Here is a 144,179-nt window from a genome sequence, read left to right on the forward strand (position 1 = left end):
TTAGTTACTCACTTATCGATTTCAACAAAAATCATGGACTCACCTGTGAAGGGCAGGATGTACACGTTTCTCCTGTAGTCTGCTTCCGCAGTCCATTGTCTGTGGTAGTCTGTAGATGATATCCTTGTGCCGCCATATACATAGTCTACCAGCTAATCGTTAAGCCGGAACTGTACTCACCACTCTTCACATCTTCATGCTCTGTTAGGGGTGTTGTTTGTTCTTGTGAATAACTCCATCAGGTGCTCCTTGTGGTGTCAGAGTAGGAACAGGACCATTAACTCTTTACAAATTTTTTCTGTTCTCCTCCCCAAGTCCAACGAAGCAGGCATACTGGTCCAACCCATTCTCCGGTCAAATACTAACCTTAAACTAATAAAAAACAGCTAAAATCCTCAGGAGCTCTCACACTTGTGAATTTCTCCTCCAGGCAGATTTTCGAAACAGTCTACTAGGAGCGACATAGAGGGATTAGCTAGCCAACACTACTAAACCCTCAAAGAGCACGTGGCTCCTAGTGGACCTGTCTATTGTCCATGGTACAAATGTTTACCCCAGTTTCCTCTAGGATGCAAGATAAAGTACTTTATTTTGAATCCTGAGGAATACAGGTAACCGAATGAGCCACTAACAGAGTGCATCTGCATGCTATGAGCATCTAGCGTGTTAATATAGCCTCACAGCTGCATACATAATGGATTTTGGTGGTTAATACTCTCATTTTTTTTTAAACCAGTTCCAACAATCAATGCTGGCGATCATGAGAGCATTGGATTACAGTTTTTGAAGTCCTAGTTTAGCTATGCCCCCATTTTTGAGCTTCTTTATTTGATGCCTGGAACAATGCCTTCAGGGTTGATGTTTTTGGTTTGGACTGTAGAACGCTTCTGTGCCGCAATGATCTTTTATTTCCAAACTCTTCGGTTCTTCCATCATGGACGTTCTGCAAAAGGAGATTAAAATAGTAAATTTAGAGTTATTTTACAATACAGCCATATTAATGTATAACCATGTCCCATCATACCTCAACTTTTCACAACTTAATTTTCTGCAAATACAGCATTTGACCATTTTGATGCTGTAAAAGTAACCATGTTTTTTTTTTTACATTTAAATAAGACTCCATGTCCTCCGTATTTTCTCAGTACTTTGTATAATGTCGCTTATGGTTTATATCACAGATTTTAGCCCTTGTAATAAAGATACAGACCCCCACCAAAAACATCACCATACTCTGCGGAAGACACTTCATCATCATTGTCAGCTTGCATCATATATGCCACAGTACGCATTGTTGGACTAATGGTAAGGGTCTGTGACTCTGGTATTGTCACTTAATCTCTATTCATCATGTCATCCATAGACTGAGTTAAGTTTTTCATCTCTTTCTCAGTATGCTAAAATTTGATATAAATATTTGATATGATCCCTTTAATGGCATCTTTTTGATTTGTCCCTCTTGCCTGAGAATGTTTAAGATTTTTGTTACATTTAATATATTAACCCGAGGAATATAGACACTCTGCTGTGCATCAAACACATGAACATGACATGGTAATGTGAAGGGACACACACACACACACACACACACACACACACACACACACACACACACACACACACACACACACACATGAAAATAGAAAAACCCAATTTATCACAGAGCCAACATGGAACCACAGAACATGGATACAGCAACACCAACTTTTAAAAAAATTACAAATCAGCTGGGTTGCTAAATCAAGTTAATTAAATTTAATTTCTATTCTACAATGCTCCCTCCCCCCCCTTACTAAGACGCATTGGTACCGCTGTGGAGACAGACTTTGTTGAGGAGATGCGCTTCCCTGTGATGCCTGTTAGTGTAATCTGCCAAGATAACATTGCGCTTGCGAGATCAGTCACCTATCAGCGTGAAACAGTACCAGTAACCCTATATTAGGTTGTCCTGTTCCACACAACCCTAAGTACCACTAAGCATGCAGGCTTGTGTCAACCAGTCCTGCATGAAAAATGTGAAAAACAAAAGCAGATAATTAACAATCTTGCACAAGTGTGCCCGGCTCCTACGGTCACATAATTAAAATTGCGTCTGTTAGTATGGGAATACAACAGGCATCCACCGTACACTATTTACTAAAGTGCCCAAGGCTAATATAGAACTGGTCCATACCCCGTAAAACTAATGCGTATCCATTATCTTCTGTGACTTAAGAGAAATCAGACTTACACGATGCAGCATACCTTGGTAGCTCTATGCCTGCATCATTATTCTGTTGTCTTCTCAGACTGGACCCTTCTCCGATTAGGTCTTGCCAGTTGTCGGTATGCTGTAAAGAAAAAAAGACAGTCAGTTTATATAAAAACTTGCTTTGTTTGTCACTAACTGTCCCTGACACCATTGCTGATCTCCTTTCCCTAACTTAGCACATCACTAAGGACAAATACCTAACTTGTTGGGGAAAAGAAAGAGGAAAAAGCTAGATGACTTACCCTTGGCAAGTCTTCCGCCGAGCTCTATGCCAGCCTCTGTGCTTGATTAGCGGACTGGACCCTTCTCCGATTAGGTCTTGCCAGTTGTCGGTATGCTGTAAAGAAAAAAAGACACAGTCAGTTTATATAAAAACTTGCTTTGTTTGTCACTAACTGTCCCTGACACCATTGCTGATCTCCTTTCCCTAACTTAGCACATCACTAAGAACAAATACCTAACTTGTTGGGGAAAAGAAAGAGGAAAAAGCTAGATGACTTACCCTTAGCAAGTCCTCCGCCGAGCTCTATGCCAGCCTCTGTGCTTGATTAGCGGACTGGACCCTTCTCCGATTAGGTCTTGCCAGTTGTCGGTATGCTGTAAAGAAAAAAAGACACAGTCAGTTTATATAAAAACTTGCTTTGTTTGACACTAACTGTCCCTGACACCATTGCTGATCTCCTTTCCCTAACTTAGCACATCACTAAGGACAAATACCTAACTTGTTGGGGAAAAGAAAGAGGAAAAAGCTATATGACTTACCCTTGGCAAGTCCTCAGCCGAGCTCTATGCCAGCCTCTGTGCTTGATTAGCGGACTGGTCCCTGTGTCCGGCTAGTTTGCTGTTGTGGACTGCTCCTCCTGGGCTCCTGACGGCTCCTCCGGGGTTGTGGCATGCTCCTCCGGTGCTGTGGCATGCTTCTCCTGGGCTCGGGCATGCTTCTCCGGGGCTCGGGCATGCTCCTCCTGGGCTCGGGCATGCTCCTCCTGGGCTCGGGCATGCTCCTCCTGGGCTCGGGTATGCTCCTCCTGGGCTCTGTTCCACATAACCGTCTGTGCTCTGTTCCACATCTCTTGCTGTATTGTGGACTGCTCCAATTCTTCTGACCTTTGACGCTGCAGTCTCAAAACTGACAATGCTCTTTGGTAAGCCAGATCTCCTCTCTCTTCTTGAGCATACATTTCTTGATCAATTGATGTTCTGTTTGATGGTGTTGTGACTTCCGAACTTCGTTCTGCCTGCTGTGGTTGTGCGCTGTGCAATCTTCTTCCTTCGTCTGTCATCAGCTGCAGGCTTGTTGAAATCATGCTTGTGTTTAGGTTTCACTGTTGTTGCCACAGTAGCATGCTTTGAAGGCCTGTTCCAATCTGTTGGCATTGCAATGAAATATGTTCCAGAGAATCATTCTGTTGTCGACAGAGTTGTTCCTGATGCGATTGTCCATCCCGCTGTTCATTTTTTTTGGTGCTGATCTCTTCAATCTTCTGCTGCATGCTCTTGCAATGTCCAACCACCGACATATGTGCTAACACAAGTTGATCGTAGTATCGGCCCAGCGATATCATTGCGTCATTTTGTTGAACAACAGCTGTCTTGATATGGTCGATGTTCTGTTCCATGTTGTCCAAACGACTATTAATCCTTTGGCTTTCTTCAGCTCTACATTGCTCCATGTTCTTTAAAGCTTCCAGTATTAGATTGAGTAATGACTCTGTAATACAAGTAAATGATTTAGTTTAACAAATTACAGTTGAACACAATTAAACACTCCTAAATTGTAAATAAATATAAAATTGCTACCTCCTCGCGTAGTTTCCGGTGTTGTTGATTCAAGGACTTCTGCTACACTGCCTGAAGTTTCCATGTCCGGAATTTGCTCTGTTCTTTCAACAAGATTATGGTCTCCAAATGCAGGGTAGCTCTGTGAAAAAGACTCTTCTGGCAGTGTCTGTGGGTGCCTCTGTGATGAATTTTCTTCTGGAAGTGGCTGTTGGGATGATGTTTCTTCCTGCACCGTGGGTGGGTGCCTCTGGGTTGATTCTTCTTGAAGTGGCGCTGCTTGCAGTGTTGAATCAATCGGCAATATTGCATGCTGTATCTGGGTTTCTAAAATGTCAATATAGATATATACAATAATTATAACCCAAAAATATGCAGTGCCAGAAATGCCGACAGCTAAAGATATGTAAACAGTGCAAGCTAGAGGTATATACCCATTGACAGATATACATGTACCAAAAATTTTTATTTCATGTACAAAAACTATGCCTTACCGGTATCCTCAGCACCTCCTCCAGTTGTTGGATATCCAAAAGAAACTCTTCTCTTTGCCTTAACTGTGGAATCTTTAATATTTATATAAAGAACATACTGTAGTTATTAGTTTTGTTTCCATAAAAAATATTTTTGGGATATATATATATATATATATATATATATATATATATAAAAATATGATTTGTCCCTCACCTTTCTGCGATTTTGTTTTCTTCTTTGGCGTTGTTTCCGTTTGTGGTGTGCTATGTTTGGTTGGCGTTGAATCTTTTGTGGCTCCTTTTGAAAGAAATAAGAAATTGTAATTTTTGTTTAAATAATTACTTTTTAAAAAAGAATATAAAAATATAAATTTTATAGAATTTGTAAAAATAATATCTTCTGCACTGGTTCCTGCCATTTCTTCCTGCACAAGTACGAAGTCGTTCTCCATCTTCTTTTCCCAATCTTTGTGTAATTTTTGCCCTTTTTGGATCTTGCGATTGACGGATCTTCTACAGTCGCGTAACCTTTTCTTGCAACTTTCGTTGCTTCGCTTGAACCCACCTTCCAAAGAAACTGATTCAGAGATTTCATTCCACGTCGTTCCCTTGAATCGGTGATGAACATTTCTTGCCGGCGAGCCGAAAAGTTGAAAGGAGTGATGAACAACTTGATTGATTAGGGTGTTCGTTTCTTCATCTGTGAAGTTGGGTGCCCTGCTGCTGGATTCTTCTCCCGAGTCCGCTTCTTCATGCGAAACTCTGCCATGGTAGGTTGGTGAGGTTTCTTGCTGTCTTTCAGATGATTCTTCTTCCTGTGCGGATAGAGAAAACCTCCTTGCTTCTTCCTTGGACATCTCTGGAAAAAAAAAAACGTTACATTTTTTTTAAATCATAATAATAATAATAATAATAATAATTATTATTATTATACTAGCAGTGCAACATACCCAAATTGTGCCAACCAGCTGTTACAAATATTCACAAATAATGAACCCCAGCAGTGCCAAATACAGAAATTATGCCACCCAGCAGTGCCAGATACCCAAATTATAACACCCAGCAGTGCCAAATACATAAATTATGCCACCCAGCAGTGCCAGATACCCAAATTATAACACGCAGCAGTGCCAAATATCCAAATTATGCCACCCAGCAGTGCCAAATACATAAATTATGCCACCCAGCAGTGCCAAATACATAAATTATACCACCCAGCAGTGCCAACTATTGAAATTATGCCACCCAGCAGTGCCAGATACCCAAATTATAACACGCAGCAGTGCCAAATATAGAAATTATGCCACCCAGCAGTGCCAAATATAGAAATTATGCCACCCAGCAGTGCCAGATACCCAAATTATAACAATCAGCAGTGCCAAATACCCAAATTATGCCACTCAGCAGTGCCAAATACCCAAATTATGCCACCCAGCAGTGCCAAATACAGAGATTATGCCACCCAGCAGTGCCAAATACCCAAATTATGCCACTCAGCAGTGCCAAATACCCAAATTATGCCACCAAGCAAGTGCTAAATACAGAAATTATGCCACCCAACAGTGCCAAAAATAGAAATTATGCCACCCAGCAGTGCCAGATACCCAAATTATAACACGCTGCAGTGCCGAATACATAAATTATGCCACCCAGCAGTGCCAAATATCCAAATTATGCCACCCAGCAGTGCCAAATACCCAAATCATGCCACCCAGCAGTGCCAAATACATAAATTTTTGACACCCAGCAGTGCCAAATATAGAAATTATGCCACCCAGCAGTGCCAGATACCCAAATTATAACACGCAGCAGTGCCAAATATCCAAATTATGCCACCCAGCAGTGCCAAATACATAAATTATGCCACCCAGCAGTGCCAAATATCCAAATTATGCCACCCACCAGTGCCAAATACAGAAATTATGCCTCCCAACAGTGCCAGATACCCAAATTATGCCACCCAGCAGTGCCAGATACCCAAATTATAACACGCAGCAGTGCCAAATATCCAAATTATGCCACCCAGCAGTGCCAAATACAGAAATTATGCCACCCAGCAGTGCCAGATACCCAAATTATAACACCCAGCAGTGCCAAATACCCAAATTATGCCACTCAGCAGTGCCAAATACCCAAATGATGCCACCCAGCAGTGCCAAATATCCAAATTATGCCACCCAGCAGTGCCAAATACCCAAATTATGCCACTCAGCAGTGCCAAATACCCAAATTATGCCACCCAGCAGTGCCAAATACATAAATTATGCCACCCAGCAGTGCCAAATACATAAATTATACCACCCAGCAGTGCCAACTATTGAAATTATGCCACCCAGCAGTGCCAGATACCTAAATTATAACACGCAGCAGTGCCAAATATAGAAATTATGCCACCCAGCAGTGCCAAATACAGAAATTATGCCACCAAGCAGTGTCAGATACCCAAATTATAACAATCAGCAGTGCCAAATACCCAAATTATGCCACTCAGCAGTGCCAAATACCCAAATTATGCCACCCAGCAGTGCCAAATACAGAGATTATGCCACCCAGCAGTGCCAAATACCCAAATTATGCCACTCAGCAGTGCCAAATACCCAAATTATGCCACCAAGCAAGTGCTAAATACAGAAATTATGCCACCCAACAGTGCCAAATATAGAAATTATGCCACCCAGCAGTGCCAGATACCCAAATTATAACACGCAGCAGTGCCGAATACATAAATTATGCCACCCAGCAGTGCCAAATATCCAAATTATGCCACCCAGCAGTGCCAAATACCCAAATCATGCCACCCAGCAGTGCCAAATACATAAATTTTTGACACCCAGCAGTGCCAAATATAGAAATTATGCCACCCAGCAGTGCCAGATACCCAAATTTTAACACGCAGCAGTGCCAAATATCCAAATTATGCCACCCAGCAGTGCCAAATACAGAAATTATGCCACCCAGCAGTGCCAAATATCCAAACTATGCCACCCAGCAGTGCCAAATACAGAAATTATGCCACCCAACAGTGCCAGATACCCAAATTATGCCACCCAGCAGTGCCAGATACCCAAATTATAACACGCAGCAGTGCCAAATATCCAAATTATGCCACCCAGCAGTGCCAAATACAAAAATTATGCCACCCAGCAGTGCCAGATACCCAAATTATAACACCCAGCAGTGCCAAATACCCAAATAATGCCACTCAGCAGTGCCAAATACCCAAATGATGCCACCCAGCAGTGCCAAATACAGAAATTATGCCACCCAGCAGTGCCAAATACCCAAATTATGCCACTCAGCAGTGCCAAATACCCAAATTATGCCACCCAGCAGTGCCAAATACAGAAATTATGCCACCCAACAGTGCCAAATATAGAAATTATGCCACCCAGCAGTGCCAGATACCCAAATTATAACACGCAGCAGTGCCAAATATCCAAATTATGCCACCCAGCAGTGGCAAATATAGAAATTATGCCACCCAGCAGTGCCAGATACCCAAATTAAAACACCCAGCAGTGCCAAATACAGAAATTATGCCACCCAGCAATGCCAAATATAGAAATTATGCCACCCAGCAGTGCCAGATACCCAAATTATAACACGCAGCAGTGCCAAATACATAAATTATGCCACCCAGCAGTGCCAAATATCCAAATTATGCTACCCAGCAGTGCCAAATACCCAAATTATGCCACCCAGCAGTGCCAAATACATACATTATGCCACCCAGCAGTGCCAAATATAGAAATTATGCCACCCAGCAGTGCCAGATACCCAAATTATAACACGCAGCAGTGCCAAATATCCAAATTATGCCACCCAGCAGTGCCAAATACAGAAATTATGCCACCCAGCAGTGCCAAATATCCAAATTATGCCACCCAGCAGTGCCAAATACAGAAATTATGCCACCCAACAGTGCTAAATATAGAATTTATGACACCCAGCAGTGCCAGATACCCAAATTATAACACGCAGCAGTGCCAAATATCCAAATTATGCCACCCAGCAGTGCCAAATATAGAAATGATGCCACCCAGCAGTGCCAGATACCCAAATTATAACACCCAGCAGTTCCAAATACAGAAATTATGCCACCCAGCAGTGCCAAATATATAAATTATGCCACCCAGCAGTGCCAGATACCCAAATTATGCCACCCAGCAGTGCCAAATACATAAATTATGCCACCCAGCAGTGCCAAATATAGAAATTATGCCACCCAGCAGTGCCAGATACCCAAATTATGCCACCCAGCAGTGCCAAATACATAAATTATGCCACCCAGCAGTGCCAAATATAGAAATTATGCCACCCAGCAGTGCCAGATACCCAAATTATAACACGCAGCAGTGCCAAATATCCAAATTATGCCACCCAGCAGTGCCAAATACATAAATTATGCCACCCAGCAGTGCCAAATATCCAAATTATGCCACCCAGCAGTGCCAAATACAGAAATTATGCCACCCAACAGTGCTAAATATAGAATTTATGCCACCCAGCAGTGCCAGATACCCAAATTATAACACGCAGCAGTGCCAAATATCCAAATTATGCCACCCAGCAGTGCCAAATATAGAAATGATGCCACCCAGCAGTGCCAGATACCCAAATTATAACACCCAGCAGTTCCAAATACAGAAATTATGCCACCCAGCAGTGCCAAATATAGAAATTATGCCACCCAGCAGTGCCAGATACCCAAATTATGCCACCCAGCAGTGCCAAATACATAAATTATGCCACCCAGCAGTGCCAAATATAGAAATTATGCCACCCAGCAGTGCCAGATACCCAAATTATGCCACCCAGCAGTGCCAAATACATAAATTATGCCACCCAGCAGTGCCAAATATAGAAATTATGCCACCCAGCAGTGCCAGATACCCAAATTATAACACGCAGCAGTGCCAAATATCCAAATTATGCCACCCAGCAGTGCCAAATACATAAATTATGCCACCCAGCAGTGCCAAATATCCAAATTATGCCACCCAGCAGTGCCAAATACAGAAATTATGCAACCCAACAGTGCCAAATACAGAAATTATGCCACCCAGCAGTGCCAAATACAGAAATTATGCCAAACAGCTGTGACATATACACAAATAATGAACCCAAGCAGTGACAGATATACAAATTTTGCAAACAAACGGTGAAAAATACACACATTATGCCAGAATGCAGTGCCAGATACCGACATCTCCCACACTGCAGTAACAGATATACAAATAATGCCCATCAGCAGTGGCAGAGATAGCAGTTGGAAGAGATAATAAGAAACATGGGACAGTTTATTTAGCATGATAGTGTAATAGAAAGACAGAGTACATTTAGCTCAGCGCTTACCTATTAAGATGAGAAAAAAAACTGGATTGGTCTTCTCCTCTTCGTATGAAGAATTCTTGTCACGGTCACTTCTCCAGAAAAGCTCTGATATGGAAATCAGAATCGCTAGAAGCCAATCACAAGACGCTAACAGACCGTATACAGCCAGTTAGCAGTCTCAAGCAAATGGCGCCTATGCAAGGGAGGGACAGAGCTTATATTCTGTGTAAAAGTGCGGGAACATCGCTCCTCCTTCAAATAGGAATCATGTAGTATTATTGGCTAATTTAGTGGCACCACTATACGTCAGGCCATACTGAAATGTTGATTTGTCTTATGTAGGAGTATATTTTATTGGTTGTATTTCAGCGCGAACGGACTTGTTATGTTTTGATTGGTGTCATCAGTGATAGCATTATTTAAATCAAATTTAAAAATAAAAAACATTAACTGGAATGTATCTTGGAACGTTGTCCCTGAACGGTTAATTTAAGCAAACTCTGCCATTATGGAGCTTGCAGTACTTATCGACGGGGATTATGTAGCTAGAGTGTTGGTGTAATTTTGGCACATGTAGTGCAATGGGGAATGCTGGCTGCACCTCAGCACGAGAACGGGGTGACGTTCCGGTGTGCTGGGGCGTATAGGGGCAGTACACGGCTGTGGGGGAGCGTATGGTGGGAGAGGGGTAGATGGCTAGAGAGAGCGGTGTGCGTCTCGGGGTACACGGCTGGTGATAGCTGGTGTTCGGGGGACAGTTGGAGGGAGGCGTTGTGTTACTTGTAGTGCCACGGTGAAACATGGAGCGCGTAATGTAGTGGGGTGTATAGCTAGGCGTGTAAATGTAGACAGGCAGCGGGGTGACTAGGGGGGAAGGAGGCGGCATCTAACTTTGCACGGGTATCGTGGGGAATAGCGGGGGGGGGGAGAGTGTCAGCGTTGCAGATGTGCAGCAGGGTGCCCAGGTGTGCTGGCAGACATGGGTGGGGTGTTTCTTGAAGGGTGTGACTGTGCTACCAGAGCGGGGAGCAGTGCCAGGGCATTGTGTTACTTGTAGTGCCATGGTGAAACATGGAGCGCGTAATGTAGTGGGGTGTATAGCTAGGCGTGTAAATGTAGACGGGCAGCGGGGTGACTAGGGGGGATGGAGGCGGCGTCTAACTTTGGACGGGTATCTTGGGGAATAGCGGGGTGGGAGAGGGTGTCAGCGTTGCAGATGGGCAGCAGGGTGCCCAGGTGTGCTTGCAGACATGGGTGGGGTGTTTCTTGAAGGGTGTGACTGTGCTACCAGAGCGGGGAGCAGTGCCAGGGCGTTGTGTTACTTGTAGTGCCACGGTGAAACATGGAGCGCGTAATCTAGTGGGGTGTATATAGCTAGGCGTGTAAATGTATACGGGCAGCGGGGTGACTAGGGGGGTTGGAGGCGGCGTCTAACTTTGCACGGGTATCGTGGGGAATAGCGGGGGGGGGTGTCAGCGTTGCAGATGTGCAGCAGGTCAGGGTATTGTGTATGTCAGGCATGTCCAAACTGCGGCACTCCAGGTGTGGAGAAACTACACATACCAGCATGCACTGAAACTCTATAGTTGGCCTATATTTATATGTAGATATCTTAGATATATTATCTGTCAAAGTAATTAGTGTCGATCATACTTTTGTCGATCTTGTGTATGTCGACCTATTACATGTCGTGTCTTTTAAGTGTCGATCTAAGTTTTGTCGCCCTTAGTTTTGTCGATCTTGTGTATGTCGACCTATTACATGTCGTGCCTTTTAAGTGTCGATCTAAGTTTTGTCGCCCTTACTTTTGTCGATCTTGTGTATGTCGACCTATTTACCTGTCGAGCCTTTTGAGTGTCGATCTAAGTTTTGTCTACCAAATTAGCGGTCGGTCTAACAAATTTCGAACTAAAAGATGTTCGAACTAATGGCAGTCGGCCTATTTAATGTCGAACTAGTTACTGTCGGTCTAACGCAGTTGTCGAACAAACTACTGTCGATCTTAATCCATGTCTAAGTAAACTATTCGATAAAGTAGCTGTCGATCATTTGTTATGGTTGAACAAATACATGTCGAACTAAAGATACTGCCGATATACAGACAGTCGATGAGTTGTATTGTTCGAACTACCGTGGTCGATCAAATCATTGTCGCACAAACGGATGCCGATAAAACGAACCACACCCTCTTATATATGAGAGACGCTCAAAGAGACGTTGGGCTGCTGAGTTACAGAGCCAACGCCATGGCTATTTCTGCGAGACGAGCTCTGTGGACCCGCCAATGGACGGGTGATGTAGACTCAAAGAAGCATATGGAGGTTTTACCTTACAAGGGTGAAGTTTTGTTTGGGGATGGTCTCGCGGACCTGGTTTCCACAGCTACTACGGGTAAATCTACTTTTTTACCTTTTGTTCCCCAACAGCAAAAGAAAACTCCACAATATCAGATGCAGTCCTTTCGGTCGCATAAGGCCAGAAGAGGTCGGGGTTCCTCTTTCCTCACCAGAGGTAAGGGTAGAGGAAAGAGAACACCTGCTTCGGCTAGTTCCCAGGAGCAGAAGTCCTCCCTGGCTTCTGCTAAATCCACCGCATGACGCTGGGGCTCCACTGAGGGAGTCCGCACCGGTGGGGGCATGTCTTCGACTCTTCAGCCAGGTCTGGGTTCTTTCAGACGTGGATCCTTGGGCGATGGAAATTGTTTCCCAAGGCTACAAACTGGAATTCGAAGAGGTGCCCCCTCGACGATTTTTCAAGTCGGCCTTGCCAGCTTCTCCCCCGGAGAGAGAAGTAGTATTGGCTGCAATTCAAAAGCTGTGTCAACAGCAAGTGATTGTCAAGGTTCCCCTGGTCCAACAGGGGAGAGGGTACTATTCAACCCTGTTCGAGGTTCCGAAGCCGGATGGTTCGGTCAGACCCATTTTAAATCTAAAATCCCTAAACTTGTACTTGAAAAAGTTCAAATTCAAGATGGAATCGCTCTGGGCAGCGATCTCCAGCCTGGAAGGTGGGGAGTTTATGGTATCACTGGACGTGAAGGATGCCTACCTTCATGTCCCCATATATCCTCCTCATCAGGAGTACCTGAGATTTGCTGTACAGGACTGTCATTACCAGTTTCAGATGTTGCCGTTTGGGCGCTCCACGGCCCCGAGGATTTTCACCAAGGTGATGGCGGAGATGATGGTGCTCCTGTGCAAGCAGGGAGTCAAAATTATCCAGTACTTGGACGATCTCCTGATAAAAGCGAGATCGAGAGATCAGTTGCTGAAGAGCAGGTTCCATGCAAGGACATTTCAGTGGGACATTCTGAACAAGTGGTCGGGGTCCCATCTACAAATACATCAGAAGATAAGCCTGTCCCCCAGGGCCAGGGTGTCTCTCCTGTGGTGGCTGCAGAGTGCTCACCTTCTAGAGTGTCGCAGGTTCGGCATTCAGGACTGAGTTCTGTTAACCACGGACGCAAGCCTCCGAGGATGGGGAGCAGTCACACAAGGAAGACATTTTCAGGTACTATGGTCAAGCCAGGAGACTTGTCTACACATCAACGTGCTGGAATTGAGGGACATATACAACGGCCTACTCATGTAAACCGCCAAGGCGGGACAAGGAGCAGAGTGGCGATGGCGGAAGCCACCAGGATTTTGCGCTGGGCGAAAAATCACGTAAGCGTTCTGTCAGCGGTCTTCATACCGGGAGTGGACAACTGGGAAGCAGACTTCCTCAGCAGACACGATCTCCATCCAGGAGAGTGGGGACTTCATCAAGAAGTCTTTGCAGAGATAACAAGTCATTGGGTAATTCCTCAAATAGACATGATGGTGTCACGCCTCAACAAAAAGCTTTGGAGGTATTGTGCCAGGTCAAGGGACCCTCAGGCAGTAGCGGTAGATGCCCTAGTGACACCATGGGTGTTTCAGTCGGTCTATGTGTTCCCTCCTCTGCCTCTCATCTTAAAAATATTGAGAATCATAAGATGAAAAAGAATACAGACAATACTCGTTGTTCCAGATTGGCCTCGAAGGGCCTGGTATTCAGAACTTCAGGAAATGATCACAGAAGATCCATGGCCTCTTCCTCTCAGGGAGGACCTGTTGCAGCAGGGGCCCTGCGTATTCCAAGACTTACCGCGGTTACGTTTGACGGCATGGCGGTTGAACACCGAATCCTAGCTGGGAAAGGTATTCCGGAGGAAGTCATCCCTACTCTGATAAAGGCTAGGAAGGAGGTGACTGCAAAACATTATCACTGTATCTGGAGGAAGTATGTATCTTGGTGTGAAGCCAAGAATGCTCCTACGGAAGATTTCCATCTGGGCCGTTTTCTCCACTTTCTACAGACAGGAGTGGATATGGACCTGAAGTTAGGCTCCATTAAGGTACAGATTTTGGCCCTATCTATATTCTTTCAGAAGGAATTGGCTTCTCTCCCAGAAGTCCAGACTAGTGAAGGGAGTGCTGCACATCCAGCCTCCTTTTGTGCCCCCTGTGGCGCCTTGGGACCTTAACGTGGTGTTAAGTTTCCTAAAATCTCACTGGTTTGAACCTCTTCAAACGGTGGAATAAAAATTTTTCACTTGGAAGGTGGTCATGTTATTGGCCTTGGCATCGGCAAGGCGGGTGTCCGAATTAGCGGCCTTGTCTCTCAAGAGCGCCTATTTAATTTTCCATGTGGATAGAGCAGAGTTGAGGACTCGTCCTCAATTTTTGCCTAAGGTGGTTTCTTCATTTCATATGAACCAACCTATTGTGGTGCCCGTGGCTACGGGTGACTTGGAGGACTCCAAGTCCCTGGATGTAGTCAGGGTCTTAAAAATTTATGTAGCCAGTACGGCTAGGGTTAGGAAAACAGAGGCTATGTTTGTCCTGTATGCAGCCAACAAGGTTGGCGCTCCTGCTTCTAAGCAGACCATTGCTCGCTGGATCTGGACCACGATTCAGCAGGCTCATTCTACGGCTGGATTGCCGTTACCAAATTCGGTAAAGGCCCATTCCACTAGGAAGGTGGGCTCTTCTTGGGCGGCTGCCCGAGGCGTCTCGGCATTACAGCTTGGCCGAGCAGCTTCTTGGTCGGGTTCAAACACTTTTGCAAAATTCTACAAGTTTGTTACCCTGGCTGATGAGTACCTCGCGTTTGCTCAATCGGTGCTGCAGAGTCATCCGCACTCTCCCGCCCGGTTTGGAGCTTTGCTATAAACCCCATGGTACTTACGGAGTCCCCAGTATCCTCTAGGACGTAAGAGAAAATAAGATTTTAAACCTACCGGTAAATCTTTTTCTCCTAGTCCGTAGAGGATGCTGGGCGCCCGTCCCAGTGCGGACTAAATCTGCAAGACTTGTATATAATTGTTGCTTACATAAGGGTTATGTTGGGATCGGTCTTTGACTGATACTGTGTTTTGTTCATACTGTTAACTGGTTGCGTATATTCCAGGTTATACAGTGTGGTTGGTGTGGGCTGGTATTAATCTTGCCCTTAGATTAACAAAATCCTTTCCTCATATTGTCCATCTCCTCTGGGTACAGTTTCTCTAACTGAGGTCTGGAGGAGGGGCATAGAGGGAGGAGCCAGTGCACACCCATACTAAAAGTTCTTTATAGTGCCCATGTCTCCTACGGGGCCCGTCTATACCCCATGGTCCTTACGGAGTACCCAACATCCTCTACGGACTAGGAGAAAAAGATTTACCGGTAGGTTTAAAATCTTATTTTTAAAAGGTCCGCAGGTGGAGTTAATTATTTCACCTGTGATTCTGTGAGGAGACCTGCAAAACATGCACTGTGTGGGGTAATGAGTACCGAGTTTGCAGACCTATGCTCTAGTGTATTAATAAGTAAATTATTACTGTGAGAAATGAGTGATGAATATAAAGGTTCTCAGTCCAGGTCTATCTCGTTAGGTCTAGAGATGAGCGGGTTCGGTTCCTCGAGATCCAAACCCCCCCGAACTTCACCCATTTTACACGGTTCCTAGGCAGCTTCGGAACTTCCCGCCTTGCTTGGTTAACCAGAACGCGCCCGAACGTCATCATCCCGCTGTCGGATTCTCGCGAGATTCGTATTCTATATAAGGAGCCGCGCGTTGCTGCCATTTTCACTCGTTCTCTCCCTGAAAAGCTCCGTAATCTGTGCTCAGTGTGCTGCAAATATCTGTGCTCAGTGTGCTGCAAATAATCTATGCTCAGTGTGCTGAAAATATCTATGTTCTCTGCCTGAAAACGCTCCATATCTGTGCTCAGTGTGCTGCAAATATCTGATCAGTGTGCTGCATTGTGAGGACTGGGTACCACCAGTATATAATAATTATAGTAGTACAGTACAGTAGGCCATTGCTGTATCTTGCAGCTCTGTGTCACTGCACGTATCCATTCCATATCTGTGCTGCATTTTTGTGAGCAGTATATATAGTATTACAGTGCAGCATTTTGGTGACCCAACAGTATATAGTTGTGTACAGTAGGCCATTGCTGTATCTTGCAGCTCTGTGTCACTACACGTATCCATTCCATATCTGTGCGGCATTTTTGTGAGCAGTATATATAGTATTACAGTAAAGCATTTTGGTGAGCCAACAGTATATAATTGAGTACAGTAGGCCATTGCTGTATCTTGCATCTCTGTGTCACTGAGTGCACGTATCCATTCCATATCTGTGCTGCATTTTTGTGAGCAGTATATATAGTATTACAGTGCAGCATTTTGGTGACCCAACAGTATATAGTTGTGTACAGTAGGCCATTGCTGTATCTTGCAGCTCTGTGTCACTGCACGTATCCATTCCATATCTGTGCGGCATTTTTGTGAGCAGTATATATAGTATTACAGTAAAGCATTTTGGTGAGCCAACAGTATATAATTGAGTACAGTAGGCCATTGATGTATCTTGCATCTCTGTGTCACTGAGTGCACGTATCCATTCCATATCTGTGCAGCATTTTTGTGGGCAGTATATATAGTGACCCAACAGTATACATATATAGTACACTAGGCCATTGCTATTAATATATTACTGGCATATAATTACACACATTAAAAAATGGAGAACAAAAATGTGGAGGGTAAAATAGGGAAAGATCAAGATCCACTTCCACCTCGTGCTGAAGCTGCTGCCACTAGTCATGGCAGAGACGATGAAATGCCATCAACATCATCTGCCAAGGCCGATGCCCAACGTCATAGTAGAGAGCATGTAAAATACAAAAAACAAAAGTTCAGTAAAATGACCCAAAAATCTAAATTAAAAGCGTCTGAGGAGAAGCGTAAACTTGCCAATATGCCATTTATGACACGGAGTGGCAAGGAACGGCTGAGGCCCTGGCCTATGTTCATTGCTAGTGGTTCAGCTTTACATGAGGATGGAAGCACTCATCCTCTCGCTATTAATGAAAAGACTTAAGCTGGCAAAAGCACAGCAAAGAACTGTGCGTTCTTCTAAATCACAAATCCCCAAGGAGAGTCCAATTGTGTCGGTTGCGATGCCTGACCTTCCCAACACTGGGCGAGAAGAGGTGGCGCCTTCCACCATTTGCACGCCCCCTGCAAGTGCTGGTAGGAGCACCCGCAGTCCAGTTCCTGATAGTCAAATTGAAGATGTCACTGTTGAAGTACACCAGGATGAGGATATGGGTGTTGCTGGCGCTGAGGAGAAAATTGATAAGGAGGATTCTGATGGTGAGGTGGTTTGTTTAAGTCAGGCACCCGGGGAGACACCTGTTGTCAGTGGGACGAATATGGCCATTGACATGCCTGGTCAAATTACAAAAAAAAATCACCTCTTCGGTGTGGAATTATTTTAACAGAAATGCGGACAACAGGTGTCAAGCCGTGTGTTGCATTTGTCAAGCTGTAATAAGCAGAGGTAAGGACGTTAACCACCTAGGAACATCCTCCCTTATACGTCACCTGGAGCGCATTCATCAGAAGTCATTGACAAGTTCAAAAACTTTGGGTGACAGCGGAAGCAGTCCACTGACAACTAAATCCCTTTCTCTTGTAACCAAGCTCCTGCAAACCACACCACCAACTCCCTCAGCGTCAATTTCCTCATTAGACAGGAAAACCACTAGTCCTGCAGGCCATGTCACTGGCAAGTCTGACAAGTCCTCTGCCTGGGATTCCTCCCATGCATCCTTGAGTGTAACGCCTATTGCTGCTGGCGCTGCTATTGTTGCTGCTGGGAGTCGATCGTCATCCCAGAGGGGCAGTCGGAAGACCACTTGTACTACTTCCAGTAAGCAATTGACTGTCCAACAGTCCTTTGCCAGGAAGATGAAATATCACAGCAGTCATCCTGTTGCAAAGCGGATAACTCAGGTCTTGGCAGCTGCATTGGTGTTAAACGTGTGTCCGGTATCCACCATTAATTCACAGGGAATTAAAGAATTGTTTGAGGTACTGTGTCCCCGGTACCAAATACCATCTAGGTTCCATTTCTTTAGGCAGGCAATACCGAGAATGTACACAGACGTCAGAAAAGAGTCACCAGTGTCCTAAAACATGCTGTTGTACCCAATGTCCACTTAACCATGGACATGTGGACAAGTGGAGCAGGACAGACTCAGGACTATATGACTGTGACAGCCCACTGGGTAGATGTATTGCCTCCCGCAGCAAGAACAGCAGCGGCAGCACAAGTAGTAGCATCTCGCAAATGCCAAATTGTTCCTAGGCAGGCTACGCTTTGTATCACCGCTTTTCATACGAGGCACACAGCTGACAACCTCTTACGGAAACTGAGGCACATCATCGCAGAGTGGCTTACCCCAATTTGACTCTCCTGGGGATTTGTGACATCGGACAATGCCACCAATATTGTGCGTGCATTACATGTGGGCAAATTCCAGCACGTCCCATGTTTTGCACATACATTGAATTTGGTGGTGCAGAATTTTTTTAAAAATGACAGGGGCGTGCAAGAGATGCTGTCGGTGGCCCGAAGAAATGCGGGCCACTTTAAGCCACCGCGTGCCGAAGACTGGAGCACCAGCAAACACTCCTGAACCTGCCCCACCATCAACTGAAGCAAGAGGTGGTAACGAGGTGGAATTCAACTCTCTATATGCTTCAGAGGATGGAGCAGCAGCAAAAGGCCATTCAAGCCTCTACATCTACCTACGATATAGGGAAAGGAGGGGGAATGCACCTGACTCAAGCGCAGTGGAGAATGATTTCAACGTTGTGCAAGGTTCTGCAATCCTTTGAACTTGCCACACGTGAAGTCAGTTCAGACACTGCCAGCCTGAGTCAGGTCATTCCCCTCATCAGGCTTTTGCAGAAGAAGCTGGAGAGATTGAAGGAGGAGCTAAAACGAAGCGATTTCGCTAGGCATGTGGGACTTGTGGATGGAGCCCTTAATTCGCTTAACCAGGATTCATGAGTGGTCAATCTGATGAAATCAGAGCACTACATTTTGGCCACCTTGCTCGATCCTAGGTTTAAAGCCTATGTTGTATCTCTCTTTCCAGCAGACACAAGTCTGCAGATATTCAAAGACCTGCTGGTGAGACACTTGTCAACTCAAGCGGAACGTGACCCGTCAACAGCTCCTCCTTCACATTCTCCCACAACTGGGGCTGCGAGGAAAAGGCTAAGAATTCCGAGCCCACTCACTGGCGGTGATGCAGGGCAGTCTGGAGCGAGTGCTGACATCTGGTCCGGACTGAAGGTCCTGCCAACGATTACTGACATGTTGTCTACTGTCACTGCATATGATTCTGTTACCATTGAAAGAATGGTGGATGATTATATGAGTGACCGCATCCAAGTTGGCACATCAGACAGTCCGTACGTATACTGGCAGGAAAAAGAGGCAATTTGGAGGCCCTTGCACAAACTGGCTTTATTTTACCTAAATTGCCCTCCCTCCAGTGTGTACTCCGAAAGAGTGTTTAGTGCAGCCGGTCACCTTGTCAGCAATCGGCGTACAAAGTTACTTCCAGAAAATGAGGAGAAGATGATGTTCATCAAAATGAATTATAATCAATTCCTCCGTGGAGACATTCACCATCAATTACCTCCAGAAAGTACACAGGGACCTGAGATGGTGGATTCCAGTGGGGATGAATTAATAATCTGTGAGGAGGGGGATGTACACAGTGAAAGGGGTGAGGAATCGGATGATGAGGAGGAGGTGGACATCTTGCCTCTGTAGAACCAGTTTGTGCAAGGAGAGATTGATTTCTTCTTTTTTGGTGGGGGCCCAAACCAACCAGTAATTTCAGCCACAGTCGTGTGGCAGACCCTGTCACTGAAATGATGGGTTTGTTAAAGTGTGCATGTCCTGTTTATACAACATAAGGGTGGGTGGGAGGGGGCCCAAGGACAATTCCATCTTGCACCTCTTTTTGCTTTAATTTATCTTTGCATCATGTTATGTTTGGGGCCAAGTCTGACACTGCAGTGCCACTCCTAGATAGGCCAGGTGTTTGTGCCGGAGCCTTGGGTCGCTTAGCTTAGTCATCCAGCGACCTCGGTTCAAATTTTAGGACTAAAAATAATATTGTGAGGTGTGAGGTGTTCAGAATAGACTGGAAATGAGTGGAAATTATGGTTATTGAGGTTAATAATAGTATGGGATCAAAATTACCCCCAAATTCTATGATTTAAGCTGTTTTTGAGGGGTTCTTGAAATAAAACACCCGAATCAGACAAATTTTTTTAGGGAGGTTTTGCCAAAACGTTTCCGAATCCAAAACACGGTCGCGGAACCAAATCCAAAACCAAAACACAAAACCCGAAAAATGTCTGGTGCACATCTCTAGTTAGGTCACACAGTGTACTATTCTTATTTTAGTGTGGTTTAGTTCTGTCTATATACCAGGTAGATGCGTCACTAATGTGTCCCACCTGGTGCGGCTCCTGTTTAAAAGGTGGCATGGCTTCATGGGCACCATCAGAAGGGGTATGGCTTTTAGAGATGTGGTGTGGCTTCAATGCATGGGGTCGTGACTACGCTTCCCAACCCCCCGTTTCCGTCACTATGGGGGTAAGGGAGGTGCTGGCTGCCCCCGGAGACTGCAGTGCCAGCTTCACAGCTCCTGTCACTGAGCAGGAGCCGACACTTTTGTGACACCCCTCAGCTGTGTCACCGTGATAACACTGTATTCTTAATGCTGGCCACTCAAAATGGTCAATCATTTGATGCATCGCCACACATGCTGGGGGGCCTTGGCCTGTGCTGGATGGCCCACAGCTTGTGATGAGATGGAAGCAGATCTTGCTGCGTATGCAGCAATCTGCATCCATCTCTGAAAAATCCCCCTATATCAGCCCGCTTTATTTTTGTATTCTGTTTCGGAGCATTTGCGGAGGGTTCCGCTTCCACAAGTCCTCTCCGGAACTCGGCGGTGCCGGGTAGGAGAGTGGACAAGTGGGTATTTTGGTTGTCCTTTTCCCTGGCGGTTTTTCCGCACATATTCTAGTTTTAAGTTAGCTTAGCCCCTGGCCTTATTGCTGAGTTAGAGGGCCCCTTGTTATCACCCTGTCTCGGATTTCCCTTTGTCTCCCATTAAGACCTGAGGGGGCATCGGAGTTGGGCAGACGTAATCCGCCCTTCAAACGCGGCTGCCATGGGCTCATGCAACCATAGTCTCGCAAGGGATTTCTGACAGCACGGGCGAGACAACGGAGTTAGGGCGCTAGGGGCTATTTTCCATTCCCACTTCCTTTCCCAGCATTCGTTCCAGTGCTCAGGTCCTTGTTATAAAATCTCCTCAGACCATGTTAGGGTCTCCTGCCCTGTGCTGCCACGTCGTCATGGCAACCGGGAGACAAGTGCTAGCGGAGTAACCTGAGCGCAGCTGATACTCCGGTTCGGGTCTTTTGCTGTGCAGTGGTTACAGGCTCTGTGCACGGCAGGGGATCCGGTGCTGGTTTTTGTGCTCACAGTCTGTGAGGTCTGAGTGGGGCGTGGACAGCACCTGCTTTATAAGGCCTCTTCTCAGGTTTAGCAGATGCTGCTGAATCTTTGTTGGTTAGTCAGTTCCTGAAAGTTAGCCAGTACTGTGTAGCTTTGTATTTGTTGTTGATTACTGCAAATAGGCCTGGGGATTTGGTACTACACTCTGCCAATCCAGACCTAGCAGTAAGACTGGAGTCAGTCGTTTAACCTGCTGGGGTTCTTTTGCTACTCTGGGAACTTAGCAGGTTTGCGGCTGTATTCTCAGACTGCCTGCCTAAATCCTGTCTCACTGTGCAAGGTGTTCAGGTATTCAGTTTAGTGGCAGTAAGCTGAACCTGTGCACTGCAAGTGAGAATTAGGATTGTGGAGACTCTCCTTGTGTCTATCATTCCATCTCTGACCAAGGAGTTTACTGCCACACCCGTTGGTAACCCTTTAGGGTTTTGCTGTTGCCCTTAGCAACAGCATTCCGGGTTCTCTACGTATTAAAACACAACATCTTGCTTTTTTCATCTGAGCATTCCTAATAATAGGGAGACACCCAGTTTCTTAGCCTCTGGGCTTCTCTGTTCACTTTGTGTTTATTTTGTTACCCTATCACCTTCTGTGTATGCAATGTCATATTCCCCAGTCTGTCTGTGAGTTCATTTGTTTTGCATCCCTATCCGTTCAGACACCAGTACATTCCTGCAGGCACTGGTGTGCATAACAGTTCAGACACCAGTACATTCCTGCAGGCACTGGTGTGCATAACATATTCAGCAGCCTAATACTCCTGTTGAAATTTTGTGGGAATATGGAGCATACCCCTCAAAATACGTTGCAACAGGTGGTCGATCAGGTGCAGGTCCTGACTCGACAATTTAATGATTTGTCCATTAAAATGCACACCTCCCAGGCCGCTGGCGGAACTCCCGCAGCAGCAGCACCTTCAGGGGTTAAGGAGCCGAAAGTAAATCTCCCGGATCGTTTTTCTGGAGATCGCTTGCAGTTCTTTTGTTTCAAGGAGAGCTGCAAGCTGTACTTCCTGCTTAGGCCTCAGTTTTCAGGGTCGGAGATTCAGCGGGTGGGCATAGTGATTTCCTTGCTACAAGGAGACCCACAGGTCTGGGCATATGGGTTGCAGCCTGACTGTCCGTCGCTTAAAAGTGTTGATGCTTTTTTGACGGCACTGGGCATGTTGTATGATGACCCTGACAAGACGGCCTCAGCCGAGGCTCAGATTTCGATCCTTAAGCAAGGGCGAAGGCCAGTTGAGGTTTACTGTACGGAGTTTCGGAGGTTGGCCCATGATACCCAGTGGAATAACCCAGCCCTGAGACACCAGTACCGAAGAGGTCTTTCTAACCAGATAAAAGACCAACTGGTACAATATCCCTTGCCTGATAGCTTGGATCAGCTCATGCAGTTATCCATCCGGGTGGATAGACGGCTGAGAGAGCGTAGGCTTGAAAGGGAGACCGAGGTTTCCTTCTTTCCCAAGGGAACCTCAGACTCTGAGGAATTTTCCGAGGAGCCTATGCAGATTGGGGCTACCCGCCTCTCCTCGCGTGAGAAGATGCGGAGGAGACAGCAGGGGTTGTGTTTGTACTGTGGGAATAAAGGTCATGTGGTAGTATCATGCCCAGAAAAGCCGGAAAACTTCAGGGCCTGAGGGTGATGGGAAATATCCTGTCAGGCCAGAAGTCAGAATTTCCCAAGAAGACTTTTATCATTCCGGTGACCTTGAAGATCCTCGGTCAAACTGTCAAGACTGAGGCCTTTGTGGACAGTGGGGCCGACAGGGTTTTTATGGACCGCCAATTCGCCCTGAAACACTCTGTTCCCGTAGTACCCTTGGCATCGGAAATTGGATTTGTGGGTTAAACGGGGAACCATTATCCCAAGGTAAAATTACCTCTTGCACTAGCCAGATTTCTTTGTTTATTGGAGCCACACACTCTGAAAAATTGTCCTTTTATGTGACTGTCTGTACTTTTGCCCCATTGGTGTTGGGGTTACCCTGGTTAAGGGCCCACAATCCTCAATTTGACTGGGTCTCTGGGGAGATTCTTAGTTGGGGTACTGATTGTTTCAGGAGTTGCTTGAGCCTTCCAGTCAGGCTCTCGCAGCTAAGTTTGCCAGGATTGCCAGGGTGTTATGCAGATTTTGCGGACGTGTTCTCCAAAAAAGTTGCAGAGGTACTACCTCCCCATCGCCCCTATGACTGTGCCATTGATTTGTTGGCAAATGCTAAGCTTCCCAAGAGCAGGTTGTACTCCCTGTCACGTCCTGAGACTCAGGCTATGACAGAGTACATTCAGGAGAACTTTGCTAAGGGATTTATCAGACCTTCACAGTCTCCAGTTGGGTCGGGGTTCTTCTTCGTGGGTAAAAAGGACGGTTCGTTGCGACCCTGCATCGACTTCAGGGAATTGAACCGTATCACGATTAAAAACTCATACCCACTGCCTCTCATTTCGGTCTTGTTTGACCAGCTTCGTACTGCCACCATTTTTCCTAAGATTGACCTACGCGGGGCGTACAATCTAATCCGAATAAGAGAGGGGGATGAATGGAAGACTGCCTTTAATACCCACTCAGGGCATTATGAATATTTGGTGATGCCTTTTGGGCTCTGTAATGCCCCGGCAGTCTTCCAGGATTTCATGAACGATGTACTCAGGGAATATTTGGATAGATTCTTAGTTGTATACTTAGATGACATCCTAATCTTCTCCCATTCCCTGGAGGAACATCGGAAGCATGTACGCTTAGTCCTACAGAAACTCAGAGACCACCGGCTTGGGGCGAAGCTGGAGAAGTGCGAATTTGAAGTTCAGCAAATCGCATTTCTAGGATATATTATCTCCCCAGAAGGTTTCCAAATGGAGGGTTCCAAGGTACAGGCAGTCCTGGATTGGGTGCAGCCCACTAGTTTGAAGGCGCTTCAGCGTTTCCTGGGCTTTGCGAATTTTTATAGACGATTTATCGCTGGATTTTCGTCTATAGTGGTGGCACTCACTAAGAAAGGGGCGGATGTTGCTCACTGGTCTTGTGAGGCTAAAGCGGCTTTTGCCCGTCTCAAAAGGGCATTTGTCTCGGCCAAGGTGCTGCGACACCCAGATCCAGAGCGTCCTTTTGTGGTGGAGGTGGATGCCTCTGAGATGGGTATTGGGGCAGTGCTCTCTCAGATGGGAGTGTCTGATAATCACCTTCATCCCTGTGCTTACTTTTCCCGTAAATTTTCGCCTGCCGAGATGAATTATGACGTGGGTAACCGGGAATTGTTGGCTATTAAGGATGCACTCGAGGAGTGGAGACACTGGCTTGAGGGGGCTAAGTTTGTGGTCTCAATTCTCACCGACCATAAGAATCTGGCATATTTAGAGTCAGCGAAGCGTCTCAATGCCAGGCAGGCACGATGGGCTTTGTTTTTTGCTCGCTTTAATTTTTTGATAACATATCGCCCTGGGTCAAAAAACATCAAGGCTGATGCGCTCTCGCTGAGTTTTGCTCCAATCCAGGAGACCACCGAGGAGCCGTTGCCCATTGTGTCCCCATCATGTATTAAAGTAGGCATTACCCAGGACCTCTTGTCATTAGTCCTTAGAGCACAGGAGCAGGCTCCTCCAGACCTTCCGGTAGGTCTTTTGTTTGTGCCTCCTAGGTTAAGACAGCGAGTGTTCCTGGAATTCCATGCCAAGAAGTCGGCAGGTCACCTGGGTATTGCCAGAACTCGGGAGTTGCTATCTAGGGCGGTGTGGTGGCCCTCGGTGGCTAAGGATGTGGATCAGTGGGTTCGGGCATGTGACATCTGTGCCCGAAATAAGACTCCTAGAGGGGTTCCTGTTGGCCCATTACATCCACTCTCTATCCCATCTAAGCCATGGACCCACATTTCAATGGATATTGTGGTGGACTTGCCCAAATCCTCGGGGATGACAGCCATCTGGGTTGTCGTTGACAGGTTTTCGAAGATGGCGCACTTCGTCCCACTGGTTGGGCTGCCATCGGCCAGACGCCTGTCTGAATTATTTATGCTGCATTTTGTGCGTCTCCACGGGTTGCCACTTGATGTGGTCTCTGACCGCGGATCCCAGTTTGTGGCCAAATTCTGGAGGGCATTTTGTTCCGATCTCCAGATTTCTGTCAGCTTGTCGTCAGGCTACCATCCGCAGTCTAATGGGCAGACTGAAAGGGTGAACCAGTCCTTGGAGCAGTTCCTCAGGTGTTATGTCTCCAAGTGTCAGACTGACTGGGTTGCTCATCTGTCCATGGCGGAGTTTGCCTATAACAACGCGGCTCACTCTGCTACAGGGATCTCTCCCTTCCTTTGTGTGTATGGGCATCATCCTAAGGCCAATTCTTTTGACCCCCTGGACTCCACGCCTGGTGGTTCCTCTGTGGTTTCTGTCCTTAGAGGTATTTGGAGGAAAGTAAAGAAAGCCCTTGTGTCTGTGTCATTAGTGACCAAAAGGGTTTTTGATAAGCGGAAAAGACCCTGCAGCTTCAAATTAGGAGACTTCGTCTGGTTGTCTACCAAGAATTTGAAGTTGAGACAGCCATCTCATAAGTTAGGCCCCCGGTTCATCGGCCCTTATAAGATCACCAGGGTAATCAATCCGGTGGCATTTCAGTTAGACCTGCCCTGTTCTTTGGGTATCAATAAAACATTTCATTGTTCCCTTTTAAAACGGGCGATTAGTAATCCTTCTTCCAGTGGAAGACCTTCTCCTCTTCTGATACGTGGCCAGAAGGAGTTTGTTGTTGAAAGGATTCTTGACTCCAAGATGGTTCGGGGTCGGCTGTCATTTTTGGTGCACTGGAAGGGGTATGGCCCGGAGGAGCGGTCGTGGGTGCGCAGTTGTGATCTTCATGCCCCCAGACTGATACGCTCTTTCTTCTCGCAGTTCCCCGATAAACCCGGTGGCAGGGGTTCTTTGACCCCTCGTCAGAGGGGGGGTACTGTTAGGGTCTCCTGCCCTGTGCTGCCACGTCGTCATGGCAACCGGGAGACAAGTGCTAGCGGAGTAACCTGAGCGCAGCTGATACTCCGGTTCGGGTCTTTTGCTGTGCAGTGGTTACAGGCTCTGTGCACGGCAGGGGATCTGGTGCTGGTTTTTGTGCTCACAGTCTGTGAGGTCTGAGTGGGGCGTGGACAGCACCTGCTTTATAAGGCCTCTTCTCAGGTTAAGCAGATGCTGCTGAATCTTTGTTGGTTAGTCAGTTCCTGAAAGTTAGCCAGTACTGTGTAGCTTTGTATTTGTTGTTGCTTACTGCAAATAGGCCTGGGGATTTGGTACTACACTCTGCCAATCCAGACCTAGCAGTAAGACTGGAGTCAGTCGTTTAACCTGCTGGGGTTCTTTTGCTACTCTGGGAACTTAGCAGGTTTGCGGCTGTATTCTCAGACTGCCTGCCTAAATCCTGTCTCACTGTGCAAGGTGTTCAGGTATTCAGTTTAGTGGCAGTAAGCTGAACCTGTGCACTGCAAGTGAGAATTAGGATTGTGGAGACTCTCCTTGTGTCTATCATTCCATCTCTGACCAAGGAGTTTACTGCCACACCCGTTGGTAACCCTTTAGGGTTTTGCTGTTGCCCTTAGCAACAGCATTTCGGGTTCTCTACGTATTAAAACACAACATCTTGCTTTTTTCATCTGAGCATTCCTAATAATAGGGAGACACCCAGTTTCTTAGCCTCTGGGCTTCTCTGTTCACTTTGTGTTTATTTTGTTACCCTATCACCTTCTGTGTACGCAATGTCATATTCCCCAGTCTGTCTGTGAGTTCATTTGTTTTGCATCCCTATCCGTTCAGACACCAGTACATTCCTGCAGGCACTGGTGTGCATAACAGTTCAGACACCAGTACATTCCTGCAGGCACTGGTGTGCATAACAGACCAGAGTGCTGGGATCATAACATTATTACCGGCCCAAACCAAAACTTAAAATTAAACGGGGTTTAATTTTTTTCTCATTCAGTTTTTGTGAGAGTTTATCGGCCTCATGAATCCGTCAGGTTTAGGGCCGAATCCCGGTCAGCTCTTAGTAAACCAGATTCAAGAACTTACTCAGATGGTTCAGGATCTTTCTCTTCGGGTGAGATCGCAGGAAGATCTTTTGCGAGCCTCCCCGAAGGTAGTCCCTGAACCAAAGATGCATTTGCCCGACCGTTTTTCCGGTGATAGAAAATAATTTTTTAATTTTAAAGAATCCTGTAAACTTTATTTTCGTTTAAGACCGACATCCTCTGGTAATGAATCTCAGCGGGTTGGGATTATTATTTCTTTACTCCAGGGGGATCCTCAGACCTGGGCATTTGGTTTAAAAGCAGAGGATCCTGCGTTGTTATCTGTAGACGCCTTCTTTAAGTCTTTAGGGCTCTTGTATGATGACCCAGATAGAGAGGCGTCCGCTGAGAGTCAGCTGCGCGCTCTCAAACAAGGAAGAAATCCTGCGGAGGTTTATTGTACCGAATTCCACCGTTGGTCGAACAACTGTGGCTGGAATGACCCTGCCCTGCGCAGTCAGTTTCGCCTCGGTTTATCTGAATTTATTAAAGACAGCCTCCTCCAGTACCCCGCTCCTGAGACTCTCGATAAACTCATGGAACTTGCTATAAGGATTGATCGTCATCTCCGAGAGCAGAGGGCTGAAAGAGGAGCATCTGTAAGGTCTAGTCCTTGTGTTTATTCCATTCCAGAGGACGTCGAGGAGCCCATGCAGATGGGTCTCTCCCGGCTGTCTCCTGAAGAAAAAACCAGAAGACAAAATTCCGGTCTTTGTATATACTGTGGTTGTAAGGGACATTTTGCTCGTAATTGCCCGAACAAGTCGGGAAACGCTTTGACCAAGTGAATTGTGAGGGGTTCACTTAGGTCTGCAGCTTATCTCCTCAAACAACTCTCTCTTAGTCCCTGTTAAGGTTTCCTTTGGCAGCCTCAGTTCTTTGGTGTCGGCTTTTGTCGACAGTGAAGCTGCAGGAAACTTTATGGATTTAACTTGGGCTAAGGCCTTAGGCATTCCGCAGTTACCATTAGATAGATGTATCACCATGCACGGCTTAGATGGGGGTCCGCTTTCTAATGGGATAATTACTCACCGTACACCTCTAGTAGTACTTACCGTAGGAGCCTTACATTCCGAAAATATTGAATTTTACCTTACACATTGCCCGGCAGTTCCTGTTGTTCTGGGTCACCCTTGGCTGGCCTTTCATAATCCCACCATTGATTGGCGGTCCGGGGAGATTTCCCAATGGGGTACATTTTGTGCTAAGGAATGTATTTCGTATCCAGTCAGAGTTGCAGCAATCATTCCAGAGCTCATTCCTGTGGAATACCAAGAGTTTGCCGATGTCTTCTCTAAAGGCAATGCGGACATTCTGCCTCCCCATCGGCCTTATGATTGTACAATTGAGCTAGTTCCAGGTGCCACTTTGCCAAAGGGGAGATTATATGCTTTGTCCGGGCCAGAACCTACGGCCATGAATAATTATATTCAGGAAAGCCTAAAGAAGGGATTTATTAGACCATCAAAATCTCCTTTAAGTGCAGGTTTTTTCTTTGTGGAGAAAAAAGATGGCTCGCTTAGACCATGCATTGATTTTAGAGCCTTGAATAAGATCTCCGTTAAAAACACCTATCCTTTGCCGTTGATTTCTGTACTTTTTGATCAGTTATGTTCTGCTGTGATTTTTTCTAAAATTGACCTTAGAGGAGCTTACAACCTCATCCGAATTAAATCTGGGGATGAGTGGAAGACGGCTTTCAGCACTCAGTCGGGTCACTACGAATACCTGGTGATGCCGTTTGGCCTGTCTAACGCTCCGGCAGTTTTTCAAGACCTTATTAACGATGTTCTCCGTGACTTCCTAGGGAAATTCGTGGTCGTTTATTTAGACGACATCTTGATTTTTTCTGAATCGATGGAACAACATGTTACCCAGGTGCGTCTGGTTCTTCAAAAGTTACGTGAGAATCATTTATATGCCAAGCTGGAGAAGTGTGATTTTCACGTCACGGAAGTATCTTTTTTAGGGTACATAATTTCTGCTCAGGGATTTTCCATGGAACCAAAGAAGCTCCAGGCCATCCTTAATTGGGCGCAACCCACTAATTTAAAAGCAATTCAGCGCTTTTTAGGGTTTGCAAATTATTATAGGAGGTTCATTCATTCTTTTTCTGACCTGGTTGCTCCCATAGTAGCTCTGACAAAAAAAGGGGCGGATCCTACCAACTGGTCACATGAAGCCGAATTGTCCTTCCAGGCCTTGAAACAAGCCTTTGTCTCGGCTCCAGTCCTCAGACATCGTAATCCGGAATTGCCTTTTGTTGTGGAGGTCGATGCCTCAGAGGTTGGAGTGGGGGCTGTCCTTTCTCAAGAGGATCCGGAGTCTCTGGAGTTACATCCTTGTGCCTTTATGTCCAGGAAATTCTCCTCCGCTGAATCCAACTATGACGTTGGTAATCGGGAGTTACTGGCGGTGAAATGGGCTTTCGAGGAGTGGAGGCATTGGCTGGAGGGAGCTAAACATACTATTTCGGTTTTGACTGACCATAAGAACCTGCAATATATTTAATCAGCTAAACGGCTTAATGCTCGGCAGGCATGTTGGGCATTATTTTTTACTCGTTTCAGGTTTATAATCACTTTCAGGCCTGGTTCCAAGAATACAAAAGCTGATGCCCTGTCACGTAGCTTTCTTCCGGTTCACAATAGCAATCCTGTTGTTACCTCCATACTTCCATCTTCGGTCATCCGGGCAGGCCTCACACAGGATTTATTTACCCAGTTAAAACAGCTTCAACACCAAGCTCCTAGACTTACTCCTGCTGGTTGTCTGTATGTCCCTGAATTTTTGAGAGCCACTGTTTTAACTGAATTTCATGACAGCAAAGTCACAGGGCATCCGGGAATCACTAAGACATTGGAGTTAGTCTCTCGCTCAGTGTGGTGGCCTAGTCTTTCTAAAGACATTAAGGAATTCGTTCATTCATGCCAGGTTTGTGCACAGCATAAGGTTCCTCGTTCGTTGCCTATCGGGAAACTCATGCCTTTAGCTGTTCCTAACAGGCCATGGTCTCATATTTCCATGGATTTTGTGGTTGACCTTCAACTTTCAGCCGGATTCCGAGTCATTTGGGTGGTAGTGGACCGTTTTAGTAAAATGGCTCATTTTGTTGCTCTTCCCCGATTGCCTTCTGCTCAAGGGTTGGCAGTTTTGTTCCTCCGCCATGTGTTCAGACTTCATGGGTTGCCCACTGATATTGTTTCTGATCGGGGTCCACAATTCATCGCACAATTCTGGAAATGTTTTTGTGCCTCATTGAAGATGACACTGTCTTTAACATCTGGTTACCACCCACAGTCTAACGGGCAAACCGAACGAGTCAACCAGTCATTAAAACAATATTTGCGTCTGTATTCAGCTAAACTCCAGAATGATTGGTCTGAGTTTCTCCCTTTGGCTGAATTTTCTTACAATAACTCTTGTCATTCCTCCACCAAAGAGTCTCCGTTCTTTTCAGTTTTTGGTTTTCACCCCAGAGTCAATTCTTTTTTTCATCATTCTCCAGTCTCCTCGCTAACCTTGACCTCCCATCTCAGAGCAATTTGGAAAAAAGTGCACCTTGCTCTCAGAAAAGCGGCCTTCCGAGAGAAGAAATTTTCTGACAGACTCCGACGTCCTTGCGCTTTTAAGGTGGGAGATAAGGTGTGGTTGTCGACTCACAACATCAGGCTTCGACAATCCTCGGCTAGACTGGGACCCGAATTTATTGGACCGTTTCTTATTATTAAGAAGATCAACCCAGTTGCCTTTCGGCTACGTTTACCAAGATCTCTTAAAATTGGAAATACTTTTCATTGTTCCCTGTTGAAACAATACGTTTCTTCCAGTAGATTTCCTCGGAGGATCTCTCAGGGTAGATCTCCAGTGGATGTACGGGGACAACAGGAATTCTTGGTAGAGAAAGTTCTTGACTCTAAATTGTCCCGGGGTCTGCTTTATTTTTTAGTTCACTGGAAAGGCTATGGTCCGGAGGAAAGGTCTTGGGCCCTGGATAAGGATCTTCATGCCCCTAGGCTCAAGAGGGCATTTTTTCGAGAATTTCCTCAGAAACCTGGCTTTAGGGGTTCCTTGACCCCTCCTCAAGGGGGGGGTACTGTTAGGCGCCGGGGTCTGCGATGTCCTCTGTTACCCGCCGGGTCCCTAGCAACGCTGGGACGCCGTTCGCTCATAGCCGCCGGCTCCCTAGAAACGCAGGGACGCCAGGCGTGCTGAGCCGCCCGGACCCTAGCAACGGGGACGCCATGGGCAGACCGCGTTCCCTGTTGCAGGGTCAATTAAATCAATTATACACACATTTGTCTCTGCTCGTGCAGCCTGGCAGCTGCACGGCATGTTTGATAATCTGGCTCTGAAACATTTGATTGGAGGACTCCTTGTTAAATATTTTCTCAGTGCTTCACACAGACGCCGGTAATAGCTTCCTGCATGCTGCTTAGGTTTGCTGAACGTCTGTTCCAGTCCTGCTGTGTCCGGTCATTCCTGTCTTCAGAGTTCCTGTATCTTGGAGTTGTCATCTCATCCCAAGAAGTCTCTGGTCCTCTATTGTCCGCCACGGTCGGCAGAGAATCTCGTGTGGTGTTCGTGAGTTGCGGCTCTGCCGTGTGCTGCGGCTCAGCCCGCTTTATTTTTGTATTCTGTTTCGGAGCATTTGCGGAGGGTTCCGCTTCCACAAGTCCTCTCCGGAACTCGGCGGTGCCGGGTAGGAGAGTGGACAAGTGGGTATTTTGGTTGTCCTTTTCCCTGGTGGTTTTTCCGCACATATTCTAGTTTTAAGTTAGCTTAGCCCCTGGCCTTGTTGCTGAGTTAGAGGGCCCCTTGTTATCACCCTGTCTCGGATTTCCCTTTGTCTCCCATTAAGACCTAAGGGGGCATCGGAGTTGGGCAGACGTAATCCGCCCTTCAAACGCGGCTGCCATGGGCTCAAGCAACCATAGTCTCGCAAGGGATTTCTGACAGCACGGGCGAGACAACGGAGTTAGGGCGCAGGGGCTATTTTCCATTCCCGCTTCCTTTCCCAGCATTACGTTCCAGTGCTCAGGTCCTTGTTATAAAATCTCCTCAGACCAGAGTGCTGGAATCATAACAGCTTCTTTTTTGTGGAGAAGAAGGACGGGGGGTTGAGACCATGTATCGACTACCGCGGTTTAAACGATATCACCATCAAGAATAAGTACCCCTTGCCACTAATCACAGAATTATTTGATAGGGTTCGTGGCGCCTGCGTTTTCTCCAAACTCGACTTGAGGGAAGCTTATAATCTTATACGCATCCGAGAAGGGGATGAATGGAATACCGCCTTCAATACCCGGGATGGGCATTACGAATACTTGGTGATGCCGTTTGGCCTTAGTAATGCTCCTGCTGTGTTCCAGGGATTCGTCAACGAAATCTTCCGAGACATGTTATATCAAAGTGTTGTGGTATATTTAGACAACATACTGATCTTGTTGAACACAGGACTCAAGTCAAAGAAGTGCTCCACCGTTTACGAGAGAATCATCTCTATGCTCAGTTCTCCAAATGTACCTTTGAAGTAACATCAATTCCGTTCCTCGGTTATATCATCTCGGGGACGGAGCTTCACATGGATCCGGAGAAACTCTCTGCCATTCGTGACTGGACTCAGCCTCTCTCTTTAAAAGCAATACAAAGATTCCTGGGCTTTGCGAATTACTACAGGAAATTCGTTAGGGGTTTCTCCACCATTGTTGCGCCCATTACTGCCTTGACGAGAAAGGGCTCTAATCCGAGTTTGTGGCCTTCCGAAGCCATTGAGGCTTTTTCCCACTTGAAGTCAGCTTTCATGTCAGCTCCAGTTCTCCAACAACCAAATTTCGATGAACCTTTCTTCCTAGAAGTTGACGCATCTTCGGTGGGAGTTGGGGCCGTTCTCTCTCAGTACACCTCAGATAAGAAATTACATCCGTGTGGCTTCCACTCTCGTAAATTCTCTCCGGCCGAACGAAATTACACTATTGGAGACCAGGAACTTTTGGCAATTAAATCTGCCTTGGAAGAGTGGAGATATCTCTTAGAAGGGGCCAAACATGTGATTACCATTTACACGGATCACAAAAATTTGTTGTATATCAAATCCGCACAATGGGGATCATTCCGAGTTGTTCGCTCGGTAGTTTTCTACGCATCGCAGCGATTTTCCACTTACTGCGCATGCGCAATGTCCGCACTGCGACTGCACCAAGTAAATTTGCTATGCAGTTAGGTATTTTACTCACGTTTTTTTCATCGTTCTGGTGATCGTAATGTGATTGACAGGAAGTGGGTGTTTCTGGGCGGAAACTGGCCGTTTTATGGGTGTGTGCGAGGAGTGGCTGGAGAAACGGAGGAGTGTCTGGGAGAACGTTGGGTGTGTTTATGTCGTCAAACTAGGAACTAAACGGACTGAACTGATCGCAGATGCCAAGTAAGTCTGGAGCTACTCAGAAACTGCTAAGTAGTGTCTAATCGCAATTTTGAGAATCGTTCATTCGCAATTTTGATAAGCTAAGATTCACTCCCAGTAGGCGGTGGCTTAGCGTGTGCAATGCTGCTAAAAGCAGCTTGCGTGCGATCAACTTGGAATGAGGGCCTATGCTTGAATCCTCGCCAAGCGAGATGGGCACTTTTCTTTACTCAATTTTCTTTTGTTATCAAGTACCGGCCCGGGACTCTCAATATTAAAGCGGATGCGCTGTCCCGTTCACAAATTTCCACAGACGAGCATGATTCCTTCAAGCGGAGTTTAATTCTAAATCCAATTTCTGTCTCTGCTGCTTCAACTACTGCAGGTCCTCCCCCTTGAAGAATGTCTGTACCGGCTAGACTCCAGTCGAGAATACTACAGTGGGCCCATATCTCCAAGTTTTCCGGTCATCCCAGCGCCCAGAAGATGTACAAGTTTCTGCAAAGATCTTACTGGTGGGACACCATGAGGAAGGATATACAGGATTACGTTAATTCTTGTCCACAGTGTACACAACATAAATCTCCTCGTCTGCCTCCAGCTGTGTTGCTTCATCCTCTGGCCATTCCTATGAGACCCTGGACTCACATTTCCATGGACTTCATCACTGACTTGCCCTATTCCAAAGATTGCAACACCGTCTGGGTGATCATCGACCGTTTCTCGAAGATGGCGCATTTCGTTCCATTGACTGGTCTGCCGACAGCTCCTAAACTAGCTCTACTATTCATCCGCGAACATTTCCGGTTACATGGGTTACCTCAGGAAATAGTCTCTGATCGAGGGGTGCAGTTCCCCGCAAGGTTTTGGAAAGCCCTCTGCTCGGCCGCTTATCATCCCCAAACGAATGGACAAACGGAACGAGTCAATCAAGATCTAGAGACTTTCCTTCGCCTTTATCTCTCCCCTTCACAGGACAACTGGGTGGAGTTGTTACCTTGAGCGGAGTTTGCCCATAACCATTCATTTCATTCTTCCACTGGTGAGTCTCCGTTCTTCGTCAACTATGGGTTCCATCCACGAGTTCCAGAGTTACCAAGTCTTCCGACAGAAGAGGTTCCAGCTATAACATCCACTCTACTACACTTCAGACAAATTTGGTGTAGGATTCATACTAGTCTTAAAAAGGTTTCTGTCCGATACAAGTTCTTCGCTGATAAGAAACGACGAGCCGCTCCTCAATACAAGGTTGGTGATAGGGTATGGCTGTCCACACGTAATCTCCGGTTGAAGGTACCCACTATGAAGTTTGCTCCAAGATTCATCGGTCCTTACCCTGTGCTACAAGTCCTGAATCCTGTGGTCTGTAAGTTGGGTTTACCTTCTCACCTACGTATTCCAAATGCCTTCCATGTTTCTCTTCTTCGTCCTCTCGTCCTTAATCATTTTCATTCAAAGTCCTCTAGCCCCACCTCAGTGGAAGGTGAAACAGGAACAGACTTCGAGATCAAAACAATTCTAGACTCTCGCTACCTTCACAAGAATCTGCAATATTTGGTGGAATGTAAAGGGTACGGTCCTGAGGAGAGAAGTTGGATAAAGGCTTCTGAGGTTTCGGCTCCTTGACTAATCCGGATTTTCCATTCTAGACATCTTACAAAACCAGGAAAGTGTCCAGGGGCCACTCCTAGAGGAGGGGGTACTGTCATATTACCGCCGCGGCCACCGGGCTTGTCCCTCCGAGGCTGCTGGCTACCCGGGCAGTCATTCCCGCTGGCGGTCTCTGCCTTCCGGCGCTGCATCTGGCGCCCGTAGTGAGGACGTCGCGGGTGCGCCCGACGCTCACTGAGGACGGGTGACGTCATCAGCGCCTCTCCAATCGGGTGCTGGCGGGAAGTACAAATTCAGACGCCTGGCAGAGCTCCGGCGCCTGAGTATCATCGCTACTACTGTTGTACCTGTGATCTCCAGACCTCCGTACCCCAGCATCTCCGTGCCTCCAGCACCTCCGTGCCTCAGTACCTCAGTGCCCCAGCTCCTCCGTGCCTCAGCATCTCCGTGCCTCAGCATCTCCGTGCCTCCAGCACCTCCGTGCCTCAGCACCTCCATGCCTCAGCACCTTCGTGCCCCAGCTCCTCCGTGCCTCAGCATCTCCGTGCCTCAGCATCTCCATGCCTCAGCACCTTCGTGCCCCAGCTCCTCCGTGCCTCAGCATCTCCGTGCCTCCAGCACCTCCGTGCCTCAGCACCTCCGTGCCCCAGCTCCTCCGTGCCTCAGCATCTCCGTGCCTCAGCACCTCCGTGCCTCAGCATCTCCGTGCCTCAGCACCTCCGTGCCTCAGCACCTCCGTGCCCCAGCACCTCTGTGCCTCCAAGCACCTCAGCGTTTCTAAGTGCCTCAGCGCCTTTAAACACCTCAGTACCTCTTGCATTCCTGTGCCTCTAGCACCACAACATTGCTCACAGCAAGCTTTTGGTACTCTCCACCAATTCATCAGCACCTTTACAAGTCTTTCAGGAGACCTTCAAGCGCCCACCCGTGCCTTCTGCCTACCGTCCGAATCCTGCATGAGGAAGACCTACATCCGGCCTTCTCTTCTGCGACCCAGTAGTGGTTCCTCTTCCCGGTCACCGGAAGAAACCCCGAGTCCACAACACTTCCAAACCAGGTCAGTGGCACAAAGCCGAGTGTTGAGCACGTATAGCCTGGGCTAGGACTCGGCCAGGTTTATTACCCCAGTGATAATATTTCCGGTTACATTTACGGATGGAGAGAATTATATTATTAGACAGGAGTTTATTCAACTGTGAGTGGGCTTCCGTCAATTCTATCTGACAATGATGCCTTGTTAGAGGTCTCGAGGGCGTGAATCCTAGTTAGAAGACCTGAGATCAGAGATTGCCTTTGCTTCTTCTTATAAGTGCCTAGTTGAATCAGCTTGCCCCGGAGTACACATTTATGTGCCTCCCACACAGTTAGGTGAGAGACATCGCCTGTGTTATTCGTGGCAATATAATCGTCGATAGCCTTATCTAAGACATCTTTACAAAGTGTGTCATAGAGAAGAGACTCATTGAGCCTCCAGGTCCATTGTTTGTGGGGACCGTGAGTCAAGGTCACCGGAGGGTGATCTGACCAGGTGATAGAGCCGATAGTGGCATTTTTTGAGAAGCGGGAGGTGTCTATGGCTAAGGAACAAGTAATCTATACGGGAATAAACCCGATGGGGATGTGAGTAGAAGGAATAATCACGTCCCGAGGGGTTGAGGGTTCTCCAGGAGTCAGCTAGTTGTTGTGTATGAAGTAAACGTTTGATGTGGCGATATTTAGATGCGACAAATCTAGAGTTTTTGGGATGATGTGTCAGTACTGGGGTCTAAAGTCCAAATGAAGTCCCCACCCAAAACAGTAATGCCTTGGAACAGAGAGTTAAATCTCGGGAGATGGGAATTGAAAAAGATAATTGGACCTGGTTTGGTGCATACATCACTGCAAAAGTGAACAGTTGTTCAAAGAGTTTACAAGTCAAGAGGAGGAGCCTACCCGGAACCACCCTATGTATGGATACGTCAGAGATGTGTAAATCCTTGGAGAAAATAATAGCCACTCCCTTGGACTTGCTGCCTGGGGTATTTCTGTAATATGCCGTGGGGAAATAGCGACTGGTAAGAGAGGGATTATGAATTCCAACTTTAAAATGGGTCTCCTGCACTAACGCAACATCTGCCCTTTCAGACCTCAGCAAACGTATAAGGCTAGATCTCTTCTCCGGCGTGTTAAGACCACGCGCGTTAAGGGACAGCACTTTAATCCTCCCAGGGGTGCTCATGGTGGAGTGAAATAGAGCAAATTTCTATAAACCTGAAAGCGGAAGGAGAGAAAAAGGGGAGGAAGAAGAATAGGCGTGGAAAAAGAAACAAAGAAAAATAAAATACAACAACAATGTAATGACATCAGAAAAAGACCCGCTGGAGACAGACTGAACCGTAGTACTTTCAGCCTCGCCACCGGCAATGAGCCAAGGGCGGGTTCAATGGGGGAGCGGGAGTGAACCGCGCCAGGAACCATGGTGATAAAATACGCCCGAAACTGACAAAAAAAAAAAAAAAAAGGAAAACATCCTGCAATAAGAGGACTGGACGGCGGGCAGCAGGCGCAGCAGAATGATCCACAGCCCCCACCACCAACTGGCCAGCCCAAGTAAACAAATTAGTTAGTAATAATATCCCTCAACATTTAGAGATTTAACGAGAAGCGTATGTGAGAACTCTTGTAGAAGAAGAAATAACCTCCAACACTGTAGTAGTAGTATGAGTCTCTTGAAATAAGCAAAAGCAATAACACTAAACAGAAGAGTCCTCAGAACAAAGCAGACTTGGAGGGGGAAGCGGTCGGTTGGCTTCTCTTCTTGGCGCCGCGTACCTCATGCCATGGTTGTAGGTTAGGAGCCCTTTCAGGGAGAGGGACATCAGGGAGAGGAAACTCCCAATCTGGAATGTCTAACGGAGGCAGACATAGTGAAGAGCAGAACGAGGAGAGGTCTGCATGAGAGGACAGGGTGAACCATTTTCCAGAGGAGCAAGCCTGGAGGCTAAAGGGAAAACCCCATCGATACCGCAGTTGACGTTTCCGCAGTTCGTCTGTTAGGGGTTTCAAGGATTTCCGTTGCTGGAGCGTGTCCCAGGAAAGATCTTGATAGAGGCTGATATCGGAGCCGTTAAAATCAATTTTGGCCATTTGAGTGGCTTTGGACATGATCTCCTCGTTCTGGGAGAAATAATGGAGTCGGCAAATGACGTCTCGGGTGGTGAGGCCTCTCGGTCGAAGGGCTCTGTGGGCTCTGTCAAAAGTGATAACGTTGTCTGAATCTTTATTCAAGAGTTCGTTAAATATCTTGGTCAGGGCGTCCACTAACCCAGACTGTGAAACGTCTTCTGGGAGACCGTGGATGCGGATATTGGTGGTCATTCTGAGTTGTTCGCTCGCAAGCTGCTTTTAGCAGATTTGCACATGCTAAGCCGCCGCCTACTGGGAGTGAATCTTAGCTTATCAAAATTGCGAACGAAAGATTAGCAAAATTGCGAATAGACACTTCTTAGCAGTTTCTGAGTAGCTCCACACTTACTCGGCATCTGCGATCAGTTCAGTCAGTTTCATTCCTGGTTTGACGTCACAAACACACACAGCGTTAACCCAGACCCTCCCCCGTTTCTCCAGCCACTCCCGCGTTTTTCCCAGAAACGGTAGCGTTTTTTCGCACACTCCCATAAAACGGCCAGCTTCCGCCCAGAAACACCCACTTCCTGTCAATCACATTACGATCACCAGAACAAAGAAAAAACCTCGTATTGCCGTGAGTAAATTACCTAACTGCATAGCAAATTTACTTGGCACAGTCGCACTGCGGACGTTGCGCATGCGCATTAGCGACTAATCGCTCCGTTGCGAGAAAAAAATAACGAGCGAACAACTCGGAATGAGGGCCTTCATTCCGTCTGCCTCTGTTGTCGATAGCCGTCATTCTAGACTGTAAAGCACAGATTTCCTTGGATTGAGCAAAGATGGAGTCTCTCAACAGGGACATACAGGAGACATTGGCCTCTTGGTCTTCTTCTAGATTCACTAAGCGATCGGACAAGTGTGAGATTTCGCTTTTAATGGAGGCGAGCTCATTCCTAATGGTGTCTTTAAGGTCTTGCTTAGTAGGGAGTGACTTCATGAAGGTCAGAATTTCCCGGAGGTCCCGGCCTCCCGCTGTTACAGGATCAGCCATGTCGTCAGCCGGATTTGAGATCGAGGAGGCAGAGGGAGACGTCGGGGGGCGGGGTGAAGAATGGCTCTCCATCTGTGGGGATGTCAATGGATGAAGAAAAGGCCTCAGGTCTGTTTGAGATCTCGTGTTTTTTTGAGATCGGTTGTTGTTGTTGCTCCGTTTAGAGGATTTCGAGGTACGACTCATACTCCGGGGAGATAGCAGGGAGAGTGTTTGCAATAAGCTCAAGATACGTCAGAATCAAGAAGATACACAGAACAGCATGGCTCCCAGGGAGCTCCCAGGGAGCGGTCACTCCCCCGCGGCCTGGTCTCAGGCGACCATCAGGTGGCCTCACATAGAATAATGGAGGACGAGAGCACAAGATATTGCATCACTGCATGGAGCAGCAGCGTTGGCAGCCTGTGGCAAACCTATGGGGAGCTCTGAAGGAGGGGGGCGTCAGTTAGTAGAGGGATGCAACGAGGAAGGCACATGACCTCTATGGGGGGGAGAAAGATCCGGAGTAGGCACCCCGAGTGGGGTTCACCTGGTGGAGAGGAGATCTTTGTAGCACTCCCAGGATACAGGGCGGTCCACAAGGACACCTGCGAATCACACCTGCGCAGTCCCGGGTTGGGCCGTTGCAGCGCCCGGTATAAACAGTGTGCAGGGTCGAGCATAACTGTGGGCCGCGGCTGATGTGTTTCCGCTCCAGAGGGCGAGAGGGGGCCGTGCAGGGTGCGTGGGGGGTAATAGGGTAGCAGGTGGAGTCGTCCAGAGTACGGGACTACAACCCCAGGGGACGGCTGCATGTGGACAGAGGGCTGCTGTAGGTCCGGCGGCCTGTCTGCAGCAGGTGAGGGAGCGTTCTGACAGGAGGTCGCAGCGAGGGAGGGGGAAGGAGAGGAGAGCGGCTCGTGCAGGCTGGGGCGGTGGGTGAGGCTCACCTGGACTCCGAGGGACACCACCGTCGGGACACCGCCGTCGGGACTCCGCCGCCTCCTCCTCCGTCACTCGCGCTCCAAGATGGCCGCTGCCCGGGCTCTGGGGCTCCCGGCCCGGCTTCAGCCGGGTCTCTCGTCCCCCCCTCTGCTCGGTCAGCGTCCGCATTGAAGGCGGAGCAAGTCAGCAGCGGGGGGAAGATACAGGTACGTCCGTCAGGCTTTGCAGGAGAGCGCACCGCGTGGCGGGGTGGGGGTCATCCACAAATTGAGTCCCCGGCTTGCAGGCAGCGAGCAGGCCGCAGTCTGCAGGAGCCAGAATACTGGCTCCCCGACTCCGCAGCACCAGCTCACCACCTAGCAGATTGCTGACTGTCTCAAAACTGGGCTCAGAATATAAAAAGCGGGTGGGAAGGGGCTAGAATTAGCAATAAAAACACCCACTAACAGGGGAGCTCATTCAGGGTGCTGCCACCTAGATCAACCTCTAGGCCACGCCCCCCTTTATTTGTTATCATTTTGATGATTGTGGTTTACAGCTGAAGATAACCCCAAATCCAAAATCTCAGAAAAATAGAATATTACATAAAAAAAAAAAAAAAAAAGGATTTTAAACACAGACATGTCGACCTTTTTAAAAGTATAATCATGCATACTGTATGTACTAAGTACTTGGTTTGGGCCCCTTTTTGCATGAATTACTGCTTCAATGCGACGTGGCATGGATTCTATCAGCCTGTGGCACTGCTGAGGTGTTATCGAAGACCAGGATGATTCAATAGCGGCCTTCAGCGCTTCTGCATTGTTCGGTCTCATGTCTCTCATCTTTTTCTTGGCAATCCCACACCACCAACCTGTGGTTCATGTTCCTCTATTACATGACCACTCCCCTGTCCTTATCTGTGCACGTTCAATGCTGGGAGGCCTGGGTTGTGGAAAAGAACAAACAAAGTGGACTATCCTATGGCTCTTGGGTGGAGTGAGTATGAAATTAGGAGTTATACCAATGCTGTATTTGGGGATACTTGTGAGATACCTCCCTGCAATTATACATACATTTATCATGGCTCATGGTTGTTTGACCAGGGCAATTCAAACTCTGCAAACATAGAGCCTCCGCTACCATCCAGCCCCTGGTAATCACAGACACAGCAGGCACAGCCAGATGACATATATTTATATAAAGACTTATTGAGCATCTCTTCTAGACATATCCCAGAGGGACATATTTTAGGACTTAAGGGCACACCACAACTCTTGCATCTAGAATCTCCCGTAAGTTATTGCACCTCTGGACAGTCCTATAACATTAGTTGGAAGGAGCCTTGGTAGGATCAACATTTAATACCTACAGTGGTGTTACTGCTACTCATTCAAGCCAACCTCTCTATAGCGAGATACACCTGTGTAGGCTATAAGAATGGACCTGCATAGAGCTCCAGTCCTCAAGCAAGAAAAGTCCCCAGATCAACATCAAATTTAGAATAGAGACAGGTCATGCTATCAGGCGACACCAGAGGCTGAAATACAGTAGGAAATATAACTGAGAGATAGCTTTGCACACTTTTGCTTTATGCATAACATCCTTATGAAGGGAGTTGACCAAATTGGGGGTGTGGTGTGTGGGTGTGTGGGATGGTATTTACATTGAATTGTGCCCCAAATGCATGCTGTACCTGTAGATATCCATGAATATAAGTTTGGTCAAATGATTTAAAATGCAGAGGAAAAAACAAGTGACATAGAATGCAATTCTCAGCCCTGCACCATATATTAGGCCATACTGACCAATGAATATTGGACCAAAGGAGAAGAACCAGCTCAGTCCCCTAACAGCCCATGTTATATGCGCCAAATGAGACAAAAGGTGAAGGGACCCAATACTATGTTGAATAAGGTAATATATAGGGGTCCCATGGAGGGATCATCTGCACACCAAAGAAAGCCCTAAGAGCATCCCCAGTTAGCTCTCAGAGAAAATCAAGTACATGAACAAACTCGGAGCAAGAAAATAGAAACGTGTCTATTCCTCATCCCCAATTGCCTTGGGGATTTGAAAAGTGGCAAGTAAGACTCATACCACACTAGGTGGAAGTACTGTATGGGTAACGAGAGGACCTGGCCATCCGTCCCGGCGCCGACTTCGCAAATGTGCGTGAGGAGGAGCAGAAAATTCCAGTGCTCAGGGAAGGGGTGCCGGGTGTGGAGGAGACAGTGAGTGACACACTGCCCCGGCCTCCGGCGCCTTGCTCTCAGACTCTCAGCGGCCGCCAGGCAGAAGTACATCCATCCCAGCACCAGCTTCTCAAATGTGCGGGGGACATGTGTAGGGCGGGTGATCACCTTTTCCGCCCCTGTCTAGATCTGCCACTGGTCATCGCCCCTTCCAGTAGGTGAGAAGAAACTGGTAGGGTCGTGCTGGGTGGCGTTGGATGAGGGAAGAAGACAGAAGGCTGCAGGGTTTCCTGGGAGGAGGCATGACCATCCCTCCCAGCATGCAGGAAGTACTGGCTGGCTGGAAGCTGCTTCAATGATTAATGACTCTGGAGGCTGTGATACTGAGGTAAGAGCTAGGTGCAGGCATGTCCAGATGCTGCTGCGCCCCGTAGCAGCTGCACTCCCTGCAACTATCGTAGCTACGCCTTTGGTCGTAGGTACGTCTTGTGCATGAAGTACACAGGAAGAAGATAATGGGGTATATGCAAATGCGGTCAAATTGCTGCAAATGTCGAAAAACAGGGCATTTTCGACACAAAAAAAAAATTCGACAGTACAGTACTTTTCGACAAAAAAACGGACGTTTCAGATTCGACTTTTTAAAATTTGACAGTTGTTAAATACGACATGTCGCCAATGGTAAAAATGCGGCTTTTCAACAAAAGTATATTCAATTGAAGAATGTCGATTCGACAACAGTGCTTTTCGACAGTAATTTCGTCAATTTCATTCCGCCTCACTTTGCTGGCGGAATCTAATAAAAAAAATGTTAAAACATTTTTTTTGTGTTTTTTTATTGCTAATAGCATATCTATTTATATTAGAAGGGATTATGGGGGTAATTCCAAGTTGATCGCAGCAGGAAAATTTTTAGCAGTTGGGCAAAACCATGTGCACTGCAGGGGAGGCAGATATAACATGTGCAAAGAGAGTTAGATTTGGGTGGGTTATTTTGTTTCTGTGCAGGGTAAATACTTGCTGCTTTATTTTTACACTGCAAATTAGATTGAAGATGGAACACACCACAACCAAATCTAACTCTCTCTGCACGTGTTATATCTGCCTCCCCTGCAGTGCACATGGTTTTGCTCAACTGCTAAAAATTTTCCTGCTGCGATCAACTTGAATTACCCCCTATGTTCTTGGTTTGTCTATTAGGAGACAGAAGTATTATATATACTCCTAAGCATAACCATCCTCGGGCACTTTGAGCGGGTCCTGGTTGTAAAAATACAGGGGGGGTATAAATGACAGGGGATCCCCCGTATTTTCACACCAGCACCAGGCTCTAAGTCCGGTCCTGGTGCCAAAAATACGGGGGACAAAAAACGTAGGGGTCTCCTGTATTTTTAACACCAGCACCGGGCTACACTAGTCAGAGAGATAATGCCACAGCCGGGGGACACTTTTATATCGGTCCCTGCGGCCCTGGCATTAAATCACTAACTAGTCACCACTGGCCGGGGTACCCTGGAGGAGTGGGGACCCCTTAAATCAAGGGGTCCCCCCCTCCAGCCACACAAGGGCCAAGGGTGAAGCCTGGGGCTGTCTCCCCCATCCATGGGCTGCGGATGGAAGGCTGATAGCCAAGTGACACAAAGAAAGAATATTGTTTTTTGCAGCAGAACTACAAGTCCCAGCAAGCCTCCCCCACAAGCTGGTACTTAGAGAACCAAAAGTACCAGCATGCGGGGGGGGGGGGGGGGAACGGGCCCGCTGGTACCTGTAGTTCTACTGCAAAAAAAATACCCAAATAAAAACAGTACACGCACACCGGGAAAGTAAAACTTTATTTACATACATGCATGCCGACACACACATACTTACCTATGTTCACACGCCGACTCTGTCCACTTCTCCAAGTAGAATCCATTGTGTACCTGAAAATAAAATTATACTCACCAAAATCCAGTGTAGCATCTGTCTTGTTCTATTTTGTAATCCACGTACTTGGCAAAAAAACAAACCGCATTTACCCAGACCACGCACTGGTGGTCCCGAAAGCCGGGACCCCCCGTGACTCCTGTCACAGAGGGTCCCTTCAGCCAATCAGGGAGCGCCACGTCGTGTCCTGATTGGCTGTGCGCGTCTGAGCTGTCAGATGGCGCATTGCGCTGCCGCTCCATTATCTTCAATGGTGGGAACTTTGCGGTCAGCGGTGAGGATACTCGCGGTCAGCGTGGATTACAAAAAAGAACAGGACAGATTCTACACTGGATTTTGGTGAGTATAATTTTATTTTCAGGTACACCGTGGATTCTACTTGGAGAAGTGGACAGAGTCGGCGTGTGAACATAGGTAAGTATGTGTGTGTATCGGCATGTATGTAATAAAGTTTTACTTTCACGGTGTGCGTGTACTGTTTTTATTTGGGTATTTGTTTTTGCAGTAGAACTACAGGTACCAGCGGGCCTGTTTTCCCCTTGCATGCTGGTACTTGTGGTTCTCCAAGTACCAGCTTGCGGGGGAGGCTTGCTGGGACTTGTAGTTCTGCTGCAAAAAACAATATTCTTTTATTTGACACAAGGCTATCAGCCCCCCATCCGCAGCCCTTGGATGGGGGGACTGCCTCGGACTTCACCCCTGGCCCTTGGGTGGCTGGAGGGAGGGGACCCTTGATTTAAGGGGTCCCCACTCCTCTAGGGTACCCCGGCCAGGGGTGACTTGTTAGTGATTTAATGTCAGGGCCGCAGGGACCGATAGAAAAGTGTCCCCCGGCTGTGGCATTATCTATCTGACTAGTGGAGCCCGGTGCTGGTGTTAAAAATACGGGGGACCCCTACTCTTTTTGTCCCCCGTATTTTTTGCACCAGGACCGGACGCAGGGCACGGTGCTGGTTGTGAAAATATGAGGGATCCACTGTAAAAAAAATTCCCGTATTTTTACAACCAGGACCGGCTCAAAGAACCCGAGGCTGGTTATGCTTAGGAGGGGCGACCCCACACAATTTTTTTCGGGGTTTTTAAAACATTTTTGTGCCGTCCAAAAAGTCGAATCCAGGACGCACACTATCCGTCAATTGGTCCGTTTTTCGACAGCGGGACTGTCGAATCCGTTTTTTATTGAATATGTCGAATTCGGGTCCCGGCGGGAGGGTATGTGACTGTCGAATTGTGTTGAATTTAAAAACGGTCGATACCCCAATATCTTTAGGAATATTTATTGAAGATTTGCATGTAAGATATGGAACAGTCTTGGTTTGAACAAAGTCTGTACTTAGTAAATAACTTGAACAGGTGACAGCATGAGAAAGAAATAACTTGAACTGAACTGGAATAGGAAGACAACTGGATGTGGATTCAGCTTGGAAGCTGATATACTTGATACAGACTGGAACGGAAGAGAAAACGAGCTGGAGTCAGCCTGGAAGCTGATATATTTGAACCGTACTGGAACCGGAGAGACAGATGGAACTGAAGTCAGCCTGGAAGCTGATACACTTGAACCGCACTAGACACAAGTAGACACTGGATGGATTGCTCTGGGACTGGAATAGCAACACACTCTAGAATAGTGGATCTCAACCTCGGTCCTCAAGTACCCCCAACAGTTCATGTTTTCCAGGTCACCTAGCAGTTGAACGGGTGTATTTATTACTCACTGACACATTTTAAAAGACCCACAGGTGGAGCTAATTATTTCACTTGAAGTCCTGTGAGGAGACCTGGAAAACATGAACTGTTGGGGGTACTTGAGGACCGAGGTTGAGAACCACTGCTCTAGAACAAACTAGAAAGAAAACATAGCTCCTGGAAACAAAATAAACGTGTAAGTACTAAATGCTGAAAACACTGATCTGGCAATGCTGCTGGAATCACAATACAGTTGCAAGTACTTAGCACTGGAAACACAGTGCTGGCAGTGCTGCTGGAGTCTTAGTGCAGGTGAAATACTCTGAGCTGGATCATAGTGCTGATAATACTGCTGGTATCTTGGTTTGAAGGAAATAAACAGGACTACAGGAACAAGAGGTGAACACTGGTATTTGAGCCTGAATGCAGCTGAGATAGTGATGTTGTACTGTACTATTTGCTAGAACTCTGTCTAGCCCTTTTATGCTCCTTGCTGGTAATCCATTGGACAGCGGAATCATGTGACTAACCGATGCTTGTGGTTAGAGGATTTGCAATCAGCTGATCCACAGCAACATGGGCCCATGACAATGGGGGTCCAGAGCAGAGTTCAGGGGTGACGGAGCCAGTACAGCAACAGAATGCTGGAAATTTGGTGAATGCCTTTGAAAGCGTTGTATATGTGAATGGTAAGGTAATGACTGCTTTACCACCAGAAGGGGTACCATACTTTGTATTAAAAATGATTTATTGCACTGTGTTGCTTGTTTGCAGGGTAAAAGGGTAGACCAGTTTTTGATTCCCCGAATTCACAAGCAGATGGTAATGAGGGTGGCTCACACTCATATTTGGGGTAGACATCTAAGGGGAAAAAAAACTCTTCAGCATATACAGTTAAGGTTCTTTTGGCCAAGCATTTATGCGGTAGTAAAGAAATATTGTCAAAAGTGCCAAGTGTCTAAGACAGAACCCCGGACAGAATTTAGGGCACACTTGGTTCCCCTGCCTATCACCTCCTTGCTTTTTTGAGCAAATTGGTATGGATTTGATAGGGCCAGTGAAGAAATCTGCTCATAGGCATCAATATATATTAGTAGTGGTTCACTATGCCACCAGATACCCAGAGGCCATACCACTATGTAATATGAAGTTTAGTAGTTTTGCCAGGGAATTGCTAATTCTATGGTCCTGGTTGGGAATACCAAAAGAGGTTCTGATAGACCATGGTACCCCTTTTATCCCAAAATTAATGAAAGATCTTTGTCATCTCTTAGGGGTGGATCGATTTACTACTTCAGTTTACCACCAACAGACAGATGGCCTAGTTGAATGCTTTAACTGAACCCTTAAGCAAATGCTAAAAAGGGTGGTGTCTCAGGAGAAGCATGATTGGGACCTACTTATACCCTATCTGATGTTTTCAGGTCAAGAGGTAACCCAAACCTCTACAGGTTTTAGCCCTTTCGAACATCTTTTTGGTAGACAACCCAGGTGAATTTTAGATCTGGTAAAAGAAGGGTGGGAGCAACAGTCTTCACAAGAGCCTAACATCATTGAGTTTGTGGCCCAACTGTATGAACGTTTAAAGCAAATTGAGCCACTTATGAACAAGCACATGAACAGGGCTCTACAGCGTCAAAAACTTAGTTAAGACATTACTGCAGTTAACTAGTCTTTTAAACTGGAGATAAGGTACTGGTTCTCGTGCCCACCACTGAAAGTAAAATGTATGCCCAGTGGCAAGGCCCATATGAGATGATAGAGGTGGTGAAACCTGTTAAATATAAGGTTTGGCAAGAGGGTAGAAGGAAGTCCAAATACAAATCTACCATGTGAATTTACCAAAACTCTGGAAAGAAAATACCAGTCAACCCTCTTTTGTGGCCGTGAAAACCACAGATTGTCAGGTTCCTATGGAAGTCACCTTAAGTCCCAGCCAGAAACACTAAGTTGTAGACTCAGCAGCACAGTACCAGGATGTATCTAGGGGTCATAGTGGAGTCAAACAGTGAATGGAATAATCCCATTTTTTTAGTGGCTAATTCTTAAGGAGCCTTAAGATTCTGTAATGATTTCTGAAAATTAAAAATAATATGTCTCAGTTTTCACTGAGTTGACAAATTAGTCAAAAATTTAGCAAAAAGTTAGTATCTCACTACTCTTAACTTAACAGAAGAGTACTGACAAATTAATTTGACTGAAGCTGCAAAGGCCAAGACAGCCTTTTCTACTTCAGGGGGTCTCTTTCAGTACTGCTCTTTAGGTTACATGGGGCCCCTGCAACTTTCAAAAGAGCTATGAACAAGTTGTCCCAGCCTCATATAGAATATGCCACAGCATATTTAGATGATATTGTAATAGTTAGCTCTGACTGCTAGCTCAGAGAAGACTGCCATTGGAATGGTGAAGGCAAAGTATTTGGGTTATATTTTAGGCAGAGGGTAAGTCAGGGGCGAATCCAGAACAAAATGACAGGGGGGGCACCATGACAGAGGAAATGAGGGGGAGGTACTTTACAGCCCACATATGACGCACGTGCTCCAGAAAAATGGGTGTGGCCTTGCAACAATAGGTGTGGCTTCAAAGAGAATGCCATATCCATGAGGCAGTGGGTGAAGCCACAGAATGTGACATGGCAAGATTGTTCATAACATAGTGGATAACGGGGAAAGATAGTGGGTGACAGGGAGAGGCAGACAGGAGGGAGGAGTGATGGGGAGAAATAGTGGGAGACATAAAGGCAGTGGGTGACAGGGAGAATGTGACGGGGAGAGGCAGTGGGTGTTGTCAGGTAGAGAGTCAATGGGTGACAGGAGAGGAAAGTGATGGGGAGAGATAGTTGGAGACAGAAAGGCAGTAGGTAACAGGCAGTTGGATCTATATATGGGACACCGGTCTAGATGGGAATGGGGCAGAGAGATGGTGGTGGGCAGGGGAAACACTAGGCTGTAGAAGGGGGTACACTGGGCTGAATGAGGGGATGTCCTTGCTGAGGGGCAGTGAGATGGAGGCAGGAGGCTGGGAGAGGGGAAACACTGGGCAGGCAGGGTGGTAGATACTGGGATAAGGGAGTTAGTGAGATGGTGGGGGACCCTGGGCTGGATTGGGGGGCCCAGGGCACTATGAATGGGGAGGCACTTGGCAGGATGGGAAGGGGGCAGTGAAAGGGGTAACACTGGGAAGGTGAGGAGGGATCAGTATTTCTAGACTCACTGGGGGGTTCTAGATGGGAAAGCAGTACGATGGGAACAGTGGGGTGGTTGGGGAGGGAAAGAGAAACATTGGGCTGGCAGGATGGGAGATACTGGTGCTGGGGGCAGTAATGGTGGGGGCACTAGGCTGGAGAAGGGGCCAGACACTGAGAGAGCACTGGTCTGCTGCTGTTTCTGTCTGGCCCTGCACAGGCAGGTGCAGCACCGCACACTCACTCAGTAGCCCTTCCCCAGTGTCTCTGCACCCTACCTGCTTCCTCGGTCCCCAGCTCAGCTCAATCACCCCTGCACTGCCAACGCTGTGCAGGGATCTGTCTCCTGGTGGTGGGTCCGGCTTCCTCCATCTTACAGGCGACGGCATTGGCGGCTCTCACTCCCCCGCAATCATCGTTCCGCGGAGCCCCGCCTCCCCCGTGTACTAGTGCAGCCAGGGAGAGGGTGACACTAAAGCCCAGCCCGCGAATCAGAATGCAGGAGGCAGAGCTGGGCTGATCGTGTAGCAACAGGAAGGAGGGACTGACAGCCGGCAGCCTCATTGTGCAGTGCAGTATTGAAAAAAAATCACCTCCTAAATGACAGGGGGGGCACGTGCCTTGGTGCCCTTCCCCCCTTGAATCTGCATATGGGGTAAGTTAAGACTCAATCTAATGAAGTAGAAGCAGTGCTCACATGGCCTAAACCAAATGTAAGTCACAACTCTCTTTTCTGGGTCTAGCAGGCTATTATCACAGACAGTATAGGATGGACTTGCTTCACTAATATCGTCACTGGTCATCTCCCTGTTGTCATAGATTACTGTTTCATATGCCTGAACAAATGCTCTGTAGAATTGTGAAAACCACATCAAAATCCATCCAGTGGTTCTGGAGATTAGCCCGAATGAACAGACAGATGCCTACCGGGAACTTTATTTTAAACTATGTGAAGATAGTATTGGCAAATATAATATTTTTCCACCCATAATACCTACTCGTGGAAACCTTATAAATTGTGACCTTTCAGTCTTTCCACATTGGGGGTGGGGGGTGGGGGGAGGGGGGACTCACCTGCTACTACAATAGGGTTTTTCTGAAATGTCTCTACAGTCATCGGACATGTGAGACTCAACAGTCCCCAAACAAAGAGATTCTCTTCATTTATGATCCATGCAGAGCTGTTTCTAGACAATTTCGCTACTAGTGCAAGTATTTAAAAAAAATGCACACACCCCCATAGACATTCAAAAATGCGGCCCCCCCATAGACATAAAAAATATATATTGCGTGTAATGAAGGTGCAGCGAGGGGGCATGGCTTTGCTAAACTAGTCATAGCCTCACTACAATATGTGTGGCCTTGCAGTAAAAGACTACCTTGCACCCCAGTTTTTGACCCTGCAACAACAGACCTCGGTCACTACAGGAAAAAAAAGAAAACATTCCACCATATTAAGCCCCACACAGTGCAGTAATGCCTCTTGCACCAAATTATGCCCCCTGCACCATATCATGCCATACACCTCAAAGCCCATAATACATTATGTCCTACAGTAAAGCTTCTAATTACTTTTACCTGCTCATTGACAGGGGTTTCATGTGCTGTATGTCATGCTTGTTGCAAGGGGTTTCATGTGCTAGGGGTCATGCTCGTTACCAGGGGTTTCATGCTCTGGAATCCATGCTCATTGCCAAGGGTAATGCTCGTTGCCAAGGGTAATGCTCAATGCCAAGGGTGTATAGGCGCTGAGCAAAGTACTATGGAAGAGAGAGGAGAGGGAGCAAAAATAGGATTTGGGTTAGCTACCGGTAAATCCTTTTCTCGTAGTCCGTAGAGGATGCTGGGGTTCACATTAGTACAATGGGGTATAGACGGGTCCACCAGGAGCCATTGGCACTTTAAGAGTTTGAGAGTATGGGCTGGCTCCTCCCTCTATGCCCCTCATACCAGACTCTGTCTAGAAACTGGGCCCGAGGAGATGGACATCTTCGAGAGGAGGATTATACACAGATAGTGGTGAGATTCATACCAGGTCACACATATAAGGCACGTCAAGCCAACGAAGCTTGAACAATCAGCAACTGCTGAAACAGTACTTACCAAGTAACAATGCAGTACTCAACTAAAACGAAGTTGAACTGTACCAAATAACAATTGCAGGAAAACGAAGCGCTGGGCGGGCACCCAGCATCCTCTACTGACTACGAGAAAAGGATTTACTGGTAGGTAACCAAAATCCTATATTCTCCTACGTCCTAGAGGATGCTGGGGTCCACATAAATACCATGGGGATGTACCAAAGTTCGAATCTCCTGCAGAACTGATTGACTGAACTTCAGATCATCAGAGGCCAAAGTATCGAACTTGTAAAACTTTGCAAACATGTTTGACCCAGACCCAGTTGCAGCTTGGCAAAGTTGCACTGCCGAGACACCCCGGGCAGCCGCCCAGGAAGACCCCACCTTATGAGTAGAGTGGGCCTTAACAGATTTTGGTCACGGCAGTCCTGCCATAAAATAAGCGTGCTGGATAGTGAACCTAATCCAGCGAGAAATAGTCTGCTTAGAAGCAGAACACCCAATTTTCTTGGGATCATATAGGACAAACAGAGTCCGACTTTCTGTGACGAGAAGTTCTCTTCACATATATCTTCAGGGCCCTTACAACATCCAAGGACTTTGATGTAATTGAGGAGTCAATAGCCACTGACACCACAATAAGTTGGTTGATATGAAATGCCGACACAACCTTCAGAAGAAACTGCTGACGTGTCCGGAGCTCAGTTCTATCTTCGTGGAAGATCAAGTAAGGGCTTTTACAGGATAAAGCTCCCAATTCGGACACGCGTTTAGCAGAAGCTAAGGCCATCAACGATACCGCCTTCCATGTAAGATATTTGACCTCAACCTCCTGTAGAGGCTCAAACCAATCCAACTGGAGGAACTGCAACACCACGTTAAGGTCCCAAGGCGCTGTTGGCGGTACAAAGGGAGGTTGGATGTGCAGAACTCCCTTCAAAGAAGTCTGAACCTCAGGGAGGGCAGCCAATTGTTTCTGAAAGAAAATGGATAGGGCCGAAATCTGGGCCTTCACAGATCCTAACCTAAAGCAGGAAGAGGAGAAAATGTCTAAGTTGAAACTCCACCATAGGAAACTTCTTGGATTCACACCAAGAGACATATTTCATCCAAATACTATGGTAATGTTTAGACGTTACCCCTTTCCTAGCCTGTATGAGGGTAGGAATGACCTTCTTCGGAAATGCCCTTCCGAGCAAGTATCAGGCACTCAACTTCCATGCCGTCAAATGTAGCCGCGATAAGTCTTGATAGGCGAACGGTCCCTGCTGCAGCAGGTCCTCCCGAAGAGGAAGAGGCCTCAGTTCTTCTTGCAGTAGATTCAGGAGGTCCGTGTAACAAGCCCTTCTTGGCCAGTCTGGGGCAATGAGGATCACTTGACCCTTGTTCTCCTTATGAGCTTTAGGATTCTTGAAATGAGTGGGAGTGATGGAAACATGTACACTGACTGGAACACCCACGGAGACACCAGGGCAACCACTGCCTCTGCCTGTGGGTCCCTGGACCTGGAATAATAACGCTGAAGTTTCTTGTTGAGACAAGAGGCCATCATGTCTATTTGGGATAATCCCCAAAGGTCTGTTATTTCCTTGAACACCTCCGGGTGGAGACCCCACTCCCATGAATGGAGATCATGTCTGCTGAGGAAGTCTTCTTCCCAGTTGTTTACTCCTGGAATGAAGATGGCTGACAGTGCCAACGCGTGCTTTTCTGTCCAGAGGAGTATTCTTGTCACCTCTGACATTGCCGCTTTGCTGTTCGTTCCGCCTTGTCAGTTTATGTAAGCCACTGTTGTTACGTTGTCCGACTGCACTTGAATGGCCCAATTTCTTAGAAGAGGGACCGCCTGAAGAAGACCGTTGTAAACGGCTCTTAGTTCCAGGATGTTGATGGGCAGGCCAGCTTCCAGGCTTGACCACTGTCCTTGGAAGGTTACTCCTTGAGTGACTGCTCCCCAGCCCCGAAGGCTCGCATCCGTGGTTAGAATGATCCAGTCCTGAATCCCAAGCCTGCAGCCCTCCAGAAGGTGAGGCAATTGGAACCACCAGAGGAGTGAAATCCTGGTGCATGTGAAGATGAGATCCCGACCACTTGTCCAGGAGATCCAGTTTGAAAGTCTGAGCGTGGAACCTCCCGTACTGTAAAGTCTCGTAAGAGGCCACCATCTTTCCCAATAAGCAAATGCATTGATGAAAACCGACACCCGGGCAGGCATCAGGACATCCCGGACCATAGCTTGTATCACCAACGCCTTTTCCTGCGGAAGAAACACCTTTTGCACTTCCGTATCCAAGATCATTCCCAGAAAGGACAACCTCTGGGTTGGTTCCAAATGTGACTTTGGAAGGTTCAGAATCCAATCATGACTCTTGAGGAGGCATGTTGTGAGAACAATGGACTGCAGCAGCTTCTTCTTGGACGATGCCTTTATCAGCAGATCGTCCAGATACTGAATGATGTTCACACCCTGCCTGCGGAGGACAACCATAATTTCTGCCATCACCTTGGTAAACACCCTTGATGCTGTGGAGAGGCCGAATGGCAGGGCCTGGAACTGGAAATGACAGTCCAGCAAAGCGAAACAGAGATAAGCCTGATGCAGCAGCCAGATCGGAATGTGGAGGTATGCATCCTTGATATCCAGTGATGCCAGGAATTCCTCCTCTTCCAGACCTGATATCACTTCTCTGAGAGACTCCATCTTGAACTTGAACTCCTTTAGAAAAGGGTTCAATGATTTTAGATTCAGAATGGGTCTGACCGAACCCTCCGGTTTCTGTACCATGAATAGGTTCGAAATGTAACCTTTGTTCTGCATGTGAGATGGTACTGGCACAATGACCTGTGCCTCCACCAGTTTTTGGACAGCGTCTTGTAGTACAGTGCTGTCTGCCAACAGAGTTGGTAAGCCCGATTTGAAAAAGCGATGGGGGAGACTTTGAAATTCCAGCCTGTATCCCTGGGATACAATATCTATCACACAGGGATCCAGGCCGGACGATACCCAGATCTGACTGAAGTGTCTGAGTCTCGCTTCCACCGGTCCCACCTCCAGGCCGCACGGTCCACCGTCATGCGGAGGACTTTGGCGTACCTAAAGCAGGCTTTTGTTCCTGGGAACCTGCAGCTGCAGGTTTCTTGGACTTAACTCAACCTCCCGTAAAGTAGGTATTGGACGGTCTGGCCTTTCTAAGCTTGTTAGGCCGAAAGGACTGCATTGCAGATGAAGAGAAGGATTTCTTCGGAGAAGGTGCTGCTGAGGGAAGAAACAGAGACTTACCCGCTGTAGCCGTTGACATCCACGCCTCTAGAACTTCCCCAAAGAGAGCCTGACCTGTATAGGGTAGGGACTCCACACTTTTTCTGGATTCCTCGTCGGCTAACCACTGGCGCAGCCACAGTCCCCGACGAGCTGAAACAGACATGGAAGATATTCCCGCAGCCATGGAACCCAGGTCTTTCATGGATTCTACCATAAAACCTGCTGAATCATGTATGTTGCGTAAATATAATGCAACGTCATCCCTATCCATCGTATCCAAATCCTCAAGTAAGGTAGCCGACCACTTTACTATTACATTTGCAATCCATGCAGTAGCAATAGTGGGACATAATATAGCCCCTGAAGCAGTGTACATTGATTTAAGCGTATTATCAATTTTTTTTATCAGCCGGCTCCTTTAAGGCGGTAGATCCTGGAACAGGCAAAACCACCTTCTTTGAGAGTCTGAACACAGATGCGTCAACAATTGGCTGGTTTTCACATTTTTTCCTATCCTCTGCAGGGAAAGGAATTGCCACCTGGACCCTTTCAGGGACCTGGATTTTTTTCTCAGGGTTTTCCCATGCTTTTTCAAATATAGCATTCAATTCCTTTGATGCAGGGATGGTTAGCGAGGTTTTTTATTTTCAGTGAAAAAGGCCTCCTCAACCTGCTCGGTTGTGGTATCATTAACATTCAACACATCCCTGATAGCCTCTATCAACAATTGCACCCCCTTTGCAAGAGATGCAGACACCCGCAACACATCCCCATCACCGTCTGTGGTGTCAGAATCGGTATCCGTGTCGCCTTTTGTGACATGCACAAGCACACGTTTGTTGGGGTATATAGCGGGGAGTCCTGAGGTACCAGAAACCGGCCATACTGCCATATAGCAACGTAATACCTGGGTTGCAGATTCATTACTTGCAACCCTGTCAGAAATCTGAGAAATCCAAGATTTGATAGAGGAAAACCACTCAGGTTCCCTTGCTGGTATCGGTGCTAAACCAGTGCTATCCTGATTACATGGAATGGGATCATCCTGGGTGGATGAATCCTCTGCAGCATATGACACAGTGTCCCTGGACATAGCTAAAGGAGACCACCAAACACTCCACACACACACACACACACACACACACACACACACACACACGTGGGGGCAGACAGAGTCCCCCCCCCCCCCCTAAGAATGGCAAGAGAGACACAGAGATTGGAGCCAACCCACACACAGCACTTTAATACCCCTTTCACACAGCCCAAAATTTCCCGGGTTAAAACACATGAACGCGCATCAACCTGGGAAAGGGTGCAGGGACAAAAACCCTGGTTCAGTATGAAAGGTGCAGACCTGGGATGTCTCGGCTCCAAATGCTGGTATGAAAGGTGCCAACCCGGGAATGTCCCTGCATGAGCCCGTGGCAGAATTCCCGGGTTTCTGGTGTGAAAGGGGTATTAGTAAAGGGAGACCTCTTGTTAGCGCTGACTGTGCACCTTAATAGGACACTCAGTCGTATTACAGCCTCCCCTCCCTTCTACAACCCCCTGGTACCGTGTACAGATAGTTGGAGTTGCTGTGGAGGGACCTGTTCTTCCTCTCAGCGCTGTGAAGGCAGGAAAATGGCGCTGAAACGCTGCTGGGTCCGCTCTGCGGAGAAGCTCTGCCCCCTTAATGGCGCTGTCTTCCTGCTCTTCATGGATTATACTGGCCTGAGGAAATTGTGCTGGCTGAGATCCGAGGACCCCGCCAGGCTTCTGGACCAGTGTAGGGGGTAAGCGCTGGCCCTGGGCGCCCGTCACAATGCTGCACCATGTGCCTCTGAGCCTTCCCAGGAGCGCAGTTAATACTGCGCTCCCTCCCCGCTGCCGCCATCTTCACAGGGGTTGGCGGCATGCTGCTGGGGCGAGCGGTCCCCTGTGGTGGAGAACGATCAGATCCCTCTGGAGCTCAGTGTCCAGTCAGTGGAGACAGTGGCTCAGACCCCGCAGGGCGGACACTGCTCCGCCCTTATTCCCTCGCTGCAGGAAAGCTGTTGCCAGCAGCTTCCCTGTAAAATAATAAACTCTAAAAATAAACTTTTCCAGAAAAGCTCTGTAGAGTTCCCCTAGCTGTGACCGGCTCCTTCGGGCACATTTTCTAAACTGAGTCTGGTAGGAGGGGCATAGAGGGAGGAGCCAGCCCACACTCTCAAACTCTTAAAGTGCCAATGGCTCCTGGTGCGTCTATACCCCATGGTACTAATGTGGACCCCAGCATCCTCTAGGACGTAAGAGAAATAGGAGCCACAGTGTGCCGCGGCGGGTGCTTTGTACGATCGCATGGCTTGCCCGCCACTAGAAACAGCACTGGATCCGTGTTGTAAAGTGCTATTAGCCACTCCCATCTAGCAGCTAAATACATAGGGCTAACCTCTCTTCTCATGTATGCAAGCAATAAGAATTCAGAGTAGAGATAACCAATTCAATCGGCCACTCGTCTACCAGAGGTTAAATTGTGAACTGAATTTTGTATTTTTTTATTTTTTTATTTATGGTCTTCTGTATCATGATTTCACCATTCACAACACCTATTACAGCACTGAGAACAAAATGTACAGTAGTAGTTGTACAACCAACAAAAGTGGTAATTGTAAGTAAAATTCTGGATGAGTGTTTAAATACTAACATATTTCACTTTCACAGGCATATGCTTCGTTTGAGAGGGTAATGAAGTATTTGCCTGGCCCTCATCAGAAGATTTTTGAAGATTGTGAACGTTTAAAATGTTTCATTAAGGAGAAAATGAATTCTCACAGGAACACCCTGAATCCAGACTCCCCACGAGACTTTATAGACTGCCTCCTCATCCAAGCAAACAAGGTAAGAGGACATATATCGGCCAAGGATTAGTTGTATATATTATATAGGTATAATATAAATTAGTAAAACAAACAAGTGTACAGGCAATAATCATACAATGCCAACAGGTAACTAATCTCCTTCTGTATGACACTGGAGCCCTAACATTAAGGTTTATTTAAGCAAATTTCGAGAATGTTCTCAATCTGCGTGAAGGATGGAATTCAATACAACAAAGCCACTCTGGCAAAGCAAGCAATGGAATCCTGTATACATGCAATCCATGGTACATGCATATGTTGATATTCATTTAGGCAGCAAAGTTTACATGAAAAAATGGTTTCCAAACTCGGTCCTCAAGGAGCACTAAAAGGTCACGTTTTCCAGGACACTGTTTATCACCGACTGTCACATTTTAAAATCCAAAGGTGTCCTGGAAAACATGAACTGTTAGTGCTCCTTACAGGACCAAGGGGGAGATGTATTAAGCCTGCAGAAGTAATAACGTAGAAGGTACAAGCCAATCAGTTCCTAACTGTCAAGTTACAGGCTGGGTTTGAAAAATGTCAGTTTGGAGCTGACTGGCTGGTGCGTTTATTACCTTCCACTCTATCACTACTCCAGACTTCATACGTCTACCCCCAAGTTTGGGAACCACTGCTCTAGAAAATTAGAAAATTAGGCATGTACGTTTCTACCACATTTTACCATGACCTTTAGTCCTAATGAAAAGCAGAAACATTTGTTCATGAGGATCAGGAATTATCACGCATGTAATATTTCCATGGTCCTTTTCTCATGTTGTGCTCTTTCCTTAATGCCCCAATATTGTATCAAAATCACTTGTGAACAAGCAGTAAGAGACTGGAAAAAAGGTCATTGGACTTTGAAATGTGTGCAAGGCAGCTTTCACAGGCCAAATTCCCCAAGGTGTCACCACACCCAACACAGAAATTTAAACAAAAAGAAGGTGGAGAATTCTATGTCTGTATAAGCGCTGTAAAGATGGAACAATACAAAATATTATGTTCCTTAAGGGTTTTTCCTAGTAGATCTTCTGTTCCTTGGTTTTATTCTTTTCTTTCGGACAGATGTTTCTCAATCCCCAATAGGTATGTGGAAATAAATTAAACACCAAAAAATACAATATGTAGTATTGGTGGTCATTCCGAGTTGTTCGCTCGCAAGGCGATTTTAGCAGAGTTGCTCACGCTAAGCCGCCGCCTACTGGGAGTGAATCTTAGCTTCTTAATACGATGTATTCGCAATATTGCGATTACAAACTTCTTAGCAGTTTCAGAGTAGCTTCAGACTTACTTGGCATCTGCGATCAGTTCAGTGCTTGTCGTTCCTGGTTTGACGTCACAAACACACCCAGCGTTCGCCCAGACACTCCCCCGTTTCTCCAGCCACTGCTGCGTTTTTTCCGGAAACGGTAGCGTTTTTTCCCACACGCCCATAAAACGGCCTGTTTCCGCCCAGAAACACCCATTTCCTGTCAATCACACTACGATCGCCTGAGCGATGAAAAAGCCGTGAGTAAAAATACTAACTTCATAGCAAAATTACTTGGCGCAGTCGCAGTGCGGACATAGCGCATACGCACTAAGCGGAAAATCGCTGCGATGCGATGAAATTTACCGAGCGAACAACTCGGAATGACCACCATTGTTTTTACAATATGTATGTCCTTTTAAACACCATATTTCTACAAATCCAAAATGGAAGAAGGAGGGTTAGATAGGAGTCCCTCTATGATTTTAACCTGTGAGTGTGGTACGCATAATATTGAACCAATACATAAGGAGCCCGTTACCTTTATGTTCTTAATCTATTTGTGTCAAAAGTGAGTTGGGTACGCACCATTCATTCCATCTTGGTGAAGGTTACATGTGGGGTTTAGAAGACCAAAAGATACCTTTATGTACACTTACTGGGAGACTTTCCTATGAGTTGGGGTACGCCTTCTGTGCCAAAGCCTGCTTCTACATCTAACCCTCCTTCTTCCATTTTGGATTTGGAGAAATATGGTGTATAAATGGACATACATATTGTAAAAACAATACTACACATTGTATTTTCTCTTACGTCCTAGAGGATGCTGGGGACTCCGTAAGGACCATGGGGTATAGACGGGCTCCGCAGGAGACATGGGCACTCTAAAGACTTTAGGATAGAATGGGTGTGCACTGATTCCTCCATCTATGCCCCTCCTCCAGACCTCAGTTAGATCCTGTGCCCAGAGGCGACTGGATGCACTGCAGGGGAGCTCTCCTGAGTTTCTCTGAAAAAGACTTTTGTTAGGTTTTTTATTTATGCACTGCTGGCAACAGGCTCCCTGCATCTTGGGACTGAGGAGAGAGAAGCAGACCTACTTAAATGATAGGCTCTGCTTCTTAGGCTACTGGACACCATTAGCTCCAGAGGGTCGGAACACAGGTCTCATCCTCGCTGTTTGTCCCGGAGCCGCGCCGCCGTCCTCCTCACAGAGCCAGAAGATAGAAGCCGGGTGGGTATAAGAAGAAAGAAGACTTCAAAGGCGGCAGAAGACCTCAGATCTTCACTGAGGTAACGCACAGCAGTAACACTGCGCACCATTGCTCCCACACAGATCACACAAAACAGGCACTGTACGGGTGCAGGGCGCAGGGAGGGCGCCCTGGGAAGCATTATTAACCTCAAGGGACACTGGCAAAGGCAGTATATTAATAAACCCCCGCCAGTATAAATAATTTGAGCGGGACTGAAGCCCGGCGGTGAGGGGGCGGGGCTTGATCCTTCCAGCACTAACCAGCGCCATTTTCTCCACAGCACACTGCAGAAGCTGGCTCCCCGGACTCTCCCCTGCTGAACACGGTTACAGAGGGCATAAAAAGGGGGGGGGCACATGTAATTGGCGCAGTGAAGTGTATTTATATATATATATTGAGGACAATGTTGCCATTATACTGATCATGTAAAGTATACTACAAATAAATGAACAGTTGTATATATTGAAAAGCCTGGAGAGTGCCCCCTCTGAATTCTTATCTACAAATTTGAATACCTTGGTATTTGAGTGGACACCCCGGCATTTGTTTATTATGAAGATGTGAGTGCTACCGTTTGTTGGATCTATATATATATATATATATATATATATATAGTATATATTAGTGAAGAGCGGGTTCGGATCCTCGGGATCCGAACCCGCCCGAACTTCACATTTTTTTTACACGGGTCCGAGCGACTCGGATCCTCCCGCCTTGCTCGGTTAACCCGAGCGCGCCCTGAACATCATCATCCCGCTGTCGGATTCTCGCGAGATTCGGATTTTATATAAGGAGCCGCGCGTCGCCGCCATTTTCACACGTGCATTGAGATTGATAGGGAGAGGACGTGGCTGGCGTCCTCTCCGTTATATTAGACAAGAAAAGAGTAAACTGACTCAGTGACTTAGTTATAATTGTGGGGAGGATTGGGGACGGGGAGCAGCTGTTAGGGACTCGGAGTACAGTGCAGTGAGTTTAATCCTTTGTTTCTCTGCCTGAAAAAAACGCTCCACCATATCTGTGCTCAGTGTGCTGCACTGCTGCATGATATATCTGTGCTGAGTGCACTGCTCTGCTCACACTGCCTAATTGTGGGGACTGGGGAGCAGTTATAGCAGGAGTACAGTGCCCAGTTTTGCTGACAGTGACCACCAGTCCAGTATACATTTGTCTGCCTGAAAAACACTCCTGTGGTGGGTTTTTTTTTCTTCATACTAGTTTAGCAGTCTGCTGACAGTGTCCACCAGGTCCGTTATATACAGTATATTATTATATATATATAAGCAGTACAGTAGGCCACGGCTGTACCTACCTCTGTGTCGTCAGTGCACTCGTTGTCCATAAGTAATATAATACTATACTATCCATCCATCTACATTGTATACCTGTGATGTTTTTTTTTTCTTCATACTAGTTTAGCAGTCTGCTGGCAGTGTCCACCAGGTCCGTTATATACAGTATATTATATATATATAAGCAGTACGGTAGGCCATGGCTGTACCTACCTCTGTGTCGTCAGTGCACTCGTCGTCCATAAGTATAAGTAATACTATACTATCCATCCATCAACATTGTATATCTGTGGTGTTTTTTTTTTCTTTCTTCATACTAGTTTGTTTAGCAGTCTGCTGACAGTGTCCACCAGGTCCGTTATACAGTATATTATATATATAAGCACTAAGCAGCAGTACGGTAGGCCACGGCCGTACCTACCTCTGTGTCGTCAGTGCACTCGTCGTCCATAAGTATAAGTAATATTATACTATCCATCCATCTACATTGTATACCTGTGGTGTTTTTTTTTTCTTTCTTCATACTAGTTTGTTTAGCAGTCTGCTGACAGTGTCCACCAGGTCCGTTATACAGTATATTATATATATAAGCACTAAGCAGCAGTATGGTAGGCCACGGCTGTACCTACCTCTGTGTCGTCACTCGTCGTCCATAAGTATAAGTAATAATAGTATACTATCCATCCATCTACATTGTATACCTGTGGTGGCTTTCAGTTGTGCGCAAAATATGGAGAACAAAAATGTGGAGGTTAAAAAAATAGGGAAAGATCAAGATCCACTTCCACCTCGTGCTGAAGCTGCTGCCACTAGTCATGGCCGAGACGATGAAATGCCATCAACGTCGTCTGCCAAGGCCGATGCCCAATGTCATAGTACAGAGCATGTAAAATCCAAAACACAAAAGATCAGTAAAAAAATGACCCAAAAATCAAAATTAAAAGCGTCTGAGGAGAAGCGTAAACTTGCCAATATGCCATTTACGACACGGAGTGGCAAGGAACGGCTGAGGCCCTGGCCTGTGTTCATGGCTAGTGGTTCAGCTTCACATGAGGATGGAAGCACTCATACTCTCGCTAGAAAAAAGAAAAGACTTGCGGCAAAAGCACAGCAAAGAACTGTGCGTTCTTCGAAATCACAAATCCCCAAGGAGAGTCCAATTGTGTCGGTTGCGATGCCTGACCTTCCCAACACTGGACGGGAAGAGCTTACACCTTCCACCATTTGCACGCCCCCTGCAAGTGTTGAAAGGAGCACCCGCAGTCCAGTTCCTGATAGTGAAATTGAAGATGTCAGTGTTGAAGTACACCAGGATGAGGATATAGGTGTTACTGGCGCTGGGGAGGAAATTGACAAGGAGGATTCTGATGGTGAGGTGGTTTGTTTAAGTCAGGCACCCGGGGAGACACCTGTTGTCCGTGGGAGGAATATGGCCATTGACATGCCTGGTGAAAATACCAAAAAAATCAGCTCTTCAGTGTGGAAGTATTTCAACAGAAATGCGGACAACAGGTGTCAAGCCGTGTGTTGCCTTTGTCAAGCTGTAATAAGTAGGGGTAAGGACGTTAACCACCTCGGAACATCCTCCCTTATACGTCACCTGCAGCGCATTCATAATAAGTCAGTGACAAGTTCAAAAACTTTGTGCAACAGCGGAAGCAGTCCACTGCCAGTAAATCCCTTCCTCTTGTAACCAAGCTCGCGCAAACCACACCACCAACTCCCTCAGTGTCAATTTCCTCCTTACCCAGGAAAGCCAATAGTCCTGCAGGCCATGTCACTGGCAAGTCTGACGAGTCCTCTCCTGTCTGGGATTCCTCCGATGCATCCTTGAGTGTAACGCCTATTGCTGCTGGCGCTGCTGTTGTTGCTGCTGGGAGTCGATCGTCATCCCAGAGGGGAAGTCGGAAGACCACTTGTACTACTTCCAGTAAGCAATTGACTGTCCAACAGTCCTTTGCGAGGAAGATGAAATATCACAGCAGTCATCCTGTTGCAAAGTGGATAACTGAGGCCTTGACAACTATGTTGGTGTTAGACGTGCGTCCGGTATCCGCCGTTAGTTCACAGGGAACTATGCAATTTCTTGAGGTAGTGTGCCCCCGTTACCAAATACCATCTAGGTTCCACTTCTCTAGGCAGGCGATACCGAGAATGTACACGGACGTCAGAAAAAGACTCACCAGTGTCCTAAAAAATGCAGTTGTACCCAATGTCCACTTAACCACGGACATGTGGACAAGTGGAGCAGGGCAGACTCAGGACTACATGACTGTGACAGCCCACTGGGTAGATGTATTGCCTCCCGCTGCAAGAACAGCAGCGGCGGCACCAGTAGCAGCATCTCGCAAACGCCAACTCTTTCCTAGGCAGGCTACGCTTTGTATCACCGCTTTCCAGAATACGCACACAGCTGAAAACCTCTTACGGCAACTGAGGAAGATCATCGCAGAATGGCTTACCCCAATTGGACTCTCCTGGGGATTTGTGGCATCGGACAACGCCAGCAATATTGTGCGTGCATTACATCTGGGCAAATTCCAGCACGTCCCATGTTTTGCACATACCTTGAATTTGGTGGTGCAGAATTATTTAAAAAACGACAGGGGCGTGCAAGAGATGCTGTCAGTGGCCAGAAGAATTGCGGGCCACTTTCGGCGTGCAGGCACCGCGTACAGAAGACTGGAGCACCACCAAATAAAACTGAACCTGCCCTGCCATCATCTGAAGCAAGAGGTGGTAACGAGGTGGAATTCAACCCTCTATATGCTTCAGAGGATGGAGGAGCAGCAAAAGGCCATTCAAGCCTATACATCTGCCCACGATATAGGCAAAGGAGGGGGAATGCACCTGACTCAAGCGCAGTGGAGAATGATTTCAACGTTGTGCAAGGTTCTGCTGCCCTTTGAACTTGCCACACGTGAAGTCAGTACAGACACTGCCAGCCTGCGTCAGGTCATTCCCCTCATCAGGCTTTTGCAGAAGAAGCTGGAGGCATTGAAGGAGGAGCTAAAACAGAGCGATTCCGCTAGGCATGTGGGACTTGTGGATGGAGCCCTTCATTCGCTTAACCAGGATTCACATGTGGTCAATCTGTTGAAATCAGAGCACTACATTTTGGCCACCGTGCTCGATCCTAGATTTAAAACCTACGTTGGATCTCTCTTTCCGGCAGACACAAGTCTGCAGGGGTTCAAAGAACTGCTGGTGAGAAAATTGTCAAGTCAAGCGGAACGCGACCTGTCAACATCTCCTCCTTCACATTCTCCCGCAACTGGGGGTGCGAGGAAAAGGCTACGAATTCCGAGCCCACCCGCTGGCGGTGATGCAGGGCAGTCTGGAGCGACTGCTGATGCTGACATCTGGTCCGGACTGAAGGACCTGCCAACGATTACTGACATGTCGTCTACTGTCACTGCATATGATTCTGTCACCATTGAAAGAATGGTGGAGGATTATATGAGTGACCGCATCCAAGTAGGCACGTCAGACAGTCCGTACGTATACTGGCAGGAAAAAGAGGCAATTTGGAGGTCCTTGCACAAACTGGCTTTATTCTACCTAAGTTGCCCTCCCTCCAGTGTGTACTCCGAAAGAGTGTTTAGTGCCGCCGCTCACCTTGTCAGCAATCGGCGTACGAGGTTACTTCCAGAAAATGTGGAGAAGATGATGTTCATTAAAATGAATTATAATCAATTCCTCCATGGAGACATTCACCAGCAGCAATTGCCTCCAGAAAGTGCACGGGGATCTGAGATGGTGGATTCCAGTGGGGACGAATTAATAATCTGTGAGGAGGGGGATGTACACAGTGAAAGGGGTGATGAATCGGACGATGATGATGAGGTGGACATTTTGCCTCTGTAGAGCCAGTTTGTGCAAGGAGAGATTGCTTCTTTTTTGGTGGGGGCACAAACCAACCAGTCATTTCAGTCACAGTCGTGTGGCAGACCCTGTCGCTGAAATGATGGGTTGGCTAAAGTGTGCATGTCCTGTTTATACAACATAAGGGTGGGTGGGAGGGCCCAAGGACAATTCCATCTTGCACCTCTTTTTTCTTTCATTTTTCTTTGCGTCATGTGCTGTTTGGGGAGTATTTTTTGGAAGGGCCATCCTGCGTGACACTGCAGTGCCACTCCTAAATGGGCCAGGTGTTTGTGTCGGCCACTAGGGTCGCTTAGCTTACTCACACAGCTACCTCATTGCGCCTCTTTTTTTCTTTGCGTCATGTGCTGTTTGGGGAGTATATTTTGGAAGGGCCATCCTGCGTGACACTGCAGTGCCACTCCTAGATGGGCCAGGTGTTTGTGTCGGCCACTAGGGTCGCTTAGCTTACTCACACAGCTACCTCATTGCGCCTCTTATTTTCTTTGCGTCATGTGTTGTTTGGGGAGTATTTTTTGGAAGGGCCATCCTGCGTGACACTGCAGTGCCACTCCTAGATGGGCCAGGTGTTTGTGTCGGCCACTAGGGTCGCTTAGCTTACTCACACAGCTACCTCATTGCGCCTCTTTTTTTCTTTGCGTCATGTGCTGTTTGGGGAGTATTTTTTGGAAGGGCCATCCTGCGTGACACTGCAGTGCCACTCCTACATGGGCCAGGTGTTTGTGTCGGCCACTTGTGTCGCTTAGCTTAGCCATCCAGCGACCTCGGTGCAAATTTTAGGACTAAAAATAAAATTGTGAGGTGTGAGGTGTTCAGAATAGACTGGAAATGAGTGTAAATTATGGTTATTGAGGTTAATAATACTATGGGATCAAAATGACCCCCATATTCTATGATTTAAGCTGTTTTTTAGGGTTTTTTGAAAAAAACACCCGAATCCAAAACACAACCGAATCCGACAAAAAAAATTCGGTGAGGTTTTGCCAAAACGCGTTCGAACCCAAAACACGGTCGCGGAACCGAACCCAAAACCAAAACACAAAACCCGAAAAATTGCCGGTGCACATCCCTACATTCAGGACTGGGTTCTGGTGACCACGGACGCGAGCCTCCGAGGATGGGGAGCAGTCACACAAGGAAGGAATTTTCAGGAACTGTGGTCAAGCCAGGAGGTTTGTCTACACATCAACATACTGGAATTGAGGGCCATATACAACGACCGACGACAAGCGGAGAATATTCTTCGAGACCTACCGGTTCTGATACAATCAGACAATGTCACAGCCGTGGCTCATGTAAACCGCCAAGGTGGGACAAGGAGCAGAGTGGCAATGGAGGAAGCCACCAGGATTTTGCGCTGGGCAGAAAATCACGTAAGTGCTCTGTCAGCAGTATTCATTCCGGGAGTGGACAACTGGGAAGTAGACTTCCTCAGCAGACACGATCTCCATCCTGGAGGTGGGGACTTCATCAAGAAGTTTTTGCAGAGATAACAAGTCTTTGGGGACTTCCTCAAATAGACATGATGGCGTCACGCCTCAACAAGAAGCTTCGGAGGTATTGTGCCGGGTCAAGGGACCCTCAGGCAGTAGCGGTGGACGCCCTGGTGACACCATGGGTGTTTCAGTCGTTCTATGTGTTAACTCCTCTGCCTCTCATCTCAAAAATATTAAGAATCATAAGACGAAAAAGAGTGCAGACAATGGTCCTCATTCCGAGTTTTTCGCTCGGTAAATTTCATCGCATCGCAGCGATTTTCCGCTTAGTGCGCATGCGCAATGTCCGCACTGCGACTGCGTCAAGTAAATTTGCTATGAAGTTAGGATTTTTACTCACGGCTTTTTCATCGCTCAGGCGATCGTAGTGTGATTGACAGGAAATGGGTGTTTCTGTGCGGAAACAGGCCGTTTTATGGGCGTGTGGGAAAAAACGCTACCGTTTCCGGAAAAAACGCAGGAGTGGCTGGAGAAATGGGGGAGTGTCTGGGCGAACGCTGGGTGTGTTTGTGACGTCAAACCAGGAACGACAAGCACTGAACTGATCGCAGATGCCAAGTAAGTCTACTCTGAAACTGCTAAGAAGTTTGTAATCGCAATATTGCAAATACATCGTTCGCAATTTTAAGAAGCTAAGATTCACTCCCAGTAGGCGGCGGCTTAGCGTGAGCAACTCTGCTAAAATCGCCCTGCGAGCGAACAACTCGGAATGACCTCCAATACTCATTGTTCCAGATTGGCCTCGAAGGGCCTGGTATTCAGATCTTCAGGAACTGCTCACAGAAGGTAAATAGCCTCTTCCTCTCAGGGAGGACCTGTTGTAACAGGGGCTCTGCGTGGTCCAAGACTTACCGCGGTTACGTTTGACAGCATGGCGGTTGAACACCGAATCCTAACTGGGAAGGGTATTCCCATTCAACTATGTAAAGAACAAAGTATTTAATAAGAATATTTCATTCATTCAGATCTAGGATGTGTTATTTTAGTGTTCCCTTTATTTTTTTGAGCAGTGTATGTTTTTTGGTTTGTTTTGTCTGCCCGACCCGGGGACTCAGACCCCTCCTAGATTGTCATCCCCTGGGATGGGGTTGGGGCCCCATTTTACCCTTTACATACCTAACATGTTATTTCCGACCGTAGGTGTTGGTTGATATGGCTTCTGTGGCCTCCCCACCCTCTCACAGTACTGGAGTTTCCCACAATACTCCGTTACGCATACTTTCCTGGAATGTAGAGGGGCTTAATCACCCCGTTAAGAGAAAAAAAGTAGTCTCTCATTTAAAACGTATGGCTCCTCAAATAGTATTTCTTCAAGAAACACATTGGCTAAATGACCCTCGGAACTCTTCACGGGCTCCCTGGAAAGGGGAATGCATATCGGCCCCATATCGTACCAAATCCCGGGGAGTAGCCATCATTTTCCATGCTAACTTACAGCACTCGATCAGTAGGACCCACATTGACCCTGAAGGTAGATTCATCTTACTTGATGCATTAATCAATGGTACTATGTATACCCTCCTCAATGTATATGCTCCCAATGTCTCCCCTGACTCTTTCTTTGCAGCTCTCCTATCGACGCTCCTACAGTGGGGTGGCCAAAATTTGGTTGTGGGTGGCGATTTTAACTTGGTATTTGACCCATCCATGGACAGATCTCGGGTAAGTGCCTCAACCTCTCTTTCCACCTCTCAACTGCTGTCCTTCTGCACGCAACTTGACTTGATTGACCTTTGCTTGACCATCTTTCACCCAACCCAGAAAAACTTTTCATTTTACTCTCATCCCCATTCCTCCCACTCCCACATTGATTACATCTTCACCTCCACATCTCTCTTCCCCAAGGTTACACATACGTCTATTGCAGACATCATCATCTCCGATCATGCCCCTATATCCATAGATATCTGTATGACTATGTCTGCTCGTAGCTCCCCATGCTGGCGTTTCCCAGCATATCTCCGCCACTCTGCTGACTTTCTTCTACACCTCAAACAATCCTGGCTTAATTATACTCTAGACAATAGTGACCAAACGTTAGACTCCCCTGTATTTTGTATACTCATGCTAAAAAGAAGACATTTTCTTCGCAGCTGCAGACTCTGAGTGCATCACTTACCTCCTCGTATCGGAGACACAAACAACTTGATACCCCAGCCTGTAAAGAGGCATATCTCTCAGCAAAACTAATGTATGACACTTTCCTTACTGAACAGGTTCAACTCTCCTATGACTATCAAAGGAATAAGTTTCACAGATGGGGTAATAAGTCGGGCAGGCTATTAGGCAATTTGATCAAGGGCCCCAAATCCTGCACTTGGATTAACACCATCGACATTTCCGGTAAATTAGTTTCAAATCCCGACTCTATTTGCACCGAATTTTTGCACTTTTACCGCTCCTTGTACACTAAGGGCCCTGACGACCCCGCTGCTAACCATTCTTTTCTAGAATCTGCTGATCTCTCGACTCTCTCTCAGGAAGAAAGAGACCTGCTAGACAGCCCAATTACCACCGAGGAGGTTATAGACACTATTAAAAGCTTGCCTAATAACAAAAGCTCTGGTCCCGACGGCTACAGCGCAGAATTTTACAAAATGATGCGTGATGAATTGGCCCCTACTCTTACGTCCCTTTACAATCACATTCTTTCTTCCAAACGAACCCCTATTAGGTTGAATGAGGCTAAAATAATTGTCATAGCAAAACCTGGCAAAGACCCCTCCCTTCCTAGCTCCTAGAGGCCAATATCCCTCTTGAATCAGGATTTTAAAATCTTAACCAAACTCATGGCCACTCGTCTACAATCTTGTCTATACCGCATCATATCACCAGCTCAGTTGGGCTTCCTCAGACACAGGCAATCTGTTAAAGGCATCAAGGCAACTTAACGGAAAACATTCTGATTAACCTAGACGCGGAAAAGGCCTTTGACAGGATCGCCTGGTCTCACCTCGATCGGGTCCTTCGCCATCAACATTTTGGAGAGAGGTTTTGTGGTCTTGTCAACTCCCTTTATAATGTCCCTACGGTGCAAGTGTTGGTCAATAATATCTCTTCTCCTCCTTTCATCCTCGAAAGAGGAACTAGACAACGATGCCCACTATTTCCCCTCCATTTTAATTTGGCCTTAGAACCCTTTATACGCCACATCATTAATTTAACTAGTTTCAGAGGCATCTTGATTGGTACTCAAGAATTGAAAATCATAGCGTTCGCAGATGATATCCTCCTTCTTACTTCGAATCCCAAACAATCAATCCCGGCACTACAAGCAGCTTCTCTTCTTTTGCCGGCTTCTCGATAAATTACGACAAATCAGAAGCCCTGGCTATATTTTGACAAGCCACTGTAGGCTGGGACCCTCCCTTTCCGTTCCGGTGTGGGCCCCCACCCATCTCACTTATCTAGGAATTCAGCTACCTGCAGACCCTTCCCTTCTCTACTGCTACAATATCCAACCTATTCTTACTAAAATCCAAACTGAGCTACGCCTCTGGCGAAATTTCCCTCTCAACCTCCTGGACAATGTAACCTTGTCAAAATGGCTAGCTTTCCCAAATTGCTCTATATACTACAGATGGTCCCTGTATTGCTCACAAATTCAGACCTTTCCCTCCTTAACGCACATATATCCAAGTTTATATGGGCTAATAAACGGCCTCGGATAAGCTTTCTCAAGTTGTCCCATCAGTACAGAATGGAGGGGTGAACCTGCCCTATATAGAGCAATATAATAGGGCCCGCCTTCTCCGCATAGCTATGGATTGGCTCAGCGCCACAAATGTATTTACGGACTCGATGCTGGATTCTCAATTATGCACCCCTCTGTCCCTTAGTTACATTCCACATGCCAGTAATGCCATTCTGAAGGCACCTCACCTTGACAATGCCCTTTAAACCTCTACTATCTTAGCATGGAAAAGGTCAAGGAAATCACTAGACATACATTATCTTCACTCCCCATTCCTCCCTTTTCTTGGGAATTTAGACTATCACAATGGAGGGGCATCTTTTCCTTTCAACAGCTGGCATACGGCAGGTATCACACAAATTCGCAATCTCCTTAACTCCTCACATGAACCAGTCACTTTCACTGAAGCCATAGATAAATATAACATCAACCCCAACCATGAATTTTATTATTTTCAAGCCTCTCACTATATACGTTCAATTCTGGCACGGCTTGATTTTAGGGATTTCCTTAACCCCCTTGATACGCTCCTCCACTCCGGTACATACTCCATATCAACTATATACGCCCGAATACGTACGGACATTATCCCTTCTTCTGATCTTATACAACTCACAAAATGGTCGTCCCAAATCCCTTCTTTATCCCCGGAAGCAGTATTAGACTGCTTTAGCACATCTTTGAAGCTTATTCCAGCGAGTGTCTATCAGGAAATGTCATATAAAATCCTACATAGGGCTTATATTTCTTCAAAGCGGGGTCACTTGATGGGCCTCTCGGAGACGTCAAATGCTCCGCACCAGTAGCCGACATTATGCACTACTTTTGGCACTGCCCCCACATACAAACGTTTTGGGGCGACTGCAAGCATACAGCTCCTCCTCCTTGGGTATTAATTTTCGATGTACAGACTCTTGGGCTCTTTTTGGTCACCTCCTCGACTAGCCGACCATCCCCTCTACAGACAAGAAATTAGTGACTCTTTTATCAGCCGTGGGGAGGAAAGCTATTCTCCAACAGTGGATGCACGCTACTCCCCCCTCCCTACCCATGGCCACCTCCAGATTGCTCTTTCTCTTTACCATGGACTGGTTGGAGACATCTCTCGATAAGGAGACTCTTACCCCTGCATTATTTCTCTGCTGGGGTAAATACATTCATACATTGCCTACATCCACTAAAAGAGCCATCCAACAAAGCTTTCACTATACCACTTGGTACTGTCACCAACTTTTAGACCTTAGATCTCCTATTTCTCTTCCATAACTCAGTATGATGTAAATCCTCCCTCTGCTCTCTGAGACAACTCTTTCTTCTTCTTTCTTACTCCCCCCCCCCCCCCGCCTCAACCTCGCCCCACTTTTTTTTTCAATCTCTCTTTGACCTCCAGTACTCCTATCCTTTTCTTTCTTCCCTGCCCTGATATTCTCTCCATGGATGGGTTGAGGGCCCCCTGGCTTTGGCGGACAATGCTTTAGTTAAGTTTATTCCGGTGATATGTTTTTCTTTTTTTTTTCTTTTTTTGTATACTTGTCTTCTATGTTGAAGGACACCTGGATATAAATACAGTTTAGTAAAATATTAGACCTGTTGTGATTTTATGGAGGTGTGTTTTCACTTCTATATCTATTCGTATCATCCTATCGTACTGTGTTATGGTCACCCCTCTCTAATCCATATGTTATTTACTTGAAAATGGAAAATGTGAGGTATACCTGGGAATATACAGATGCCACTCTCTGTTTTCTTGCACATATATTCTTGGCACTGTGTATTAGGCTCTGTACCTATTACTGGTACTGTTCATTTTGGGTTATACTTATACCTCAATAAAATATATTTGGAGAAAAAAAAGTGACAGGACCATTTTTGTAGTTTATTACATTCTACCCACTGGAAGTGCAACCCAAATTTTTATCCGATTGTCCATTTGGGTGTTCTCGTTCACGCAGCACAAGTCACGCATTGGTAATGATGTCTTTATGTCAATCCCCTTTTTATCCCCTTAGGGGAGGTTTATTAAAATTCTAATTACATACTTTTCCTATTTCCAAACTGAAGAATACCTATGATATATATATATTACAGTTCGAGTGGCACTCCAGGATTTTCAAAGTAATAATGGATCCTCACATCCAATTACTGCAGTAATTGGATGTGAGGATCCATTATTACATTGAAAATCCTGGCGTGCAACTCGAACTGTGATATATTACGAGCATTTGTTATGCATGAGATGGCCCCTGGGTGCCGATTGCTGTTTAATTCTCTCTATATATACATATATATTGAAAGTACCATAAACTCTTATCATTCTGGATTTGAAACGCAGGAGAAAGGACGAAATAATAATGAATTCTGTGAAGAGAATCTGTCTGTTTCAGTCTTCGAGTTGTTTGCAGCTGGAACAGAGACCACAGCAAATACTCTGTAGTTCAGTCTCCTGGTGATGATCAAATATCCACAAATCCAAGATGAGTCAAATTTATGTTACTTAAAGAAACACATGTAACTTCATCTAATAAATACAATGTTGAATAAGAGCAGCGCCCGCCGCGGCACTTTGTGTGTCCGTAATATCCTCTCCTCCCTCTTCCCGAGCGCTCCTGCACGGGGGGCGGAGTTTTGCGGAATGACGCGTTTGCGTCGTGACGTCACGACGCAAACGCGTCATTCCACGAAGCCCCGCCCCCCAAGCAGGAGCGCTCGGGGAGAGGGAGGAGAGGAGATTAGCCTGGAAGGAGGAGGCGGCTTGCGCGAGCGACGTGAGGTGGCGGGACCCGAAAAGCGGGAAGATGTAAGTATTATCTCTATCTTTCTCTCTCTCCCCCTTCCTTCCCCCCACTTGACACCTGCCTGCCGCACTGTGTAAAATGGGGATACCTGCCTGCCGCACTGTGTAAAATGGGGATACCTGCCTGCCGCACTGTGTAAAATGGGGATACCTGCCTGCCACACTGTGTAAAATGGGGATACCTGCCTGCCGCAGTGTGTAAAATGGGGATACCTGCCTGCCGCACTGTGTAAAATGGGGATACCTGCCTGCCGCACTGTGTAAAATGGGGATACCTGCCTGCCGCACTGTGTAAAATGGGGATACCTGCCTGCCGCACTGTGTAAAATGGGGATACCTGCCTGCCGCAGTGTGTAAAATGGGGGCACCTGTCTGCGTACTGTGTAAAATGGGGATACCTGCCTGCCGCAGTGTGTAAAATGGGGATACCTGCCTGCCGCACTGTGTAAAATGGGGATACCTGCCTGCCGCAGTGTGTAAAATGGGGGCACCTGTCTGCGTACTGTGTAAAATGGGGATACCTGCCTGCCGCAGTGTGTAAAATGGGGATACCTGCCTGCCGCACTGTGTAAAATGGGGATACCTGCCTGCCGCACTGTGTAAAATGGGGATACCTGCCTGCCACACTGTGTAAAATGGGGATACCTGCCTGCCGCACTGTGTAAAATGGGGATACCTGCCTGCCGCACTGTGTAAAATGGGGATACCTGCCTGCCGCAGTGTGTAAAATGGGGGCACCTGTCTGCGTACTGTGTAAAATGGGGATACCTGCCTGCCGCAGTGTGTAAAATGGGGATACCTGCCTGCCGCACTGTGTAAAATGGGGATACCTGCCTGCCGCAGTGTGTAAAATGGGGGCACCTGTCTGCGTACTGTGTAAAATGGGGATACCTGCCTGCCGCACTGTGTAAAATGGGGATATCTGCCTGCCGCACTTTGTAAAATGGGGACACCTGCCTGCCGCGCTGTGTAAAATGGGGATATCTGCCTGCCGTACTGTGTAAAATGGGGATACCTGCCTGCCGCACTGTGTAAAATCAAATGGGGATACCTGCCTGCCGCACTTTGTAAAATGGGGGCACCTGCCTGCGTACTGTGTAAAAGGGGATATCTGCCTACCGTACTGTGTAAAATGGGGATACCTGCCTGCCGCACTGTGTAAAATGGGGATACCTGCCTGCCGCACTGTGTAAAATGGGGATACCTGCCTGCCGCAGTGTGTAAAATGGGGGTCACCTGTCTGCGTACTGTGTAAAATGGGGATACCTGCCTGCCGCAGTGTGTAAAATGGGGGCACCTGTCTGCGTACTGTGTAAAATGGGGATACCTGCCTGCCGCACTGTGTAAAATGGGGATATCTGCCTGCCGCACTTTGTAAAATGGGGACACCTGCCTGCCGCGCTGTGTAAAATGGGGATACCTGCCTGCCGCACTGTGTAAAATGGGGATATCTGCCTGCCGCACTTTGTAAAATGGGGACACCTGCCTGCCGCGCTGTGTAAAATGGGGATATCTGCCTGCCGTACTGTGTAAAATGGGGATACCTGCCTGCCGCACTGTGTAAAATCAAATGGGGATACCTGCCTGCCGCACTTTGTAAAATGGGGGCACCTGCCTGCGTACTGTGTAAAAGGGGATATCTGCCTACCGTACTGTGTAAAATGGGGATACCTGCCTGCCGCACTGTGTAAAATGGGGATACCTGCCTGCCGCACTGTGTAAAATCAAATGGGGATACCTGCCTGCCGCACTTTGTAAAATGGGGACACCTGCCTGCCGCGCTGTGTAAAATGGGGACACCTGCCTGCCGCGCTGTGTAAAATGGGGACACTTGCCTGCTGTAATGTGTAAAATGAGGACTTTTTTATTTATTTATTTTCCCCCTGTGGTGGGCGTGATGATATCAGACGAGGCCACTCCCACTTTAATGAGACCACACCCATTTTAATCAGGCCACACACCCTTGTCGGGAGCGCGCACGCCTCTGGCGCGCGCATGCTTTTTCTTTTTATAGCTATATGGGGGGGGGGGGGGGGGCGCATTTTGAAATCTCGCACTGGGAGCCAAATTGTCAAGAAACAGCCCTGAATAAGAGAAATATTGCAATACATTTCTCAGCTTCAATATAAATTCCTAAGCTATATAAATCTTTCCAACAGATGATTGCAATATTTGAAAGTGATAGCTTTAGTAAGCATCTCCAATGAGAAAGATTGGTGTTTTGGAACAGAGAGCATGACAAGTTTCCCTATGTTTACCCCCTCTCTTTTAACAACATCTCTCTCTCTCTCTCTCTCTCTCTCTCTCTCTCTCTCTCTCTCTCTCTCTCTCTCTCTCTCTCTCTCTCGTGATAGACCTTTAGAACCAGGACCCACATATTCACCCTATAGCTTTCCTGATATGCTTACCAGTACTTTTTGCTGCCAGAAATTCAGCTAAGGCAGTAAATGATTATCATGGATAGATGTTATTTATTTAAGGATAAGTGAGACACTAAACTAGGTCTATTAAAGTATAACCCAATATACTAGGCAATAGGACAATAAGGTATATTATAGATAAGTGAAACATAAGAGTTGACCGTTGCATATTGCATATAATTAGAAATGTAGGTAAATGATTATGCAGTATGGGATAAATAGTATTTATGTAATACATAATAAAAATAAATACTCATTTACAGTAAAAACCACAGGTAAGAGGTTCTGCAGCAGTAAACTAGGCAACCCAAGCAGAGAATATTCACACAGAATGCACCATCATATTATGGGACATCAATGGAAACTCTGGCAAGTGGTTCAGGAACAGCAGCCTGAGGACTAGACGGTCAAAGGACAAGACTGCAGCATAGCCAAGCAAGTGGGCTTTGTTCAGAAACATAAAATGCTGAGATGTGCGGAATTTTAGTGTTGTCCTGGATAGTGGCCTGACACTTAAACATCAACCATAATCAAATTCTCATTCTTTCTCCTGAGGAACATAGCAAGAATCAACCACTAAATTCCCTCAGAAGATCTACGGTACCTAAAGTCATGCATGCATTTTTGTCATCATGCCTAGACTACTGCAATGCCCCACACCTGGGTCTCCCATCAAAACAACTGTACTGCTTGCAGCTGTTACAAAGTGCAGCTGCCAGGTTATTAACCAAACAGCCCCATTTCTGCCACATAATACTCGTTCTGTACTGCCTTCACTGGCTGTCTGTAAGATGGCAGATCATTTTCAAGATTGACTTACTGACTTTCAAAGCGCTACATAACCAGGGCTCCTGATTCCATACTGCACTTCTGGATTACTGCGATCTGTAGATGAAGGACTATGGGCCTAAAAAAGCAGGGGTTGTAGATGCGCAAAAAATTGCACACCTACAACCCATTACTGTAACATGCGGGGGGATGCACAGCACAGTACAAGTCCACTCCGCATGCCAGGTACTGCATCCCTTCCCCCCCACAAACATGCAAGCGCATTGCAAGACAGTGATGCTCTCACATGTTTAGGGTTGCTCTCTGCCTATGCAGCCTAGCTGTGAAGGCAGATGGCTAACCACCATATTTAGGCTTGTAGCGGGTGCATGTGATGTCACGCAGCCGCCGCGGCCCGCCTCAGAAATGGTACGGACACATTTGCTTTATCTGGATCGCGCCTCTGAAAAAGCTGCCGCTACCACCCCTCCTGCCCCGCGAGTGCCTCTGCCTGTCAACTAGGCAGAGGCGTTCACATATGTGAGATGCTGTTGCATCTCACTGTGCGCACAGGTACAGTGCGGCTTCTGCGCGTTCACAGACTCCAGAAAGATTCAGCATGCAAACGCAATCATAGCTGCATTCCATGCTGAATCGGGCCCTATGAGCAGCACCTGGAATCTCCCTGAATTTATCTGGGGGTCAAGCTGTCAGCTTTGCAGCTCAAACTCTATGGAACTCACTTCACCGTTTGAGGCGACCACCCTAGATTTCTTCAAAAATAGACTGAAGACTTTCCTGTTTACTCAAGCACTTCACTTATGTCCCTTGTTAAACTTATTTATGTTTTGTGTTATAAAGGCAAATGTAAAGCACTTTTGGGGAGTATTTACTTAGACACTGGGTTCACACCATAACTAATTGCCGGCAAAAATCCCAATGGCGTGGGGAAAGACTGTTCAATTAAATAGCATTTTTCCCACACCGAGAAATCTGGGATTTAGGAGCGGAAACCCACTGATTCCATGTGAACCAGTATATTTTTTCACGCGCACAAACTCAATTTTGTCTTCTTTTGCACACTGACTTTACCTTGCAGCTCATGCAGTAATCATAGCAGCATCCATCTGCTGCGTCAAACTCATGTGACCACTCCATCTACCTCAGCTACACTTGTCCCTGGCTGGGATGTCCAACCTTGCTGTCTGCTTCTTCTACAGTGTACACTTTACCTCCACACCATCATCCACACTGCATTTGGACTCACTAACTTCCTGACAGCCGTGTCTGCTGGGCCTCAGCCACTTTTTTTTCCCTGTGAGCCCTGTGGCCTCTAATCCCTCGCAATGTCCTTCCCACTTTTCCATCCTCTTCAGACCTCCAGGGGCATCTTAGTCCTCCTTTGGCTCATAGACCCTGCGTAGAGTGACAAGGAGATAGTGAGTGATGAGGAGAAGCAGATTGTGACAGGGGAAGGCAGAGGGTAACATGGAGATAGTGGGTGACAAGAGAGGCAGTGGGTGGCAAGAAGATAGTGGGTGATGGGGAGAAGCAGAAGATGACCAGAGAAGGCAAACTGTGACTAAGATAGTGACAGGGAGACAGTGGGTGACAAGGAGAGGGTAACAGGACACAGTGGCTGACAGGAAAACAGTGGGTGACAAGGAGACAGTGGGTAACTGAGGAGGCAGGGATGACAGGTAGATAGTGGGTGACAGGGGAGGCAGGAGTGACAGGGAGATATGGGTGATAAGGAAATAGTGGGTTACAGGGAGATATTGGATGAAAGCTGTGAGGTGGGTGCAGGTAGTGACATTAATAAGTTTACTTACTTCTGGAGCCAGGTCCATTGCCTGGGCCCACTTCAGATCAGCATGGCTTGGCTGGCTTATCAGTCTGTGAGATGTGCTGGCTCTCTCTGCAGACAGGTGCTCCTCCTATCCACCTAGCCGCTATCATCCCCGGTAGCACCACCTCTCCCTCAGCACCAGCCAGTCTGCATCAGTCACTCAGGAGGCAGAGGGAAAAGCCAGCCAGGGAGAAATGAGAGAAGAAGCCCCAATTGCACCTCCTCCTGATCTCCATCTGGAATGTGGTATATTTAGAGTAAATTATTTATTCATGGCTGTTAATTATATCGAATACATATGTGTTAATATTATTATATTTGTAGTTAGCAATTCGATATTATATAATTCCTATATTATAGTTATCAATTCAATATTTTATAATTATTCTAATTATATTATGTAAATTGTTATAACATAGTTACTGTTATTGTAATATATGTGATTAATGACCCTACCTCTACTTACTTTGTCATCACAAAGCTACAGATGTCTTGACAAATATTTTCTGCATTGGGGTAGATATGTTTCCTTACTCTTGAGGTAGGTTTTTGGTCTTTTGCTAAGGCATGATAATGCTCTTATCATGGCAAGAGGTGGTACTGTTGATGGCACTTTGTGGCCTTGCTTTGACACAATCAACATCATTCTTCAAATACAACACATTCATCATCACTCAATGATGACAGATCCTTTTTTCTGTCATCCTCGTAATATGAGCAACTTCCGAAGCAGAATACTCAATGTCTACATCCAGCACAGCATTATCATTACTCATCCTCACATTTCCAAATTTTACACCTAGCATTCATGGACACCCTCTTTAGGATTTTGAATATGACCAGTTTCTTATTTGGCCTCAGTGTTGTTTCAGACACTAATATGGCTATTATGGAAGTGCACACTCAGGGGGTCATTCAGACCCGAACGCAGTCGCACGTCTTTACGCAGTGGCTGCATTCGGTTGGTCTGTGCACGCACAGCGGCCACAGTGTGCGTGGTGACCCTACACCTTGAAGCCGCATCCTGGAAGGATGCGGCCATTGCTACCTTTTCCCTTAGTACGTAAATCAAAAGCTGATGATTTATTTGACATCATCTTTGTTTGGCTTGAGGGCCCCATTCAGCATGGATAGCAATTGCAAATAGGTTTTTAAAAATTTGCAATTATTCGCAAAACTGTGAATAGTGCAATACCGCAAGGGTCAGATCTTGGGCCTCTACTGATCAATATATTTATTAATGACCTAGGAATAGGTCTGGAAAGCATGGTATCAATTTTGCAGATGATACTAAACTATGTAGGGTAATTAACTCAGACAAGGGTTCAGAGTCCCTACAAAATGACTTATTTAAACTGGAACTTTGGGACTCTAAATGGAGAATGAGATTAAATATAGATAAATGTAAAGTCATGGACTTCGGCACTAAAAATAACCATGCATCCTACAAATTAAATGGAGAGATTTTAGGAGAAACTGTTTTAGAAAAAGATCTGGGGGTGCTCATTGATAATAAATGTAACAGTCTACATTGTCAGATTGCAGCAACAAAGGCAAATAAGGTTTTAGCCTGCATAAAACGGGTGATTGAGACAAGGTATGAAAGTGTAATCGTACCATTATATAAATCACTAGCACGGCCACATTTTGAAAATTGTGTAAAATTTTGGGCACCACAATATAAAAAGATATCTTAGAGCTTGACAGGGTTCAGAGATGAGCAACTAAATTGATAAGGGGGTTAGAGACGCTGGAATATGAGGAAAGGCTTACCAAGTTAAATATGTTCTTACTTTAAAAAAGGCGCCTAATAGGAGACATTATCAATATATATAAATATAAAAAGGGACAATACATGGAGCTATCAGGTGATTTGTTTATTAGGAGACCTATACAAAGGACATGCGGACACTCTCTGAGGTTAGAAGAGAAAAAATGTAATACCCATCGAAGGAGGGGGTTCTTCACAATAAGGGAAGTAAGGATCTGGAATACCTTGCAAGAGAAGGTAGTAATGGCGGACTCAGTACTTGAGTTTAAATATGGGTTGGATAAATTTCTAACTGATAAAGATATCCAGGTATATAACATTTAAAAAGACTGTATTGAGTTACTGCAAGTATACTTTGGTTACATTCATAACAATATATAATCAAAACAAAGGTTGAACTCGATAGACAACTTGTCTTTCTTCAACCTCACTAACTATGTTACTATGTTACTAAGACAATCGCACACGCATCTAAAATATATAAGATATAGCTCACAAAATGGCAAAAGAAAGGAAGTCACTGGGAATGTCCAATTGTCATTGATTTGCGAAGCAATGTGAATGCAGATGCGTATGCAATAACAAACACAATATACAGAGCATTGGTACCATCTATAAGTGTTTTCCCCTCAATTTTCTAACCTATTTATCCCACTCTAACTACTTAATTAGGTGTATCCAATGAAGCTATCAAACCAGGGACGATGCTAGGGTGTTCAGCACTCCCCCACAATCTATAAATTTGGTCCCTCCCTCCCACATATTATAAAGGGACCGCAGCTTCCAACGAGAATGCAGGTAGTGTAACCACAGTTATATCTGGCATTCTGCCCTTACATACTGAAGTGTTGAAACATGCTGGAAAAAAGTACACCCTGGCATGGCGTCTGGTGACGAGTCGTGACAGACTGGCAGTGGGTGACAGGGAGAGGGTGACTGGCAATGGGTTACAGGGAGAGGGTGACTGGCAGTGGGTGACAGGGAGAGGATGGCTGGCAGTGGGTGACAGGGAGAGCTGTAAATTTGCAGAGGCAAAATTCAGGAGTAATGCCATAGTGGTATATGTGGCTGTTTGGTGATTATTGCAAGGGGACTATCTTCATTGTCTCCGGCAGTTCCGCCACTGCAGACTAGATGTGTATATGAAAAATGTCTCACCCTGCTGTCATAGTCATTGGTAAATACATAAGTCTAGTTTTATGTTAATGTATTGAAGGAAGGAATTGGGGAATTAGGAGCGGTATTATGAAGCTTTGCCTTGCTCCGGACATGAAAATATACTATGTATTGTTATTATTATAATTCTTCTTCTTATTATTATTATTATCATCATCAGTTATTACACACACATATGCCGCAGCGCTTTACAAAGAACATTTGGCCATTCACATAAGTCCCTGTCCAATATAGGTTGAGTATCCCTTATCCAAAATGCTTGAGACCAGAAGTATTTTGGATATCAGATTTTTCCATATTTTGGAATAATTGTATACTATAATGAGATGTCATGGCGATGGGACCCAAGTCTAAGCACAGAATACATTTATGTTTCATATACACCTTATACACACAGCCTGAAGATCATTTTAGCCAATATTTTAATAACTGTGTGCATTAAACAAAGTGTGTCTACATTCACACAATTCATTTATGTTTCATATACACCTTATACACACAGCCTGAAGGTCATTTAATACAATATTTTTAATAACTGTGTATTAAACAAAGTTTGTGTACATTGAGCCATCAGAAAACAAAGGTTTCACTATCTCACTCTCACTCTAAAAATTACGTATTTCGGAATATTTGGATATGGGATACTCAACCTGTAGTAACACTATGCAAATCTGATTTGATGACTGTGGTAGAACTTATACAAATTGCAAAGTGTAAATTCTAAGACTGACAATGGGAAGTAGGTTTGGAATGAGGAACAGTGTGCAGATTCTGATTCTTTATTGCCCCACTCATTTAGATGAACGACTATTAGCAGTACCTAGAGTCTCCTTGAATTCATCTGAGGGTCGAGATTTAACCATTGCGGCCCTGACTATGGAGCTAGCTTCCCACACAGTTCAATACTTTGCTCTAGAATCCTTCAAAAACAATCACAAGACTAAGAGCCTAATTCAGACCTGATCGCGGATATGCGAAAAAACGCACATCTAAAATCTTTGACATACAGGGGGACGCCCAGCACAGGGCATGTCCACCCCGCATGCCGGGTCCTGTCTCCCTACCCCCACACAGACGTGTGAAAGCATCGCACAGCGGAAATTCTTTTGCACCTGCCGAGTAGCTAAATAGACAGACGGCTACCCACCATGTTTAGGATTGCAGCGGCTGCATGTGACATCACGCATGCCACCGTGGCCCACCCCGCAAATGGTCCAGACACGCCTGCATTGTCCGGACTGCGCTTTAAAAACTCCGTTGCAATGCCGCCGACACACCCTGAGACCACCTCTGCCTGTAAATCAGCCAGAGGCAATCGCACAAGTGAGATACCATCACATCTCACTGTGTGCGCACAGGCAGTGCGGCTTCTGCTCATGCGCACACTGCAGAGGGCTTCAGCCTGCGTACTCTGCCGCTGCAGCGAATAGGGCTGAATTAAGTCCTAAATCATTTACTTATGCATTTTCTAATTGTCCCTTTAGTTAAGAAAAAAAATACAACCCATATGCTCAGTTCTATCTTCTAGTAAGCTTATTTCGTATCATGTGTTTTCATGTGTATCATGTGCAAATGTAAACCACTGTGATTAATTATTATTATTATTATTATTATTATTATTATTATTATTATTATTTCATTGACAGACAAAATATAAAAGGAGATAGATACAGTGATTGGACCAGACAGACTTCCTGGAATTTCTGATCGCATCCACATGCCCTACACTAATGCTGTGATACATGAGATCATGAGGTATTTAGACCTTACCCCAATGGCTCTCCCTCATCTGGTGACTGAGGATACACACTTCAGAGGGCATACAATCCCCAAGGTTAGTGATTTTACCAACCTCGTTGTTTGTGTAATTACAATCTCATAGATATGCAGCACTTGGTTGGGTCAATCATTTTTCATTACTGGATCTTTTACATAACTTCTAGTACACAGTACCTTAATGATCATAATGATCATGCCCAACCGTTTCTGTTCTACTGTAATGTTTATTTTAATTAAACCATATTTAAAAAAAAATCTTTGGGGCCTGTGTATATCTTATTTTTCAAAATAAGATACAGTAAGCTTTGCTGCATACACACGTCTGTGAACACAGACAATTTAAAAGAAAAACTAAATGCGTCGCTAAGTCCGATCTAATTAAGTCCGATCTAATTAGCTTCAGCCTTATTTACTAAATGGAAAATACTGACAATATAATCTATGGAAGATCTTTTTGAGTAATCACATATCCTGCTGCAGAAAAGAGAGCTACATGATCTAAATGTTGTATTGGTAATTTATAGTTAGTCTTTGTACACAAGGGCTTGCCCTGAAGCTCAAGATCAGTGTCCAGTTAATGGCTCCAATGTGTTCTCATCAACAGATATTTTCATTGATGATCCTTTAAAATGTAATATGAGAAACAATCCTAGAGGATACTGGGGTTCCATTTAGTACCATGGGGTATAGACGGGTCCACTAGGAGTCATGGGCACTTTAAGAATTTGATAGTGTGGGATGGCTCCTCCCTCTATGCCCCTCCTATCAGACTCAGTTTAGAAAATGTGACCGGAGGAGCCGGTCACGCTTATGGAAGCTCCTGAAGAGTTTTTTTCTGCATTTATTTTTCTGTTTGTTATTTTCAGGCAGATCTAGTTGGCACCAGCCTGTCTGATTCATGGGACTTAAGGGGGGGGGGGAAGGCCCAACCTCATGAAGGGTAAATGGTCCCGTTCCCCGCTGACAAGGCACTAGCGTACATTGCCGCAGCACGCTGCCACCCCTAAGAGAGCCAGAAGAAAGATAAGTGTTGAGTACTAAGCCAGCGTCCCAGTTAGCGGGTCTCCGGCCATTATGGCGGCATGAGGGTACGGAGACGTACGGCTTCTCACCGGGGGCGGATTGTGTCTCCAGACTCAGTACACAACTGCATCTCAGTATAATGTACACAGTACCCACACTGGCAAGCAAAGCCTTAAAATGGATCTGGCTCCATTTTAAGCACAAATTTACCTCAGCCAGTAAAAAAAAAAAAAGCGGGAAGACTGCGCGCCATTGAAGGGACGGGGCTTCACTATAAGAGGATCCAGCAGCTCACCAGCGCCATTTTCCCTCTGCAGTGGACACAGATGCTGACTGACAGGGACGTGCAGCTCCTCCGGTGTGACTCCAGATTACCTCAGCTGTACCAGGGAGTCATAGCAAGGGGGAGCGATTATTAGTGTACTAACTCCCCAATCTGGGTACTTAGTCTGCGACCTGACTAAGCATGGCATTAGCAATAAGGGCGCATTAGCAATAAGACCCAAACTCTGGGTCTTCCTGGAAGGGCTCTTTGTGGGTTAATTGTGCTTTTAACCTTTCCTGTGTGTGTGTGTGTGTGTGCTGTTACATTTACAATATGTCAGGCAAAGAGTGTGTTTCATGTACGGCAGAGTGTTCCTCTTCCCCAGGGAGCTCACTACTATGTACTCAGTGTAGTGCACCTTAGGCTAGTGGGGATGAACCAGCGTGGCTGGATTCCATTAAAGGCATGATTTCCAATATATCTAATAAATTGTCCTGCCTTGAGAAAGAGACGCAATACTTAAGACAGTCTGTGGATGAGATTATGAATAGAGACTCAGTCCCCAAACAAGCGTCTCAGTCCCTTGCCATTTGTACACAACAAAACCTCTGGCCCATATCATGCAGTCTGACTCTGACACTGAGGGGTGGCAGACATGGAGGAGTGGGAGCTGGATTCAGAAAGGGGGACGCTGCTCTGTCACAAGGAATAGAGGCTTTTGTAGAAGCTATCCAAGATGTTCTGCAGGTTCCTCATAAAGTGGCAGAGGAGTGTGAAGAATCTTATTTTAATATAAAAAAGAAATCCTCAGTCACTTTTCCTGTGTCCAAGGAATTGAATACCCTGTTTGAAGAACCGTGGGTTAACCCTGATAAGAAATTTTAAATCACTAAAAGGTTACTCTCATCTTTTCCTTTTCCTCCCGAGGATAGGAAAAGATGGTAAGTCCACCGATAGTGGATGCATCAGTGTTTAGGTTGTCATGGAAAATTGTGTTACCTGTCACTGGTGCAGCCTCCCTGAAAGACACGGTTGATCGTGAGATTGAGACTACACTCAAATCCTTGTACACGGCTGCATAGGGTGGCCCAGAGACCCACTATAGCATTTGCGTGGATTACTAAAGCCATGCTAGATGGTCAGGTAACCTAATTGAGGGGTTGAAACCTTATCTAGGAGGGAGATTGTTTAACTCCTGCACATATACAGGACTCTGCAAACTTTATGGTGGAAGCCATAAAAGAAGTGTGTTTGCTTAATGCACGCACCACAGACATGACAGTGTCGGCACGCAGGGGCTTATAGTTACACCAGTGGACTGTGGACGTGGACTCCAGGAAAGGCGTGGAAGGCCTACCCTTCACAAGAGGCCTTATTTGGAGATGAACTAGACAAATGGATCTCCAAAACTACTGCGGGTAAGTCCACATATCTTCCTTCTGCAGCTCCCCCAACCAGGAAGACCTACTCAGGACCTACTCTACAGTCCTTTTGGAATGCCAAGTTTAAGGGCAAAGCCAGAGGATCTTCTACAGCCAACATAGGCACTAGAGGTAAACCATGCAAACTAGCAACTGCTGGTTCACGGGAACAGAGCTCAAGCTCTGCTTCCTCAAAGCCTTCAGCATGACGATGGACCGCAATGCCTGGAGGACTGGCAGGTGGGAGCCTGACTAAAAAATTTCAGTCACATCTGGACGGCATCTTGACAGGATCCCTGGGTCATAGATCTTATTTCCCAGGGTTACAGGCTGGAGTTTCAGGAACTCCCTCCTCATAGATTCTTAAAATCAGGCTTACCAATTTCACAGGAGGCAAGTATAACCTTACAGGATGCCCTTCAAAAACTGGTACAAACGCAGGTCATTGTTATAGTTCCACCTCATCTCCAAAACAAGGGCTATTATTCCAACTTGTTTGTGGTACCAAAACTGGATGGTTCGGTAAGGCTGATTCTGAATCTAAAATAATTGACCCGTACTTACGAGTGTTCAAATTCAAGATGAGGTCTCTGAGAGCGGTGATCTCAGGTCTGGAGGAAGGGGAATTCCTAGTGTCTCTGGATATAAAGGATGTGTACCTTCACATTCCGATCTGTCCGCCTCACCAGGCTTATCTATGGTTTGCACTGCAGGACTGTCACTACCAGTTCCATGCCCTACCTTTTGGTCTCTCCACAGCCCCGAGGGTGTTCACCAAGGTGTTGGCACAGATGATGTTTCTTCTTCGCAAGCAGGGAGTGAACATAATTCCATACATGGACAATCTTCTGATAAAGGCTCTGTCCAGTGAGAGGTTGTTGAACAGCATTGGCCTCATGACCAAACTACTCCTGGATCACGGCTGGATACTAAATCTTCTGAAATCTCACTTAGAGCCAACTCGGAGGCTCCCATTTCTGGGAATAATACTGGACACACAGTCGCGGAAAGTTTTTCTTCTGTTGGAAAAGTCATTAGTAATCCAGTTGATGGTTCGGGATGTCCTGAAGCCAACCCGGATGTCGGTGCACCTATGCATTCACCTTCTGGGAAAAATGGTGGTCTCTTATGAGGCTTTTCAATACAGAAAGTTTCCTGCAAGACCCTTACAGGTCGATCTGTTGGACAAATAGTCCGGAACACATCTTCACATGCACCAGAGGATCCGTCTTTCGCCAAAGGCCATGATCTCCCTTCTGTAGTAGCTACAGACTTCTCACCTGATCGAGGGCCGACGGTTCGGGATTGAAAATTGGATTCTGCTAGCCACGGAAGCAAGCCTCAGAGGTTGGGCAGCAGTTTCAAGGAAGATGGTCAAGTCAGGAAGTTGTCCTTCCAATCAACATTCTGGAACTCAGAGCTATATACAACGCCCTTCTGCAGGCCTCATATCTTCTTCACAATCAGGCCATTCAGGTCCAGTCATACAATGTGACGGCAGTGACGTGCATAAACCGACAGGGCGGAATGAAAAGCAGAGCAGCAATGTCAGAGGTGTTAAGAATTCTCCACTGGGCAGAAAAACACGCTGCGGTGTTGTCGGCAGTCTTCATTTCGGGAGTAGACAACTGGGAAGCAGACTTCCTCAGAAGACACGACCTGCACCTGGGGAAGTGGGGCCTTCACCCGGAGGTATTCAGGTGCCTGACAAGTCAATGGGGATGTCCACAGATCGACATGATGGCCTCTCGTTTCAACAAGAAGCTCAATCGGTATTGTTCAAGGTTGAGAGACCCACAGGCAGTGGCAGTGGACGACCTGACGACTCCATGGGTCTCTCAGATGGTGTACATATTTACTCCACTTCCTCTAATCCCAAGAATTCTGAAAAGAATAAAAAGGGAAAAGGTTCAAGCAATTCTCATTGCTCTGGACTGGCCAAGAAGGGCCTGGTACGCAGACCTCCTGGAGATGCTTCTCGAAGATCCATGGCCTCTACCTCTTCGCGAGGATCTTCTGCAACAGGGCCCGTTCGTCTATCAAGACTTACGATGACTATGTTTGATGGCATGGAGATTGAACGGCTGATTCTTGCCAGGAGAGGCATTCCTGAGAAAGTCATCCCGACCATGGGCAATATTTACTAATATTCGTGTTTGAGTCGGTTTGTGTAGTGTTTAAACTCGTTTTGTATCGGGTGCATTTTCATGCAACTTTTTGAATCCATATACGCAAAGTTACGAAGCAGTCGACTTTATGGTTTTCGTGTTTTCCGATGTCGATGCCAGTCGGTTTTTTTTGGCACATTTACGGCCGTCATTGTCGTTTGCGTACGTGTTTTTGTTGGATTTGCTGTTTTTTTCCCTAAGTTAAACGCGGCAGGGTTTTTTTTCCCCGCGGCCGCATTTTCACTTTCAGTTTCGATTTTCATCCCCGTTCGTGATTGGTTGTGTTTCAGATGGTAGGAGTGTCTGTGCGCAACCATATAAATACGCCTCAAACCGTCTGCACCTCGTGGGTTTAGTTAGTGGTGAGGAGGAGGGAGGTTGTGCTGTGGAGGTAGGTGAATTTGTGGTTTGGTGAGGAGTGTTGGTAGCGATTTCTGAGTGTGGTATTGTATTTGAAAGTCGTCTTGTCATTCTTGTTGTCTTGTATTTTGTGGTTTTGTCTCATTCTTAGTCCAAGTTATTTTTCTTTATAGTCCCTTGTCAGTGTGTGTGTGTGTGTGTGTGTGTGTGTGTGTGTGTTGTGTAGTGGTAGTGGAGGAGTGTGTTGTTTTTCTTTTTTTCCCCTGTGTTAACTGTTTAGACACACAATTATGTGTGACTCAGAGGTGGAGGGTGTGAGTGAGGGGGAGGAGGTCGGTCAGGTGGAGGAGGTGAGTGTTAGTGAGGTTAGTGAGGTGGAGGAGGTGAGTGAGGTTGCTGCAGCAGCCTCAAGTGACAGTGACAGTTAGAGTGCTCCGCAGCCACGCACCACTACTAAGACTGGGCGGAATGTTAAGTTTAGTTTTGCAGAAAATGTGGCATTGGTGCAGGAGCTGATGAAGTACCAGAGGCAGCTATTTGGCCCTGAGTCTGCCAAGGTGCCAACACGGAGGAAGACGGTGTTGTGGTCGAAAGTAGTTGCTGTCAATAGTGAGGGGGTGGTCAAGCGGACGGAGGACACATGCCGCAAACGGTACTATGACATAAAGCGACGTGTCAAGTCCAAAATGGCCAAGGAGGCCAAATCGGCTCGGAAAACCGGTGGTGGCCAGCCCTATATTGCAAGTTATCTGGAGTAGGAGGAGCCCATGCGGAGTGTAATACCTCCTGAAGTTGTCTCTGCAACCCATGTCCGGGATTCAGATAGGCCAAGGAAGAATGGTGAGCATGTGTATTTGTATTTTTTTTTTTGTGTTAAAATGTTTTATTTTGTAATCTGTGTCATGTGACGTTGCATATTACTCCCATCTTCAAGTGTGTGTCAGCAAATTCATTGTTTTGGGTCATGTGTTAGCTAAAAGCCAATGTAATATCTTACTTTATTGTATGTCATGTGTTTTTCAGACAGATATTTTGCATGTGTAGTTTGGACTTGGTGTGTCTCTGATTTGTCCTGCAATAATGTTTTCCTTTTGGGCGTTTTTTTTTTTTTAGATTATGACTATGTTTTATATATGTGTTCCATGTTTTTTTTTAGTAAAAACATTCGTTGTCATGTTAGAGGCTGGAGTACTGGAAAGTGGTTTTTAAACCACTTACATGTGTAATGTCATCTTTAGAGAATGTTATTGGTTTTTGTTTTTTTTGTAATGTTTTTTTTTGGCTTGTATTTGTACCGTGACACCATACTGCATTTTTTTTTTCAGCAAAAAATTAGTTTTTGGGTTTTTTTGGTCATATACTGGTAATGTGTCTTTGGAGTGCCACATCACAGAGCAAATTAGATATTGCATCTGTAATATTTTTTTAAACAATACAAAATGAAGTTGTGTGTTTTTTTAAAAATAAAAAACCTTTCCTTGAACTTGTGGCCTATGTCAGTGTCCTGTACATGTTTGGCTGTCTTGATGTTGCGATAGTGCATATGTGTTTTGGTTGTTTTTTGTGATAAATTTTTGTATTTCTGGTCCTTATGTTAGTTTGAATTAAAAACCAAGCATTTCTAAATGTAAAACTGTTTATAAGCATAATGGGTGGATGTATACACAATAGCATGATTTATGAATATATCTCATTTTATACAGTGTCTGAAAAAAGCAGTACTACTCGTCGGCCAGTAAATCCCAACACATCTGATGATGATGACGCTGCGGAAGCAGGTAAAGTGTCCATTGTAGTATAGGGTATGCTTGTAAAGGAATGGCCATAACAAAATTGCACTTTCATTAAAAGGTCCATCAAAAGAAGTATGGAGCAGCAGAAGTGGCTCTTCTGTAAGACATCACCACAAGAAACCTGTGGCCGAAAAGAAAGCAAGGTCGTCTGTCCCGGCACAAACACAGCAGACTACCCCGCCACGAAGATTATCGTCCGTATGTTCTGTCCCCCACTCCAAATTTTGGACACACCTCCAAGACGTCATCCACACTCCCCTCATCTTGATTGTGAGTATCAAACTGAAAAAAAGTGAAAAATGTCAGAACATAATCATAATCAGTCATAACCGCATTAAGTCAAAACACTTCCAAAACAAAAATACTTACCGCAGTAAGTAAAAGCTGAAATGGAATCCAAACTAAATGTCCTTGTCCACATCCAGTAAAGATATATATGTCCACTTGAGTCATACAGTATGACATTGGGTATAAGATGCTGCAACAAAAAAGCGTGTTGGTTTGTTTGTAAAAAGTTTTTTTTTTCTGAAAAACTCATGTGTGCTTGAGGTAACATTGCAAAATACATACAAAAACATTACTATGTTTTTTGGAACAAAGCTATAAGGTAACACATTATGTATTACAATGTTATTTTATGGTGGAGTATGTGTGAGCTACAATAAAATTAAAGTGTTTGCTTTCACAATTAAGTAACCAGACACATTTGCCACAAACAGGCATATGTATGCATTTAAGCTATGAGTGATGATGTTGCTAGGCAGAATAGTTGAAAGCAACAGTGAAGGACATGTGTTCCATGTGTAGTGATTTTTTATCATTTCACAAACATATGGATAGCTAATGTAGATATGTTTAACATTTCAGCTTCGAGTCCTGGGAACAGCATCCCTCCGCAACAACACCAACACAGTGACATGGAGGAGACAAACATCTTAGAAATGCAGCCATTAATGCAAGGAATGAAACCCCCAGCACCTGTGAGTGCACCACCACAGCAAAGCACACCACCACCACAACACAGCCCAACAACACCAGGAACACAAGGCCCTGATCAGATGTTTTGTACTATTTGGGCTAGACAGCAGGCCACTAATGAAGATTGCCTGCGTAAGCAGACACAAATGTTTGCAAGCCTACCATCTCACCTTAGAAGAATCTCAAGAAATCTGAGTCGACAAAATGAGCAAACAACCAGAATAGGCAATACCATGGAACTCATGCGTACAGACATTACACAGGTCATGGGCAACTTACAGTGCATAATGGAAGAACAGCACAGACTAATGGAAGAACAGCACAGACTAATGAATGGAAGAACAGCACAGACAACAGCAAAGTTATATGAGCATTTTTCAAAACGGTCAAAAGATTAATGAAAGTTTATTCAGAATAGTAGACAATCAAAATGCTGCTACACGTGAACTCAATGCCACCCTCACTAACCTGAATGAAACTCTCAGATGCATGCACCAACAGCAAACAACCAGCAGTTATGGTACGACTACTCCAAATATCACGCCAGTCTCATCACCACCAAGACGGTCCACCAGAGCACACCAACATGACAGTGCTAAAGGCAAAGGCCAGGACAAGCAGACACCCAAAAAAACGTAAAAAAAAAACAAGTTAGACATTTGTGATAATTAACTTAAAATAGTTAGCAAGTGTTTTTGATGGTTTACAAAATATCACACTTAGCTCCTTGGCCCTTTTTTTTAACTTTATTAATTATAAGTGGGCCAAAATAATAGAAAAAATAGTACGCACATTTATTCCTTTTCATTTTTTTAGGGTATTGGAGGAGGAAAATGTTGATGTAGCCACACATACATTTTAGCAGGAAGTAAACTGACCACTTGATTTTTTTCTAATCATTACTCTTTCTAGATTCCAATCATTCTCTTTGGCTGCAGACAATCCAAATTACAATGTTAGTGATACATATCTTAGCTATCTTATCTATACAACATTACAAGATGAACTCAATTGAGTGGCGTAAAAAGCTTGTAATATGTTGCCTTTGTTTTGTTTGTAAAACATTGTTCAAATGAATGTCAGTATTGTTGGAACATGTTTGTGTGTGTTAAAAATTATTAAGCATGTTTTTACACATGATGCAGAAACAAACAAATATGTACTTTTACAAAAAAAAATGTGTACAATAATGTATATGTGTGGCAAACTGTGTATTTACTTACACATCATCAAGTTTACAGCATCAAACATTAGGAAATAAATTATTCCTGATTACAGTAAGTTTGTGAGTCTTAAATATGATGGTGGATCACACATAGGGACACATGTATTCCTCAAGGCTAACATATTATATGTTGAGGAGTGTTTTTTTGGGAACACAGGTTCTCAAACTCGGCCATCAGGAACCCACACAGTGCATGTTTTGCAGGTCTACTCACAGAATCACAAGTGACATAATTAGCTCCACCTGTGAACCCAGAGCGGGCCTTAGGCATAGGCAAACTAGGCAATTGCCTAGGGCATCTGGTATGTCTAGGGGCACAAGCAGCTTCTGCTGATTAAAATGATATGCAGCATGCCTATATTCTGTGTGTAGCATTTTGTATACAAATACAGCCACAGTCGCACACAGTATATAGGCATGCTGCATATTATTTTAATTAGCAGAAGCTGCTTGTGCATCCTAGCCACATAGCAATGCAAATAAGATGCATTTTCATAACAAAAATAGGCACCCGACGTTAGCAGAGCTGCCAGTTGACTCACGCCAGGAACTATATGTGTCATTATTTGTATAAGGGCATTAATAATGTGTAACGTATGTGTAAGGGACACTATGTATGTCATTATGTGTTTAAGGGCACCAATAATGTGCGGCATATGTGCAAGGGACATTATGTGTGTAATGTGGATAAGTCATTAACAATGTGCGGCAAATGTGTAAGGGAAATTATGTATATAAGGACATTAATAAAGGTTGGCATAATGTGTAAGGTGCATTATGTTTATAAGGACATTAATAATGTGTGTCATATGTGTAAGGGGCATTACTGTGTGGTATGTGTATAAATGCATTACCAATGTGTGGCATTATGTGTATAAGGTGCTCTACTGTGTGGCGTAACATAGAAAGGGCACTACTGTGTGGTCTAATGTGAATAAGGAGCAATATGGTGTGGTGTAATGAGAATAAAGAGCAATATGGTGTGGTGTAATGTGAATAAGGAGCAATTCAGTATGATATGTGAAAGAGGGGCACTACTGTGAGAAGTAACGTATATAAGGTAAAGTGGTACTACTGTGTGATGTAATGTAAATAAAGGACACTATCGTATGATAAATTCTGAATAAAGTTGCACTACTGTGAGGCATAATTTGAATTGGGGGTACTATTGTGTGGCCATGCCCCTTGCCAGCAAAAACACATACCTTTTTGGGCTGTGCGCCGAATGTGCACACTGTTCTTATTTAAATTACAGGGGGTAGGAAAACAAAAAAAGGACTGCTATGAGTGGGGGGTGATGGTGCTGGGAAAGGGGTGCAGGGTCAGAGGCGGAACTAGCGGTGGTGCTAGGGGGCACCAACCAAAATCTTGCCTAGAGCATCATATTGGTTAGGGACGGCTCTGTGTGAACCTTTTAACATATGTCTGTGAGTAATTCATACACCTGTGCTTCTACTGTGTTACTTGAAAAACATGCACTGTGTGTGGTCCTGAGGGCCGAGTTTGTGAACCTGTGCATTAGGACATTACACACAATGATAAAGTAAAATACTAAATGGATGATGTGGGCTTGTAAGAAATTAGCACTGCAAGATTTAGAATACTTATCCAGACTTAATGCATGCCACTCATAATCTGTTGTTTTGATTTTAAAAAGACACACAATACACATGCGACATTTTTTTTCATATAGCGAGGGTATGTTTGTATGTGTCAAGGAGACAGACACATTCAGAGTAATGGATTTTGTCAAAAAACACAAAACATCTATTTATGAAGACACAACAAATGAAATAAGCAAACCAAGCTTACCTTAGAAATAGCGATTTATGATCTGTTGCCTAACCTGCCTCCCTACATCAGTACTCCAAGTATCACCAGATGTCTCTAATTCCTCTGCTTGCTGGCTGCTTTCTTCCTCCTCCTCCTCAACATGTGGCAGATGTTGTTGCAAACACATGTTATGAAGAAAGCAGCAGCAGAACACAATTTGAGTCACTTTGGAGGGACTATGCAACAAAAGGCCACCAGACTTATCAAGACACCGAAAACCTAGATTTCAGCACACCAAAACATCTTTCTATCACATTCCACGTGGACTTATGTGCATTATTGTAATTGTGTTCAGCAGGGGTATCAGGTTGGGACAACGGAGTTAGAAGCCAAGAGTAACAGCCATATCCTCCATCACCTAAAAGACAGATATAGTAACGTGATTCATGTTAAGATACAGCAACACATAAGTAACACACTGTGGGGCAGATGTATTAACCTGTAGAAGGCATAAGGAAGTGAAAAACCAGTGATATGTGCAAGGTAAAAAAGGCAGCAGACAATCTGTTCCCAAATGTTAATTTACATATTGGAGCAGATTGACAGGTGCCTTTATCACCTTGCACAGATCACTGGTTTCTCACTTCCTTATGCCTTCTACAGGTTAATACATCTGCCCCTGTATTTGGACAAAGTATACGCAGGCCTACACATATCAAATTACATACCTAGCAGCCATCCATCTGGCATTTGTCCGTCCTCAAACTTATCAAAGAGGGATGACTGACTGAGGATGAAGGAGTCATGGCAGCCCCCAGGGTAACCAGCAACAACACTCATTATTTTGAGATTTGCATAACAAACCACCTGCACATTTGTGGAGTGTTGAAAATGGCGGTTTGTATATATGTGCTGCCTGCCCCTAGGTGGTCTCAACTGAATGTGTGTGCAATCTATGGCTCCAAGCACATTGGGCATGCCAGCCAGCTCATAGAAATCTACCCTGACGGCATGCCACTGAGACTCCTGGGTAGGGAAGCAGATTGAGGCCTCGATGTGGGGCTGCAAAACAGCCAAAACCTGTGTGAACATTTTAAAGAACAATAAACTTGAGATTTTAGGACAGAACTGGCCACCGAGAAATTAAAACAAACACAAAACAGAAGAGGTAGTTAGGTATACATCACCTGTGTTAAGTTTCTTGAAAATGAGGGCTGTGCGATTCCCATGACATCCCCAGACACAGCCTGAAAGCTGCCAGTAGCCATAAAGTGCAACACAGCCAGGAGTTTGTGCAGGCCTGAGACAGGGCGAGAGCATGCTGTCTCAGGTTCTAGGCCCAGTTTGACAAGGTCATACAGACGGAAAATGTTGTTACGATTTAGACGGAACATCTGCATGACCCTATCATCGGTCAATGCGTTCAAGTTTAAACGCCCCCTAAAAAAACGAGGCCTGCGCAGCCTCCGCGGAACCTGTACAACCTGCTGACCATGTTCAGTTTCTTGGCCCTGGGTACTTACAGGCTGATGTCTGAGTCTGAGGAATTCCACAGCACACAAAAGATCACTGGCCCACAGTCCTGCTGCCATTTCTGAGTGTAGGTGTATTGAAATGGGCCTAACATCCTTTTATAGGCATCCTAATTCAGGTGTGAGTGATTTTTTATTGGCAACTATTCGCAAAAAAATATGACCGCATTTGAGCACTCAGAGACTAACACCCAAATACGAATGAATAGTGAATTCCCGTATTCTATGAAATAACAGCTGCGTTTGACCGATGGTCTATTCATTCGTATTTCGGGACGTTGTCATTCAAACCATTACGAATAGACCAGACACTGCCGAGATTGGTGCTTAGTGAATTCCCGGATTGGGACTTAGAAAAAAAAAAACAAATCGACCAAACTCGGATTTTTAGTAAATACTGGCCCATGACCCAAGCCAGGAAGGGGGTAACGTCTAAACAATACCACCGTATTTGGAAGAACTACAACTCTTGATGTGAAAGCAGAAAATATTCTGCTGTGGAATTTCATCTGGGACGTTTCCTGCTTTTTCTGCAGTCGGGTGTGGATGTGGTCCTATGTCTGGGTTCCATAAAAGTCCAGATTTTGTCCTTGTCCATTTTCTTTCAGAAACAGTTGGCTTCTCTTCCTGCGGTCCAGACGTTTTTGAAAGGTGTTCTGCACATCCAACCTCCCTTTGTGCCTCCTACAGCACCTTGGGATCTCAATTTGGTGCTGCAGTTCCTCCAATTGGACTGGTTTAAACCGCTACAGGAGGTAGATGTTAAATATTTTACGTGAAAGACCGTCACACTATTGGCGAGATGTTTGTCGGAGCTAGGGGCATTGTCTCGCAAGAGCCCCTACTTAATTTTCCATGAGGACAGAGATGAACTTAGAACTCATCAGCAAATCCTTGCTAAGGTGGTGTCCGTGTTTCACATCAACCTACCTATTGTGGTTCCTGCTGTAACGAAAACTTCTGCTACTTCAAAGTCTTTGGATGTTGTTAGGGCTTGGAAGGTGTACGTAAAGAGGTCAGCTCGTCACAGGAAATCCGACTCTCTGTTCGTTCTCTACGATCCCAATAAGATTGGGCGTCCTGCTTCTAAGCTGTCCATTGCGTGCTGGATCAGGCTCACTATCCATTATTCTTATTCCATGGAAGGCTTACTAGTTCCAAAATCTGTTCAGGCCCACTCGACTAGGCCGGTAGGTTATTCTTGGGTGGCTGCTCGGGGTGTCTTGGCTTTACCGCTCTGCTGAGCAGCTACTTGGTCAGGGTTGAACACCTTTGCTAAGTTTTACAAGTTCGATATTTTGGCCTCTGATGACCTTCAGTTTGGTCAATCAGTTCTGCAGAAACCTCAGCACTCTCCCATCCAGTTTGGGAGCTTTGGTACTTCCCCATGGTACTAAATGGAACCCCAGCATCCTCTAGTACGTAAGAGAAAATAGGATTTTAATTACCTACCGGTAAATCCTTTTCTTGTAGTCCATAGACGATACTGTGTACCCTCCCGGTGCTTCGTTATTCCTACACTGTTACTTGGTTAATTATTGCTGTTTGGTTCAACTGTTGCTGTTCCTGTTTCAAGTTTGGTTAACATGGCTTTCCTCTTGTTTGTGTGTGCTGGTTCGGAATCTCACCACTATACTTATCTATCCTTCTCTCAAGGTATATCCGTCTCCTCGGGCACAGTTTCCTAAACTGAGTCTGGTAGGAAGGGTATAGAGGGAGGAGCCAGCCCACACTATCAAATTCTTAAAGTGCCCAAGGCTCCTAGTGGATTCCATCTATACCCCATGGTACTAAATTGGACCCCAGTATCCTCTATGGACTATGATAAAATGATTTACCGGTAGGTAATTAAAATCCTTTTTCAAATAATTAGGCTGATAAGGGAAGGATTAGTATAGAGTATTGGTAAACACTTTAGAATTAAAATGTCTGTTTTCATATTCCAACAGGGCACCACTGTAATTCCCCTTCTTAGCTCCGTACTCTCAGATCCAGATCACTGGAAGAACCCTTATGATTTTAATCCAGAACACTTCCTGGATGAGAATGGAATGTTCTGCACACAGGAAGCATTGATGCCTTTCTCAGCAGGTACAACACGGATAAATGGGTTATTTTATGTTAATGTTAATCTGCTATGTGCCCATGTGTATGTTGCTTTAACAATTTTTAACTTCTGAATTATTGACCTATGGTAACATTTTACTAGTGAGTTACAAATTGCAATCCACAGTAGTCACTCCAAGGGCCAATGCCTTCAAAAAGCAAGTAAAATAAAATTGTAAAATATATATATATATGTATATATATACTAGGCGATTCATCGCGCCCTACGGGCGCTCTTCACACCGTCGTTAGGGGCTTCACCTCGTTAACCTCTGCACGGCTTTGCCGCGGGTGGGGGAGGGGGCAGTTAGCCGGGGTGGTGCGGTTGGGGGTGGGTGGGTGTGAGGGTGCTATGGTTGCAGGGGCGGGTGGAGGTGGTGCTGCAGGTAGGGGAGGGGTGGGGGTGCGGGAGCAGGGGTGCTGTGCGTAGTGGAGGGTCAGGGTGCCATGGGTGGGGAGTTGGGAGCAGGGGAGATGTGGGTTTGGGAGGGCTGTGGGAGAAGCTGGTGTAGGAGTGCCGTGGGTAGGGGAGGGGGGGGGCTCTGGGCGTGGGGGCGTTGTGCCATGGGTGGGGGACAGGTGTGGGGGGGCAGTGGTGGTGCGGATGGGGGGTGGAAGGTGGCTGCGGGGGTTCTGAGGGTTGGGGGTGTGGTGTGTGTGGGGGAGGGGGTGCAGGAGCAGGGGTGTGGCGGATGGGAGAGGGGTGGGTGCAGGAGGGGCAGATGCGGTGGTGGTGCGGGTGGAGTGGAGGATGCAGGGGTGTAGCGGGGGGAGAGGTGGGTATGGGGTTGGAGTAGGGGGGTGCCACGGGTGGGGGAGGGGGCGGTTTGCCAGTGTGGTGGGTTTGAGGGTGCCACGGTTGCAGGGGCGGGTGCTACAGGTAGGGGAGGGGTGGGGGCGCGGGAGCAGGGGTGCTGTGCGTAGGAGAGGGGCGGGGGTGCCATGGGTGGGGGGTTGGGAGCAGGGGTGATGTGGGTGTGGGAGAAGCTGGTGTGGGAGTGCCGTGGATGGGGGAGGGGGGGTGCTGGGGGTGGGGGCGTGGTGCCATGGGTGGGGGCTGGAGCAGTGGTGGTGCAGTTGGGTGGTGGGAGGCAGCTGCTGGGGTTCCGAGGGTTGGGGGGGGTGCGGGGGGGGGGGAGGGGGGGTGCAGGAGGGGCAGATGCGATGGTGGTGCGGGTTGGGTGAAGGGTGCAGCGGGGGGGAGAGGTGGGTATGGGGGAGGGGTGCTGCAGGTGTGGGAGCTACGGGTGGAGGTGGGAGTGCCGCGGGTGGGAGCGGATTTGGGGGATGCGTTGGGTGCCGCAGGGGGTGGCAGCGGGTGTTGGTGCTGTGGGTGGGGGAGGGGGCTGAGTGCCACGGGTGTTGCGGGTGTTGGTGCTGCGGGTGGGGGAGGGGGTGGAGTGCCACGGGTGGTGGGTGGATGCGGTGGGTGCCGCGGGTAGGTGGCGCGGGTGTTGGTGCTGTGGGTGGGGGAGAGGGTGGGTATGGGGGAGGGGCAGGGTTGCAGCGGGTTGGGGAGGGGCGGGGGGTGCTGCAGGTGTGGGAGCTATGGGTGGGAGTGCCGTGGGTGGGAGCGGATGTGGGGGATGCATTGGGTGCTGCAGGGGGGGCAGTGGGTGTTGGTGCTGTGGGTGGGGGAGGGGGTAGAGTGCCACGGGTGTTGGTGCTGTGGGTGGGGGAGTGCCACGGGTGGTGGGTGGATGCGGTGGGTGCCGCGGGTGTTGGTGCTGCGGGTGGGGGAGAGGGTGGGAGTGCCGCGGGTGGGGGGCGAATGCGGTTGGTTGCCACGGGTGTTGGTGCTACGAGTTGGGGGCGGGAGTTCCGCGGGTGGGTGGCGCGGGTGTTTGTGCTCTGGATGGGGGAGGGGACGGGAGTGCCGCGGGTGTTGGAGCAGCGGGTGGGGGAGGGGGGGGGTGCCATGGGTGGTGGGTGGATGCGGTGGGTGCTGCGGGTGTTGGCGCTGCAGTGGGGGAGGGGGTGGAGTGCCACGGGTGGTGGGTGGATGCGGTGGGTGCTGCGGGTAGGTGGCGCGGGTGTTGGTGCTGCGGGTGGGGGAGAGGGTGGGAGTGCCGCGGGTGGGGGGCGAATGCAGTTGGTTATCGCGGGTGTTGGTGCTGTGGGTGGGGGAGGGGGCAGAGTGCCACAGGTGGTGCGGGAGTTGGTGCTGCGGGTGGGGGAGGGGGTGGAGTGCCACGGGTGGTGGGTGGATGCGGTGGGTGCCGCGGGTAGATGGCGTGGGTATTGGTGCTGCGGGTGGGGGAGAGGTTGGGTATGGGGGAGGGGCAGGGTTGCAGCGGGTGGGGGAGGGGCGGGGGGTGCTGCAGGTGTGGGAGCTACGGGTGGGAGTGCTGCGGGTGGGAGCGGATGTGGGGGATGCGTTGGGTGCTGCTGGGGGGGGGGGCAGTGGGTGTTGGTGCTGTGGGTGGGGGAGGGGGCAGAGTGCCACGGGTGGTGCGAGTGTTGGTGCTGTGGGTGGGGGAGTGCCACGGGTGGTGGGTGGATGCGGTGTGTGCCGCGGCTGTTGGTGCTGCGGGTGGGGGAGAGGGTGGGAGTGCCGCGGGTGGGGGCGAATGCGGTTGGTTGCCGCGGGTGTTGGTGCTACGGGTTGGGGGAGGAGGCGGGAGTTCCGTGGGTGGGTGGCGCGGTTGTTTGTGCTCTGGGTGGGGGAGGGGACGGGAGTGCCGCGGGTGGTGCGGGTGTTGGTGCTGCGGGTGGGGGAGGGGGGGGGAGTGCCACGGGTGGTGGGTGGATGTGGTGGGTGCCGCGGGTGTTGGTGCTGCGGGTGGGGGAGAGGGTGGGAGTGCCGCGGGTGGGGGGCGAATGCGGTTGGTTGCCGCGGGTATTGGTGCTACGGGTTGGGGGAGGGGGCGGGAGTTCTGCGGGTGGGTGGCGCGGGTGTTTGTGCTCTGGGTGGGGGAGGGGACGGGAGTGCCGTGGGTGGTGCGCGTGTTGGTGCAGCGGGTGGGGGAGGGGGGGGGTGCGGGTGTTGGTGCAGCGGGTGGGGGAGGGGGGGAGTGCCACGGGTGGTGGGTGGATGCGGTGGGTGCCGCGGGTGTTGGTGCTGCGGGTGGGGGAGGGGGGGAGTGCCACATGTGGTGGGTGAATGCGGTTGGTGCCGCGGGTGTTGGTGCTGCAGGTGGGGGAGAGGGTGGGAGTGGCGCGGGTGGGGTGCGAATGCGGTTGGTTGCCGCGGGTGTTGGTGCTACGGGTTGGGGGAGTGGGCGGGAGTTCCACGGGTGGGTGGCGCGGGTGTTTGTGCTCTGGGTGGGGGAGGGGACGGGAGTGCCGTGGGTGGTGCGCGTGTTGGTGCAGCGGGTGGGGGAGGGGGGGGGGGTGCCACGGGTGGTGGGTGGATGCTGTGGGTGCCGTGGGTGTTGGTGCTGCGGGTGGGGGAGGGGGTGGAGTGCCACGGGTGGTGGGTGGATGCGGTGGGAGCTGCGGGTAGGTGGCGCGGGTGTTGGTGCTACGGGTTGGGGGAGGGGGCGGGAGTTCCGCGGGTGGGTGGCGCGGGTGTTTGTGCTCTGGGTGGGGGAGGGGACGGGAGTGCCGCAAGTGGTGCACGTGTTAGTGCAGCGGGTGGGGGAGGGGGGGGAGTGCCACGGGTGGTGGGTGGATGCGGTGGGTGCCACGGGTGTTGGTGCTGCGGGTGGGGGAGGGGGTGGAGTGCCACGGGTGGTGGGTGGATGCGGTGGGTGCTGCGGGTAGGTGGCGCGGGTGTTGGTGCTGCGGGTGGGGGAGAGGGTGGGAGTGCAGCGGGTGGGGGGCGAATGCGGTTGGTTACCGCGGGTGTTGGTGCTACGGGTGGGGGAGGGGGCAGGAGTTCCGCGGGTGGGTTGCGTGGGTGTTTGTGCTCTGGGTGGGGGAGGGGACGGGAGTGCCGCAGGTGGTGGGTGGAGACGGTGGGTGTTTGTGCTACGGGTGGGGGAGGGGGCAGGAGCAGTGGCGGCACAACGTGGGTGCGGGGAGTGCGGCCCGCACCCGGGTGTTACCCTCTGAGGGGTGACACCAAAGTGCCAGCTCCTGTCACAGCGCAGAAGCCAGCACTGCAGATTCAGCAGTGTCCCCCGAACCACAACGTGCCGAAAACGGGGGTCAGGACGCAAAACCACTCCCCCTTCCGCGGAGCCACGCCCCCTTTTCGCCCGCGACCGCAGCGGGTGTTAGAAAAGTGAAGACTCTGGGCGGGAGTGCTGCGGATGTTGGTGCTGCGGGAGGGGGAGGGGACGGGAGTGCCGCGGGAGGGGGGCAGATGCGGGTGGTTGCCGCGGGTGGTTGCCGCGGGAGGGAGGGAAGGGGGGGGGGGGAGTCACTGTTCAGCATGTCTCCCTGACTCAGTGGCAGCCGCAAGACTGTGAGCTTGTGAGGCGGGTAACGCGAGTTCTGCTCACAGTCAGCGGCTGCGGTGTCACCACTCACCAGGGGCAGTACGGGGAGAAGGGAGACAGGGGACTGGGCGGAGATCGGGAGGGGACTGGGCGGAGAGAGGGAGGGGACTGTTCCTGGCCAGATCTGTGCCTGTGACTCCGCCCAGCGTTACGGCCAGCACAGAGTCACAGACTTGGGCAAATATATAGGAGATATACTGTACACAAAGATGCCGGAAAGTGTTTACATAAATGTTAATATGCACGGACAAAGAGGGTGCAGATACACTATGCGATCATTACATTTCAATATAATAAAACATAATCTATCATAAGAGGTTGTTAGTATATCATTGTCCAATGATATCGTCCTACCCACCAATCATCCAGGTCATCTCTTGTTTTATTATATTGAAATGTAATGATCGCATAGTGCATCTGCACCCCCTTTATCTGTGTATAATACTTTATTCTTAGCACCATAGCACCTTTCATGACAAGACAGTATGCAATTTAGAGCCACTTCCCTACTATGTATATGTGTAGAAATACACACCTGAGCTTTAAGAATGCCTCTATTCTGATTGGCACCCCCCCCCCCCCCCCATGTTTTTAAGCAGGGAACCAGCATGGACTGCACTGTGACACAGGCATAATTCTAAGTATGTCCTATTTATTTGTACACAGCGTCAGATTATTTGGGGTTGGCATTTGGATGTGGGGCCCCCTGGTCTGTTCTGGCTGGGCTGTCTCAGGACATCACCATTTAAATGCACAGTCACTTTTATATCATATTTGTCTATTATTCATGTATGCATATATTTTCACATACTCTTCACCTTTGAACACTTAGTAGCGACCTTCACACTCCTATACCTTATATTACTTTACTATCACTATCCTTTAGTGTGATGCCCTGGGGGTGTCCTTTGCTGGATCATGTTATGGGGTTCCCTGCATCCTGGATGTTGGCCCCATAGTGTTAGGGACCTGCTCGACAAAAGGTGACCTGGATGATTGGTGGGCAGGCGATATCATTGGCCAACAATATACTAACAACCTCTTATGATAGATTATATTTTATTATATTGAAATGTAATGATCACATAGTGCATCTGCACCCCCTTTGTCTGTGTATACTACTTTATTCTCAGCAGCATAGCACCTTTCATTACTGGAGGGTGTGTAATTTAGAGCCATTTCACATAAATGTTAATATGTAGTGCAAAACTCAGTATTTAAACATAAAATATGCAGCTATCTCCACTGTAAATGTACATAATTACAATTTTTAAGGCAGAGGGGGTTCATTTACATGAATGTATTTATTTGTTTATACTGTAAGGTGATCAAACACACTCTCTGTATTATATGGTAGTCATTGAAGCTTTCCGTATTATATAGTAGTTGTCACAACTCTGGTGCACCGATCCTCCAGATACGCCAATCTGTGAATCGCCACCCATGACACTTTATGATTACCTCAGCATGAGTGGTTAATCAACACAGTCACTGTTACCAGCTAAAGTTACTTTTTGAGACACTGCCCAGCGCAAGTTCTCACCTGCAGACACTATTATTTATACTTGAAAAATGGGCAACATGGGCCACTTGAGGTCTTGGGTTAAAAAACACGGAACCAGAACTAGAATTATTGTTTTTAATTCAAGAATATCTTCAAAGCTTATAGTTCCAAAAAAAAAAGAAAGTTACAAGATTATAATAATTCAAATAGTCACACAAGTAATCACAATTTCAAGAAATAAAATAAAGGAAGAAAACAACCTTCAGGTCACCTGTAGTGGAGAAGAAAGCGAAGTGAGGCCTCTTCTGATATTGGGATTTCATTATAGGATCAAGTCTCTTACTTGATCCCCCTAACGACGATGCACATTATCTGTGGAGTGTTTCTCATATTTAAACCCACCGCAGCTCACCCGCAGCCCCCCACCCTTTGGGATTCCTATTAACCCTTCCAAAACCAAAATTGATTGATTCTAAGGTTATACCATGGGGTCTCTGGGTCACTCCAGCAGGGGTGGATGCTCTTATCGGTGTTACTGTTTGAAGCCTGGAGGCCAGGTCAGCTTGCATATCCTAATCTGGACTGGAGGCATCCTTATTCAGTAGTGGTAAGTCAGATGTTCCTTCTCCAAATAGGGCTGGCTGTGCTTTTCCACTATTCTCCCTTTTACAATGTATGGCCTTGGAGACTTTGCAGTGGTTCCTTTAAGAGCTCACTAAACCCTTGGAAATTGCATCCCAATATGAGAGGATAGGGGAGTTTAGGACCAATGTGGTGACCACCTCAAAAGTGTGCCCCTTTTTGGTGAGGCTCACATGGACCTGGGGGAAGTTTACTGTGGACCCATGAACGCAGAGTACTTCGACAAACACTGGCACTTTTTCCACTGCCCTGGGCAGGACAGCCTCAGAGATCTGGGTCCGCTCACTCCCTCAGTTTATAATAGCTGGGAGTTCCCGGCCATTTAGTAACAAAGTTTCCCACATTAACGAGGGTCTAGAATCCAGGGGTACAATAGTGCAAAAAGTGAAATACGTGGCACCCATACTGGTAACCTCACACTCCAAATGCTCTGCTTTTCTGGGACAGTACTGCCTTATATGACCTGACTCTCAACACATAGCAAATGACATCTCCAGCTGTTTCCTTGAAGAGAAGTGACATACGGGTTCACATGCCACTGGGCTGCCATCTTAAATGGCACATTCCCTGGTTTCTTTTCTGGTAATTTTGTCATATTTCCTGCAATCTCATACTGCTCCAATACTATGATTAATTCCTTTAAATTCAGCATGTAAGACCCAGCGCCTCATATTCCACCCAAGGGTTCATATACACTGGTCAATACCAGTATATACACTGGTCATTTTTATAGTCAGAACTCTGGAGTAAATGTGTATGGCAGGTAAAGCAGTGCCTCCCCAGCCTACTTTTTTCTGCACATTTCTGATAAAAACTCACCAAAGTTCCAGTGGTATATACGGCTGCCCCTGTGTATAAGGGATGCTTTTAATTTGCCAGCTGTTGTGATCCCAGTGGTCAGGATACCGATGCCGGAATCCCGACAGCCAACAATGCTGCCAGCCAGAATCCTGGCGCAACAGAACTATTCCCACTCATAGAGTGGGAATAGATCCTGTGGCAAGCACAGCGAGCTGCCAAGCCCACAGCCTGGCAAATGCAAGGGGACTCTTAGCGATCATCCCACTGCTGGCATTCTGGCAGGTGGAATGCCGCTGTCGGGATATTGACAGCCAGCATCCTGTCTGCAGGTAAATCATACTGAATTTGTCTATAATGCCCACAAGAACCCTTGTGTTCATATATTGTGTGTAAATCTGCCTCTGGTACTAACCAGTTCCTCCATAGCCATTTACTTTTCCACACGTCCCTGTTTAGAACCCCTGGTAATAGGGCCCTTTCATGGAAGCGCTGTGCTTTTACAGAAGGAGTTGAATGGTACTTTTAAGAAAGTAATTTTTTTTGCATCAGCAGATAATAGCTTAGCATAATCTGTCTGAGCCTCACTGGTAAGATAGGGGGCAAGCTTACCAGCCCAAATATCCACTGGCCATTTTAAGCTCTGTGCCACCCTTTCGACAGGGAGGTACACACGGAGTGATGTTCACTTAATTTTCTAAGCAATATGACTAGTTTGCTTAGAAATTAAGAACACATCGCTCTGTGTGTAGGGGTGCCGGTGACATCATGCCCAATCTTGCTCAGCACACATCTCCGGGAGAAATCCTACACACACTAAATTGGATGCAAGGTATACAAAGGTTTTTCTACCTCAATAAACCTTGCTTCCAATTGAATTCCCCCTGTTGTGAGAATGTGACACTCAGATAAGTAACAGAGATGAGTGTGTGATTTTATTTCTCCCCGTATTTCTTACCGTTGTCTGAACAGGGGGTTAAACTGGCAGTTCATCACATACAAACAGATTGCATTAACAATTCTGACTCGAGACAGTGGTATAAAATGTATTCTGCTGGAACTCGGCTTGATAGTCTGCTCTGGCTGAAAGAAGTCTCAGCACAAATTAATACATAATGCAATGAATGCTTAGCAACAAAATAGTCATTTAGCTTAGGCTTAAATAATAATACTAAACACTTGTTATGCTAAGACCTTTTAGGTGCAAAATAAACGTTATGGTAAGAACTTACCGTTGATAACGTGATTTCTCTTATGTCCACAGGTATCCACAGGATAACATTGGGATATTGTCGAGCGACAGCGAAAATGGCACCAACACGGTCACGAGCTTTCTGGCCTCCCAGGATGCATTGGGGCCTCCACTATAGTCCCGCCCACTGACTCAGTCAGATCAGTTCTTTCCACAGCGATTATAGGCAGGAACATTAGGTAGAGACCTGTACAGGCGATAAGAACACACATGCACACCCTTCCATACAAGAAGGAAGAGGTTTTTAGTGTTTGTCTAGATCCTCAAATCAGATGGGTCCGGGTGGGATCCCTGTGGATACCTGTGGACATAAGAGAAATCACGTTATCAACGGTAAGTTCTTACCATAACGTTTATTTCTCTGGCTGGGTCCACAGGATTATCCACAGGATAACATTGGGATTCCCAAAGCCATTTTAGTGGTGGGGACGCTCCTGATTGCACAGGAGGACCTTTCGCCCGAAGTCTGCGTCATGAGAGGCAAAAGTATCCAAGGCATAATGTCTGATGAATGTGTTTATGGAAGACCATGTGGCTGCCCTACATATCTGTTCTGCTGATGCACCCTGTTGTGCTGCCCATGAAGGACCTACCTTACGTGTAGAGTGTGCAGAGACATTAGCCGGAATAGGGAGATCTGCATGAGAATAAGCTTCAGATATTACCACTCGGAGCCATCTCGCCAGCGTCTGTTTACTAGCAGGCCAACCTCTCCTATGGAATCCGTAGAGGATGAAGAGGGAATCTGTTTTCCTGATGGCACTAGTACGATCTATGTAGATTTTTTAAGACCGGACCACGTCCAGTGACGCTTCTCCCGCAGATAGTCCCGATACCTGAAAAGCTGGGACTACAATCTCTTCATTCAGGTGAAACTTTGACACCACCTTTGGAAGATAACTAGATCTCGTTCTGAGAACTGCTCTGTCTGGAAAAAAACTTAGGAAAGGAGACTTACATGATAATGCTCCTAAATCTGACACTCTTCTGGCTGACGCCATTGCCAGTAAAAAAAGAACTTTAATCGTTAACCACTTAAGATCCGCTCTCTCAAGTGGTTCAAACAAAGGACCCTGGAGAAATTTAAGAACTAAATTCAAATCCCAGGGAGCTGCAGGAGGAACAAATGGAGGTTGAATATGTACTACTCCTTGGAAAAACGTACGTACATCCTGTAGGTCAGCAATCTTCTGCTGAAACCATACAGTAAACGCTGAGACTTGCACCATCAAGGAAGCAACCTTCAACCCCTTATCCAATCCTGCCTGCAGAAAATCCAAAATTCTAGCTACTTTAAAGGCTCTTGGATTGTAATTTTTTCCAGAACACCAATGAATATAGGCTTGCCATATTCTATGATATACACGGGCCGAAGAAGGCTTTCTTGCTCTAAGCATGGTTTGGATTACTTGCTTTGAAAATCCTTTAGCCTCTAAGATAGAGGTTTCAACAGCCACGCCGTCAAACACAGGCGATCCAGATGACTGTGACAACAAGGACCCAGCATTAACAGATCTGGACGTTGAGGGAGCAGTATCGGTGCTTCCACAGACATTCTCCACAGATCTGTGTACCAATGCCTTCCTGGCCAAGCTGGAGCTATTAGAATGATTGCTCCTTTTGCCTGTTTTATCTTTCTCACTACTCTGGGTAACAGAGATATTGGAGGGAACAGATATGCCAGCTGAAACCTCCATTCTACTGACAGTGCGTCTACCAGGACTGCTCCTGGGTCCCTTGTTCTTGATCCGTACCTCGGAACTTTGTTGTTTAGACGAGACGCCATAATGTCTATCTCCGGTAGACCCCATCTGTTCACCAGTGTCTGAAACACTTCTGGGTGTAGTGCCCATTCGGTTTCCTGAATGGTGTGCCGACTGAGAAAATCCGCTTCCCAATTTAGTACACCCGGGACAAATACTGCTGACAATGCTGGGAGATGGAGTTCTGCCCACTTTAGAATGGGAGTTACTTCCTCCATCAGACTCTTGCTGTGAGTCCCTCCTTGATGATTTAGGTATGCTACTGCCGTCGCATTGTCTGAGCGGATCTGGACTGGTCTTCCTTGTAGATTGTCCTTTGCCTGAACTAGGGCCAAGTAAATGGCTCTTATTTCTAACAGATTTATCGGCAGGCGACTTTCCCTTGCGGTCCATTTTCCCTGGAACCACAGGCTTCCGAGTACTGCCCCCCAACCTTGCAGGCTGGTATCTGTCGTCAGGACTTGCCACTCTTTTATCCAAAAGGGTCTCCCCTTGTTTAAATGGTCTGTCTGTAGCCACTATGCTAGAGACCTTTTTACATTTACTGGAATCTTTATCATCTGCTTCTTTATTGTTTGATGATTTCCGTTCCATTTTGTCAAAATGAGATGCTGCAATGGTCTGGAGTGGAATTGCGCATAATCCACCATGTCGAACGTTGATACCATCAGACCCAACAGTCGCATTGCTGCATGGACTGACATTGTCTGGGCTTGCAACGCTTCCTGAGCCATGACCTGCACCTTGACTATTTTCTTCTCTGGTAAGAGAACTCTCTGTAGGTCTGAATCCAATATGGCTCCCAAATGAACCATCCGCTGTGATGGATTCAGGGACGACTTCTCCCAATTTATGAGCCACCCGTGTCTCTGTAAACAAACTATCGTCTGTTGGAGATGGCTCAACAGTAAATCTTGCGACTGTGCTAAGATTAATAGGTCGTCTAGGTATGGGAATATCCTTATCCCTTGTTTGCGCAGACAAGCTGCCATAACCACCATGATCTTGGTAAACACCCTGGGTGCTGTAGCTAGCCCGAAGGGCAGAGCTTGGAACTGGAAGTGTTCCTTGAGGGTGGCAAACCTGAGGTAACACTGATGTGATAGTGCTATAGGCACATGTAGGTAAGCATCCCGCACATCCAGAGATACCATATAGTCTCCCGGTTCCATAGCCAACATTATGGAGCGTAACGTCTCCATGTGGAACTTCGGGATCCATATGTAATTGTTCAACCTCTTCAGATTTAGAATTGGTCGATATGACCCATTTGGTTTCTGGATTAGAAACAGATTGGAGTAATACCCCTGTCCCTTTTGTGATGGAGGTACTGGGACAATCACACCTGACTGCAGTAATTTTTGGACTGCTTCTTGCAGGGCATTGGCCTTCGACTCTATACGAGACGGGCTGGTGCAAAAAAATCTTTGAGGAGGCTGCCTCCTGAATGGGAACCCATACCCCTGAGATACTACCTTCTGCACCCAGGTATCTGTTGTTGACTGTTGCCATGTGGGTGCAAATTGCAGGAGTCGGCCCCCAACCCTGGAATCCTCCAGGCGGAGGCCCGTCTCTTCAGGCTGAGGGCTTTTGTTCAGGTTTGGAAGCTGGCTTTTTGCTAGCCCACTGCTTCCTACCCCTGGATTTAAACTGGGGTTGTTTAGGCTCCTCTTTACCTTTCGCTTTGCTTTGCCAGCGAAATGAGCGAAATTTTAAACCCTTGGACTTAGGGTTGTAGGTAGCCGGAAATCTGACCTTCTTCGATTCAGCCTCTGACTCTAGGATATCCGATAAAGGTTTTCCAAATAATATATTACCCACGAAAGGCAATGCTTCCAATTCCTTCTTGGACTCCGCATCTGCCTTCCAGGTCCGTAGCCAGACTGCTCTGCGAGCGACTACTGCCAGGGCTGAAGCTTTAGAAGCAACAGTGCCTACATCAATGGCTGCTTCTTCTAAATACTGGGCAGATTGTCTTAAACGGCAAAGACGATCCTCTTGCTCCCTAGTAGGAGAGGGGATGTCATTCTCTAGTTCCTCTATCCATTCGCCCATTGCCTTTGCTACCCGGCCGAAGCCATAGCAGGTCTTACCACTGCACCCACAAGAGAAAAAATATTTTTCAATAGGCTCTCTACCCTTCTGTCTGTGACATCATTCAAAGAGGTAGATGACAGTGGCAAAGCAGATTTGTGCACTAGTCGCAGAACATGTGCATCTACTTTTGGAGGAACTTCTCTCTTCGAACAATCTCCAGCAGGAAATGGATAATAAGAATCCCATCTCCTAGGAATCTTATACTTTTTCCCGGGCGCTGCCCAAGATTCATCCATCATTTCCGTCAACTCCTCTGACGCTGGAAATTCAGCTTTCACTGACTTTGTTCGTTTGAATACAGGAGCTTTTGCTTTTAACGCTGTCTTGGCTGGTTCTTCCAGAGAAAGCACAGCCTTTACTGCATTAATGAGTTCAGCTACATCATCTGAACTAAAGCTCTGCGACTGATCATCATACGGAGTTGAATCTATTGTTTCCGCATCATCATCCGATGTATCCTCTTGTGTAGTCTGCCATACAGACGTATCTGTCTTAGTCTTACCTACCCCTTGGTTGCTTGTAGAGGCTACTGGAACCAAACCATAGGAAGGGAGCTGCATGTATGGGTTCATAGTGTAACCTAACCCTTGAGGTGGTGCTACTGGAGCTAACCTTTCCGCTATTGAAGACAGAGTCTTTGCGAACATATTCCATGGTGGCTCTACTGGAGGTTGGTCCTGTTTTTTACTTCGCTGAAAAGCGAAACAGTTTGCACACAAACCCTCATAAGTGACCAATTGAATCATATCAATTACCCCTGACTTACAAGATAAGCATGTTAGGGCTGTAGGAGTGCTTGACAGATTCTCCTCATCACTTTTGCCGCTCACAGACATTTTTTCTGATATTGACTACACAATTTTGTGACTGAACCACACCCTATAATCAGTATATAAAGGTGAAATCAATCTGACCACAGTGCACCTGATTTGAGGGTCAGAACAGGACTGACATTACACAGAAAAGTCAGCACGCATACTAGCAGTCAGTCACATGTTAAAGCATTAGACATTGTCATATGAGAATACAACCTCCATAATAACTTATACATAAGTAGGAAAATTGTACTTCTGTTTAACTGGTTCTTTTTCAACATAACATGCAGAAAACACAGTAATATACAGGTCTCATATGCAATAGGTACTAAAAATTAACAGTGCACACTAAGAAGTAGAAGGAATTTTTAGTACTGTATACCCTGCCTCCAGGGAGCGGGATACAGGGAGACTCACCACACTTCCATATCCAAGCAAAGACGCTCGAAAGACGCTGAGTGGATTCAGACGCTACTGGTGTACACTGCCGCTCTTGGTAACTGATAACGGACACGGACACTCACCAACGGACACGGACGCTGAGCGACTCCACGTGCATGCAGACACTAAAGGCCTGCGACTCGGTCTGGGCGGGTTTAATTCCAGTGTACACAACCGCAGCGTCTAAGCTGCGACCAGGTACCCTCGTGGTAGCGTCTGAGCCGGAAGTGAGGTCATTCAGTTCATGAAACGAGAGACCCGCGGGAACTGGCCATGAACTCGGAGGAGGGACGGCCAGGAGAGCGTCTGAAACCCCCTGTTGACTTAAACTCCCAGGATCGCGGCCTCACCTAGTCCTGGCGCCTATGATCCCGGAGCGTAGCGCTGTCACACTCGAGATGTTCGGCGCATCAACACGCTGTTTGTAGTCTCCACCAAATCAGCGTAGCTGTGTCCTGACCCCTCTAGTAAGAGGAAGTCCATATACTCACTGTCTCCCCATGCTCCGGCCACAGCCTGGTAACGTCTGCTGGACCTGCTAGAACATCCGACACAGACGCCCGTCGAGACAGCACTGTACCGCGAAGGTAAGCATTGTTGTGACCCGGTGGGGAGTTGTTGGAGCGACTCTTTCTAATACACGTTTAAGACGCTGTTAAGAGAAGTCGCTCAAACCAAAACAGTAAGTCTATAAAAATAAAGTAATGAAAACTTGAGGCTGCTTTCACAGCAGCCCTGTGACCATGCGGCTTCCTGCCGCACCAAGCAAAAAACTGATCTGACTGAGTCAGTGGGCGGGACTATATAGTGGAGGCCCCAATGCATCCTGGGAGGCCAGAAAGCTCGTGACCGTGTTGGTGCCATTTTCGCTGTCGCTCGACAATATCCCAATGTTATCCTGTGGATAATCCTGTGGACCCAGCCAGAGAAACACTAATACAATCCAAACACTGTTTTACACTAAACAATGCATTAAGGGGGTCATTCTAAATTTAGCACAGCTACGATCATTCACACTGACATGCGGGGGGACGCCCAGCACAGGGCTATACCTACCCGCATGTCAGAGCCCCCCCCCCCCCCCCCACAGAAGTGCAAAGGCATTGCACAGCGGCGATGCATTTTCACTTCAAGAGTAGCTCCCGACTAGCGCAGCTTTAACGTGCTGGTCGGGAGCTACTCATCGCTCACCGACTTGCAGCGACTGCGTGAGACATCACGCAGCCGCTGTGGCCCTCCCCCTGTTTGGTCCAGTCACGCCTGCGTTGGCCGGACCGCGCCTACGAAACGGCGGCCAAACGCCGCTGTTCCGCCTTCCTCCACCCAGCAACCGCCTTTGCCTGTCAATCAGGCAGAGGCAATCGTAGCTGCCCGACGGCCTTCGGCCGTCTGGCATGCGCCGGTGCACTGCGGCACCGGCGCATGCACAGATCTGACCCAATTGTTCGCTGTGATAAACTGCAGCGTGCGATCAGGTCAGAATGACCCCCTAAGGCAGTGGCTCTCAAATGCGTTCCTCAAGGCACCCCAATGGTCCGGGATTTAAGTATATCCATGTTTAGCCAAAGGTAATTTAATTAGCACCTCAGTAAATTTGATTTAATCATCTGTGCTGCACCAATGGATATACCTAAAACCTGGACCGCATTTGAGAACCTCAGCATTAAGGTCTAAATAATTTCAACTCTGGGGCCCCAGTTTTCATTGAAGTACTCAGAACGAGCAAAGTCCATTAGATTGCCCAGTTTTACTAATTCAAAATCTTTATGCCAATTACAGTATAAGTAAGGTATAAGTAAGGCATTGCAGGGACATGTTGGCTCTGTTCCAAATTGTGTGGCTTCCTCTCCTTGCTTAGAAATGTTTTACTGCTCTCAGTCTACAGGGCAGACAGAATTGTTACTATTTAACTCTCCAGATAACTTCTGCAACAAAAGTATCTATCTTTAGCTGACAAATTCCTTATTTATCTGTGCAACAGTGACAACTACATAAAGTATAAACTGCAGGTCTCTGAAGAGTTGAGCACTGTATCAATATTCTCCTTGCAATGCTGATGCTCCTTTAACTGTAGTTTAAAAACTGTAGCTGTCAGTGTGTAGTATGTGTCTCTGGATGAAGTGTCTGCTATCTAAGGAGCTGCTAATTGAAACTTCACTTATAAAAGAACTTCTGCAGCTTAATGTCCCAAAGCTATGCTTGTCTGCAGTATTCGAAGTAAGATACAATGTAGGCAAATAAACTGTCTCTGACCCATTACTAGCATTCTCCCTCTCCTTGGCTATCTCTGGAAGAGCTTTCAGCTTGCACAGTAGTTAGGGAAGCAGAACTACCAACCTGTCGTGCGATGGTTAAGATGGCCTTAATTGATAGCTGTGTGCTGACTATGGGGCTCATTTATCGACGAGTGATAAAACTGGTTGTGAATGATAAAACGTGTGTATGATTAATGGTGCTCCAGCCAGTCAGCTCCTAACTGTCAGGTGTTCAGCACCTGTCATGTGCTTGAAAAATGACACTTAGGAGCTGATTGGCTGGAACACCGTTTATCACACACAAGTTTTATCCTCTACTATAAGTTTTATCACTCATTGAAAATTGGGCCCCTAAATGTCCTTTTAGCCTGTATCCGTAGCTTTCCCCATCTGTAGCAAGTGAGTGCCTTCTCTCCACACCCCAGTGGCCAGTCTTAAGGGCCCCATACACTAGTACAATAATGCCTGATTTCATCTGATTTCGATGTTTCAGGCCAATAAATCGGATGAAAATGGGCAAATTGCGTGTGCTTTACTTCTGATCCGATCCGATGCACGGTCCCGTGAGCACCGGATTGGAGCCCCTAGATTAGAAGTGCTGCACTAAAGATAACTCAGACCCCTCAGGCATGGCTGGGATTACATTGTACGCAAATGGACCACATACGATGTATTGTATGTGATCCTACCGCCCAGGAAGCTGCCGGGTGGTTCAAGGGAAATCTTATGTGACTTGAGGGTCCGATATGTCTCTGTAGTGTATGGGGCCCTTAAAGATAGGAGTCGCCTCCAGTCATGCCTCTACTTGGGCCGGAGAACTGTGGTATCCTTCTCCAGCTGGGGTTTTCTGGGAATGCGCGCCCCTGCTCTGCCCCATCCAGCTCCCACCAGCTGAGGTTACCGAAAGCTGCAGGTCACTGAGAAGGACTCACACTGCACTCCGGTTTCCATATCGCCAACTCTGGGCACCGGGCGCTGAAACTGCATCTCATCACGTTGCGCAGCACTCCTGCCTCCAACAGTCACCTCCATCGCCCTTAGATGGCTGCTTCCAACTGCTCCAAAGGTCAGGGAGATTGGCCTTTTTATCAGCTCCTTCAGCATGTGCTGTCTCCCCTTCCTGACAGACCCTCCCCGTTAACCCTAACACTGCTGCAGGACTGTCACTGGCTGAGGTAGCATTTTGTTGCGGTAGGGGGCACAATAAAAGAATTGAAGTTTGCAGAGGGTCTAAAAAGGTACATAGAGTTAAATGCACATTTGTGGCAACTCTAACAGGGTGCCACAAGAAGGCCCCATTGACAATAGTTGCAGACATTCAACTGCCAATGGTATTGCGATGGAGATGCAGACACCTCTGACTCACTTTTAGATGTGTATATGGAGAATGTGCAGTGCTAAATATAAGGTCTGTTCACAAAACCTACTTGTCCGCAACTCATTTGCCCCACTAAGGTTGACATCCTGATTTGTGATGTTAGAGCTAAGACAGCATGTACCAAGATGTTAGGGGTTTGGAAAATCCAAACCAGAATATATTAAAGATCAATGACTGTATGGGGAAGAAGAAATACTATAACTATAATAGCAGGAGACATTATGATTTAAAATTCTATAGGTAATGGAAGAAATTATTGATGTGATGGATATGAATACAGTAATTGTGTTGTTACAGGAAAGAGGATCTGCCCAGGAGAAGGACTGGCACGCATGGAGATCTTCCTCTTCATCACTGCTCTTCTTCATAAATTCACATTAAAACCTGCAAATAACAGTGATACCTTCAACCTGGAGATTCTGAGATGAGCCTTCCGAAATAATGGACTTGATTACAATCTGAGAGCCTATCCCAGAGCACATAATAACCAAGGATGATTGCTATTTTTGTCAAGAAAGCTATATTCTGTGAAAACATTTAGCAAGAATATTAACCCAGAAATTAAAATGTGGAGTTCAGTATTAACATTAATTCCTGAGTTACATTTGATCTACTGTTCACTTTAAGATAATCTGAATCTGCTCGCTCTGTTTTAACATAATAGTGGCGAATGAATCAAGTACTTATCAAATGAATACAGCTTTAGGTCATTAGGTTTATGTTGTTCTTAATTTTGCATGATTAAAAAACGGTTGCTCTGTTTTGAAAGGCTAAAACTCCTTGAAGTATATTTTCAACAACATTTAACTTCTTAGTTTCCAGCAGTCTCTCACTGATTAGCAGAACTGTGTTGGTGCCAGACTCTTGCAGGTCTGCCTCTGGACCTTATCTCTGTGTAAAAACATGGGGAAGAAGAGATTCAGACAATGCACACATGGGGGTATATTTACTAAGGTCCCGATTTTCACCGAGATGCCGTTTTTTCTTCAAAGTGTCATCTCGGTAATTTACTAAGCAAAAATCACGGCAGTGATGAGGGCATTCGTAATATTTTGGAAGTCCTAGGAAAAAATTACGAATCAATACACCATCGGTCAAATACGCCTGCAATTTGGTAGAAATCGGTCATTTACTAAAAAGTACAAATCACAAACACTGCCGACAATAGGCAAACACTGCCGTGCTGAAATACAAATTGTGAAAAAGTGCTAAAAAAAAACAGACCTGCTTTTTTATCCCGTGTTTGGATAGGCATGCACGGATCCATGAGATCCGTGCATGTTTATCAGTGGGAAGGGGATGGGAAAGTGTTATTTTCTTGGGAAAAAAATGCGTGGGGTCCCCCCTCCTAAGCAAAACCAGCCTCGGGCTCTTTGAGCCGGCCCTGGTTGCAAAAATATGGGGGGAAAAAATGATAGAGGTTCCCCCATATTTAAACAACCAGCACCGGGCTCTGCGCCTGGTCATGGTTCCAAAAATACGGGGGACAAAAAGCGTAGGGGTCCCCCGTATTTCTGAAACCAGCACCGGGCTCCACTAGCCAGATACATAATGCCACAGCCGGGGGACACTTTTATATAGCTCCCGGCGGCCCTGGCATTACATAACCAACTAGTCACCCCTGGCCGGGGTACCCTGGAGGAGTAGGGACCCCTTCAATCAAGGGGTCCCCCCCTCCAGCCACCCAAGGACCAGGGGTGAAGCCCGAGGCTGTCCCCCCCATCCAAGGGCTGCGGATGGGAGGCTGATAGCCATTGTGTAAAAAAATGAATATTGTTTTTAGTAGCAGTACTACAAGTCCTAGCAAGCCTCCCCCGCAAGCTGTTACTTGGAGAACCACAAGTACCAGCATGCGGAGGAAAACCGGGCCCGCTGGTACCTGTAGTACTACTACTAAAAAAAATACCCCAATAAAAACATAAGACACACACCTTGAAAGTATAACTTTAATGCATACATACACACCTCCATATACACATACTTACCTTATGTTCACACGAGGCTCGGTCCTCTTCTCCATGTAGAATCCATGGTGTACCTGTTGAAAAAATTATACTCACAAAATCCAGGGTAGAAGGCTCTTCTTCTTGTAATCCATTTGTAATCCACGTACTTGTCAAAATAAAAAAACGGACACCCGACCTCGAACTGAAAGGGGCCCCATGTTTTCACATGGGACCCCTTTCCCCGAATGCCAGAAACCCCCTCTGACTTATGTCTTAGAGGGTTTCATCAGCCAATCAGGGAGCGCCACATTGTGGCACCCTCCTGATTGGCTGTGTGCTCCTGTACTGTATGACAGGCGGCACACGGCAGTGTTACAATGTAGTGCCTATGCGCTCCATTATAACCAATGGTGGGAACTGTGTGGTCAGCGGTGAGGTTACTTTCGGTCAACCGCTGACCACAAAGTTCCCACCATTGGTTATAATGGAGCGCATAGGCGCTACATTGTAACACTATATAAAAGTTTCCCCCGGCTATGGCATTATGTATCTGGCTAGTGGAGCCCGGTGCTGGTTTCAGAAATACGGGGGACCCCTACGCTTTTTGACCTCAGTATTTTTGGAACCAGGACCAGGCGCAGAGCCCGGTGCTGGTTGTTTAAATATGGGGGAACCTCTATCATTTTTTCCCCCATATTTTTGCAACCAGGATCGGCTCAAAGAGCCCGAGGCTGGTTTGGCTTAGGAGGGGGGACCCCACGCAATTTTATTTTTACTTTTAAACATTTTTTTTTTTTTTACAAGGTGCACAATGAAGCCCAGCACGGATCTCTCAGATCCGGACGAGATTCATTGTATTAAAGTCGGCAGTGTTTTACAAGTCACTCACGTAAAACACTGCCTAAAAAAACGAATTACATCGACATCGGTAAAACCGAAAATGCAGAATACGGCAGCTTAGTAAATTAGTCGTAATAAATTCAAAAAGTTGCATATTTACACTTTCGATGTCATTCGTGATTGAACTTTGACCTCAAACGGGAAAATACTAATTTTAGTAAATATACCCCATACTGTCTACAGGTACAGATGTATGGTCTGCACAAACAGCGAATGTGTGACAGGAACAGAAGCCCCAGTCATTTGCTGTACATTTGAAGGAAACTGCTTTTCTCCAGCAGGGTCCACAGGTTATCCACAGGATATGATGGAGCGACAGCGGATTGGCACCAAACAATCACAAGCTTTCAATCCTCCCAGGATGCAACGGGCCCGTCCATATATCCCCGCCACTGGCTCAGGCAAATCAGTTTTTTGTTTGGTGCAGCAGGAGCCAGACCATGGTCAGAGGGCTGCTGTTCTTGGCAGCCCTAAGCTTTCTTATTTTATCTTTATAGTCTTACTATGTTTTTGAGCGATCTTTCTTAACAGCGTCACTCCAACAACTCTCTGCCGGGTCGCAACAACACTTACCCATGTGCAGGGGTTAAAGTGAGCCGGAACGGGGCGGAACTGCGTTCCGTCAGTTCCACTTGGAGACGGAACGCAGTTCCGCCTCCCCCGGCTCACCTAACCCGATGTCCTGACTCTGTTATCAGCGGCGGCCGGCTCTCCCCGCACAGCGGCAACTGGAGGTAGGAGCTCAGTACTGAGCTCCTGCTTCCGGCTCTGTCAGTACGCGCTATGGGATTGATGTCATGACGCCTCTCCCATAGTGCCGTGGAGCAGACACCCAGAGAGGATTGTGGTGGGAGCAGGGCTGGGTAAGTATGTTGCCTCCCCCACCTCCCATATGTGTACTACTAGCGGTGCTGTTATTGGGGGGGGGGGGGCTATACTACTGGGGGCAAACTACTGGGGGGCTATACTACTATTGCGGGTATTTCATAAGGGGCACTACTACTGTGGGCATAGTATAAGGGGTGCTACTGCTGTGGGCATTACTGTATGGGCCGACAAAGAAGCTGAGCTCCCGGTCCGCCCTTCGTCGCTCCGCCCCTACCATTGCCGCCGCACTGGAAGCCCTGGTTCCAGACTCCCAGCTGCAGCGGATCTGGGACCAGGCTGGCTTTATAATCCCTGCCGCCGCATCACACTCCTGTGACCGTGGCACTACTAGTTCAAATCCGTTGCTGATTGGCTGCCGGTCAGCAGCAGTTTTGAAATATTAGCACTGTGGTCACAGGAGCTCGATGCGGTGGCAGGGATAATAAAGCCAGCCTGGTCCCAGATCCACTGCAGCCGCCCTCAGCCTCCTCTGCCGCCCCGCCATCGGACCTCTGCATGCCCACAGCCTCCTCCTCTGCACTATCTCCGAGGCCCACAGCCTCCTCCACTCCACGCCTACCACAGCCTACTCATCCACAGCACTGCAGACCACCGCCACTGCTAAACAGGTAATCTAACCTGCTGCCTTTCTCTCTCCCTAGTCCCTACTGTATGCCCCTGCTGTCACTTTGCATGTCCCTGCTGTCATTTTCCATGTCCCTGCTGTCACTCTCCCTGTCACTCTGTCACTCTATAATGTAAATTTTGGCTCATTCTGTGTGCTATAATGTGAATTTTGGCTCATACCGTGTGCTGTAATGTGAATTTCGGCTCATACCGTGTGCTATAATGTGAATTTCGGCTTATACCGTGTGCTATAATGTGAATTTCGGCTCATACCGTGTGCTATAATGTGAATTTTGGCTCATACCGTGTGCTATAATGTGAATTTCAGCTCATACCGTGTGCTATAATGTGAATTTTGGCTCATACCGTGTGCTATAATGTGAATTTCGGCTTATACTGTGTAGTGTAATGTGAATTTGGCTCATATTGTGCGGTGTAATATGAATCTCTGCTCATACTGTGTGGTATAATGTGAATTTTGGCTCATACTGTGTGCTATAATGTGAATTTCAGCTCATACTGTGTGCTATAATGTGAAAGGGGTCCTATTATTGTGGTGCATAATGTGTATAAGGGGTATATGGTGTGGTAAACTACACTGAAGGGCATGCCCCCTTTTGTGTGGCCATGCCCTCTTTTCAGGAGCGCGCACGCCATCGGCGCGCACATAATTGCAACCTTCACTTTTCCATACCCCCACTTCAAAATTTACACTTGGGTGCTACTACTGTGGGCATTATTACTATTGTGTGACCACGCCCCTTTCTTATTGATACCACACCCCCTTTTTGCCGCACGCACAATACCTTTATTAGATGGGCGCCGTGGGGAGCGGGGTGAGTTCCACCACCTCTCTAGGACCACTTTAAGCACTGCCCATGTGTACAGTGCTGTCTCAATGGGTGTCTGTGTCGGATATACTAGCAGGTTCAGCAGATGTTACCAGGATGTGGCTGGAGCACTGGGAGAAGGTAAGGCATCGGTTCCACGTAGTCGGGGAATACGGACACAGCCGCACTGTATTGGGAGGGGACTACCAAACAGTAGCTGACGTACCGCCACCACGGATGCTTCAGCACTAGGCCTTAGGGATCATAAGGCACCAGGCTTAGTATGAGGCTGCGATCCCTAGGGTTGATGTCAGCGGTGGGGAGTTAGACGCTCTCCTGGTCGCCCCTCCCCCAGTTCATGACCAGTTTCCACGAGTCTCCCACCATGAACTGTTGCCTCACTTCCATCTCAGACGCTACCGCGAGGGGTCTCGTTCACAGCATAGGCCGCTGCGTCTGTGTTCACTAAGCGCTACCGCGAAGAGACCCGGTCGCAGTACAGGTGTCTGTATAACCAGTGCGTCTGTATGCACAGTGCTTCTGTGTCCACTTAGAGTTCCCAGAGCGGCAGTGTACACTAGTAGCGTCTGGATCCACTCAGCGTTCGCTAACGTATTGCTCGATCTTGGAAGTGAGGTGATTCTCCCTGTATCCCACTCTACCGAGTACGGGTTATACAGCACTAAATATCTATCTACTTTGTCAGTATGAATAGTTAAGTTTAAGTGCCTATTCCATATGAGTTTGTGTACATTACTGTGGTTTTCTTTGCATTGTGTCTGAATACTTTAAGATCTGTATAAAACAGAAATCAGTAATATGTACTCCTACATACTTTACAATGTGTTTGTAGTTGATTATGTGCTCATATGACTAATATATCACGTGACTGACTGCTAGTGTGAATGCTGACTTTATTATATGTTTGTCAGTTGCTTCTTCTGGTCCTCAATGCTGGTGCATGGGTAGGGTCAGATTGATATCACTTTAGAAGGTTAAAGTGATTACAGTCACAAATTGTATAGTACAATGTTTAAGTGCTTTATCATGTCTAAGAGCGACAAAGGTGACGAGGGTACACTCACAGTAACACCAACACTCAAATCATGTTTGTCTTGCAAAACTGTATTATCCTCTCAGGATCTGGTCCAGGATGGTTTAAGTGCAAATTGTTTTGCGTTTCAGCAGTTTACAAGGCAGATCCCTGTTCAACGTCGGGTACAGAGAGATCCACCTTGGGCAATGTTTGCACAGACCTTGTCCAGTATAGCTGAATGGGTAATTCCTACAGTTTCACTACCAGGAATGGGCTACACTAATAACCCATAAATGCAGCTCCCTACCTACGGTATACCATTTCCCTCACCAGCTTCTCCAAAGAGACAAGCTGATAAACCAAGTGTAAGCAAACTGTCAACTTCACAGATATACAAATACATATGATGAACGATCTCCAAGCGCTGCTACATAAACCCGGAATCCTTATATCCTGGGAGTCTTCAAAGAAACAGAATATAACACCATATATGAGAAAGTCCTCAATCTGTTTGTTGTAATCCTGTTCTGTCACGGAGACTAACCTTGTTCACAAACCCTATGTTCCCATAAAGGTTTCTTTCAAGAGTTTTTCACTTCTTCCATACACTATATAGTTACACCAATGGCATCCATCCATCAAAACATGGCTTACCTTTACAAGGAGCCCTATATGCACCAAAAGGTATCTTTAGTACTCCTTCCTTCACCGGGATTTTCCTATATTCCAGATATAGCCTTTCATGCGATATTAAGATCCAACTGCATGTTCTCTTTTAAAAATACAGTTTATTTTCACCCAACAGTGAAAAAGTTAAAAATAAAAAACAATAAAAACAAGGAACCCCCTATCGACAGGCAAGGCCACTTCCACTCATACCCCTTAGATGGAATAGGGGATGTGTATACACCGCTAAGATAATTAGTAGCTATACTTAATCTCAGGGGATGTCCACATGGGTGGTGGGATTCAAGCCTGGGGTCCTTCTGTCATAAAACCAACGCGTTTCGGATATAAATCCTTCCTCAGGGTGTGATTTTGGAAGTGACCTTCTCGGTCTTATATACCCACTAACCCTTATCACATGACAGTATTCACCAATGAGATTCCAACAGCATCAAATCATATGTTTTTACATGACTGACCTCTCTCCAATCATTAACATATATACATTCTGCATATATCCATAACAATAATTTTAATTATTCCAAAAATTCATTTAAAATAACCCTAAAAACTTTAAATTCATATTAATTGGCTATATCCAAAATCCGGTTGTGATCTAAATATATTCAATCCTTATGTAGTAATGTTCCAGTTCCTGGATTTTATTGTCCTTATATTATACAGGTCAAGCATCACCATTCTCCTCCTCCAATGACGTAACATCCTTTTCCCGATTTGTTTCACCCGGTACCATGGATTCCGCACGTACACACTCTGTATTGTCATAGTCTCATCTCCTCCCCGCTGTTGTCCTGGTTACGGGGAGTGTTTCCTGTGTGTAGGGAGCATGACAATACAGAGTGTGTACGTGCGGAATCCATGGTAATGGGTGAAACAAATCGGGAAAAGGATGTTACGTCATTGGAGGAGGAGAATGGTGATGCTTGACCTGTATAATATAAGGACAATAAAATCCAGGAACTGGAACATTACTACATAAGGATTGAATATATTTAGATCACAACCGGATTTTGGATATAGCCAATTAATATGAATTTAAAGTTTTTAGGGTTATTTTAAATGAATTTTTGGAATAATTAAAATTATTGTTATGGATATATGCAGAATGTATATATGTTAATGATTGGAGAGAGGTCAGTCATGTAAAAACATATGATTTGATGCTGTTGGAATCTCATTGGTGAATACTGTCATGTGATAAGGGTTAGTGGGTATATAAGACCGAGAAGGTCACTTCCAAAATCACACCCTGAGGAAGGATTTATATCCGAAACGCGTTGGTTTTATGACAGAAGGACCCCAGGCTTGAATCCCACCACCCATGTGGACATCCCCTGAGATTAAGTATAGCTACTAATTATCTTAGCGGTGTATACACATCCCCTATTCCATCTAAGGGGTATGAGTGGAAGTGGCCTTGCCTGTCGATAGGGGGTTCCTTGTTTTTATTGTTTTTTATTTTTAACTTTTTCACTGTTGGGTGAAAATAAACTGTATTTTTAAAAGAGAACATGCAGTTGGATCTTAATATCGCATGAAAGGCTATATCTGGAATATAGGAAAATCCCGGTGAAGGAAGGAGTACTAAAGATACCTTTTGGTGCATATAGGGCTCCTTGTATAGGTAAGCCATGTTTTGATGGATGGATGCCATTGGTGTAACTATATAGTGTATGGAAGAAGTGAAAAACTCTTGAAAGAAACCTTTATGGGAACATAGGGTTTGTGAACAAGGTTAGTCTCCGTGACAGAACAGGATTACAACAAACAGATTGAGGACTTTCTCATATATGGTGTTATATTCTGTTTCTTTGAAGACTCCCAGGATATAAGGATTCCGGGTTTATGTAGCAGCGCTTGGAGATCGTTCATCATATGTATTTGTATATCTGAGAAGGAAGTGGTGTTCTATTGGACGAGTGCCAAGCTGCAGCTAGGGCGCAAGTCACTGTTTCATTTTTTAATATTGTCAACTTCACAGGTTACACAGGATGATTCATTGGACGATGAAAGCTCGCTCTACTTCGGCATATGAAGAACAAGTAGAAGGTCTCAGCTCAGTGGATATAACTGAGTTAATTAGAGCAATAAAAGCCATTCTATCCTTAGAGGATTCAGCAGAGCCTGTGTTAAAAGCCAAGGCACCTGTATTTAAATGGCCCAAAGTAGGTAAGACTGAGTTTCCAGGGTCAGACCAGCTAACGGAAATCATGGAGGCTTGGGTTACACCCAGTAAAAAAATATAGAAATCCCAAAATATGGGATTCCAATTATCCTTTTCCAGCCGGGGACTGTTTAAAATGGGAAATGGCTCCCAAAGTAGATATGCATGTCATTCAATTAGTGTAAAAATCTATATTGCCTTTGCCATCAACGTCATTGTCACAACTGAGGGCTGGTGAAGGTAGCTGGAAGCCTCAGTTATAGTGGCTGACGGGTACCGGAATTTAGGAGGAGTGAGTGGACTCCTAGACATACGTCAGACAGTCGCAGTAAGTGCCCGAAGGCGTGACCACGACAACTGGAATATCTTTGAGGATATTTATTAAATAAATTAAGTCATATAAGGTGCAAAAGAATAATAGAAAGTCACAAGTGGTAATTTGGTGCACAACTGGTTAAAACCAGTAATCTGGAATGTGGAGGAAAGTTCTGTAAAGTAAAAATGAAGCTAGGGTTCACTGGAAGATGAGAAATGAAGCTGGGGTTTGCAGGTAGATGAGAAATGAAGCTGGAGTGCGCTGGAAGTTGAGACATGAAGGATGGCTACTGGAAAGCCAGAGTTCCGGCACAGATGAATCAGGGTAGACTGTAGAGGGTTAATCACTGGAGAGTCGGGTTACACTGCAGAGTGTACTCACCAGGGAGTCAGGCTGTACCAGGGCCATAACTAGGTGTGTGCAGATGGGGCACCGCACATAGCGCTGCATGTTAGGGGGCACAGTTGGTGGCACTTGTCAATTATATGTTTTAATTACTTTCACTTTGAACTTCCCCACTTTTTGAAGCCCAGCATCTCCTGACCACCACTGTCTCCTACCCTGACCCCTTCTGTCACTAATACCTATACGACATTCGTGAACTCATCTTGAGATTTCTTTGTTATTCAGTCACATTGTCCTTTATTACATTTGAAGATGCTGACATACCCGGGATTTGAGCCCATTGCCTGAGGCACTGCAGTCAGACACTCTATTCATTGAGCTATCTGCCCTTACATAGAAAGCTAGAGAATTCTATTTGAAGCTTACCTTGTACTTTGTGAAAAAATTATCAGCATTGCAGCTGAGCAGATCTATTTATTGTGTGACTGCAAGAGATTGGATGTGTGGCTGCACACTACATAGGGTGTCATTCCTAGTTGTTCGCTCACTAGCTACTTTTAGCAGCCGTGCAAACGCATTGTCGCTGCCCACCGGGGACTGTATTTTCGCTTTGCAGAAGTGCAAAAGCTTGTGCAGCAGAGCGCCTGCAAAATCATTTTGTGCAAAACAAGACCAGCCCTGTAGTTACTCTTCATGTTCGTTGATTCTAACGACGGAGGGACAGCTTTTGATGTCACACACCCGCCCAGCGTTCACCCAGCCACGCCTGCGTTTTTCTAAGCACTCCCTGAAAACGGTCGGTTGACACCCAGAAACGCCAGCTTCATGTCAATCTTCCTGCGTTCGACCATACGACTGAAAGCTTCGCTAGAACCTGTGCAAAACCACAAAGGACTTTGTAACCGTACGATGCGCGTGCACATTACGGCACATACGCATGCACAGATTAGCCGTTTTTTCCACTGAGCGTTGCGTTGCGAACAACAGCAGCTAGCGATCAACTGGGAATGACCCCCATAGATCTGCTCAATTGCAATACTGATTATTTTTTTACAAAGTACCAGTAGCTTCATATAGTGTTCATAGTATTTATGCAGGATCAAATAGCTCAATGAGTAGGGTGTTTGGTTACAGTTCAACAAGTTATAGGTCTGAATCCCGGGTATGGCAGTATTGGCAGTATGGCCATTTAACTGAATAATAATGACAGGGCCGTAACTAGGTGTGTGCTCAAGGTGCATTGCCCACAGAGCACTTGCCCTGTGGGCGCACCTTCTACATACACCCTGAGTGGCCGCATATCCCTCCTGCTGACGGCCACCTTCCTGCTCCCGCTCCCCTGTGCCTGGCACCCGCAGCAGCCCCAAGCTCCGACCAGCTGGAGGCACTGATCGCTGTGTAAAGTCAGCAGCAGCGATGGACAGGATATCCCCCCTGTGCTCCTGCGCTCCCGCGGCCCGCCCCTTCTCTGCCTGTGAAGTGTACAGACTCTGCAGAGGAGTCAGTTCAGTATAGGAGCCGGCAGCAGCGCAGGAAGAACGTAAACATCACGTAAGTGCCTACACAGACACTACAATATATTACACTACACTTCACTATAGTACACTACACTATACTACACTATACTACACTTTACTCTACTATACTCTAAGGGGGTGTGTGACAGGACGGAACCGCACGGAAGCACTCGCCGCTTGCCGCGTCCCGTTGACTGCGCACAGAATGGAAGGTCAAGCCGCACCCGTCAGTAACCGCCTGTTACTGACTCCACCCACTGCGCTGTGGGCGGGTTCTCGCTGCCACCACCAAACTCCTAACCTGCCGTGGCGTTTGGAACCACGGTTCTGCTCTGTATGTGCCGACGCACTGCTTTACCACACCTGTGTGGTGTCGACGAATCCCCACTAGCCACTTGCTAGGCCTCTACCGGTAGCTGGCGGAAGGCGGAGCTTGGAGACGTCAGGTGCTTCCCTGGACAGCCGGAGGACGGGGCTAGGTTTGGCCTAACCCTGTTGGTCACAAGATGAAGCAGTCTTCTTGAGGCAAAGGTGTTTTATTGCTCAAAAACCTTTAAAAAGGCTCCTCCCTATTGCTAGGGGCAACAGCATACAATTAAGATGTTTCAGCAGAAGAAGATGTTACAATACACAATCCTATGGGCCAACTGCCCTCCTTTTATCCCTCTCCAAGACCCCTTACCACAGGGGGTAAGCCCGCCCTGTGGTGTACAACCAATCAATGTTTACCCATGAGCTGTGCATGCTCTGGTCTCATGCACACACAACATTGTTCCCAATGGACAGTGGGGAGTGGCCGGTCTCCTTTGTCTCTCCCATCTGGGAGAGCAGGCTACTCCCACGGTGCCGTTCAGTCTGGCTGGGGGGAAGTTTTTCCCTCCTAAACTGACTTCCAGAAACCTGCCCGGGACCCCTCTCACTGCCTGCAGCCTGGATTTGGGCTCCAGAGCTGGGCAGCCTGGCTCCCCGGCCCAGGTCTCTGGTTCACTACGGCTGATCTCCATGGAGCTCCAAGAAACCCCTCAGCTTGTTCTATAGCTGAGCTGCTTCTCTTTCTCCCTGTCCCTATTGGAACTGTGAGGCTGGATGGGAATGCATTCCGTTTTTAGGGAAAAGGTCTGGGAGAATCCATCAGCCTGCACAGCTATGGATTCCCCCCTCCTGGGACACACAATCAAGTAAGTGCATTTTATCTTGAAATACATTACATTTTTGAATCACACTGTACATTTCCCTTTGTTAAATATACACTGAGCCTGTGCCCTGCACAGGCTCTACATACTCAGGCACTGCAGTGCCTTCCCTAGCCCTGCAGCCTGGCTGCGAGGGCTCTCTGTGTGCTGGAGGTATGGGGCTGGCTTCCCCCATCCTCCAGCCTGCTTTTCTGCCTCTGGGGTTCCAGGGAGCTGGCTCTCCCTGTCCCCCCAGGGTGGCACTAATCAGTGGCCTCGCCGCACGCAGCGGCGCACCCCCCTGTACCGAAGTCCGGCGGACCGGGACACTTGTCCCGGCCGCCGTGACCCTGGCTTTGTTGTGGCGCTGGGGCGCCGGGAGCGTAGCTCCCGGACCCCAGTGCTCATCAGCCTGCTCGCCCGCCTAATGTGCCCACGCCGCTAGGGAGCCGGCTAGCCCGGTCCCCCATCAGCGGTGCTGATTTGTGGCCTCGCTGCAGCGTCCGGCGGGGAGCCGGGCTGCAGCGCACCCCCCTTGCTGACCGGCAGCCCGGGACGTTCGTCCCGGCTGCCGCGGCTGGCCGCCTCCAGTGTGCTGAGGCGCCGGGAGCGGAGCTCCCGTCCCCAGCACAGGCAGACCCAGAGCGCGCTGCAGCGGGAGCTGAGCTCCCAGCCGCAGCGGCTCACCCTTCTCCCCCCCCCCGGCGCACACACAGCTCAGTGTGCCGGGGGGCTGTGCTCACCGCTGCCGGGAGCGGAGCTCCCGGACTCCGGCGGTGCCCATCTGAAGGCTGCAGCGGGAGCTGATCTCCCGCATGCAGCAGTCCTCGTCTCCCCCGGCGCGCACACTCCAGTGCGCCCGTGGGTGCACCGACCGCTGCCGGGAGCGGAGCTCCCGGACGTCGGCGGTCAGCGGCTGCCCTCTCCCCCGGCGCGCACACTCTGCTGAGCGCGCCAGGGGCTGTCCTCCTTGCCGTGGTCTCCGGAGGGGTCCGGGACCACGGCACAGTTTTAAACCAAAATACATTTTTATACATTTGAAACACATTAATAAAACACGGCGCCTAGCGCCCACAATGCATTTTTAAATCTGGCGCCAAGCGCCCCTTTGTCTTTGCAAATGGCGCCGGGCACTAGGGATTAACCCCTTCAGTGCCAGGGCGGCCATTTGCCTCGTGGCTGGGGCTCTCCGGCCACACTCCTCCCCCCCCATTCAAGCGGGTCAACCAGGGACCCATGTCCCAACGATTTGGGTCCTGGTCCCGCAGTCCGTTGGGGTGAAGGGGACGCTACCTGGGGGTTGTAGGCTCTGGCCTAGACAGTTCATCCATAGTGTAGTGGGCATCTCTTCGTGGGTGCACAATGTTCAAATAGTCCACCTGAAGTCCAAGTTCAAGGCTCCACCACAAAAGTCTGTCCACTTCCCCCAAGGTAGGTTGCAGCCACCTAACAGGTAGGTGGTAAGTCACCACGGTGGGGGGCCGGTTACAAACAAGTGCCACCCACGGTGTCCCAACTGTGGCATACCCCACCTCCCACCATAGCAGTTTTCTGCTCCAACAGGCCACAGGGTGCTCCTGCCCATATGGCTCTTTCTGGCTCGGTACAGCTCCCAGTCCGTGCAGTGGCGCAATAGTTCGTAACACACAGTCCTGGTCAAGAATGTGCGCCATCAGCACGGGAGCGGGTACCCGAGCCTCCTTCAATGACTGGAATGCCAACTCGCAAGCGGGTGCAAAGTCCACTGACTTGGGAATGCCCTTCCTAGCCATCTCTGTCAAGGGGTTCACTACAGGACTAAAGTCAATGACAACATGTCCGTAGGGCCTTACAGGTTCTAAGGTCAGTACCGGTCTGGGTGATGTGGGTCGGGGACAGCCTCTGGTTGCCTCCACCCCCTCTGGGTTGGGCCTACCCCTGTCTCCTCCCACATGGTGCCCCAGGCACTGCACCTCCGTCATACCTATCTGGCAACTGTCTGCCCTAACTGTCAGACCTGCCCTCCAATCCTCTTCTGTCGACCTATGACTCGGGAAACCTACCCTGTCACCTAGGCCTACTCTTTCCTCCTCGTCCGCTACCTGTGCCACAGTGATGGCGGCCAGACCACCAGCCTCTGGATCCTGTGTGGCATCCACTACAGGGAGGCTGCATGTCTTCCCCAATCTACTGTGCACAGGCAGGGGACCTGCTATGTCCACAGCAACTTGCTGCAAGGGTTCTCCTATGGGCAGAGGCCCGAAGACAACACAACCGCTGGAGTGCCCCGGCTGCCAACGCATGGCACCAGCCTTACAGTTGGTCTGGGCGTCATCCGACATTCCAGACCAGGGTAAGCTCTGTGTCAGGCACTTCAGGGTACGGTCTGTCTCCGGGTTGCTGTCCAAAGGGGTTTCGCTGGCAACCGACACCGGTTGCGCAGGAACGTTCCCTGAGGGGACCAGTTGGACACATTCCCTATCTGGTCTATCCCCTCCCACTTTCCTGGCTACCCTGTACCTTAACCCTTCCCGCCAGGTCAAACTTCCTGCCCCAACCCTGTCAAGGCCGCTGCCAGAGTGGCGCCTCATGCCTTTCGGGGATGGGTCAGAGAGTTGAACCTCCCTAAACTCCTGCCTGTGGCCCTCAATCTCTCCTAAATTGGGACACTCTACAGGGGGATCTAGGTGGGGACTACTAGGGTCAGTCTGGTAGGGGTCAGTCATGGAAAAGTCAATGTGGTTTCTCATACTCACCGCCGGAGTTGGCAAACCACTTGGGTCAGGAACATCATTGGGCACCCCCACAGGATCAAACGAGCTGGAACCGACATCCTCTGCGTTGCTAGGGGACGTGGGCATACCAGAGGCAAAAGGCATGCGGGGTCGATGTGCTGATCTAGCCGCTGTAATCTTTTCCTCTGGGCTGGTTGATGCTGTGGTTGGCTGTGCTGGCAGTTGTCTAGCAGCTGTAGTCTTTTCCTCTGGGCTGGGCTGTGCTGGAGTAGCTGATGTCAACGGTGGTTTTGGAACTTGACTCCGGGGAATGGCGCCAACAAACATAGTGACGATCCCACCACCCAGATCATTTCCTAGGACCACATCAGTTGGGAGACCATCCATGACGGCAACTTCTCGCAACTCTGGTCCAGCTCCCCAGTCCAGGTAGACTCTTGCCATGGGAACCGCTTTTTCTGTTCCTTCTGCCAGAGTGACCGTGGCAGTGCGACCCTGCAATACTGCAGCAGGATCTATGAGGTGGGGGCTCACCACAGTGATTGAGGCCCCAGAGTCTCTTAGGCCTTCTCCCTGCAGGGGTCCCACGTGGACTGGCTGCAGGTGCCTCCACATGTTGTGTAGGGGCTGTTTGGCCATGCAGGTGACTCTCTCCGCAGAGTGCACCTGTCTCTCGCCACACTCCATCGGACTGACTGGAGGGGGAACAGTCTCTGTAGGCTCATCTCCTCTCGTCAAACAAGCGATCCGGGCTCCAGCACTCGGATTTGGGGCACGAGTCTGGGGTGCTTGGGATGCAGGACAGTTCATCCTCAGATGTCCGATTTTCCCACAGCCGTAGCACTTCTTCTCCAGTCGTGGCACCGATGATCTCTGATCAGTTGCAGGGACGCTGCGGTGCGGTTGCTGGCCAAGAGCACCCGGGTTGGAAGATGCTTGTCTTTGGGGGTGATGAGTTGAAGAGGGGGGTCCCCCTGGTGGTACAGTCTTTTGGAGCTGGCTGCTCGCTGGGCGCTTCTGGCCCCGTGGCCGAATTGCCACATATTTGTCGGCTAATTGGGCAGCCATTTTTAAGCTGGGTGGCTCCCGATCTAGCACCCACTCCTTCACTTCTTGGGCGCACCTGCGGTAGAACTGCTCCCTGCAGATCAGGTCGATCAGTGCGTCCCATGTAGTGGCTTCCGAATCCTTCACCCACTTCACCACGTACTGCCGCAGCTGGGTGGCGAACTGCTCATGGGTGCTGCTAGGATTCTTAGGCAAGTCTCTGAATTTCTTCCTGTAAGACTCGGGAGTGATGAAGAATCGCTGGAGGAGGGCCTTCTCGACTTCGTCATAGTTCCCACAGTCCTCCGTCGCCACTCCTCGATAGGCCTCCAAGGCCTCTCCATGCAGAGTGGGCACAAGGTGTCTCACCCACTCTGACTTGGGTAGATCGTGTAGTTTACAAGTCCTTTCAAAAACTTGCAAATGTCCATCAATGTCCCCATCACTGTCTGCAAACTTGGCAAACTGAACTCGTCCTGATCTGTGCACAACAGCTGACAACGGCTCCCGGGGTACCACGGCCTGTGGTGCCCGCTCCGCATGCCACATCCGAATGACAAGCATGCGTTCTTGCTCCGTTGCCCTTTCCCCCAATTCCGCTAGCCGATCTGCTAGGGTATCCGGGTCGCCCCCCCTGGGACGTTGGGATCCTGGCCCTGCTAGGGATTGCTGGGAAACATGGCTGTTGTGAGAGAGGGCGGGGCTTGTGGATCTCACCGGTCCTGTGCGAAGGTCCACTGTTGGGTCGTCCTCTGCGATGCTGACGCCATCAGTGTTTTCCACCTCTACCCGATGAGACTCCTCCCAGCTCCTGAGCGCCGCCTTCATGACGCTTCTGGACGCGTTGGAAGGGATATCCACACCCTTCCCCTGGCATACGATCTCCAGATCCTCCTTGGACATTCCGCTGAATTCCGCCATCTTGTGCGTTCTCCTGCGCTGCAGTTACTCCTCTCCTGAGTAACTCGGCTTCTCCAATTGGGTGATGAAAAGCCGCCTGGGACTATCCCACCACTATGCCACCAATTTCTGTGACAGGACGGAACCGCACGGAAGCACTCGCCGCTTGCCGCGTCCCGTTGACTGCGCACAGAATGGAAGGTCAAGCCGCACCCGTCAGTAACCGCCTGTTACTGACTCCACCCACTGCGCTGTGGGCGGGTTCTCGCTGCCACCACCAAACTCCTAACCTGCCGTGGCGTTTGGAACCACGGTTCTGCTCTGTATGTGCCGACGCACTGCTTTACCACACCTGTGTGGTGTCGACGAATCCCCACTAGCCACTTGCTAGGCCTCTACCGGTAGCTGGCGGAAGGCGGAGCTTGGAGACGTCAGGTGCTTCCCTGGACAGCCGGAGGACGGGGCTAGGTTTGGCCTAACCCTGTTGGTCACAAGATGAAGCAGTCTTCTTGAGGCAAAGGTGTTTTATTGCTCAAAAACCTTTAAAAAGGCTCCTCCCTATTGCTAGGGGCAACAGCATACAATTAAGATGTTTCAGCAGAAGAAGATGTTACAATACACAATCCTATGGGCCAACTGCCCTCCTTTTATCCCTCTCCAAGACCCCTTACCACAGGGGGTAAGCCCGCCCTGTGGTGTACAACCAATCAATGTTTACCCATGAGCTGTGCATGCTCTGGTCTCATGCACACACAACATTGTTCCCAATGGACAGTGGGGAGTGGCCGGTCTCCTTTGTCTCTCCCATCTGGGAGAGCAGGCTACTCCCACGGTGCCGTTCAGTCTGGCTGGGGGGAAGTTTTTCCCTCCTAAACTGACTTCCAGAAACCTGCCCGGGACCCCTCTCACTGCCTGCAGCCTGGATTTGGGCTCCAGAGCTGGGCAGCCTGGCTCCCCGGCCCAGGTCTCTGGTTCACTACGGCTGATCTCCATGGAGCTCCAAGAAACCCCTCAGCTTGTTCTATAGCTGAGCTGCTTCTCTTTCTCCCTGTCCCTATTGGAACTGTGAGGCTGGATGGGAATGCATTCCGTTTTTAGGGAAAAGGTCTGGGAGAATCCATCAGCCTGCACAGCTATGGATTCCCCCCTCCTGGGACACACAATCAAGTAAGTGCATTTTATCTTGAAATACATTACATTTTTGAATCACACTGTACATTTCCCTTTGTTAAATATACACTGAGCCTGTGCCCTGCACAGGCTCTACATACTCAGGCACTGCAGTGCCTTCCCTAGCCCTGCAGCCTGGCTGCGAGGGCTCTCTGTGTGCTGGAGGTATGGGGCTGGCTTCCCCCATCCTCCAGCCTGCTTTTCTGCCTCTGGGGTTCCAGGGAGCTGGCTCTCCCTGTCCCCCCAGGGTGGCACTAATCAGTGGCCTCGCCGCACGCAGCGGCGCACCCCCCTGTACCGAAGTCCGGCGGACCGGGACACTTGTCCCGGCCGCCGTGACCCTGGCTTTGTTGTGGCGCTGGGGCGCCGGGAGCGTAGCTCCCGGACCCCAGTGCTCATCAGCCTGCTCGCCCGCCTAATGTGCCCACGCCGCTAGGGAGCCAGCTAGCCCGGTCCCCCATCAGCGGTGCTGATTTGTGGCCTCGCTGCAGCGTCCGGCGGGGAGCCGGGCTGCAGCGCACCCCCCTTGCTGACCGGCAGCCCGGGACGTTCGTCCCGGCTGCCGCGGCTGGCCGCCTCCAGTGTGCTGAGGCGCCGGGAGCGGAGCTCCCGTCCCCAGCACAGGCAGACCCAGAGCGCGCTGCAGCGGGAGCTGAGCTCCCAGCCGCAGCGGCTCACCCTTCTCCCCCCCCCGGCGCACACACAGCTCAGTGTGCCGGGGGGCTGTGCTCACCGCTGCCGGGAGCGGAGCTCCCGGACTCCGGCGGTGCCCATCTGAAGGCTGCAGCGGGAGCTGATCTCCCGCATGCAGCAGTCCTCGTCTCCCCCGGCGCGCACACTCCAGTGCGCCCGTGGGTGCACCGACCGCTGCCGGGAGCGGAGCTCCCGGACGTCGGCGGTCAGCGGCTGCCCTCTCCCCCGGCGCGCACACTCTGCTGAGCGCGCCAGGGGCTGTCCTCCTTGCCGTGGTCTCCGGAGGGGTCCGGGACCACGGCACAGTTTTAAACCAAAATACATTTTTATACATTTGAAACACATTAATAAAACACGGCGCCTAGCGCCCACAATGCATTTTTAAATCTGGCGCCAAGCGCCCCTTTGTCTTTGCAAATGGCGCCGGGCACTAGGGATTAACCCCTTCAGTGCCAGGGCGGCCATTTGCCTCGTGGCTGGGGCTCTCCGGCCACAGGGTGGTCTTCAGTATGCCGACTGACGGGATCCCGGCGCACAGTATACTGGCGCCGGGATCCCGACAGCCGGCATACCGACACTTATTTTCCCTCGTGGGGGTCCACGACCCCCCTGGAGGGAGAATAAAATAGCCCACCGTGCCCGTAGCGTGGCAAGCGCAGCGAGCCCGCAAGGGGCTCATTTGCGCTCGCCACACTGTCGGTAAGTCGGCGGTCGGGCTCCCGGCGCCGGTATGCTGGGCGCCGGGAGCCCGACCGCCTGCAGACCGTACTGCACCCCTCTAAGGGCAGGGGTGGGGGGGGATGTAAGGGGAATCTGTCTGCCGTAATGTGTAAAATGGGGACTCTGCCTGCTGTACTGCATAAAAGGGGACTCTGCCTGCCATAATGTGTAAAAGGGGGACCTATCCTGCCGTCATGTGTAAAAGGGGTAATCTGCCTGCCGTAATGTGTAAAAGGGGGACTCTGCCGGCCACAATGTGTAAAAGGGGGACCTATCCTGCCGTAATGTTAAAAGGGGGACTCTGCCTGCCGTAATATGAGTTAGTGGCGCTACTGTGTGGCATATTATGAATTGGTATTATTTTGTGGCCACGCTTCTTCCCCATGAAGCCACACCCCTATATTTTTGGCACATGCCTACGATGCGCACTGGGGGGGGGCAATGCTTTTTCTTGCACACAGCGCTAAAATGTCTAGTTACGGCACTGGGCTGTACTGCAGAGAAAGTCCACAGGAGAACTGCACACTGGAATCACTGAAGACAATAGAAGCACTGACATCTTTCCAGCCCAGGAACAGGATATTTATACCTGCTGGGAAGCAGGGATTGGCTGGCTGATAACCAGAGTCTAGAGTGCAGCTGCTGGATAATTAGACTGAGACCAGAGAGCAGCTGATAGACTGAAAGGTAACATGTGATGAAAACAAACATGGCTGCGCCAATGTTTGAACTTGGAGGGAAAGACTGTTTGTAACTTGCATGTGAGTTTTAACCATGAAGCTGCCAGAATCACAGTAAAGAGATTTGAGACATTGAGAAGCAGCGTGCTGCACACAGACAGTGCAGATGGAATCCAGGCTTGGAACGCTGGGACAGTCTCAGGAGGCATTTGGAAGGTAAATACTGATAAAGAATTACCTGGATCGTGACAGTCATTGGATGATGTCACGGATAGAAGAGTGGATGGTTTTCTGAAAACCATATTTTCTCAGTCTGGGGCAGTCATAAGGCCAGCCATGGCTTCAGCTTGGATGGCAAAAGCAGTTGCTGCCTGGATAGAGGTACTAGAAGACGGTCTTTCAGCACCTTCAAGGGAGCAAGAATCCTATATAGCTCATATAAAACAGGCTGCAATATTCTTGGAAGAAACAGCATTAGATATGGGCACTATCGCCTCCAGGGCATCAGCTTCAACAATAGCTGCTCGCAGAGCAGTTTGGTTATGTACATGGAAAGCTGATTCCGAATCTAAGAAGGTTCTGGAAACTTTGCCTTTTACGGGAAGTATTCTGTTTGGTAAAGAATTGACAGATATTCTGGAGTCAGAAGCAGAATCCAAAAAGGTAACATTTCCTTCCACATATCACCCCAAACGTAGGGGTCCCACTTTTTGGCCCTTTGGGTCACAAAAGCAAAAGGAAAAAGTGATCATAAGTAGCCCAATATAATAAATTTGGTAAGGCAAAAAAAGCAATGGGCTACCAGAATGCCAGCATCCAACCCAGAGAATAAGCCATCAGCCTGATGGTGCGGGCCTCCTCCAGGGGGACCACATGGTAGGGGGCCGACTTCTTCAGTTTGCACAAATATGGCAGCAGTCAACAACAGATGCCTGGGTGCAAGAAGTGGTATCTCTAGGTTATGTTTTTCCCTTCAAGAAGCATCCTCCTCGAAGGTTCTTCTGCACCAGCCCATCTCGGGTAGAGATGAAGGCCAGGGCTTTGCAAGAAGCAGTTCAGAAATTTCTTTAGCCAGGAGTAATCATTCCAGTATCCCCTACACAACAGGGACAGGGGTTTTACTCCAACCTGTTTTTGGTTCAGAAGCCAATGGGTCATTCCGGCCAATTCTTAATCTCAAAATGCTGAACAAATACATTTGGATCCCACGGTTTCACATGCAGGGCCGTCTTAACAGCAGTGTAGGCCCCTGGGCACAGCAATGCACTGGGCCCCCTACCCACTCTCCAGCGGTAGGGGTGGGTGGGTGCTATCAGCGGCTGGTAGGGGGTGTTCTATCTTCCACTGAGCATGTAGGACCTGGAGCAGTAATTTCTGCTAATTACTCCATTACTGAACAGATGGGGCTAAACTGTAGAAGGGGGCATTGGGCTGAATGAAGATGCCCTGGTACATGACTTCCAGGGTGGTAGGGGGTGTTTAATACGTAGGGGAGGGGTAGATAGTGGAGTGGGCTTAATATTTATCATTTTCCAGTGGGAGCACAGCTTGCTTGACTGCAGATATCTACAGTTCCTGAAAATATATTTCTTAGCTTTGAATGGAATAAAAAACGAGAGAGTTCCACCTTTCAGGAGGTACTGGGGACTTGGGGATCAGAGTTCAGGAGCCAGAGCAATACACCAACGAAAATTTAAAACTGCATATTAGGCATGTGGAGCTGGAGCAGGGACCAGCTGCTGGAAGGCTGATATCTCTGGTTCTGGGCATAATAGAGACAAGCTGCCAGTGTCCAGCGAAAGGGGAGAGTCCCAGCTTTTGGATTATACCCTCAGAACCTGAGATATCTGGCTGGGAAGAGCAATTAACAGGCTCAGATGAAGTCCACTGCTTTCACGTTGGATATCTCTGGTTCCCCAGGGCCGATTTTCAAAAATCTGGTACCCCTGGAAAGAGGAGACCCTCAGCTATCAGCCTAGGGCCCTTATACTCCTGGGGCCCTTGGGCAAGAGCCCATTGAGCCCATACGAAAAGACGGCCCTGTTCACATGGAGACGTTACACTCCATAGTTTTGGCCATGGAACCAGGGGATTATATGGTATCCCTGGATATTCAGGATGCTTACCTATATGTTCCTATAGCACTGTCCCATCAGTGCTATCTCAGGTTCGCTATCCTCCAGCAGCATTTTCAGTTCCAGGCATTACCATTTGGGTTAGCTATGGCACCCAGAGTATTTACCAAAATCATGGTGGTTGTGGCAGCTTATCTTCGCAAGCAGTGGATAAGAATTTTTCCATACCTCGACGACATGTTAATCCTAGCACAATCACAGGAATTGCTCTTGGACCATCTCCAACAGACAATAACATGTCTTCAGGGGCACGGATGGCTCATAAATTGGGCAAAATCGTCTTTAGTTCCGTCACAACGGATGACTCACTTGGTGGCTGTACTGGATTCAAGTCTGCAGAAAATATTTTTACCTCAGGACAAGATAGCCAAGGTACAGTCAAGGACTCAGGAGTTGTCACACAATCAAACAATATCAATCCACGTAGCTATGCGACTGATGGGTTTGATGATGTCAACATTCGACATGGTGGAGTATGCACAATTCCACTCAAGACCTCTGCAGCATCTGATTCTGGCCAGATGGAATGGAATCAGTGGTGGTTCTTGCCACGGGCAAGCAGTACTTTTGCCCGGGGCGCCACCTTCCGGAGGGCGCCGCACCAGGGCAAGATCCGCCACTGTGCCCCCCGCAGTGCCCTGCTGTGCCCCCCCCCCCCCCGCTTTGAAGGGAACCAGATGCGTAGCGTCTCGTTTCCCTACATTGAGAGGACCTTAGTTGTGCGGTGCGCGATGACGTCATCGCGCACCGCACAGTAAAGGTCCTCTCCATGAAGGGAGACTAGACGCTACGGTCTAGTTTCCCTTCATGTAGATGACCTTTGCTGTGCGATGCGCGATGACGTCATCGCGCACCGCACAGCATAGTGGCACAGACACTAGGGGTCATAATTGACCTCTAGTGTCTATGCTGTTCTATGGGAGAGACGTAATAACGTCTCTCCCATAGATCGAAGAGAGGAGAAGAGCGGCGCCGCCGGCGGAGGGGTCTGCAGCGGTCTGGATCAGGAACAGGGATGGTAAGTATACTTTTTTTATTTAATTTTTTCTTTCAGCGTCGTGACCACACCCCCATTTGAAGCCACGCCCCTATATTTTGCCCGGGGCGCCACAAGGCCAAGAACCGGCCCTGAATGGAATACATCAAACAATAAAGAAACAGACTATGGTACTTTCACACAAGGTAAGAAAGTCATTAGCCTGGTGGCTACAAACATCCCATCTAGACAAAGGGAGACTCTTTTGGATATCAGAATGGGAGATCCTGACAACAGATGCCAGTCTTCAGGGCTGGGGAGCAGTGTCCGGAAGATTATGGTTCCAGGGACAATGGACCACAGAAGAAAGTCGCCTGCCAATAAATCTGTTAGAACTTCGGGCCATATACATGGCACTGATTCAGGCAAAGGACACTCTTCAAGGAAGACCAGTCCAGATCCATTTGGACAATGTAACGGCGGTAGCATACCCCAACCATCAGGGAGGAATGCGCAGTCAAACAGCAATGAAGAAGGTAAGTCACATACTATAATGGGCATAACTCCATCTTCCAGCATTGTCTGCAGTATTCATTCCGGGAGTCCTAAACTGGGAAGCAGATTTTCTCAGTCGACACGCCATTCAAGCAAGTGAATGGGCTCTACACCCGGAAGTCTTTCAGACTCTAGTAGACAAGTGGGGTTTGCCAGAGACAGCTCTCATGGCGTCCCGTCTGAACAGCAAAGTAACCATATATGGGTCAAGAACAAAGGATCCCGAAGAGATCTTTGTGGATGCCCTGTCAGTGAAACAGGACTTTCATCTGGCGTATCTGTTTACTCCGATCATCCTGCTATCCAGGGTGCTGGGGAAGATAAAAGAAGCAAAAGGTGCCATGATCCTAATAGCTTCGGCTTGGCCCAGAAGGCATTGGTACACAGATCTGCAGAGAATGTCGATGAATGCTCCACTTCTGCTTCCTCAACGTCCAGATTTACTAATGCAGGGTCCTTGTAACCACAGGCATCTGGATCGACTATCGTTAACGGCGTGGCTCTTGAAACCTCTCTCCTGAAGTCAAGAGGATTCTCACAATAGGTACATCAAACAATGCTCAGAGCAAGGAAACCCTCCTCAGCTCGCATTTATCACCGAATATGGCAGGCCTATATTCATTGGTGCAGTGAAAGAAATATGGACCCAAAATCTTCCCAGATTTCTAGGGTCTTAGATTTCCTTCAGGCAGGAATGGATAAAGGTTTGAAGGTGGCTTCCTTGAGAGTACAAGTATCAGCATTGACTGTGTGGTTCCAAAAGAAAATTGCCAATTTACAGGATGTGCGTAGTTTTTTCCAGGGAATGCTGCGCATTCAACCTCCTTTTGTTCCTCCTACAGTGCCTTGGGACTTAAGTCTAGTCCTGAAAGTCCTTCAAGTTGCTCTATTTGAACCACTTAATAAAGTGGATCTTAAATTGTTGACAGCTAAAGTTCTCTTTCTACTGACTATGGCCTCAGCTAGAAGAGTGTCAGATTCAGGAGCGCTGTCATGTTGTTCTCCTTTTCTGATTTTTTATACAGATAAAGCAGTTCTTAGAACTAGGTCTGGGTATCTTCCTGAGGTGGTGTCTAAATTCCACCTTAATGAAGAAATTGTAGTCCCGGCTTTTCAGGTATAGGGGCTTTCTGCGGGAGATGTGTCGCTGGACGTGGTCCGGGCAATAAGGATCTACGTGGATCGTACCAGTGCCATCAGAAAGACAGATTCTCTTTTCATTCTCTATGGATTTCACAAGAGAGGATGGCCTGCTACTTCTAAACAGATGCTGGCAAGATGGCTTCTAATGACGATTTCAGAAGCATATTCTTGAGCTGATCTCCCTGTTCCGGCTAATGTCTCTGTTCACTCCTAAGGTAGGTCCTTCATGGGCTGCACAAAATGGTGCTTCAGCAGAACAGATATGTAAGGTAGCCACATGGTCTTCCATTAACACATTCATTAGACATTATGCCTTGGATACTTTTGCCTCTCATGACGCTGAATTCGGGCGCAAGGTTCTCCTGTCCAATCAGGAGCGTCCCCACCACTAAATTGCTTTGGGAAATCCCATTGTTATCATATGGATAACCTGTGGATCCTGCCGGAGAAATATACGTTATGGTAAGAACTTACCGTTGATAACGGTATTTCTCCTAAGTCCACAGGTTCCACAGGGATCCCATCCTGACACACCTGATTTGAGGATCTTTCTACTCACCAAACCTCTTATTTCTTGTACGGGTGTGCATGTGTGTTCTCGCCTGATTAGGGCTCTACATGATGCTCCTGCCTAAATGCTTTGGAATACAACTGATTTGCCTGAGCTAGTGGGCGGGGATATATGGACGGGCCCATTGCATCCTGGGAGGACTGAAAGCTTGTGATCGTTTGGTGCCAATTCGCTGTTGCTCCATCATATCCCATTGTTATCCTGTGGAACCTGTGGACTTAGGAGAAATACCGTTATCAACGGTAAATTCTTACCATAACGTATATATATCTAACTCTGGATTACAGCTGTCTGTTGCTACTTGTTATCTGGCACATGAGCACAAGATCTGTGCTGATCAGTTTGATTGGTACTCTACAGTTTTTATGGCATGAAGTGCAGAGCCTCCATGCTGTTGATAGGATTTATGGTGCCCTGATATTACACAGTGTGGGGCTGATTATGCATTGGATGGATCTCTATTCATAGACAGTGGCACCAAGAGAGGGGGGGAGGGTACAGATTACCTGGGCCCCGGTCTGATGGAGGGGCCATGTGGGGGCCCAGGTCTTCCCCTCCCCTTCCCCACCTGGAAGCAGCAGTTGCATGCATTTTCTCAGTCCAGCACACATACAATTTTTACTGTATTGTTTTCTGAGGGTGCATGGCCATGCCTCCTGTGATTAGGCCATGCAAGTACCTGGGCTCAGCCAGGCTCTCTTCTGCCCTGGCTGGGAGGCATGCCATTATCCTGTGAGTGGATGCTTTTCATGTGCTAGACAACCCCCAAGAGGTGTGGCCATGCCCCAAACATGCTGTGGTCACATGCCCTCCAGTGGGGGTGGCGGAGGAACGGGGGCAGGAAGTTGTTGTACCGGGGCACAGGATTTCTCTTGGCAGCCCTGTTCATAGACACAAATTGTGAGCCCTTTCACACAGGGCATATACAGCTGCAAATTTACACATTTTGATCCTAGTCTGATGAGGCAGCTTGCGTAAAATCACTGGGTGGCACTGGTCTTCACTTGCAGATGCACAAACCCCAGCATTATCCCTATGGATTCTTACATTAGCAGACAGTAGTAAACTTTGCTTCCACGTCTGCCTGCAGCTACAGCCTGTGACTCAGAATTAGCCCCTGTGTGTTATTTTGATTCTGCTGTTCTCTACTGACTCTCCTTGTCTGCTGCCCAACCTGACCTTTGTCTCATTTTCATGGTCACATTATTTCCTGACAGGGGCTGGCTGTACACTTTTAGCCAGGGGCAAATTCAATCAAGTGGCCCTGGCCTTTCTACCAACACACAGCAATGGCAAAATGGACATGCCTCTGTTGCCGTCTCATTGTCATCACCATAGATCTCTTAATGCCTCTCTCTTTCTCATCAAGCGCTCCCTGCATACCTACATTCTTTCTTTAATGGGCAAAACCATGTTGCACTGCAGGTAGGGCAAATACAATGTGCATAGAGTTAGATTTGGGTGGGTTATTTTGTTTCTGTGCAGGGTAAATACTGGCTGCTTTAATTTTAGACTGCAATATCAATTTCAGTATGAACACAACCCACCAAAATCTAACTCTCTCTGCACATGTTGCATCTGCTCCACCTTCACTGCACATGGTTTTGCCCATTAGAGAAAAAATATGCTGTTGCGATCAGGTCTGAATTGGGCCTAATATCCTTAATTGCTACCTCCACAGCAGTCTCCCTTCACTGCACAGGATCAGTACGAGATCCTGGTGGTCGGAATAATGACTCCGGGATCCCGACCGGTACAATCCCGACAGGGGGCGAGAGAGCAACGCAGCCCCTTGCGAGCTCGCTGCGCTTGCCATGCTGAAGGCACAGTGCCTCGCTACGCTCGGCACACTAATTTATTCTCCCTCTATGGGTGTCGTGGACACCCACAGAGGGAGAATATGTCGGGATTGTGCCAGTAAGGATCCTGAAGTCGGTATTCCGACCGTCAGGATCCCGTCCAGCGGGATCTTGACCAAATCCCCACTGCACCCCCCATCCTTTCACTGCACACTTAGCAACACTCCTGGCCCCTTCACAGCACTTTCACAGCTCTTTCTGACATCACCTCCTTCCATTCAAAGTCCACCTCACCTCCTTCCATTCAAAGTCCCCCCTTCAATGCGCTTCCTTCCCTTCAATTCCCACCTTACAGCACTTCACCCCTTACCCTCCAAAACAAGTTCATTTCAGATAACACCACCCCTTGCAAGCACACATTTAGCTCACATCACTCACTGACCCACTCACATCTCTTTCACTGGCTGCTGCTGCTGCTGCTGATCATTCATTTGCAATGATCACCAGAGGGGAGGAGCTAAAACACTATATGGTGCAGGTAGGGATTGTGAAGCCTTCAACCAATTGTCACCCAGGCCTACATGGATGGGTAGCCCGTGGGGGTATTTGTGGTGATGGCCCATTAGGAGTCTCGTGGGCAGGGTTTAAGACAGATGATTGTCTAATTTGATGAGGGGGGGGGGGGGCTGGAGCTGCCGATCCATCCACCCCCTTTTGTTTTCTTCCTTCCCTGTGTTTGGGTGGATCCCTCCCAGCACCACACAGAATCCGTGACTCACTATTGTCACCTAGCTTGATTGCCACACATCACCCACCCTATCTCACAACTCCTGGGGTGAGAAACTTGTGATGAGGCATTTCCATGATGAAGTCTCTCTTCACTCTTCTCTTGAGAGCAATCCACTTTTTCCAGGACCATCATCCAGCCAAGTTCTTGAGTTTCCTTTTTATACTAACTTTATGGTTTCCCCTTGATTTTCTTGCTTTCTATATCCAGTACTTGAGATTAATTCTTGGTTAGGCATTAAGAATTTAAAGTAACTTTGCCCAAAGTAGCATTTCTTCACTTCATCTTCACTCTTGTCATTTACCTCTCTAATCTTCATCCTTCAAGTATTGGCTACTGGCATGCTTCACTGGTAACTCATCCTCTTTTTAAGAGCCACTATCATCATGACAGCCACCAG

General features: G+C 47.5%; 1 pseudogene; it reads left to right on the top strand.

The window, feature by feature from the left end:
• The first annotated feature begins 39,760 nt into the window (after positions 1-39,760).
• LOC135057327 (cytochrome P450 2C31-like) lies at positions 39,761-116,034 on the top strand (annotated as a pseudogene).
• The last annotated feature ends 28,145 nt before the right edge of the window (positions 116,035-144,179 follow it).

The sequence above is a fragment of the Pseudophryne corroboree genome, chromosome 3, assembly GCF_028390025.1.
Source record: "Pseudophryne corroboree isolate aPseCor3 chromosome 3, aPseCor3.hap2, whole genome shotgun sequence".
Lineage (NCBI taxonomy): Eukaryota > Metazoa > Chordata > Amphibia > Anura > Myobatrachidae > Pseudophryne > Pseudophryne corroboree.